This window comes from Vipera berus (assembly GCF_964194415.1).
Source record: "Vipera berus genome assembly, chromosome: 1".
Taxonomy (NCBI): domain Eukaryota; kingdom Metazoa; phylum Chordata; class Lepidosauria; order Squamata; family Viperidae; genus Vipera; species Vipera berus.
In genome coordinates, this window is record NC_138202.1 from 79,128,991 (window position 1) to 79,273,169 (window position 144,179).

General features: G+C 39.4%; 1 protein-coding gene across 1 annotated transcript; it reads right to left on the reverse strand.

Annotated features, from left to right (window-relative positions):
* Positions 1-31,105: 31,105 nt before the first annotated feature.
* CD82 (CD82 molecule) lies at positions 31,106-112,184 on the reverse strand. Its single transcript, XM_081330453.1, has 9 exons — positions 112,053-112,184; positions 76,833-76,920; positions 55,524-55,596; positions 53,526-53,650; positions 52,203-52,277; positions 41,667-41,774; positions 37,776-37,964; positions 35,914-35,997; positions 31,106-34,098 (listed from the first exon to the last, which is right to left on the reverse strand). The coding sequence occupies exons 2-9, from the start codon at positions 76,893-76,895 to the stop codon at positions 34,021-34,023; spliced, it is 795 nt and encodes a 264-aa protein (XP_081186579.1). The 5' UTR covers positions 76,896-76,920; positions 112,053-112,184; the 3' UTR covers positions 31,106-34,020.
* Between the last annotated feature and the right edge of the window lie 31,995 nt (positions 112,185-144,179).

A 144,179-nucleotide genomic window follows, 5' to 3' on the forward strand; every position in this document is an offset into this window, starting at 1 on the left:
AGGGAGAGGGGCTTATTTTGTTGAATCAGTGCAAGATGGTACAAGTTTTGGTGAAAGACAAACCTCGGCATAAATGGAGGTGGGGTGTTCCACCCATCCCCCAGTCTGCAACATTGGAAGAACTTTGCTTGCTGAGACACTTTATGTTCAACTCAAGACTGATTGCTCAATTGATCAATCAATCAATCAAATCTTTATTTGGTCTTAGACTAGCATGACCAAGATTGACCAACACCAGGAAGACTGAAATTTCTTGACAAATATTTGTTTCAACGGCATGGTCTGCCGGTACAGATTCCAGCACAGTACAAACAACAACATCACAAAGAGTCGACTAGCTTTCCTAGCATCCTCCAAAACTTTTATTTAGAGTAGCATCTATGGATTTTAAAGGAGCCACTAAGAGAGTAAGTGGCATATATATGTTTGTTCTAAACAAACAAATATATTAGGAAAAGTGGCATTTACAGAGTGTAAATAAACTTGAGAAAATAACCAGAACAAGTCCAAGTTAGGAAATAGTGACCAACTTGTCTACATTAAGGACAGAAGAATTTCTTGTCTATATTTTAGCAATTGATAGAGCAGAATGACTAAAATATACAAAATGATTTAAATGCAAAAGTGATCTGTGCTCAAAATTCAGGTTGGGTTTTACTGGGGTGGAGAGATGTTCACAAGCATGGTTTGAAATACATTCTTCAATCAAAACAAAACCTTAAGCTATGTTGTTTCAGTTTTGGGGGATGTGGGGCAGGGGTATTGCCTTGAAGCTTGCCTTAAAGGGCTGCTTTTACATTTTGTTGTCTAGAACAGGGCTTTTCAACCAGTGGTACGGGTACCACCTGTGGTACATTGGCACCTGGCAGGTGGTACGCAACCATCCTAGAAAAGTGGTAGCGGGGGAGGGGAATGAGCTGAACTGGTGGCAGCACCGCATAAGCCTGAGCGAGAGACGGCTGGAGCTACAGGGCTGTCAGGACTCAGTGGAAGCGCCAGGATCAGCACCAGGCTCCAGCTGGAGCTCGGCACTGATCTTAGTGCTTCTGAGCCCAGAAGAAGCGCCGATCAGCTGGAATGTTGCAGCATCTCCAGGGTCTTGTGATTTACATTTAAATGCTTGGCAACTGATTCATATTTATGATGGTCACAGTATCCCAGGGTCATGTGAAGTGACCAAAACCTGCTGCAACCACCCAACAGACAGGGGGAATAAAAACCAAACACCCCCCACCCCACCCCACCCGTTGCCAATCCTCGAAATGCTCACAACAATGAAAACCTCGGACAGGAGGAAGAGCGCCGCCAGGCAGGCAGGCGTCTTGCTTGGCTGTAGCTTGGGGGCACTTTTTTCAGTGCCATTGTAACTTCGAACAGTCACTAAGCAAACTGTTGTAAGTTGAGGACTACCTGTACTTCATCACTTTTTTCCTTTCTTTTTTTGGTCATCAGGTTTTTGACACCTTGCTAGGTGACTGGTGGTACTCAGATGTTGCCATATCCTAAAAGTGGTACAATGGGTGAAAAGGTTGAAAAGCCCTGGTCTAGAATCAGGCATGTTCCTGCTTCTCTCAGCTTAGGCTACCAGGGATGATTGGAGTTGGGCTGGAGCTGCACACTTTCCACCAGCCAATAGGACAATGAAGAGTGATTGTAGAGCGAGAAAACTAAGGCAGGACCAGTGTCTAGACACTACAGGAGGATAAACAATGGCTTCAATCAGTGTTTCTCAACCTTAACAACTTTAAGATGTGAGGACTTCAACTCCCCAGAATTTCCCTACATGCACATTTTAAAATTGCCGAGGTTAAGAAACATTAGCCTCACTAGATGACTATGGCTGGGAAGAATTTGGTTTGTGGTTGTTTGTCTTTGTGATGTAGCTCTCACCCCATATTAGTGATGGTATTGTAAGGTTTTACACTTAGCCTCACAATTGCCCCAGCATTACTCAGGAATTTAAAAGAGCCAAAAGAAACTCCTGAGCCGAGGTTTCAGCAAGCAAACAACTTTTATTTTGATCAAAATAGAGTTGGGTGGCCATATCTCTCTTCGTGGCTGGTAGAGACATAAAGGCAACAACCAAGATGTCTTCCAACTTTTATACCCCTTCAGAACAAAGAGATCTGGTCTTGGTAGTAGGAACCAAAAGGTACAGAAAAATAATTCCTAGATGATGACTCATACACAACAACCCAGGCTCCACCATAACTCCTTTCCCCCCTCCCCTTACCATGCTCTTTTCATGTAAGCAATCCCCTGTACCTAAAGCATGAAACATTTGTTTTTATATAACTAACTTCCCAATATAAAGCACCTACAAAGCTGCTTGCACATAAACAAAGACGATTACAAAGTATCACTACTAATATCAATATTGCTAACATCAACCTTAAGCATAATAAAATCCCTTCAGTATGTTAGGCCTTCATTTTAATTTTAGTTTTATAACAGTCTAGTGGATGAGTGGAAAAAAGAGAAAAGTGATCAAGGAATTACCTCTGTTTTCCCTTTCAGATGCCCCTTCCCAAAATACTCCCTTCAAAATAAGTGTCCTTGTTTATTTAAGGCGACTAAGTCCTCCAGTTTGTAGCATTTGTGTTTTAAGAACTATAGCATAGCTAGGCTGCTCCTGGGCTATGTACATATTCAATAGAACATTCTCCATTCCTTTTAAATAGAGCTTTACCTCTATGTCCCACTCCACATTTAAAAAGCACATTTCCTAAACAAGTCTTGAATGGCCAAGTCAAGAAAATTGGAGTAAAGTCAACTAGTGAAAAAAAATTGGCTGGAGGATGGCTTCAAAGCAATTGGCTTGACTTGCTGTCATGCTGTGAATGAAGTTGGTTATGAGGCAGCATTACATGAAGCTGACTATCAGTAAGTTTCTCCCCTTTATTTTCTTAGAGCAAAACCTGTACAAACTGGATTCTGAAGGGGATTCAAAGATGCTTTTTCAACTGGACTTTGGGTTGTTGTTGTTTTTTTTGTTTTTTTGTTTTCCTTGAGGAAGACATTTCTCTTCTTATCCAAGAAGCTTTTCAGGTTCTGACTAAATGAATTTCAGTCAGAATTGAAGAAGCTTCTTTGCGTGGGAAGCAACACAACTTTCTCATTGAAAAAAAAGTCCAATTGCCTTTTGAAAAAGCACCTTTGAGGTTTCCTTTAGGTGTTAAAGGGAGTATAATCTTCAATTATCATTTTTCCCATTGAAGAGATCTCTTGCTCTGGATCTAGTGGTGACTAGTACACATCCAGGTATAAGGAACCGGACCCTCCAACAGATATTTCATTTTCAGAAGCATCAGCACTAGAATTCCAGACACAGCATGAATTCCTGTAGGATACTTTAAGCATGCCAGCTCATTGTAGGACAGAACTGGCAAGGAAAGTCATGTTCATATTTTTCTGCTCTAATATCGAACTTGTACTGCTACCGTGAGCCCACAAGAAGAGGGAGGTAGGTAGCAGCAGGAAAGGCTAAGGGTTGCAGAAATACAAGAATGATAAGGACAAACATTAAAAGAGAAGGAAACCAAAACATTCCAATAACAATTGAGGATGCTCAATAGCTGTAAGGTGCTATAGAGTGAGTATGGAAGATGTCCTTGACAGAGATATGCAAGAACTATTACCTCGGCAAAAGGGGCTGAAGTTTTGTTTTTTTAAAGTCTGGATCAATGAGATAACATTTGGAAATGCCTCAGGTAATGTTCCCTTAATTCACTGGAGTATAAGAAGGAGGAGGAGATACAGCACAGACTTGCAAGATTCTGTTATTGCAGCCAGTCTCAATAAAAATAGTGCTAGCCTTCCTGCAGAGTTAATTTCCTGGTCTTGTCTACCTAGTGGGACTGACAGATGCTGACCAATTTTGGAGGGAGGCTGAAAAACTGGGTAAGACAGGATGGAATCAGAGTTTCTTGGAAAGAACATGGCTGGCTGGCATTCTAAATATTAGAAGGACACTATTTCTACTTTCCTAATTATATAATTGGTGGGTTATGCCCAAATAAAGAACAATAATATAAGTTCAGCAGTGCAATGACCTGAAATAAATACTTTGCCTTTCATGCAAGAGAGACAGTCAGCAGGGTCCTGAGTAGACCACTGGCAAATATCTCCCTACCCCACAAGTCAGCAGCTGTCTGCTTGCATGGCACCAACCCAAATGCTACGTTATGCCTGCTGGCAACTCTGAGCAGTGTATTCTAGCCATTTGAGTAAACACCACATGCCCAGATAGGCAAGTGAAAGGGCAAGTCAACTAGGTATCTTTCTTAATATTTTAATCCATTTGTCTTTTTAAAGAACAACAACTATTTTTGCACTACCAGAAACATATATGCATTAATTTAGGCATGCTTGCATATGGACAACTTGTATAGCAGTACACTAAATGGGATTTATTTAATTAAGGAACAAATCAGTTTTAGGGTGGGGTAGTTGGCACTTTTATTTGAAGCAGGAGAGAAGCTGAGGACCGCATTAACATCACAAGATTGCAGTGACATCACTGGACAGGCCCATGAACAAAAGAAATTGTGAAGGGGCTAGGTGATTGTTTAGGTTAATTCTAAACAAACCAGGAGTTTGTGTGATTGCACTAATGAAGTCTTGTTCCCTTTTTCCATTTATTCCATGTGTGGCATGTGAAAAGAGAGACAGGGCTACAATCATGCAATAATAACCACCCTCTTGACCTTTGGACACCCTTACCACGCTTTTGCCTTCATTCATGATTTCCTAGTTTCAAACAAAAATCAGATTTTTTGAAAAATACTTGGTCATTCTTCAACCTTCCGGAGAGACTTCCTTCCTGTTTTGAGTACATCTGTTTTCTACAGTACATCAAATTGCTCACCCTACAGTATGCCCTTAGACAGATAAATACTTTTTTTCACTCATCACACATTTACGTATGTATGGAAGTGCGTGTATATATCCACACATACCTCTCACAGACGTATACATTTCAAAATCTCACCTATTTTTCTGTGTCATCTAAGACAAGACAAAATTTCAGATCAACCTGAAACAAGGACTGAAAGTAACAGACTGGGAAAGGGTAGGATTTTATCAGGAGCATAAACAAGAACCCCAGTCAGAGGGGTTCCAATACAGGCAGCAGTGGAACAATGGCTCCTCCCCATGACAACTCAATTTTATGAGGTCTAAATAAAAACAGAAGAAAGCTGAGATATCAAACAAAAGGACACCAATATGACGATAGATCCATAAATGATAAAACTACAGAGTTGGAAGATCTTTTAGTCCTTCCCTCTGCTCAGTGCAGATAGTAGACCCCCATTTATCAGCATCTCTGGTAGATGAACACCTAGCCTCTGTTCGAAACCTTTAGCAGAGATAGTAGCTGAATAAACAAAGATAGGAAATCCACAGAAAATACCAAAGATGGAATAGTTGTGGGTGGCAACCACTGAGCACTCCTTAGACCCTCAACCTCTGAGTCACACTGGCTGAATTAAACACAGATTTTTTTAAAAAAAAAATCATCCGGATTGCCATTTTGGCAATCTGATAGGTCTCTAAAATGCTGCATGAAAGTGTTCAGGTGAGCTGCAAGGATTGATTGTGCTTATTTCCATTAAAAGTAAATTTTTGAATCCATTTCTGTATTTAGACACATCTGAAGGTTCAATTCCTAACAACAAGGAGGGTTTAAAGAGACTTAAGCAAAATTTCTGATTTCCCCCAGCTCTTTAGGATTGTAAAGACTAGCAGAAAGTTGGGTGGTTCTTATCTAATTGTTCTTTTGAGGCCATAACAATGGCCAGGATTGCCACTAAGCACCTCCCTCCTTTTCCTCCAGGTCTGTAAAAATCATTTCCCATAATCAGATACTTCTGCCTAATGTTGCTTCCCTTTCCCCTGCTTAGTGATGCACTCAGCTATATGCGTATGTTGAAATGTATACAATAAGAGGTCTAAGAAAGAGGTAGAGAACAGGTAGCATAATTAGTTATGGCAAATAAATTCCCATCCTGTTTCCTCCCCACACGCCCTGTTTTTAAAAACTCACTTTATTTTAGAGTGTTATTTCTCTGTAGACCATATTTTTATTTTTATTTTTTTATTCAATTTCTACAGCCATCCATTTGGTATTCTGTCTAGAACAGAAAGGTCTATCGTAGGAAATAAAAGTTAATTGAGAGTAGTTAAATCCCTACGGATAGAGAGATGGATGGATTGATGTACAATTTTCCTAGCAGGGTTCTTGTGCTTTTAAAAGCTGTGTGACAGGCAAAAATGCTGCAGAATTTGTTATTCTGGAGTGGAAACTTTTCTGCTCGAAGGATCCTGTGTATTAGACAGGTGTACTGGGAAAGGACTCCATAAAACGTACACTAACTTTCCAAGATCTAATACTTCATCAACAAACTAACTCAGAAATGATTAATGTATGGACATGTCTTGGTCATCTGCAGGTGGTGTTCCCATTGTATAAATACATTTCAATAAAATAAAATGCACCATATAAAATATAATAACCAAACATTTAATTTACTAACACAGTCCACTTTATATTGATCTACATAATTGCCACACAAAAAATAATAATAAAGCACTCTACTAATGGCAAGAGAATTTTTACAGCAGCATCATAGTCTAACAACAGGTAGTCCTTGACTTAGGACCACAACTGAGCCCAAAATTTCTGTTGCTAAGCAAAACAGTTGTTAAGTGAACCGTTGCAATTGTTAAGTTGGTAACATAGTTGTTTAGTGAATCCAGCTTCTCCATTGGCTTTGCTTGTCAAAAGATTGCAAAAGGTAGACCATGTGAGCCCACGACATTGAAACTGTCATAAATATGAGTCAGTTGCCCAGCATTTAAATTTTGATTATGTGACCATGGGGATGCTGCAATGGTCAAAATTTGGAAAAATGATCATAAATCACTTTTTTCAGGGCTGCTATAACCTTGAACGTCACTAAATAGACCGTTGAAGTTGAGGACTACCTGTAACCCCACATTGAGTAAGAACTTTACCATTATTTATTACATTGTTGGGGGCAATTAAGCTGACTTTGTAATAATGCCGCTTGGGGGGGTGGTGTGAAAGCCCTAATAAGCAGGCATATACATAGAATGAAGGCTACTGCTAAGTTTGTAAGCCGCCCTGAGTCTTCGGAGAAGGGCGGGATATAAATGGAATTTTAAAAAAAAATTATACCCCACCCCACACTCACTGCCTTCCATCGTCAGCCATTTCTGCAAGATGGAGAATTTTGGAGCCAATGGCACTTCCTGCATAAGGCCATACCAGTGGGCTGGTCACATCATGAGCACACAGCTCCAAAGTCTTGAATAAAATGGGCCAAGATGAGCACTTCCTTTATTTAAAGGGGCACCCTTAATAAACATCAATGTGCAACCCTCCAAAGTTAGGTGGAAAAGAAAATAATTCATAAAAACTAATACAATCCTGGGTGTATAAACACAGGCATAGAATCAAGATCATGTGAGGTATTAGTACCACTTTATAAAACCATAGTAAGACCACACCCAGAATACTGCAACCAATTTTGGACACCATACTATACTACAAAAAAGATGTTGAGACTTTGGGGAAAGTTGAGAGAAGAACAACTAAAATGATCAAAGGCCTGGGGACTAAAACATATGAAGAATGGCTGCAGGACTTGGGTTTGGCTAGTCTAAAGAAAAGAAGAAACAGGGGTTGTATAAACACAGGCATAGAATCAAGATCATGCGAGGTATTAAACCGCTTTATAAAATTCTAGTAAGACCACACCTGGAATACTGCAACCAATTTTGGTCACCATAGTATACTACAAAAAAGATGTTGAGACTTTGGAAAAAGTTCAGAGGAGAGCAACTATAATGATCAAAGGCATGGGGACTAAAACATATGAAGAATGGCTGCAGGACTTGGGTTTGGCTAGTCCAAAGAAAAGAAGAAATGGGGGTGACATAATAGCAGTATTCCAGTAATTGAGGGGCTGCCACAAAGAAGAGGGCATCAAACTATTCTCCAAAGCACCAGAGGGCAGGACAAGAAACAATGATTAGAAACTGACCAAAGAGAGAAGAAACCTGGAATTAAGAACAAACTTTGTAACAGAGGACAATTAACCAGTGGAACAGCTTGCCTTCAGAAATCATGGGCGCTTCATCACTGGAGGTTTTTAAGAAGAGACTGGACAGTCACTTGTCTGAAATGGTGTAGGTTCTCCTGCTTGAGCAGGGGGCTGGACTAGAAGACCTCCGAGGTCCCTTCCAACTCTATTCCATTCTATTCTAGTTATCACCTTATGTCTTTAGCTGCATTACCAACACTATTTAATTTTCTTTATATTATTATTTCCTCTCCTTCACTGAAATGTATAGCTAGCCAGTAATCTAAACTGCCAGTTGTTAAATTTTAGCCAAACCATTTTATTGGTTTACTCTTAGTAGTTGTTACAGAAATCAGTAGTTTGCTTTTTCTGCCAAAATATCGAAATGTGGACTGAATTAACCCATCCATTCTCCAATTATGAAAAAGGCAGTCAAATGAGAAGGCTGAAAAAAGCAGGTGCTCTCTTGCAGAAGAATCATAAAATCATGAATTGTAAGGGAAGTTCAGGAAGGCTGAGTGCCTTTAAGCATCCATATGATGGTGGCAGATTCTAGGTCTAAATGGATTAAATAGCCAGGAACAATTCTCAGTTACATACTGCTGATTTCTGGAGAGGAGGTGTCCTAGTCTTTTTATTTCCTTTTTTTTTTGTTTTCTCATTGTCTCTTTTGAATTATGTGTAAATGTTGTTTATTTCTATGTGCTTTTTAATGGCTCATTTGTCTTGAGTACCAAGCTTATAGCAGTTCCCTAACATTTTTGGATTTATCTTGGTCTAGGATGCTCTCAACTTCCTAGTTGAAACTATGGTTTTAAGTCTGTCTAATTAAGGAGTTTTCATCATGTCTTGTGACTGCTAATGGGTGTTCATGAATGCACTCTGCTAGACTTCTGCCTGTCTGTCCTACTGTCCTATTGTTACAGATCCTATACTCCGTAGATGACTTGAGGTTTTTTCCCTCTTCTTGGGGAGACTAGGTCTTTTGATTTACTTAAGGAATAAAAAAGACCAAAACACCTCCTTGCCAGCAATCAACATCCAGGTAAACAAGGATTAGCACCAGGATTAACACCAAACCAACAATCAAGCAGTAAGCAACACCCCAAACAAGGAACTATCTACTCAGATAATCAATCAGTAAACAACAGCCTAATCAAGAAACTACCAAGAAGAAAACAGCCCCACCAACACTGATAAGACAAGCCACAGTATATAAATAGAGAGAAAACCTTGCTTCCTTCTAGCACTGAAGATGTTGCCTAATCAGCTAATAAAATGTCTATAGGAAGCTCAAAGAGCACTAAGGATTCCATAGTTCAGCCCTAAACTACAAATATTCTCCTCCATTGAAAACACTAAATCCCAGGGCCAAAAAACAATGATAAAGAAAATCTACAAGTGCATATTTTGTAACTTATGTGCTTATGACACTACCAGAGAAATCATGTTGGATATTTATATTTAGGATGACCAATGCAAATTATTCTTTGCCCCTGTCCAAGGAAACTATAGTAAAAAAAATGATAATTGAAATAATAACAGCTAATTTATTTTCCAAGGGAAGCCATGAAAAAGGCTCATTCTCTCTCTACTAAGTCTTGGGAAAGTTCATTTCTTTCCATAAAGCAACTAGTTCTGCATTAAAGAAATGTGAAAGGGCAAAGAGCTTATTTGAGAGAATTCAACACACCAGAGAATTCCCTTTGCTCGGCAGATATAGCTCCAGACTAAGTATGAAGAAGCATTTTGGTGAAACTGTTTATTATCATCCTTACACAAGCTTCTGCTATCTTTGGCACCAGTCACCACAGCTATGAATCCTCCTGACCCACTGAATCTTGTAAAGTCTCATCATAACTACCAGATCCTTGGCCATCCTCATCTCACACTCTCATGCTGTCTTCTCCATAATTCTCACATGATGCAGCTGGTAGATGAAGTACTTCTTCCCTGCTTCTCACACAGCTGTAAAAAACATAAGAAACTGATCAGCAAAGCAATTTAGGACATAATAGTTTTTATGTCTTGTAACGGGGTCATCCTAAAAAAGAAAATTAAGTCACAAGTAAGTAATTTTTACTAGTCAAAATAATGGTAACTTTCCCTCCCCCTCCCCCATTGCCCTAGCAGCTTTGCATAAAAACAGTAATAGTATGTTAAAGATTTTAAAAATTGGAATGTCACCCTTTATTGAAATTGATTCTCTTGAAAATATGCTTCAGAGGGTTTGGAAACTCTTAGAACAGTTTTTGATTGCAGGAGCTGTGGAGAAGATGGGAGAATTTGGGGCTACTCCTGTTATGATGGTCTCAAGACTATCTAGAACTACCAGTATTGGGGATTTCCACAATTACACCCAAAATCATTTGGCTAACTTCTATAGGAAACTGTTTTGCAGAAGGATGGGTCATTTCTAAACAATGTTCCCATTCTGTCTTGGTCCATAATCCTCAAGAACAAGCATCAGAACTAGCAGACATAGCAAAATAGGAGAAAGGTCTCTAAATGCCACTTTCTAATAGGCATATGCCTCCCTCAGTCTTTCTACAGGCAAATCACTAAGAAGTATGCCATATCAGCTTTCTCCTCCAGAACTTAGTCATAGAAGGCCATGCAGTTTCTATTCATCAATTTATCTTTCAAAAATGCCACATTTAAAATGTATGTGTGTGTGTGTGTGTGTGTAGGCATAGTGACAGTCTAAATCCTTGGAAGGCAGGTAGTCATCTTTCCCACCCTCTTCCTATAAAAGCTAGTCAACTTGTTGCCATTGTTCTTCCACCAGTCGGTCTCTCTCAAGCTGATAAGACATTTCACCATCAAAATGACTCCCTTTAATTGTCCCGCATATCCTTGTACGTATTCCCATCTTGCTCCTTTCTTTCCTCCTATTGCTCCTTTCTTTGCCCTTCCTACTCCTGTCAGTCCTGCCTTTCTTTGCTGTACCCCCTCTCCTGGCATAGGAATAGGAAGGGCAAAGAAAGGGCCAACAGGAGGAAAGAAAGTAGCAAGATGGGAATACGCGCAAGGAGATGCGGGACAAAGCAATTACAGTACATTAGCTAGGACGGGCAGCCCCGTTACATGATCAATGGGCAGAGCACTGAGTCAACAGGATTTATAAACAAACTACCCACCCCAAACACTCACTGTGATGATGCTGGCAGTGGACCAGCGAAAGCTAAGATTATTTTAGGTTGTAAATAGTTGTCTTTATTGTTTTTTATTATTTTAACAATAAACAGCTGTTTTGTTTTCATCCCAGAGTTTGAGGATTTTATACTGCTGTACAGATATGCCCGGGATTCATATTTTTATAGTTATTAGGTAAAGATAAAGGTTCCCCCGCACATGCGTGCTAGTTGTTTCCAACTCTAGGGGCCGGTGCTCATCTCCATTTCAAAGCTGAAGAGCCAGCGCTTGTCCGAGGACATCTCCGTGGTCATGTGACCGGCATGACTAGATGCCAAAGGTGCACGGAACGCTGTTACCCTCCCACCGCAGTGGTCCCTATTTTTCTACTTGCATTTTTACATGCTTTCAAACTGCTAGGTTGGCAGAAGCTGGGGCGAGTAACAGGCGTTCACTCTGTTACGCGGCACTCGGGATTCGACCCACCAAACTGCCAACCTTCTGATCGACAAGCTCAGCGTCCTAACCCACTGAGCCATACACACACACACACACACACACACACACACACACTGAATCTCATCTCAAATCAGCTCCAACAGCTTGCCTTTTAGAAGCTCTTCTTTTTGGATGATAGACAAACTACTTCACAGAGTTTGTACAGACGTGAAGGGAAAAAAACTATATAGGAGGATTAACAGATTCTATCAACTTGTATGATGTTTTATGTGTTCAGCTTCACAAATGCTTGTTGCAATCCAAGCGACATTATCCTTATTTTACCTTGGCAGCACATATAGGATTCTACCTCTGTTCATGAGATAGTCCTTGGACAATTCTTGCCATGCTATACTGACAAACAAATTAATTCATCACACTTTGCGATACTCATGGTTTCCTGCCATTTCCCTAGTCCCTGAGAAAATAAGCTTTTTTTTTTTTTGCAAAACAGCTCTTGTAAATTTCATTGGTGTTATACCTCAAGCATTGCTACCCACCATACTAGAAAAGTGCTTGATCTTATTTAACTTGGTTCAAATACTGTAAGAAACATCAAAAAGCTCAGTTTCATCCACTTCCCAGTCAGGTATAAAAAAAATATCTTACCGCATTTACAGGTCATGGTTTACAAGATGTGAGGTTGTATGTGCTAAGCCTTTCTTATTATGAAACATCTTTAAGGTCTCATGATACACAGGTCTGTTCTTTCATTATCTGTAAATATTAAAGAACAAGCATAAGCTTTTATTAAAAATGTGTATGAAGCAAATCTCTATGTTTGAAAATACTTTATGCATCAAGAATAACTATTATTTTAAAATTTGTATCGACTACATAAGAGTTAGAAATTGCTCCATTCCAAAGTTTTCTAAGCAGTGAAAAATACAAGAATGGGAAGGGAAAATACATCAGTAGAATTCTTGTAGATTTCCACAAGGGTCGTTAACTCCCTTCTGTTATTTTATGTCTGCTTGGAGGCACTGGGAGAGATTATCCAGCAGTTTAGGCTTAAGTGTCATCAGCATGCTGATGGTACCCAGCTTTACACCATTATTCCAGGTCTCACTGGAGATGCTGTCGAAGTCTTGTCCCAGTACCTGGAAGGTGGAGTCTCTGGGTGGATAAGAAGTCAACACTGAACCTTAGCAACATTGACTGCCTATATATTGCAGTTCCCTTACTGGTCCAGCAGCAACTCTGCATGGAGTTGCACTATGCTTGGAGTCAGTCTATGACTTGGGGGTATTCCTGAATTCCTGGTTCCTAATGGATCAGCCAATGGAAGCTATACCCAGGGTGGCTTTTGTCCATCTCTGCCTGGTGTACTAGTTACTGCCCTCGACATGAGGAACTTGCTTTTGTGGTACATGCCACCATCATTTTTCACTTAGATTACTGTCTTGCACTCTACATGGAGCTACATTTAAAGACTATTAGGAACCTTCAAGTGATATCAAAGCCCAAATGCGCACTGACAGTCAGTAGGATCCATATTACAGGCCTTGGATTAGCTTCTATTCATTTAGAAGTGCAATTGAAAATTTGGGGTTTAACTTATCAAGCTGTTCTTGTTTCAGTCCCAGGTTAATTACAGTTCTCCCAACCAATTTAAGTGTTCTGGGAGAAACAGAGAGTTATACCTAATTTTCAGAAGGCCAGCATCTTTGCTCCAAGTTATGTTCCTCAGTAGTAGAATTAGTTCGGCCCATGATATTTAAGCAGCAGTCTATCATAGAAATTTTAGTCAAGACAAGAAAAAGAAGCCAATCTACTGTTAGAGGAACACGTCTGCCAAAAGTCCATCAATATCAATCTCCCTAAGAAAACAATTTATTTTATTTATTTTTATTTTAATCCCATTTATATCTCGCCCTTCTCCGAAGACTCAGGGCGGCTTACAATTTAAGCACAAACCAATGTGCTTAGCAATAGCCTTCATTCTATGTATATGCCTGCTTATTAGCCCCCCCCCCCCAAGCGGCATTATTACAAAGTCAGCTTATTGCCCCCAAAATCTGGGTTTTCATTTTACCTACCTCGGAAGGATGGAAGGCTGAGTCAACCTTGAGCCTGGTGGGATGCGAACCTGCACTAATTGCAGGCAGCTGGTGTTACTTAAGGAGGTATTAGCCCACTGCTCCACCAAGGCTCAATGGTTAGGAAAGTTATGTTTTTCATGTATGTTTCTAGATAAGTTCTATATTTTCTGTATTTATTTTTAGCCCAGCTACACAAGCTATTGTGTACGTGCATATATGTGTAAAGCACATGTAAAATCACAGCAATTTCTGTATCAGCACCTTGGCAAACAAGCTTGCTTGCCAAGTTTCAACAATGTCTTTGCTTCGAGCAGTTGCAATTCCAAGCCTACACCTAGAAAAGAAGGCTAATTGTAAAGACTGAAAAGAAACATATTGGGAGGATAATGAGCCTCCATTTAGATTAAATGAGAACCAAGGCAGGATACTGCCCATAGAAAAGATGCTGCTCTAGCAAAACACTAATGTCTGGGGGAGAACAATCAAATGCAGACTCAGGGTAGAGGAGAAACCTCCAGAACTAATCAGCGAGTGAGCAATGACAGTCAAGCATGAACTGCCATCATCTGCCAGGGCTCATCTGAATAGCACAGATCAGCAGTGCAGCTCAAGATCATAAGACAGCTGCCTGCCATTTGCAATTAGTATTAGCTGCATGGGAGGCAAGCTGGCTGGCTACTAAAGAACTTTCTCTGGTGACTTGAAATCAAACTTGCCTGCTATTTTTCTTAGCCCTACCATTTCTTTGCCTTATCCCTTCTACAAACAGAGGTTCCATACAAAAGAAACTTGAGAGAAAAGGCAACATTTTGTTGCATTGAATTTAAGCAAACGGGAAGGAAGGAGTTAATTTTTAAGCCTGTGATTGATTTTGGAATAAAATCTCTCAAGGAAAAGGCGTGCCTATAGGCTGACTTTTGAATTGTCCACAGTGGACAATAGTTAAATTCATCAGGATACATACTAACTACTAGAGTATGAAGGTAAGCTTTGAAGAATTAATGCAAGAACCATTAAATAATTGTCAATTTAGGCCTGGGGATGAGAAAGAAACTCAGGATAACTCCACTTTGATTCTGCTTGGTATAAGAGGGGGCAAAGAGATACTCTGCCAGGCTTTCATGGTTCTGTTATTCCACCTGATAAACAGTCCATTGTGTATAAGAAGAGCCCTTTAGTTTTGTTGGCCTTAAACTTTTGCAGCCTGGTCAGATAAAATTGTAATTCCACATAGTACGTAATTATTACTATGTACATAATTATCAGCAGTTAAAATGTGAGGGAAATCTTCCTCCACCCCATCACCATTACTCATCCCTTCTGCTAATTGCCTTTTTCTCTAGTCTTCTGGCTACTTTACCTGCAAATCTGCAGATAGTTCCCATAACTCCACATCCTATGCTACCAATTACAAGTGCAGATGTAGATCAAAGATGTTTACTGTAACTATAAATCTCACCATGGAGCAGGAATGCAAGAGCTAAGGAAAAACAAAACCAATCACCAAGGTTCCATCTAGACAAATCCAGGAATTAGAGCCGAGTATACTTGTCAAAAATCAATCAGGGAATTAGAAGCCACACACATTCAGGAAGTAAAGTATAATTCTGGAAAATAGTTTGACAACAGAAGTCTGGTTCCCAGGCTCTTCTTTTTATAGTACTGGCCAAAGCATTCATTTTTATTTTTAAGTGAAAGTTGAGTTTTACTGAACATCTATTCTAATCAGAGGAACACCCATGGGAATCACCATTCTTAAGATTCATAGCAAAACCTGTAACGCAGTGTCTACATGTAAGTAGCAGAAAGCAACCTTGGAATTGTTTGACTTTCCATAATTTTCTTGATGAAAATTACTACTCTGAAAGCTTCTATCTTTCCCAAAGAAGATGAGACTGAGCTCATAAAAATAATACAGGAGCCAAAGAGTTAATATCACTCTCCATACCCAGCCCAGTGATGCTCAGGCATCCAAATAGATTATTAGTAATTCAAACATGTAGGTTAAAGAAGTTTCTGGATGGGAACCTTCAATGAGAACAGGTTTTTCCATCTTTTGATTTTTTTTAATTAGAGTTGCAGAACAAGTAAACTCTTTGAATGATGTTAATCTTGTAATTTAGGGAACTATGTCTTCTTAAGTAAAGAGCCAAGGTACACAGGTTGTAATCATAGCGTTCCACTGAGCATTTGGAAAATGTTGAGTGCAGTCCTGCCGAGGGATGGATGGATCCCCATTTCCATGTACACATTTTCTCTTGATCAACCGAGCTTGTTATTTATAAGAAGCCATAGATCCAAAAACAAATTATAGGGATTGCTGTTGGGGGCTGTTCTAAACATTGGGATGGAGGGAGCATGATATATGACTGATGGATAAGAATATATCCTTTTGTTTATTTTAATAGAATAACAGAATTGGAAGGGACCCTGAAGGTGTTCTAGTCTAACCCTCTGCTCAGGCAGGAAACCCTATACAACTTCAGACAAATGGTTGTCCAAATCTTCTTAGAGAGTATTAGAATTGTGGATGTTGGAGCACCCACAACTTCTGGAGGCAAATCCTTCCACTGAGTGTTATAACTGTTATAAAATTTCTCCTTAGTTCAAGGTTGCTTCTCTCCTTGATTATTTTCCATCATTGCTTCTGGTCCTGCCTTTGAGTGCTTTGACCCTGCCCTCTTCTTCACTTAGATATTGGAACATTACTATCATGTTGCCCCTAGTCCTTCTTTTTATTAAATTAGATATACCCAATTCCTGAAACCATTCTTCATATGTTTTAGCCTCCAATCCCCTGATCATCTTTGTTGCACCTCTCTGCATTCTATCTAGAGTCTCAACATCGTTTTTTTATATTGTGGTGACCAAAACTGGATTCAGTTTTCCAAGTGTGGCCTTACCAAGGCATTATAAAGTGTTATTAACACTACACGTGATCTTGATTCTATCTCTCTGTTAATGCAACCTAGAATTGTGTTGACTTTTTTGGCAGCTGCAGCACACTGCTGGCTCATATTTAAGTCATTGTCAACTAGGATTCTAAGATTCTTCTCACTGTTAGTACTATTGAGCCAGATACCACCTATTCTATACCTGTATATTTGGTTTTTCTCGCATAAATGTAGAACCTTACTTTTCTCACAAGTGAATTTCATTTTGTTAGATAGGGCCCAGTGTTCAAGTCTGTCCAGATCCATCTGTATCTTGAGCCTATCTTCTGGGGTGTGGCTACTCCTGCCAGCTTGGTGTCATCTGCAAATTGGATGAGTTCCCTTTAGATTCCCTCATCTAAATTATTGATTTAGTGAAAGATGGTCATGACTGACTTAAAAGTGCTTTGTATGACCAAGCTGAGGATATTTGCTTCTGGTTGCACCAAAGTTTCTTCCAACAATAGAATTTTCATTAAGTCTTCTAGGCCTGCTAACATAGCAGAGTTAAAGTCAGAAAACTGCACGAATATCCCAGGGAATAGGAAGTGGAAAGATAATTTATTAACACTCAATAAAGGTGGACATAACAAAAGATAAAAAAAGAAATTACATTTCAGAAATGGCCAAATCTCTCTATAATGAGAAGGTCACCGGACAGCTTTATACAGTTACACTGTGTTACTTCCTGTGATGAGGAACCACCCTCATTTTAGATGCATGCAATGTTTTGCGAACCCTGAAAAACTTGCTGAATTCACCAAAATGTCTACCCAGAGAAAAAGGATAGGAAATAGTCAGCACTTTCCAGCAGCTCTTCGAAAACAAAGTTTCAAGGAACAGAAAGGCATTACCATCTTTGAGAGAAGATGGCTCTCGTAATTGTGTGACTGGTGAATCTAGTAAGTGACTCTTCTTTGTCTTTTATCACAGTATTAGATTCACAACCTTGACTATCATTAACGTTAGTAATATTAAGCTTTTTTAATTATTCCCTTAACGTTTGCATTCTATCTTGCTGCTAATAGGCATAGAGCAGAGGACTGATACAGCTCGATGTCGGCAAAGGTCCATCACTCAGCAGAAGGCAAATCATTGACCCCGTGGTGGTTCAAGTCTTCCGCTTTTTTCTGTTGCTGCCTGTTTCACTACCATTTTTTTTGGGGGGGGGGAATCCATGCTGTGACAGGAAAAAAGAGAAGGAAAACTTGCCTTTATGTGTCTTTTCCTAGCTCCTGTGATTAAGCAGGCACTGTACAGGAAACACACACATGTAGACATTGCAGTTTTCCTCTGATTCTGATGTGATTAACTATGATAGCCACATCTCAAAGGTGCTTTTTCAAAAGGCAAACAAACAAGCAAACAAATAAACCCAGCTGCATTTTGAAAAAGCACTTTTGAGACAACCATGTCCTGGTTGACCAAGTATCTACATAGACATTTATGAGAGACATAGTCTTCTGACAAGTCCCTGCAGTTTTGCGTTTGTATTGTTTGTGTGTGTGTGTGTGTGTGTGTGTGTGAGGCTTTCTTAGGGCTGCCACAAAAAAGTAAAAAAAAAAAGCAGCAACTGTGTCAGTGGTAATTTCTGGATTAAATCACTGGTTCACTAGGTTTGAAACAAATGATAATCAATTCATATCCATAGCATAAAATAATCACGCATAACATGAACAAGTATTGTTTGACCTCAGTGTTTTCCTAGAGAAGTTTTATTTATGTTTGTTTATTCAAACTTTTTATAGCTGCCCAAACTCAATGGATTCTGGGCAGCATATAACACCCTCCCCCAAACCCCAAACCCAAACACAACCCCTCAATACAAAATAAAACATAAAATCACAAGACAAGCCAGACTAAAATGGTCTTAAAATCAACACAAATTAAAACAGCCCCCTCCCCAATAGATTAATATATTAAGCACTGGGACCTAACCTTCTCTCATAATTGGTTTAGAAAAACCAGGTAGGGAAAGCATGTAAAACACATTACTTTTTCAGTAATTTTAGCTAACCTTAGCTCTAGATCACACGACTTGGAAGAAAAAGGAAGTGGGGCTGAGAATGCAGGAGTTGGCCACATTATGAGTCAGGATCCAATAAGGATGCAGTATTTTGTTGGTTTGCTTCCTAGATTTTTCATAATTATAAGCTTTTTGTCTTTTTCTGTTTTTATTTGTTGTGCTTTTTCCTTTTTCCCTTTGGTCTCTTTTTACAAATATTTTTAAAAAAACAAATGTAAGATGTAAGAATTTTAATATTTATTTATTTATAAATATTTATTTATAAATATTTAATATTTATTAATATTTATTATCTAAATGAGTGTTGTTTCAAACTTGGTAACTTTAAGATGAGTGGACTTTTAACTTCCAGAATTCCTAAGTCCACACATCTTAAAGCTGACAAGTTTGAAAACCATTAATCGAAATTGACTTAGGCATTGCTTGACTCCAAAATGACTTGGATGGGCTAATACACGAAGTGACCAAGACTTGGAGCTTTTGATTGAAAATCAGCATTCTGAAAGTAGTAGGTTACATTAACAAGGCACATTGTGTGAAGATTGGGGATTCCCTTCTAGCACTGCAGTAGTAAAACAATGTCTCCAAAAATGGTAGTTGATGGGCAGATGGAGGTCTCACAAGAAGAACTGGGTTTGAGCCAAACGAGAGACTTTGGGACATGCTGATCTAGACATGATAGCAGTATTCCAGTACTTGAGGAGCTGCCACCAAGAAGAGGAGGTCACGGTATTCACCAAAGCACCAGAGGGCAGAACAAGAAACAATGATCCAAGAGTGAAGCAACCTGGAATTAAGGAGAAACTTCCTGAAAGTGAGGACAATTGACCAGTGGAACAGCTTGCCTTCAGAAATCATGGGTGAGATTTTTAAGAAGAGTCACTTGTCTGAGATGGTATAGGTCCTCTTGCTTGAGCAGGGGGCTGGACTAGAAGACCTCCAAGGACCCTTCCAGTTCTATTCTATTTTAACTTGGGGAGATTACAACCTCTCACCATCTGAGACTTCTCAGATGTTGCTGAAATACAGTCTTAAGCAACTCAGTCCAATAGCAAAGGGATGATTTTTTTTTCTTTTCACCCAAAGGTTTTCCCTCTTCCCCATTCTAATCCATACACTGTCCCTCCCATTGTCCCAAAGGTGCTTTTTCAAATGGCAACTGGACTTTCTTTGTTTTTTCCTTCTTCAGAACTGAAGAAGCTTCTTGGATGAGAAGCAAGAAGTCTTCAAAGAAAAACAAACTCCAGTTTGAAAAAAGCACCTTTCAGCAACCATGACCTGGATGACTGAGAACCTTCAGTTCATCGAGAGAGCAGTAAAAGCCTCTACCTATCACTTAACATCTGAACTATCAGATGTTGCAATTATTCTTATTCTATTATTAGTAGTCTTTTGGTTTAAACTTAGATATGCTTTTAGGACGAGTCAGTTTTTTATGAGCAAAATATTCAGTGTATCTTTTATGATTTTTTTTATCTTGGCAATTGTGATTGTCAAGCACTCTTTAAGTCCCTTCATCCTCTCTAACTACTACTCCTATCAGCTTAAGTTTCCCACTATTTTAATACAGGGAGTATATTTAAAAAGAAAAAAACCCACCTCCCTAGAAAGTAATTCCCAAATAATTTTAGCATACAGGACATCCAGGTAAATCAATTTTAAATCCCTCCTATTTGCCTTCATTGCCACATCTACTGCAGCTCCCATCACCTTCCTAAAACCATTAAATTTGGCTTTCAGGCACCAAATTACTGTCCTTACTTGCATCACACAGAACAGGCAGATGATGAAATGCTGTTAGCACTGGACACAGCTTTGATCTTTCCAGTATCTGCAGTTTATGGGATTTGCATACCGTATTTCTTTTCTTTCCATTTCAAAAGAAAGAACGATTAAAAAAAATCCTAAATAGTATAGTATCGTTTTTCCAAGTTTTATTGTGAGGCTTGCCAGTTCTCACATTGCATTTTTCCTGAAATGAATGGAAAATCATGTACCACATCTGCTCAAAAAGATAAGCCTGAATTTGAGATGAATGTCCCTGCCAAAGGAAGGAGAGAGAAGAAAAACTAATCTGCTTCTTTCAATATATTCCTGCAAAATCTATGAAGATCCCTCTTATTTTCAAAGTTAATCTTTAGACAAAGATTAGTGGCCTTCCTTTCAATTACAGAGTCTGGGAATGACCCCTGCTGACAAAAAGTGGAAAATGCAATAGGATCAACAGGAAGAAGAGGGGATGAGAAAACCAGGGCTCCAAGTAATGGGGCCCTTGACTGAAGGCCACAGTTGTTTGCTGTGGTCCTCAACATTTGTCCTTTTCCTGTTTTGTCTGTTCTCTGGCCTTTGTACCACTGCTGTTTCCTTCCCCAGGATGCACATGGGTTCCTAAAAGAGAACATAGAGAGGTGCTCCAGGATATAACCTCATTTAAAGGCAGCCCTTGCCAAAAGCCTATACATTGGACGTAGCATTCTTCTTCATACCTTTATATTTCCAATCTGAACTTGCTCTGATTTGGTTAATGGAAATTATTCAAGAGAGTTCTGAGCGTGCTTTTAAAAAAAACCCTTTCCATCCTATTGTCTCACGCAGGCTAAAGCTGTGGGAATAGAAGAGTTATTAATGGTATTTCAAGCCTGCTGATACCACTAGAGGAATTTTTACCTTATTACTTTGAACTCACCTGTAGGCCAAGATAACTTTACATTTTCTGTGAATATTGCTACTCATCAAACAATCAGGAGTTCTGCCAAACATTGTTTGGTTACTGTTGACAGCAATATTATTTTTCTGTATTGTGCTTGATTTATTTTGTGTACCAGCTGGAGCCTTTTGAGCCTATATAAATCTTACAAATAAATAGGGAATGAATGCTTTCTAAGACATGCTGGATCAGTAACAAAGAGGTTTAATGTTCTTTCTTGTGTATCAGTAGCCATGATCAATCACTCAAAGTGGTGGATCCTATTCAATCACTTGTTAAATAAATAATATTGTATTGAGCTGAGCATATACCCTGCTTTTCTTTTATTTCAAGTCCAACTTCCAGCAGTTCCAACTGCTGACATCTTTGATTCTTAATTGTGTAAAGAGTTTGTAGCCAATTAAAATATATTTGTTTTCTTTTTTTCTTTTTTTTGCCCCTATGAGGGACTTCAGAATATACAAGCACTCCCAGCACTCTCATTTGTAAAATCTGAAAGCAACTACAACTTCTTTCCTGACATCATGTAAGTGTTGTACATGTAAGTATAGGGGTCTCCTGCTTAAGTAGGGTGTTGGACTAGAATAGGGGTGTCAAACTCAATTTCATTGAGGGCTGCATCAGCATTGTGGTTGCCCTTGGGGGGCCGGGTGGGTGTGGCCAGGGTGGGCATGGCCTACTGGGTGGGCGTGGCTGGAGTGCATGTGGCCTACTGGGTGGGCATGGCCAGCTCCACATTGTTTGAGTCAAGGGTGCCTATGGGGTCCTGGGCAGGAGTGGGACAAATCTGAGGGTCTCTGGCAGAAGGAGATGGGACCGGGGCAAGTGCCAAGGCATGGTCCACTGGAGGAGCCTCACTGTTCCTCTCAGGCCATGCCGGGGGGGGCTGGATGGTGGTGCGTAGGTCAAATGCCCAGCCCAGCCCTCAAGCACCTGCGGCACTAAGCCCAGCACCACTTCCCCAACGGGGTGCCCAGCTGCTGTGCTTGCTCTCCTTAGCTAGGTTGCTCATGATGGGTACAAGGGCAAAGTCAAGAGGGAGGCCCACTCCCTCTCCATGTGAGGAGACCTGTCTTTGTATCCAAAGCTTCCTTAGCAATAGGATGGCAGACCCCCCAGGATAGGCTAGGAGGAGGGGGCAAGGGGATGGTGAAAGGGCAGCAGGACAGGACTAAGGCAGGACTTCCCTCAGACCCCTTCCTTCCTTCCTTCCTTCCTTCCTTCCTTCCTTCCTTCCTTCCTTCCTTCCTTCCTTCCTTCCTTCCTTCCTTCGAACAGAGTGGTGGGAAAATATTTGAGATGAGGGAAGGAGAAAAACAGGCAAGAAATGCAGCTGGGGAGGTGTCACCCTTCATGAGGAATGAAGAGATGCACCATTGCCTGGAAGTGGTCAGCAAATGGCCCTCGCCTACTTCACATATCTGGCTTGGTGGCCTTTGGGGGAGGGGATGCCATGAGTAGCATGAGAGTTGATGTTACCTGCGCAATGCTGCCCAGCACCCAGCCTACCTGGTTTCAGCAGGCACCAAGGTGCTCTCCTCACAGCGCCAAAAGGCTGAGTCAGGCAGCGTGAATCTGAAGAGAAGTATGATGCTGCCCAGCCTCCAGCCTGCCCAGTTTTGGCAGGCAGTGGGGTGCTCCCCTCACAGCACTGAGAGGCTGAGCCAGGCAGTGCAAAGCTCAATGCCGCCCCGCCCCCAGCCTGCCTGGTTTCAGCAGGCAGTGGGCGCTCTCTCACACCGCTGAGAAGCTGAGCCAGGTGGCATGAATCTGAAGAGAAGCGCAATGCTGCCCAGCCACTAGCCTGCCCAAAGTAGGCAGGGCTATGTGCTGGCCACTTCCAGGTGATGGTGCATTTCTTCATTCCTCACAAAGAGTGATACCTCCTGTTGTGGCACCGAACACCTCCCCAGCATGCACCCAGGGGGCAGTGCCGATGTGGCAGGGGCCGGTCCCTCACTGTTTCCAGATGGCCTTGTGGAGCTAAGACTGAATTTTATTTTTATTTATTTTTTATTTTTATTCCATTTATATCCCGCCCTTCTCCGAAGACTCAGGGCGGCTTACAAGCTTAGCAGTAGCCTTCATTCTATGTATATGCCTGCTTATTAGGGCTTTCACACACACCCCAAGCGGCATTATTACAAAGTCAGCTTATTGCCCCCAACAATCTGGGTCCTCATTTTACCTACCTCGGAAGGATGGAAGGCTGAGTCAACCTTGAGCCTGATGGGATGCGAACCTGCACTAATTGCAGGCAGCTGGTGTTTCAGCATAGATGACACCACAAAATTGAACATTGGCCGTTCCCTCACTGTTTCCAGGATGGCTTCACGGGCCACATGAAACCACTTCGCAGGCCAGATCCAGCCCCAGGCCTTTTGTTTGACATGTCTGGACTAGAAGACCTCCAAGGTCCCTTCAAACTCTATTATTCTGTGTTCTATGATCCCAGGAAAGGTGGCAATTGCACTTGGATATTAAGGTAAGTTTGTGTACTCCAAACCACATTTTGGAGAGCAAATAACAAACAACCAAAGAAAGAAGAATTAAATAAGAATTTAAATAAGCCAAAACCTTAATAATAATAATAAGTTGGAAGGGACCTTGGAGGTTATCTAGTCCAACCCCCTGCTCAGGCAGGAAACCCTATACCATTTCAGGCAAATGGCTGTCCAGTCTCTTCTTAAAAACCTCCAGTGTTGGAGCATTCACCACCTCTGGAGGCAGGTTGTTCCACTGGTTAATTGGTCTAACTGTCAGGAAGTTTCTCCTTAGTTTCCATCCATTGCTTCTTGTCCTGCTTTCAGGTGCTTTGGAAAATAGCTTGACTCCCTCTTCTTTGTGGTAGCCCCTGAGATATTGGAACACTGCTATCATGTCACCCCTCACCCTTCTCTTCATACCCAATTCCAGCAACCGTTGCCGATATGTTTTAGCCTCCAGTCCCCCAATCATCTTTGTTGCTCTTCTCTGTACTCTTTCTAGAGTCTCGACATCTTTTTTACATCGTGGTGACCAAAACTGGATGCAGTATTCCAGGTGTGGCCTTACCAAAGCATTGTAAAGTGGTATTAGTACTTCACTTGATCTTGATTCTATCCCTCTGTTAATGCAGCCTAGCACTGTGTTGGCTTTTTTGGCAGCTGCAGCACACTGCTGGCTCACATTGAAGTGATTGTCTACTAGGACTCTGAGGTCCCTCTCACAGTTACTACTATTGAGCAAGGTACCACCTATACTATACCTGTGCATTTGATTTTTCCTGCCTAAATGTAGAACCTTACTTTTTTCACCATTGAATTTCATTTTGTTAGATATTGCCCAGTGTTCGAGTCTGTCCAGATCCTCCTGTATTTTAAGCCTATCTTCTAGAGTATTGGCTATTCCTCTAAGCTTTCCTTAGAGTTGTTCTGTGGACCACTGCTTACCTGAGCATATAACCATCCTCCATGCACATGGACATATACACAGAAGCTAGTTCCCCTGACCAAGCTCCCAATATCAGTACTTGATCTAGGGGGAGGGGAGGCAGACACAAGCACCTTGCTTTTGCAAATGAGGTACTAGTAGGATTTCCATCACTCCTTCAACCCAATGTTAAGCAGCACTGCAGAACAATCCTGCTTTACAGAGTTATTGACCAGCATCATTTTAACTAAAGTCTGTTAACAAATCTCAGGCAATGTGTTTAGTTCATAGTTTAATGCAGGGGTCTTCAAACTTGGCCCTTCTATGACTTGTGGACTTGTGGAGGCAAATTCACAGCAGCCTTGTCAGCTAATCTGAAAGCCATTTCCATACAAGCCCTTGGGGTGTCCATATAGTTCAGGGGTCTTCAAACCTGGCGCTTTTATGACTTGTGGACTTTAACTCCCAGAATTCCTCAGCCAGCATGCCTGGCTGAGGAATTCTGGGAGTTGAAGTCCACAAGTTATAAAAGGGCCAAGTTTGAAGACTCCTGGTTTAGTGTCTCATGTGAACAAAGAAAACTCAGTTGAGAAAATTAGGGGTATAATATTATGTCAACACTCTCTCTTAATTGCATGAGAAAACAACTAGGAAAAGCAACTATGAGGCAAGCAGATGCCCTTTTAAAGAGAAGACAATAATGCCAGATATTTGGCTAAATTACTGTCTTTCTGCTCCATTGCTGTACGATTTCATGGAAACTTTCAATATGTTCACCTTGTTTATTGCTGAGTGAATGAATGTTAGTCGTTTTCCTTTCTTTTTTTTCTTCCTGCTCAAGCTCATGTTTAAGGAATTTAAGCTTATGTTATAATTAGAGGCAAAGGAGAAATCATTCCAAAGCCCACCAAAAAGTAGACAGTTAAAATAGATCCTATTCTTCAGCCAAAATGAAACAGAAAGAAAAGCTGTAGTAAAGTTTGTACATAAACATTTCCCTCCACAGAATAATGATTGCTACCACCACTAGTTTTGGAAGTTGTTGAAATGGAAGAATGTACTAATGTCTAGTCCAAGAAACATATTATTTGTGCAATGTGGTGTTAATGTTGCACTAGAGATGGATAATATTGGGAAGATATGCGATTTTGGCACATATTATAACTGCTAAATCAGCACTAATTCCTATGTGTCTAATTGTTAAGAGATTAGTGCATATCTAGAGCTCAGTTTCTTACTGTTAACTGGATTGGATTTAATGCAGCTGAAACTTACATGGTACTGTATGTGTAGTTTTGGTATCATTTTCATATAATTAGAAGATTCTTATGAAAGGCGGGAAAATGAAATGGCACCCAGTTGTTTGCTACAGCTTTTCAAATAATAGAATAGAATAGAATAGAATAGAGTAGAGTAGAGTAGAGTAGAGCAGAGCAGAGCAGAGCAGAGCAGAGCAGAGCAGAGCAGAGCAGAGCAGAGTAGAATAAAATGGAATGAATTGGAAGGGACCTTGGAGGTCTTCTAGTCCAACCTACTGCTCAGACAGGAAACTCTATGCCATTTCAGACAAATGGTTGTCCAATCTCTTCTTAAAAACTTCCAGTGTTGGAGCATTCACAACTTCTGGAGGCAAGTTCTTCCCCTGGGTTAATTGTTCTGTTAGGAAATTTCTTCTTAGTTCTAGGTTGTTTCTTGATTAGTTTCCATCCATTGCTTCTTGACCTACCCTCACGTGCTTTGAAGAACATATTGGAACACTGCTATCATGTCACCCCCTAGTCCTTTTCATTAAACTAGACATACCCAACCGTTCTTTTTCTGTTTTAACCTCCAATTCCCTATTCATCTTTGTTGCTCTTCTCTGCACTCTTTCTAGAGTCTCAACATCTTTTTTTATATTGTGGTGACCAAAACTGGATGCAGTATTCCAAATGTGGCCTTACCAAGGCAATGTAAAGTGGTATTAACCCTTCACGTGATCTTGATTCTATCCCTCTGTTAATGCAGCCTAGCACTGTGTTGGCTTTTTTGGCAGCTGCAGCACACTGCTGGCTCATATCTAAGTGATTGTCCACTAGGACTCCAAGATCCCTATACCACCTGTGCATTTGGTTTTTCCTGCCTACATGTAGAACCTTACTTTTTTCACCATTAAATTTCATTTTGTTAGATAGTGCCCAATGTTCAAGTCAGTCAAGATCCTTCTGTATCTTAAACCTATCTTCTGGAGTGTTGGCTATTCCTGCCAGCTTGGTGTCATTTGCAAATTTAATGAGTTCCCCATCTATCCCCTCATCCAAATTATTGATGAAGATGTTGAAGAGTACTGGACTTAAAAAAGGGGTACCCTACTGCATATTTCCCTCCATGTAGATGCAGTTCCATTGAGGACTACACATTGAGTGCAGTCAGTCAGCCAGTTATGAATCCATCTGGTGGTGATGTTGTCTAACCCACATTTTTATATCTTGTTAAGTAGTAGGTTGTGGTCTGCTTTATCAGATGCCTTACTGAAATCCAAGTAAATTATATCCACAGCATTCCTCGTCAACTAATTTTGTCACCTTGTCAAAGGATGCAATAAGATTTGTCTGGCATGATCTATTTTTGACAAATCCATGTTGGCTTTTGGTAATGACCTTGTTTGCCTCTAGGTAAGGGGTGTCAAACTGCCCGCCCGCAGGATGGATGCTTCACCAAGAAACCGCACCCACCCCATTTCCGGCAATGGAGAAAAAGCTCTGATACGTCATGCGACATCATGTGATGTCACGAGTTTAACATGTCTGCTCTAGGTGTTCGCTGATTCATTGTTTGATTATCTTTTTCAGAATCTTCCCAGAAATTGATGTCAGGCTGATAGATCTGTAATTTCATGGATCTATTTTTTCCCCCTTTTTTGAAGATGGGAACTACATCAGCTCTTTTCCAGTTCTCTGGTAGTTCCCCAGTGCTCCAGGATCTTTAAAAAGATATAGTTCAGTGGTTCTGAGATCATATCTGCAAGTTCCTTCAGAACCTTTGGGTGTAATCCATCTGGTCCTGGTGAGCTGAACTCATCTAGGGTGGACAGGTGCTAACTTACCATTTTCTTGCCTATTTGAACTTGTGTTTCTAATCTGTTTTTTACAGTACTGTTTATGATAGGTTGGACTGTTTTTTCTCTTTGTGTAAAGATGGATACAAAAAACGAGTTAAGGTGTTCTCCCTGTTGCTTGTCATCTTCTTGCCACTTTCTCCTACTTTTTTTGACTTTTTTGTTTTTTACATGTTGGAAAAAGCTTTTTTTGTTATTTTTGACTTTTGTCACAAGTCTTAGTTGAGTTTGAGCCTTAGCTTTCCTTACTTCATCTTTGCAGGCACGGGCTATTTGCTGATATTCTGCCTTAGTTATGTGGCCCTCTTTCCACTTTTTATACTTGTCCTTTTTGTCTTTCAATTTCTCAGAGTTCTTTATGAAGCCATGCTGGTGTCTTTTGAGAGCTGTTATTTTTCTTCTTAGTTAGTATTGTGCTAAACTGGTTTTTTAGAATCTCCCTTTTCAAAATTTCCCAAGCTTCTTGAGTTGTTTTCCCCTGAAGTATTCTCATCCATGGAAACATTCCCAAGCTCTGTTTATTGAAATTAGCTCTCTTAAAGTCCAAGACTTTAGTTTGACCATGTTCCATTGCTTGTACTTGCATAATGTTGAATTCCAATATTGCATGATCACTCCCCCCACCAAGGTTCTTGTAGCTTCAACACTTTCTATCATTTCATCTCTGTTAGTGAGAATTAAATCCAATATGGCTAATCCCCTAGTTCCCTTCTCTACTTTTTGGGAGACAGTTGTCTGCTTGGTTTGTCAGGAACCTGTTTGATCTTCCACTTAATGTGGAGTTTATCTCCCAGGTGATGTCAGGGTATTTAAAGTCCCTCATTATTATGATGATGTGCTTCCTACATACCTTAATTAACTGACTAGCAAAAAGTCCATCTATTTCCTCTATTTGGTTGGGTGGCCTATAGTATACACGTATGGCAATGTCATTTTTCCCCCTTTTATATTGACCCAAATGCATTCAAGACAGTTTTCATCATTGTTGTGCTCTATTTCTAAAGATGAAGTTATTTTTTATATATAGTACAACTCCTCCTCTTTTATTTGGTTTGTTTCTTTTAAATAATTTAAATCCCTCTAGCTGTATGTTCCATTTGTAGGTTTCATCCCACCAAGTATCTATAATGGCAACAATATCATATGTGCAAATTGCTAAATTGAAAAGATTATATTCTACATGAAAATGTAGAACCCAGCTCAAAAATTAAGCAAACTGACATTAATTTGGAACAAAATTACAGTGATCATACATCTTATATTATAATGGACAGTATTTCAGAATGTTGTCCTTTATTTATTGGTATTGATTTTTAAAAAAAAGCCAATTATAAACAATTTAAAAACTATCCCCATGAAGCTCTTTCAGATTTGCCCCCTTTTCAGGTTTGTCCCCAAGAAAATATGGTCACTGTATGCAAAGGACAAAATGGAGACTAGGTAAGTATTCTTTACTTTAAATTCCTTCCCCTGAGCACACCAAAATAGTGTAAACATGGACTGAGAGATTCAGGAGAAAGAAAAGGAAAGGAGGAGTTTTAAAGACAATGCAAGACCTCCAGGACTTTGCTCATTTCAACACAAGAGTTTCCTGCTACTTTGCTGGTAGGATTTCACTGTCAGTCATTGCAGTGAAGCAAAAGTGCCAATCCAACCAGTTCAGCTGCATTGGGATGGAGTAGTCTTAGGTGAGCTGCTGTTGGAGATGGCATACAAAGTGAGTAATGGGGGACAAAAACTTCTCAATTCTTGCAGCAAGATGAGAAACCTACAATTCTTGGTTAAACTGTAATCCTCAAAGTCAACATTATCATTCTGTTATGAGTCATATGGCTCCTCTCACTTTCCAAAGGAATGGGTAGGCAGGGAAATGTAACCACTAATTCTTGAATCTAGTCCAGGGGTAGGCAACCTCGGCTGTTAGGAAGCTTTATATTGATTGGGCTAATGCCTCCTTAACTAACACCAGCTGCCTGCAATTAGTGCAGGTTCGCATCCCACCAGGCTCAAGGTTGACTCAGCCTTCCATCCTTCCAAGGTAGGTAAAATGAGGACCCAGATTGTTGGGGGCAATAAGCTGACTTTGTAAAAATGCCGCTTGGGGTGTGTGTGAAAGCCCTAATAAGCAGGCATATACATAGAATGAAGGCTATTGCTAAGCACATTGATTTGTGCTTCTTAGATTGTAAGCCGCCCTGAGTCTTCGGAGAAGGGCGGGATATAAATGGGATTAAAAAAAATTTGCATCTCCTTCCCCTTTCACTCAAGAGCGATGCAGTCCTCTTGGCAGAAGAGGAGGAAAAAAGCTTCCCTACCAGTAAAGCAACCTGGGTCTACCTGATCTTTTATATATTAATTTTATTTTCATTGTGATTGAATTTAACTGAGTGGCTCACCAAAAATATAGAGCAACATAAAAACAAAATGTGACAAAGTAACTTGTTTACCGAATATACCGAAATAACTACAAAATAATCACAATACGACACTCCAGGCAAGATATCAAAACATAAAACGTAACAATCAGAGTCCCTTCTACTCTTCCTCAAAGCCTGGGAGAATTAGCAGGTTTTCAACACCTTCTGGAGCATCATTAGGGTGGAAGCTTGATGAATCTCAAGAGGGAAACCTCATTCCAAAGGGTAGGTGTGCTACACAGGAGGTAAACATCCTGAATCCTGAAAGATGGCATAAACACTGTGCCAGATTATACCAAACAGAAACCATAGGAGATAGACAGTCATTCAAATAACTTGGCCCTATACTATACCATGAAGGGCTTTATGGGTAATAAGCAGCTTATTGAATTGCTTCTCAAAACACACTAACTAATGGATCTTGTAGAGCAGAGGTGTCACATGGGCATAATGAGGTAAGGCCATCATTGATAGGTTGCTGCATTCTGGACCAGCTGAAGTTTCTGAGTGGTCTTCAAGGGCAGCCTCACAGAGTACATGTTTTAGTGCTCTATGTAAGGCAGTGAGTAGACAAGGATGTTAATGGTTGTCTTGAGGACTGACCAATCCAGGAAAGTCCTATACTATTTGCTTTCACTTCTATAAACCATGTCGAGCAGCGTTCACCTCACCAACTGAAATCCAAAGCAATTTTTACTTTCCATCTATCCTTGACCCAGACAGCTTCCCTCACCCTCTTACAAAGTTGTATGTTGAATCCAGGTTGACTTGGACTTGACAGTGACCTTAATCCAGTCCTGCCCTCTATGTAAGGTACACTACTGCAGCAGCCCCAAACAATGGTCATTAAAATTCTCCTTAAATACCTCAGTTGTCTAAATTTTGGTGATATGTACCTTTATGTATTTTTAAACTTTCCTAATTTAAATGTAAATTTAAATTCTATATTTTTACTCATTCTATAATTTAACTCATTCTTTTTATTTAAAAGAAAACTGTTTAGATAATTCATTGTGGCACTTAAACTCTGTAAAATAAAAACAGTATTAGTCTGAATTCTGTGGCAATTTATTTCTTGATTTGGGAGAAGTAACTTGTTGTAAAGAATTAAACAAGGAATTATGAACACCAAAAAAAAAAATCAAAGCTAAACATGAATAATTTAAAGGCAAGAATTGTATGTATTCTCCAGGCAATACATAAAGTTGTCCAAAACATTACCTATAGCATCAGCACCCTCTAGTGGACTTCAGTTTTAGAAGCTTGGCAAAAAATAATAATAAAGAAAATGTTAAATAGTTATCAAAACTTTTTTCTTTCCTTTTAATTGAGATTCTATCCTATGAGATATACTATTATCACGTTTTCTTTGGGCAGATATCCCTGGACTTATTTAGATCAATAGAAGTCTCTTTTGCTTCTTCTCATTTAGCATAAGTAGGTTAGGACTAGAGCAGGGAGGTCCCACACATAAGAAAACATCAGGAAAGAGTCATTTGTTTGAAATATGTTGTTACAACCTATTGTGGCCAATCCAGTTCTATTGCCCAACAAATACTCATCAACACAAGTGCTTCTGCTGAGGGCAGGAGATCCCCATTTGCATCATTAGCATCCTAAACAAAGATAGGTGGACGTCACAGCAAGAATAAAGGTAGAAGTGTTTTGTTATTTTTTTTAAGCAAATGTTTTATTACTGAAATACCCACCCATTATTTGTTAAATCTGTACATGCATTTCATTCATTTGGAAGTGGTTTCTAAAAATAAAAAAAATCCAAAATGACTCCTGTGTTCTTCTGTTCAGAGCTGAAGCCAAGAGAACAAGAACCATCATATAAACACCTTATCAGTGAAATTTATCAAATGAAGCACAAAGTGATGCCTATACAGCCCTAGCGTTACAATCCATTCAAAAATGAAACAAAGACTACTGGATGGTGACAGTAGGACAAGAGCCAACCTGGACCACTATTTCCAATAAAATGACCAATGTTTGCTAGAATGTTAATGTGAAATGATTCAAGTGATGGACCCTGGAACATCCTTCACGAATCACCCAACTGTCTTATTGCACACAATCTAGCAAAATGACAACAATCACCTCTTGTTATAGTTAAGAAATTGTAATATTTGAAAGGTAGGGAAGCATGGGAATGCATGTGCTCTTAACTAGATTTGGTCTCTAGATTATCTCAGACCCATTTCATTCTCCCTCGATAGACAAAGATCAAGTTTCCTATTTGCAAAAACTATCTTCTGTGCTGTGAGATGATGGAACGTAGCATTCATGGTTTGATCTATACATTAATAATTGTTAATGTAAGGAACTTGTAGTTTTGGACATGTAACTTTTCCCGGTTGCCTTTTTTGGCACACTTCAAATGGAAGCTTTCCATGCAAAATCAGAGCCATGGTGTCAAGAGAGAATGCTAACCATGCTGTGACTACAATTTTCACTTTCTTTTTCACAGTTTTACGTACTAGCAGCCTTTCCTTAATCTGGGTGGAGAGATTTCCCATACAAAACCAGGTTGTTTCCTTGCATTCACCTCAGAATAGATGCTCGGAGGGCTTTTGAATAGAGAAGCATCTCCCAGTAAAAATACCAACAGTAAGTTCTTCACAGTGACTCCTGCAACATGGGTTCTGGTGGCAACTACAGTGACTCCAAGGTCACAAGATCCCCACCCAGGGAGGCAAGAAGAGCTATGTACTTTCCTTGGTACATATAAACCAAAGGGCAGAAAAAAGTGTTCCCTGCCACTATTGGCATGAAGAATAATCAATTCTGTATAAGTTCACCATAACCAAGAAAAGACAAAATTACAGAAGATTCATGCTAATGTGAGTGGAAATATATATGGTCTCCATCACCACCACAAATGAAGTTGGCAAACCAGGAGTAAATGACAGAGAGCCAGGACAGATTCATCCTTGGAGATGCAGTCACTAAAATGTCTCCATTGTAATGGACTCCCAAAGGGAGGAGTATGGCAGAAATGATAAAAATGACATCAGATTTTCTATACTATACATCCCTGTTGAAAAGGTAAATGGTGGTATTTTAAGCTTGGTGCCTTACAGTCCAATTCTTGATCTGGCTGGTGTCAATTCAATAGATCAGAGGAACTGAAGCTAAAAAAGATAAGAGGCATCAGGTTCATTTTAGAGGAGAGAACGTTCCTCTCTACAGCGTGTATTTCTAAAAGCACGTGATTAAAAAAATATCAAACCACAACAGCTAAAGCTTCCCCACCCCCCTCCAACTCTTTCTCAATGAACAATATAAGGAGATTATATACATATAGCAAACAGCTGCAACAACTGGAATATGGGAATAGTCTAAGCTTAGTCACAATTGACAAATGTGGCTAAAAGGAAGGGAAGGAAGAGATGCTGACAATAAAGGTGCAGGGTATCTCACAAGGAGAAGATGATTTAAGTGGCCTGTTTCATAAAAGAACAGTCAAGAGATAAAAGGAGGCTGCCCAAGCCCCTGGTCCCTCAAATAATTCGTCAATGCAGCACAACCTAATTGAACTGCAGCAACACTGCAAAGTTGTCACCAGAGGGATGAAGACAGTCTGGGTTTAAGAAAGGGACGTTCCATGTGTTCTGGGGCAGCTCTCAAGACCAGCAGTCTCTCAGTACTTGGGCACTTTGGTGTAGTCTTCAGTGTGAATGTTCTTGCAGAGGCAGATAGAGAGCACCATTCCCAGCAACTGCAAGAGAAAAAGGAGGAAGGATGAAAAGGCTGGTCTTTTGCACTTATAAAGAAACAGGGATTCCCCTGGACAGAATTTAGCTTTTCAACAATTGTTCAGATTTAGACCAAATGCATTGTATAAGGGAACCTAAGATAGAGTCACAGGGATGCGGTGGCTCAGTGGGTTAGGACGGTGAGCTTGTCTATCAGAAGGTCGGCAGTTTGGTGGGTCGAATCCCGAGTGCCACATAACAGAGTGAGCGTGTTTCTCGTCCCAGCTTCTGCCAACCTAGCAGCTCGAAAGCACGTAAAAATGCAAGTAGAAAAATAGGGATCACTACAGTGGGGAGGTAACAGCGTTCCGTGCGCCTTTGGCGTCTAGTCATGCCAGCCACATGACCACGGAGACGTCCTCGGACAAGCGCTAGCTCTTCGGCTTTGAAACAGAGATGAGCACCGGCCCCTAGAGTTGGAAATGACTAGCACGCATGAGCGGGGGAACCTTTATCTTTACTTAAGATAGAGTCTACAGTAAGTGCATTTTCGGTTTTATCTCAACACCCTTTGCCTTCTCAGTCTTCTTGGTTCTCCTCCTTCTGTCAAAACTGCAACTATAAGCTCCTCCAGAGAGGGAGCTAGATTTTGCTAGCGTTACTGTGAGAAACACTTCTGTTCTTGGATGAGTTTTGCTACAGTTAGTTCTTGCTTACTGACGGTCACTGGGACTGGGAACCCCATTGCTAAGCAATGCATTCATAACGTGGGGCATAATAGGACTGCACCAATTCATGACGATAGTTCCAGTAGTCACAGTAATAGCTGCGAATCGTTGAGTGAATCCTATGACGTTGCAGCACTCCACAGTCACATAATTAATTGCCATCTGCAATCTCCTGCCAGATTCTCCACTGACTTTGCTTGTTGGAAGGTGGCACAAATAGTGATCACATGACCACAGGAAATATTGCACTTTGTAATTGTGTGCAGGTTGCTGAACACCCAGATAGTGAACACATGATTGTCGGATGCTGCAATGAACACAAGTATAAGGACCCCTCCTAAGTACCCTTTGTTCAGCATCATTGTTAACTTTGAACAGGCACCGAATGAGTGGACTGCTGCATTTAGTTTTTCATATGTTTAATAAAATGTTCCAAATAAAAATGTGAGAAGAGGCTAATGAACCATATTCAGCCTGCCGTGACCAATATACTCAATTTGTCATCATGTTGGAATATGTCTGGACAAAACAGCAGCATCAGCAGATAGGAATTCATACATAATAAAAATGGAAATCAGAAACCTGCTGAGATGAAATAAACCTCAATCAGCCACAGGAGATAGAACGATCATTCTAATTGAAAGACTACTACAGAAAAGATGTAGATGGAACAAATAACCAGACCTCCTTGGATATTTTTGGCCATTGGTTTGGATCCATTTACATCTGGTTCACCTTCTCTCTAATTGCCTCTTTTGCATCTTTGCTTTAAATCATAAACAATATTGCTAGTGTGAATAAATTGAAGCCAGGGAGGAAACGTTTAATCAAAGCTATCCTCTTTAAAAGGCTCCAATCATCAGATACCATCTAGATTTTTAAAAATTAAATTAAATTTATTTTTAGCCAAGACATAATAAAAAATAAAGAATAGAAAGGGTGACTCATATTTTTTTTTGGAAAACTGATTAATTTCCACCAAGTACCATGTATTCATAAGGCCAAGGAGCCAAAATACTATACATCTGGAGAATATTTTGTTTTGTTTGTAATTACAAACAGCCACGAACAAAATAGCTTTTTACAAAATGCAGGAAAATGAACACCTACCTCAATGACTGCAACCCCCGTGCACACTCCCAGGATGATGCCAAGGTTGTCTTGCAACCAATTCTGCACACCTTTCATACATCCCTGGAGGATAAGTACCACATGTGATTTACCAAGCTTGTAAGATTATGGATAATACTTAGGACAATATTATTTATTAGGATAATAAAGCAGTATGACATTATCGAGTTAGAACATGAGTACTTTTGAAATCTTTTCTACTTATAATGGCTATTTTGGATGAGGCCAAAAGAAATTAGAAAGTTATTATTTTCTCTTTAGTCCAGGGATTCTCTGTCTCTGACAAACAAGGATTTTTCCAGGATATCTTATTTCCTTATTGCTGGCTTGTGGCCCAATTAGAGTCCTAAGGGGTGTTGGACACTGAATTTGAACCATACCCATCAGAAATACTTCTGCACTAGGGGAATCAGCAGCACTTATATATTCCAAGTTAAAAACTAAATTTTGGAGCCAATAAAGTAAACTTAAGAACCGCATATTGTAAAAATCTATTGCAGGATTTTGTCACCAAAAGCCATTATCAGGATCTGTCTTGGAAACTCACAAAGTATACTGCCAATATAACAGCAATGCCAAGACTTTTGTCTTGGAGTATACACTATGTCTGTGAACATAGCCATTTATTCTAATGGATGCATTTTTTAAAATCAGAACTGTGTAAGAACAAATAGTTAGCTACATACATGACCAACAGACAGGAGAGACTGAGGCAAATAAAGTGGACTTCAAAAGTGCCTCCAAGAATTAAAATGAAAGATAAAAAGGCAGTCAAGATGTACTCTCAGAATGATGGGGATGGGGGGGGGGATGAGCAGTCTGTAATCATGTCAAGGAGATGATGATGATGATGATGATGATGATGATGATGATGATAATAATAATAATAATAATAATAATAATAATAATAATAATAATAATAATAATTTGTAAGGTGCCTTGGAAGTCATCTAGTCCAACCCCCTGCTCAGCAGGAAACCCTATACCATTTCAGACAAATGGTTGTCCAGTCTTTTCTTAAAAACATCCAGTGTTGGAGCATTCACAACTCAGTGGGGCGCCTGCCCTTTGGAACCAGCTGCCAGTGGAGCTGAGGACTGCCCCCGACCTCCGTTCATTCCGCCGGGGCCTGAAGACCTGGCTCTTCGAGCTCTCTGGCCCAGGCTGAGGATCAATCTGATTTTAATTGGGGTTTTATTTGACAGGGGCACATACAATTTTTTCTTTTTAAATCTGTTTTAACTTTTGTATTCGGTTTTTTAATTACCCTGTAAACCGCCCTGAGTCCTTCGGGAAAGGGCGGTATATTGTAGAAATGTAATAAAATAAATAAATAAATAAACTTCTGGAGGTAAGTTGTTCCACTGATTAATTGTTCTAACTATCAGAAAATTTCTCCTTAGTTCTAGGTTGCTTCTCTCCTTGATTAGTTTCCATCCGTTGCTTCTTGTCCTGCCTTCAGGTGCTTTGGAGAATAGCTTGACTCTTTGTGGCAGCCCCTGAGATATTGGAACACTGCTATCAAGTCACCCCTCGCCTTTCTCTTCGTTAAACTAGACATACCCAATTCCAGCAACCATTCCTTATATGTTGTCCTTGGTTACATTCACATACCTCTTTCAACACTTTCCCTTCAACCAGGAAGACAACTGAGATCAACTCAAAAGTCATTAAAAAGAATGCAAGATTTTACGTTCTGCTCCCAAAAACCTTTCAGACCAAATGCCAAACAAAATGAAAGTGGAGGAAGAGAAAGCAGGTAAATAAAAGCTGATGGCATTTTCTCTGTTCTTTTAAAATCAAGAGATTTTGGACAGAACTTTCCCAAATGAGACACTCACCTGCTTTTTAACTGGCCAGTCATCCACTGTTGTGGAGTTGGAAATAATATCCAGGGGGCAGAAACCCACTTCGGCCGGTGAGGTGAAGGAGTCATTGTAGCAAGAGCAAGGATAGAATGTCTGATTTTTTTCCTGAAGAACGGTGTTGTTTTTCCAAGTTTCTGGCCCAGTCCAACCACAGCATTGCAGCTATGTTTAAAGGAAAATATCACCTTATTAGTTCCTATTCAGTGTCACAGGGCCATTTTGTCTGAGAGGATTCTTCTGCTTCTCTCTTTTATTTAAATTATGTTTTCTTTAGTAGAACTATCTTGCTTAATAAAATTCTGTGAGCAGCTTACAATGAAACAAACAACAACAACAGCAGCAAAAGTTGCAGGGACCTGCCCATGTGGTTGCCAAGAGTAAAAACTGACAAACAAAATAAACAAAAAAACACACCTTCACCACAATATAGCAAAATTCACTTCCTTTTACAATCTAAGGCGTTAAAACTCAAACAGCAAATGCCTTGTTAACCGATTCAGTAAATAAGATGAAGTTAGCTATTTTGTGAGTTTGGAATAAATTTGAAGAAGAAAAAAAATAATACCAAGCAGAATCATCCTCACCATCCCATTACATTCCCTTCTCTTAGTCACATTGAAGGCAAAATATATCAAAAACTGTTATTGAGGCAGTATCTGCAGGATCTGCAGGATCCCTACATTTACAGCTGCCATGCCAAAAGCACCTTTGCATTTGGTACTAATTCTAGCTCAACAAAGCCACCAAATAATAGATGCTTTCATAAAGTTACATATTCTTCCATAAGACTGCACAGTGTCGTCTGTTAGTTCCCACTCAATGGTATTCTGGAAAAAACAGGCAGTTAGATTTCATTCTGCTTGAAGATCTCCAGATCCAATGTAATGCCCTGAATTGCTAGTTCTTTGAAAGTGATTGAAGAAGTATGTTATAGAGCAAGGGTCTTATGACTTGTGGACTTCAACTCCCAGAATTTCTCAGCCAGGCATGCTGGCTGAGGAATTCTGGGAGTTGAAGTCCACAAGTCATAAAAGGGCCAAGTTTGAAGACCCCTGTTATAGAGGTACTTCCCAGCCTCGCTCATAAAGAGCAGCTTGAGGGAGTTGGTTATTTCTTTAGCATGAAAAGGGCCAATTGTTAAGCATAGCCAGTCACCAAAAGATGGAGCTCTTCTACTATTATCTCTTCTTAGCCTGTGGTTGAAATAGGATTATATAAAAACATGGTAAGATTTTTCATTTGTGAAGAAAGACTAAGTAGGGCTTAATTATATAATATAATGTACTATATGTAAATAAGATCCTGTTTCCTGCTGCTACTAGGATATAAATAGAAACCTGATGGAAATGGTAATAGTAAGCTACGCAATAGCTACAAAATGGTGAGAAGAAATTACAACTTTTGAACCAACTGAGATAGCTAAAATGAATTTCAAGCTTATTTCATTTCTGATTTACAAAGACCGTAACGGATGTTCTATTCTGACTTGGAGATAGTCTACAGGTTTATTCTTTATAATAAAACACATCTTAAAAATGGAGCCTGAGAACTAATAGCTTCAATTAAAATATCCTCAATTAAGTTTAGGAAGGAAAAACAAATTCAAGTTTCTCTCATGTTGAATGAATGCAATATAATCTCTACGACAAAGCGATAAGAATCTGAGTGGATAGAGAACCTATTAAACACCAATGTCCAATTAACCTGACTGTATTGGTGTCAAAAGAGATTTTAAGCTACAATCCTGGTAACATGCTGTCTCTACCTCAAACCCCTGCCATGTCTACTAGAAGAGGCAGCAGGCCTGGAAAAAGACTACAAATTTGCAGAAAATCAAATCATATAGTCTGCAAAGAATGATACTATCAATTTGGAGTTCGTTTCTGATGTAGAGTAAGCAACTTCTCTTACCCAAGGAAAAACGCTGACTACATTTAATACAAGTCTTCAGCTATGCTTAGGTTTGTTAAAAAGTCCAAGCAAGTTCTGCACCACATTTTAATACAGCTTTATTTGACTAAAGAGAAATAATATATATGCTTTTTAATTCTCAGATGAAGGAATGGAACAGATATACAAAACAGTTTTCCTATTAGAAGGCAATTCTGATCAGCAGAAAAAGGTAATTCCTGAGGGAAATTCATCCTTAATTCCAGTGTAAAGATTACATAAAGCCTTAAAAGCCAACATCTCCTTGGACTTTGAAAAAGCAGGATAGAGTAGAAAGATAATTAATGCATTTGAATTTAGGTTTTGGAGAAGACTCCTGAGAATACCATAGCAAAGGGAAAAAAAACCAAAAAACAAATGCATCATAGAGTAAATTAATCCAGAACTTTCATTCAGAGCTCAATTGATCTGCGTCAAATTATCATATGCTGAATACTTTATGCAAAAGACTAAAGTCCTTTTGAAAAACCTATAATGCTGGGAAAGCAAGGATAGCGAAAAAGAGAATGGCCAATAACAAGGTGGCTGCATTCAGCAGTGATGGGTGCACCATTAGAGAATCTGACGGACCAGATTGGGGTCAGACCATATATGATTATTAAAAGACAACATCAACTTGATGGCACATAATCTAGCTCTTTATTTAATATCCCACAAATATCTGGACCAAGTCAATATAACTGGTAACCTCTTAGAGCTAACTAGCCCCAGTCTTATTTTTTTGTTGGCTTCTTACCAACCAGATGCCGCGATAAGCTGAAACTATATTAGATGGCACTACAGGCTACATACAGAAGAACTGATGTTTAGGCCCTTGGGTGAGAATGATAGGAGTACAGAGATGGTTGCTGTCAAGAGCCATTAGTAGACAGATTATGGTGGCCACCAGTACCGACCTCAACAATGTATACTAACTTTGTCACTGAATAATTCAAGAGTCCTGGTTTATGTGAAGCCTACAATTAAAAATATGAAATGAACTGTGCCTGTATTTATAAAAAAACTGTCTGTAGACCTTGAATGGCAACAAGTTTTCACATATGGAACTCACTAGTAAATGCGGTCACAGTGTTGAAAATGTATATATAAATACACTGCCACGATGCAGCTTTGCACCCTGTAGTAATTGAACACGTGGACAATTCCGGCATGCTTCATTTTTCTGTGGTAGCGCCCAAAGTAGATCTCATGTACAGGACATGCCAAACTTTACATCTGGCAAACTAAATATTGCATAATTATTCACACATGCCAATGGATCCATATTCTCCGCACATGTTCAGTTTGAATTGGACTAGGACTGGAGAGATTCAGGTTCAAGTCTCTGCTCAAGTAAGAAACTCAGTGATCTCATCTCTCAGTCTAATCTAAGTCACAAAGAGAAATCCATGTGTACTGCCTTGAGCTTCTAAAGCAGTTAAGATGTGTAGGTTTCAATTCCACGCATCTTAAATTCCCCAAGTTAAAGTCCATATATCTTAAAGAGACCAAGTTTGAAAAACACTGCTCTAGAGAAAAGACAGGTTGTAAGTGCACTGACTGATTATAACTTCCTCAGATATAGAACTCCATATTCTAAGCAGTGTTTGGTGAAAAGAAATTTTTAACAAATAAGTACCTCAATGGTACATCTGAAGAGCAATACCAGAGGAAATCAAAAAGACAGTATATTGATGACATGACCCACTATATGAAAGCAACTTGTTCCTCATATATAGAACGTGTGCTTGGCTGGTAAGGTTCTCTACCCACTTACTTCTGCCAGTAGCCAATCTTCAAACATCAATATTAATTTATGATGAAATTAGATGAAGACCACTGTTGAATAAGATGTTCTCATTCAAGAAAAAGCTTACCATATGTATTATTGGCAATACCACTAACTGTCTCATTAACTCTTGCATAGCAACTTACTTGTAACTGGACATAGTCCCAAGCATTTTCAAGAGTCCTATTGTTGTCATCATAAGGATTGTAATTCTGGACGAGTTCACTGACAATCCCAGACATTTCCGCTTCAAGCTAGTAAAAATAATGCAGAAAATTAATTAAGCACCGGTCTTGTAATTATTGATCGCACCTTACATTTGAAGATACATAAATTATTTCAACTTTATTCCACAATAAGGGAATCCTTTTCCTTTTTTCATGTAGACCCAGATGTGTCTTCCAGCATGTCCTGCAAGTAAGAACTGGAGAGAGGGAAAGAGGAGGAACAACAACAGCAACATTTTTCTCAATCAATGAAAAAAGAGAAAGGGACAGGTCAGAACATTTCATTCAACACTGAAGAATTATGTTTTATTTTAAATGAACCTGTTTTTCCAAAGAACAAAGGTTGTAATCCATCCAGAGAATTCCTTTCATCTCCTCTCATGGCAGCTCTTTCTTACACCCCCCCCCGCCACCTCCCCACACACATGCACATACGAACAGCCTCAGAGACCTACAGTCTGATATCATGCTGGCTGTTCTTCGAATCTGCTGGATTACCACATTTTTCAGGACTTCAGAAAGATGTCACTTTTTGTGGAAAAATGGTAAAGCAAAGAACGTCACCCTTAGGATGCCTTAGGGATATTTTTTTTTTCTGAAACACTGGATGAGTTTACACGGCTTTGAAGAAATCATAGTGACTTCCGGTGGCGGCGCGGCGCCGAAGACAGCCTTCCCGGGCTGCCCGCGGCTCAGCTGTTTGTTTTTTCGCCCGAAACAGCGCCGATCAGCTGTTCGGGCGAAATTGAAGCCCCCTCCTCGGGAGAAGAGGAGGGGGTGAGGTCTCAGGTAGGGGTAGAGTTCTCCGGGGCCGCCTGAGCTTGGAGCTTGGGCGGCTGAAGGATTGAACTCCCCCGAAGCCTGGGTTGCTCCCAGCTGGCCGGCGTCTCTGCTCCGAACTTCTTGGAGCACAGCCAGGCGTCTGCGAACCATCCCTGCCTGAGGAAAGAACTATGATTTAAAGGAGCAGGCAGAGCGGTGCAAGAGGGAAAGGTGAAGAGGATTATTTTACTATACTTTCTAGCTTTTTGGACTTTTTAAACTTTAAGTGAAAGTGCGTCATAATTGAGGACTAAAAGATGGCGGCGAAACCTCCCCCTAAAACTCTTCGGAGCGGTGGATCCTCGCCGGTGCAACAATCATCACTACAGGCGTTGCACCCTTCTGAAGTGCTGACACCGAAGGACTTACGAGATGCTCTGGATAAACTTTTGGAATCAATCAATCAATCAATCGGTGATAAATTTGCACAGATGGAGGAGAAATTGGAGAAATTGGAGGAGAGAATGGAAGAGAGGATGGAACAGAAGTACAGCGTGATGAAGGTAGACATTTTGTCTTCAGTGCATAAAGTGGCGGGATGTGTGGAAGAATTAGATGAAAAAATGGATGATCTGGCTCAAAGGAACGCTATATTAGAAGTAAAAGCACGGGAGAATGAAAATGCAAGAGACAAAATGGAAAGGGAGTTAAGCCTAGCCCAATATTACCAGATGCAGTTTGCTGTTAGAATCAGAGGGTTAAAAGAGAACATTAAAGAAGATTTAAAGCAGTTGATTTCTGAGGCTCTTGAAGTGGTATTAAACCAGCCAGCATCTGAAATAAGAGCAGCTATGGATAAAGTGTTTCGGGTGAATTCATGGATTGCCAGACAGAGAAAATTGCCTAGAGATGTGGTGGTTTATTTTGCAAAAAGAGAGATTAGAGATCAAGTTATACAAGCTGCCTATGATGCTAAAGTGGTGATTGCTGAACAAGAAGTCTTGGTTTTAAAAGAAATTCCTCCAAGGATTTTAAGGGGAAGGAAGGACTATACATTTCTCGTGCATGAGCTTAAGCAAAGAGATATAAGGTTCAGATGGGAGATTCCAGATGGGCTGATGGTGATGCATGAAGGTAAAAGGTATCGGCTGATTACTGTGAAGCAAGCGCGTGATTTCTACAATAACGTCTTAAAAGCAACCCCATTAACACTTCTGGAAGCTGGAAAGGGATCGGGAGAAGGAGAACATCAAGAGGATGAAACAGAGGAAAGTGGCCCTGGAGTAGATCAAGATACAACTTCTTTGGATGATCCTAGAGAGCAAAGAGTAACGCGTGCTGCTTTAAAACGAGCAAAGAAAATAAAAGAACAAGATCAGCAAAAGTCTTCAGATTCTTCACAACGTACGCAAGCTGTGGGAGGAGCACGGCCTAAAGAAATTAGCCCTATCAAAGCTGTGCTCCAAGAGCTTTGGGAGGATATGCATGGCAACTAAATTTCTAACCTGGAATGTTAATGGACTAAATTCACCGCAGAAGAGGAAGAAAGTTTTTCAATATTTAAAACAATTTAAGATAGATGTTATATGTTTGCAAGAAACGCATATTAGAGTTTTGGATCAAAAGTATTTATTGAATTCGAGACTGGGTACGCAATTTGTTGCCTCTGCAGAGAATAAGAAAAATGGAGTGGTTGTTTATGTTAAAAGTGCCTTAACAGCAGACTTAATTGAAGTAGATAAGCATGGAAGATATGTTATGATTGAGCTGTTGTTAGAAGGCAAAAAGACGCTTCTAGTTGGATTATATGCACCTAATCAACAACAAGCGGATTTTTTTAGCTTACTCCACACAAAGCTTACCCAGTTGGATTATAAATCTTTTATTCTTATGGGAGACTGGAATGGTGTCTTGGATGCACAGTTGGACAAGGCTGGAGCTTTTAAGCGCATTCCAAGTCATGCTAGATTGCCTAAATCTTTTTTTGAAATGAAGGACGACCTGGAATTGAGAGATATTTGGCGTGAGAGGCATTTGCAGGAGAAGGATTATACTTTTTATTCTGATAGACACCAATCTTTTTCGAGGATTGATTTTATTTTGTTGACTAATGATTTTTTTTTGAGAACTAAAAAGGTGAAGATTTGTGCAAGAACTATTTCTGATCACAGTCCAGTTTGGTTGGAGATTGATAAGGAGAAAAGAGACAGGCGCTCATGGCGTGTAAATGAGAATTTGTTTAGAAATCAGAGAAATGTGGAAGAATGCAAACAGCGGATGAAGGATTTTTTTGAGATTAATATGAATAAGGGTACCTCTATGGATATGGTTTGGGATGCTAGCAAGGCATATATGAGAGGGGTGTTGATATATATGAATAATAGACATAGACGTGCAGTGGAAACTAGAAGGAAAGAACTGGAGAATGAAATAAAGGAAAAAGAAAAGGCTTTGATTCTGAATCCAGAGGATGTGAAGGTTAAGGAGGCTATTAGATTGCTAAGAGGACAATTTGATAAATTAATGGCAGATCAAGTGGCAACCAATCTGCGGTTTGCTAAGCATAATACTTTTTGCAACGCTAATAAGCCAGGCAGATGGTTAGCTTATAGACTGAGGAAAAAACAAAGGGCCTCTAATATAGATAAGATTGAGTATAAAGGAAGGGTTGTGTTTCAACAGAATCTTATTAAGGATGCTTTTGTGGATTTTTATTCGAAATTATATACTAAAGAGGAAATTAATGTAAAAGATATTGATATATATTTGGAGAATGCTAGCATCCCAGTTCTTACGCAAGTACAAAAAGAGGGGATTAATCAACTGATTACAGAAGAAGAAATTCTTACAGCAATTAAGGAATTGAAGTTGGATAAAGCGCCAGGTACGGATGGCTTGACTGCAGCTTATTATAAAAATTTACAATTTGAGATGATTAAGCCGTTAAAGGAACTGTTTCAGACAATTCAGAGGGAGGGAAAGGTGCCACCGTCTTGGAGAACAGCTTTTATCTCTTTGATTCCGAAGGAAGACCAGGATGCTACTCAAGTTAAAAATTACAGACCGATATCGCTTTTGAACACAGATTATAAGATATTTGCTAAGGTTTTGGCTAATAGACTGATGAGGGTTCTGCAACAGGTGATTCATGGGGATCAAACGGGGTTTATTAGTGGTAGGCAAATGAAAAATAATGTGAGACATATAGTTGATGTTTTAGAGTTTTTGGAAAGGCACAACCAGATCTCTGCAGCGCTAATTTTTTTAGATGCTGAAAAGGCCTTTGATCAATTGAATTGGCAATTTTTGTTGAAAGTTTTAGATAAAATAGATTTTGGGGAAAATTTCTTACAGCCGATTAGGGCATTATATCAAAAACAAACTGCCCGAATCATAGTTAACAATAGCCTGACAGCGGCATGTAACATTGAGAAGGGCACAAGGCAGGGGTGTCCGTTATCGCCCTTGTTATTTGTGTTAACATTAGAGTTATTATTGGTTAAGATTCGGAGTTCGGGAAAAATTAAGGGGATACAAGTTGGGGATCAGGACTATAGATTGAGAGCATTTGCAGATGATCTGGTTGTTACAGTGACCCAGCCAGAGCACTCTGTTGTGGACCTGATGGAGATAATAACACAATATGGGAAGGTTTCTGGATTTAAGGTAAATACACAGAAAACTAAAATTTTGGCTAAAAATATGACAGTTTCACAGAAGGCTCTCTTAGAAGGATTAACTGGATTTGAGATTGTTAAGAGGGTTAAATATTTGGGGGTGATTTTGTCGCCCTCTAATACAAAGCTATATAAAAATAATTATGAAAAACTATGGGGGAAAATTCAAAAAGAATTGGAGAGTTGGCAAAAATTGCAATTGTCTTTGTTGGGACGGATTGCAGCAGTGAAAATGAATGTCCTGCCCAAATTTTTATTTTTGTTTCAAATGATACCGATCCTTAAGAAAGATTCTAATTTGGAGGAATGGCAGCGTGGTATCAATAAATTTGTGTGGGCAGGGAAAAAACCACGAGTTAAACTTAAGATTATGCAGGATACTCGTGAGAGAGGTGGTCTTAAACTGCCTAATTTTAAATTATACTATGAAGCTGCTGCATTAGTAGGAATAAGTGATTGGATTAATTTGACGCAAGGGAGGTTATTAAATCTTGAGGGCCATGATTTGTGGTTTGGCTGGCATGCATATTTGTTGTATGATAAGAAGGTAGACAATGTGTTTAGGGTGCATATTTTAAGACAGGCATTGCTGAGAGTTTGGAAGAAGTATAGACATAAGTTGAGTTGCAAGATACCATTGTGGGCAATTCCAAAACACGCAATAGAAAACATTCATGCTGGCTTCAAACATGATGTGACTACGTACAAGGAGATTTTAACTTTGGAAAGAAATGTTTGGTGTTTGAAATCATATAGCCTCTTGCGAGAAGAGAAGGTTGTTCAAAACTGGTTTCAATATATTCAGTTACGGGCCAGGTGGAAAGAAGACCAGAAAAATGGTTTTACAATGACTGATGAAAATTTGATAAAGCAAGTTAGAAATCAGGGATCAGCACATATCAAACGGATATATCTTGCATTGATAGAGATTGATTCAGATACAGAGCTTGTTAAGGATTGTATGATAAAATGGGCCCAAAACACCCAAGAAGTTATTACAATGGACATGTGGGAAAAGATTTGGGTGAGGAACGTAAAATTTACTCAAGCTCAAAATCTAAGAGAGAACTTTTATAAAATGTTTTATAGATGGCATTTAGATCCTAAAAAGCTTGCAAGTATGTATCCGAATTACCAGCCTAAATGTTGGAGGTGTGGTGATGAAGATGCAACATATTTTCACATATGGTGGACATGTAAGAAGGTCACTTTTTGGATAAAAGTCTGGTGGAATATGCAGAAGATTTTTAAACAGAGGATAAAGTTTTGTCCGCAACTTTTTTTGTTGGGAATAATTGCAGACGCTACAGTTGTGGACACTAAGTTGATGTCTAACCTAATTACGGCAGCAAGACTTTTGATAGGCCAATATTGGAAGAAAGAGGAATTGCCGACCATAGAAGAGTGGACTTTAAAGGTTTCCGACCTGGCAGAGATGGCGAAGATTTCGGCCTATTTGAAAGATCATTCGCAAGAACGCTATATTATGGAATGGAGAAAATGGATTGAGTTTATCCAGAACAAGTATAGGGTTAAGAAGTTTTATGTAGCATTCGAATAAGTCTTCTTTCGTTTTTTTTTCTTTTTTTTTCTTTTTTCTTTTAGTTTTTTATATATAGTTAATATTGTTAAGGTGTGTCTTATCCTATATAAGCTAGAGAGTAATGGATTTTAGATTTTATAGTGGGTAGTATATGGTTGCTTATGATTGCCTTTTTATAGATATATACCTTGTATTTAGCTCTGGGAAGTCGGGGGGGGGAGGGGGGGATGGAGGGAGGGGAGGAGGGAGGGAGGTTGGGGGGAGGTAGGGGGGGGAGTAGGGAGGGGGAAGGTGGGTTTTTTAAAGGAAAATTGTATTTTAAAACTTTTTCAATAAAAAAAAAAAGAAATCATAGTGACATAGCTCTCTTGGAATTCAAATACAGCAAATAGGCCTAAAGTTTATTTGTATGTATCCCACCTTTGTTATTGAATAAATAACACAAGGCAGTAAACATATCCAACACACCTTCTTCCTCCTCTTTTCCACACAACAACAATTGTCTGGCCCAGAGTCATCCAGCTGGCTTTCATGGCTAAGGTAGGACTTACAGCAAGTTGCACAAGGAAAAGGCAAAAATGGCTACAACCTATGTCTAAGATGTGGTGAAATAACTGCTGCTATTCTATTGGTATTTTAAGAACAAGTATGAATGCCTGTTGGTGTTGAGTACTAAACTTGCAGGGTTCATATTGTGGCAATTAGACAATATGGCAGCCACAGAGTAAAAAAAAAGAAACACAAGCAACAACAAACAAGTTCTTCTTGCAAAACAAGAGTTGCTGCAAAATACTGCCAACTGCTACAGATTTGGAAAGAAGGCGGCCATCTGCCTTTTTGTTTTCAGGACACACGTCTGAACAAACGGCAGAAACCTCCTGCTGTGTCAGCCCAGCAAGTGTCAAGTCAGCAAAATGCAAACTCATTTCTTGAGCGATGAATGGCACAAATGTCTGGATTACTATGTGCCAACTGCAAAAACCATGTCAGACAAGAATAGCAAACTGTTTCACAATTTCCTCTTAGTGAAACTGGAAATTATCAGAAAGGTCAAAAAGTTTTCTATTTAAAATTAACTTTCTCGGGTTCAAGTCAAACACAGCCCATGCTTTCAGTTTTAACTTCATCTACTAGTGTCAAAAACTAAGGTATACCGGATGCTCCACAGAAGAATGTAAAAAGAACACAATTTATAGTTACTTGAATATCATGCAAAGGTTTTTTTAAAATAAATAAATAAATAAATTGCACCATGTTAAACATAGAAGGGCATATTCTAATTGATCAGGGTGGAAATTGTCCTTTTCCACTTTGCTATAATAATGAACATGATAAGAAATGCAAATGTTCCTGTCCAGCAGAGACCTACTATGATCAGGAAAAATTAATAACATTAACACAAACTCAGGACTATTTGATTTTTGAAAATGCATTAACATTAGACACTATTGGCACCAAATGAGAAAATTTCTTTTTTTTCATTTAGTGCAGTGCTTTTATTTTTCTTTCACAATGAAGTGTTCGACGTCACAATTTTCAACTTCAGGATGACTTACAAATATTGGTTTTCTACTGTCCTATGACAACATTAAGGCAACCTATGAAAATCTTACATAAATTAAACCTGTAAAGTATTTTCTGAGGAACATGGAGAGCTACCCAGAGATTAATCTTTACTTCTAATGCTGGCCCATCAGAGCAGGGGCAGATGGATGAATATGCAGGAAGCATTGGACAATTTGTGACATGTTCATCCTACATTAAATGAATTTTCCATCAACTATTTTAACAAATGGAAGTAATCTGCACAAATTGGGTACTGGCTGGTGAATTGAACTGACTGAATCTGGGTTCAAAGAGCAGAGTAACATATATTACTGAATGGTATAAACTCTACAAATGGGGCTTTAAGTAACTTGGATAAAACTTAATTCAAATATAGTTCAAAATTTTATAGGGAATCTCCCATGAACGTTATAATTCATTCGATCTAAGCACTAAACACACTCATGAAGTTTTAAAGCAAGCATTATAGAGGGAGAAAAAAAAATCTAAGGCCTCTATCTCTCTGGATGAAAATAAAGAAACAATATATGGAATTTAGTTAATTTCTCCAGCAAAAATGCAAAAATGTGGAATATGAGTCAACCCCAATGGAAGAAGGGACAGATGGCTGCTTTCCCACCCAGCAGTCACATTGTAGTTGAAACTCAGCCCACTTTCATAATCCGGAAGATTGGGAAGGAGCACACAGTCTGGGCATTCTGAATGTCTCCTGCCAACAGAATCCCCATTAAGTTTCCTCAAACGTTTCCCCACAGTAGGCAAAACAAGAAGAAAAATGAGACTTCATCAATCCCTGTTACTAAAGCAAGCCTGAAGAAACACTGCCACATGTAGCCTTCCATCTTTACTGCACAGATGCTAAAACCAAAACCTTGATGATGGAAGAAAAAAAGAAAAGAAATGAGTGATAGAGGCAATTTAAATCTACTGCCAGGAAGAACCCGTACAAAACCTTCCAGATTCCACAAGTAGAATTTCCCAATGACTGCTAACTTTTTCCAACATTACGCATTATTGAAAGTTCTCCTGAGTAGGCTACACACATACTTGAATTCATTACTCTGCATTGCCACATTGTTTTGTTCTGCAAGTCAAGATATTGGGGGAAGGGGGGGGTCTAAAAATGTACAATTGTCTTTAAAAGTCTAAAAATGTACAATTGTCTTTCATTTAAACTAAAGTTTAAGTTTGATTACTCCTTAGGTTCTAATGTTGTTACCAGATATTTACTTTATCTCCATTGTACGTTAACTTGCAAAAAAGGTTGAAAAATTAGTACATTTTTGAACAAAAATTGCTATGTATTCTATATGTAATTTTACACCAAAACAGTTTTACTCAGATTTCAGTATGCTTTTCAGATTAACATTAGCATTTCTTTCTTCATTAGAGGTTGCAGCACAACATTCATAAAAGTATAACTACTGAAGTATACTTTTATTTCCTTTCATAGTTTGCAAAGTGCAAATTAATTAAGGTTACATTAAAATTAAAAGGTAAACCCAACATTCAAGAATCTGAAAGACAGTTTTGCAGCCGAATAAGTGAAAATGGCAATCCGTTTTTCCTGGTCTTTTGTTGTCTCTGGACATTAAAGGCAAAATTCAATTCCTTTCTTGTTTGGAAATTTAAATTCTACACAAGCCATATATAACATCTCAAAATAGAAAATATGGGTACAGAGATTACTAAGATTATAAACCAAAAATTAGAGGTTCTTCCTAAGAATCGGGATAGTGGAAAGCAGCATATTATAAGAAAGAAAAGTGGTTTGAATACTTTATTCACATATTTCAAGCCTGCAGATTCTATTCTTTTATTTGTTCTTTCCTGCAGTGAATTTTGTCCATTTATACTTCATCTAGAAACCTACCTTTTTGCCCAAACTAAACTTTATTTAATCAGTTCCTTACCTCAAGTTCTCAGGGTCTCATTTACTATAGTGGTTTTAACTTCTGAACTGTTGTACAGTTTGCATTTTAAATTTGAATTTTGTACAATTTCACCTCTTGTTGAATTGAACTTGTATTACTTTTAATGGAAAACACTTAAATAGTGAAAAGTAGGTCCAGTATTTCTACTAATGTTTATCCAGATTCCTTGTCCAATGCAACTGTATATAACAAACAAGAAACTGGTTATTCATTATTTCCCAGCTTATTAGTATATCTATTAAGCAAACGGGGCTTTAAGCAATTAATCATTATTAAACTCTAGGTGATTAACAAAAAATAGTTATTGGAAAAACTTCCTTAAATTCTATAAAGTATTTAGTTGGTGTCTATACTCTGTTTTTTCTTTTCTCTTTTCTTTCTATTATTTGCTATTTAATTATTGATGTTAGTTCCTATTTTAAGAATGATGGTAAGCTGTTTTGAAAACAGGAATTCAACTACTCCTACATAAAATTACATGTTTTCTTTTTCTTTCTTTTTTTGCTTAAATATTTTCCGAAGTACATATTAAGAAATTCAGAAATGTAAAAAGAATAAACCAGAAAAGTCAGTTTTGGTTAAGTCGCAGCTAATATTTATAGGTCTGTGATTTTTCCCATTGTAAATGGTTGTGACAGAAAGTACCAGATTATCAGTCATGCAACATTTTTCCATCTAACAGGAACAAATCAGATATTAACATTAAAACACCGGTTTTATTTTTATTACTTCATGCAAAAACAAAGAACGGCAGCAATCCCAACCCAAATAAAGTATGTCAGATTGAAGTTAGAGAAGAGTGTTTTTTTAAAAAAGAGCAATGACCTCATAGTGATATTTGCTGAAAAACTGCATGTTTAAATTTTAATTTTAAGACATTACTTGGAAAAGGGTAAGAATCAGAACAACAACAACAACTCAACCTTAGCAAGGAAAGAGGGAAATGAAATTGGGAAAGAAGAGTGTCACTTACTGCATTCCTCTGGAAATAGATCAGCAGGCCGGCGGCTATTTGGGCTATGAGGATCAGCAACAGGCAAGTAAAATACTGCAAAACAGAGAGCTTTTCTCACATTTGGCACACTAATACTTGGTCCTCAACTTACAACAGTTCGTTTAGTGACCATTCAAAGTTACAACAGCACTGAAAAAAGTGACTGATGACCATTTTCCACACTTACAACTATTGTAGGATCCCCACAGTTACATGAATAAAATTCAGATGCTTGGCAACTGACTCATACTTACGACAGTTGCAGTGTCCCGGGGTCATGTGATCACCTTTTGTGACCTTCTCACAAGCAAAGTCAATGTGGAAGCCAGATTCATTTATCAATTGTGTTACTAACTTAACAAATGCAGTGATTCGCTTAACAACTGTGACAAGAAAGGTCGTAAAATGGAGCAAAACTCAATTAACTGTCTCACTTAGCAACAGAAAGTTTGGGTTTGTGGTCGTAAATTAAGGACTATCTGTATTACCTCAGAGGTGGAGTTTTTCAAAGTGGGGGGGGTTGTCTTACGGAATACAGTACAACCAGATGTAATAGGAAGCTTCAGCTCCAAAGCCAGAATGCTTTCTTGCCAGGAGCCCAGTGAGTATCTGCTGATGTATCTGAAGGAGATTTATTTCCATTTTCTGCCTGTCTGAGCACAATAAGGCAACAGAATTTGCTAAGCTTGCTTCCATGAGGTGTTTTAATGGAAACCTGGCACAGGTTTAGACAGGGAAGCTGAACAGGTCTAAAATAGTGCAAGAGTCTCTACTGATCTTTTCCATCCTCCCTGAACATCCCAGACTTTCAGTCTTTCTCTAGAGAAAGTCTCAGTCTAACCCTGGAAGACATTGTGTGGGGTGGGATTGCAACCTTCTGCCTCTACTAGAAGATCCCTCCCCACAGTTAAAGACAGGGCAATTCTGGCAATCTTGGAATGACTATAAGAAACACGCTATTTTTTTCACCTTCTTTAAAAATAAAGATGGCAAGTGCAAATATGCAAAACTTAACAATACACAAGAACTCATTAAGAAACAAAACAGCAACATCAAAATCAGCAAGGAGTTTGAAAATTGGACATCAAAAGAACTGTAAGAGAGGGTATGAAGAAAGCTCTTCTTGGGAAAGTATTCCACCGTCAGGTTGCAATCAGAAAACGGGCTCCTTGTGTAATAACTTCCAAAGACATACTGTATACTGAAATGCCACAAATGTGGCAATACGTGCATATCTTCTGTGCTTTCTACATGCTTCTCTGTCACAGAAAGACTTTACCAGCATCTACATGTACTGCTTACCAGTCCCAAGAGGCAGCGAATCTCATTGACTGCTCCAACACAGCCCAGGAACCCCATTAACATGGTAAGAGCTCCTACTCCAGTAAGAATGTATGCTCCAACTTTTGAAGTTGTTGATGAGGTCTCTGTGGAAAACCAAGGGAAAAAACTACATATGTTAAGCACACTTATTATGTTCCAGCAGAGTAAGATTAAGAGATAAAGCACTCTACTTTAATTTCTGTAGCCAAGAAATCAAAACACTGGACAACAAACAATTAAATCCTGTTACATGGACATATTGTGTTGGGAACTGAGCACTCACTTATTGGTCATGTGATAGTGAGGAGATGAACACAAAGCTGTATTTTAAAAATATGGCCCAGAGAGAGGGAAGGATTTGACCCAAAAATGGGAAGAGGATGAAAATGCATTTTTGTGTTCCAGGAAGTGAAAACATAGGCCCCAATTGGTAGGTTTGCTGACTTGGGAATGCTGGTTAGTGCTTCTTAGACTTTAATAAAGCAGGAAAGGATTATTAGCCATGGTTGGAAGTTGCATATCTTTTCCAGATCTTACATAGTGATAAATTCTTATTGAATCAATCAATCAATCATTCATATATTTATATTTATATTTATATTTATATTTATATTTATATTTATATTTATATTTATATTTATATACCGCCTTTTTCCCCGAGGGACTCAGGGCAGTTTACAGGGCAAATTAAAACAATACAATATATATACAGGTTAAAATTAAATTAAATTAAATAGCCCCAAAATAATTAAAAATTAAAACCTTAACCCAAATATTGGCCATGCTGGTTGGGGTTGATATAATATCCAGTTCAAAATGTGGTAGGAGTACTACATAATGCACCTTTGACTTAAAACACACGTGAAATATTCAGTAATGTTCTGTTTTTTAGATCTTCAGCTTTAGAACAGTACCCAGTTGGAAATTCTACACACTTTGAAAAGTTTGTCCCACCAAATGTTGCTGCCTTTTCAACAGAGCAGCCTAAGCAGAAACTTCAAGACCACCCTTGCAGAAAAGCAGTGCCTCAGCTAGGCTCTTGATCTGTAGTACTTCTTGGTTTGTCGAGAAAAATTTCCCAGACTTTGCTGGCATACGGCTACTAATTTCTATTCCCTCTTGTACCATTTTCCCCTACTTTTTTTTCTGGGAAAAATTCCAGACTAACACAAGAGGGAGGTCTTTTTGGCAACAAAATGGAATGCCCTGCTGTGTCAAGTTCCTTCCCAAACTCTCTGTTAAGTTTACCAGGGGGAAAAAATGGGGAGGAAGAAACAAGAGAGTTGCAAAAAAAGGAGTCCATCTGGAAATCTCTGGGAAGGAAACAGGAAACACTGCATGTACAGTCTGATTACAAGATAGAAGAAGAAAACTTTTTTAAAAAGAAAAAAAGAGTGCTCACATATTAAAGGCTCCAAGAACACAGTAGCAGTAACTGCATTACTTTGATCAGATCACAAGAGAAAACCAGATCATATTCCAACTCTTTTTTTTAACTTTTTAAAAACGTATACGAGTATTAAAGCGAGAGGGGAAAGGGACACAGCTTAATTCAACTTGCCACTTTAGTTTCTGGCTAATTCTTCCTTATAGATTACACTGCAGAAGTGGTCCAGCTAAGAATAGTTAGCTATGCAAATATAGAAAGCAGAAATAGCACATAGAGTTAACAGGAAAACAGCTTCTTTTAAAATTATTATGAAAACTGCCAGCTTCTCAAAACTACCCTCACATTTCTGCTAAAAAGGGTGAAAATTCTCATGAGATAATGCCCTTTGTCTGACCTGATGTGGCCTCACACAAAAAAGCTGATTAGCTTGAGAAAGCTTTTCTAAATCTAGCAGGAAGCCATCCCTGCTTTGGACTAAGATCTAAAGATGGACTGCTCTTTAGATGAGCAGTACTTACTTTTAGAATTTACTTTAAAAAGCAAGAAAAATATACATGAATCAATAGGAAACTTAAACATTGTCTTACGTAGAACTGAAATGAAGCTTGTTTTGTCAACCAAAATCCATATTCCAAAACCTAGGATGACAGCACCCAAGATCTGCAAAAGAAAAATCAGTTACTTAAAAAGATCATACTAATCTTAAATTTTGTTTCATGAATTCGTATAACAGTTTTAATGAGAAGAGTCTCCAAAACAGCTCACAGAAACAAAACCTAAAATTTGAACCATGGAAAAAAAATGGAAATAAGGTTACAAAGTACAAAAAGTCATAGCTTTTTTGGTTTCATGCCTTTATCAAAATTATTTCCACGAAAGGTCAGGGTGAAGCATTTCCAGTAGTAAAAGACAGATGGTGACTATGAAAATGTGCTGTTTTGTCAGGAGGGGGAAAAAAATCTATTTGGCCTTTCCAATACATGTGACAAATATATTGAACTCAGTCATGTCTTGCATAGCAGAACTGTGATGCAGAGACATAATTAAAAATAGGAATCATCACTGACTTGGCACTTAATCAACCAGTCAAACTTACAACTTTGCCAGAACCCTTCCAATTTTCTCACCAGATCAGGCCAAGCATTCTTTTTAACATTAAATTAAAAATTGGGAAAAGAAACAATTGCTCCCTGCCATTTTTCTATTTTCACATCACAGTTCTTCTCTCTTCCTCACTTCCAGAGTCATACAAATGTCTCCGGGCACTCAGGAAAATCCCTATTTATGATGTGCAATTCAACAAAGGTAGAATATTTCTGTGGGTCACCATTCCATTCAGTCTTTCTAGCCAGTGAAGCTTCCCTGTTAACAGCATACAAGGTCACACAGGTACAAACTGATATGTTCAGTGAGAACCAGATTCAAGTTTAAAGGAATGCTAATGACCAGCTGTCTGCAAGGAATATAAATCCTTCTATTCCCCACCATCCAGTCAGAGCTGAAGAAGCTTCTTGGATGAGAAGCGAAACTTTTTCAAAGAAAAACAAGGAAGTCCAGTTGCCTCTTGAAGAAGCACTTTTGGGACAACCATGTCCTGGATGACTGAGAATCTCCACAGAGATTCAAGTTTATAATTTGCTATGCCCCTCTACCTTTAAGACAGAAGAATTAGATGACAGCTTTGTGCATGGGCGTAACCACACTCCACAGGTTCTCAAATGCATGCCTGTTAAATAAGTTTATCAGGCCATCCTTTCTCTTTCTAGTATGTCATTAAATCTCAGACCAATTACTATGCTTATAATAAAGTACACAATAGGGTTACAGCCTTTGTATGAATGATAAGAATACAAGGAAACAGCTAAAGGAGGACTAAATAAGGCCCTCCATGTATAATTGTATAGAAACAGGAAGCAGCTCTGCAGTCGCTTACAAAGGATACATACACTAAATATTTGCCTACCAACTAAATTCAATGAGGCTACAAATCATACAACAGTCATACCAGCAGTAAATCCCACGGCACAGTGCCATGTCTTGGCAAGCAGATTGCAAACACACTGCAGTGCAGCAGTATCCTGTAAATGGCTACCAGCTGGCAATTTCCACCCAACCTCAGAAGTTCCATCAACACAGTTGAGAACAGGGCAGCAATTATTATGCTGCTATAATCCATCTTTGCTCAGGATGGGGGATGGATAAATAAATCTGTGCAATTCTATAGACTTCCATGTCAAAACAGAGTTCGGCTGCAAGACAAGAGAGACCTCAACATGGGAGGAGTCCCAATTCTTTCACCAGACGATAAAAGTCAGAATCTCTTTGTATTATGCCTCCTCTGTGTAAGGGATGAATAATATCAAAACTGACAACTGTTCAATTGTATCCCAGGGTTTATTTCATGATTAAATAGGAGCATCGGGATTTTGAAAATGGATTCTTAGAAGAAATAGTAAAGAAAAATAAGACAGATCTTGTCTTTAATAGGCTTGACAAAAACTAATAGCACAAGAGTGCTGTTGCATTCCATGAGACATCAGAAAAGATCCATCTCAACAGAAACCAAGACAAAAGCGTACCCTGATTCTTTTTACTCCCTCCAACCTGGATTCCCAAATCTTGATCTCCTTCCTTATTCCCATGACTAGAAGACCCCGCTCTGGGAACTGTAAAATTCCAAATGAGGAATTTTTCACTGTTGGAAAAGACATGGTACTGCTATGGTCATTTGAGATACAATCCTGGAGCAATAACTAAGTTAATTGTTTTAGGCACAAGGGAGAACCCCTGCTGCATTACATTCCTAGAGGGCTGATTGTTGCCATGCAAAAGAAACAAAATCAAATGCTCAATGTCATCCTCCTCCTGCAGCAACTTATATTTGGCAGTACAGGTAGTCCTTAACTTACAACAGTTCATTTAATGACCATTTGAAGTTACAACAGCACTGACAATTAAGTAACTTATGACCGTTTTTTCACACTTATGACCATTGCAGCCTCCCCATGATCATGTGATTTGACAACTGCTTCATATTTATGAAGGTTGCAGTGTCCCCCAGGGTCATGTGGCCATCTTTTTGCGACCTTCTGACAAGCGAAGTCAATGGGGAAGCCAGATTCACTTAACAACCATATTACTAATTTAACAATTGCAGGCAAGAAAGGTGGTAAAATGGGACAAAACTCACTTAAACAAATTTCTCACTTGGCAACATAAATTCTGGGCTCAGTTGCGGTCGTACGTTGAGGATTACCTGAATAAATTGGATCGTCAGCACAATGTTGTAATAGTCCTGTTAAAAGCTTTTCTCTTTTGGTCCATCCAGTTTTTCTATTTACCTCTCCTAGCCCTCTTACTGTCCACCCACCCCATTTTTCCCCCCATAAAGAATGTTAATGCAAAATTTGAGGTATCTCTGACTATGTTGTCACTTGTGCCTTTAGCATACAATTTTGCCCATGTCATGGCAATTATTCAGGATTTGAGAAAAATACATGACTAATGTATTTTACAAAAAGGAAAATAAGTAACTAGTTAAATTATAGCATTATAGGATTATATTTTGTTTACAGCTGGTGGGAATGTTTCCTTTCTGGAAACAACAACAAATTTCTTATAAGCAAAAAAAAAATGTAGCATAAGAAAAGCTGTACCAGCATTAAATCTGCAAACATGCTTATAATGATATACGTAGTGCAGGGGTGTCAAACTCAATTTCATTGAGGGCCGCATTAGCATTGTGGTTGCCCTTAAGGGGCCAGGTGGGTATGGCCAGGGTGGGCGTGGCCTACCGGGTGGGCGTGGCTAAAGTGCGTATGGCCTACTGGGTGGGCATGGCCAGCTCTATATCGTTCGCATCAAGGGTGCCTATGGGGGCCTGGGCAGGAGTGGGACAGATCTGAGGGTCTCTGGCAGAAGGAGGGTCTCTGGGCCAGGGCCAAGGCAGTGGGGGCCATTCCCTCACTGTTTCCAGGATGGCTTCGCGGGCCACATGAAACTTCGTGGGCCGGATCGGGCCCCCGGGCCTTGTGTTTGACATGTCTGATGTAGTGGGACAAATTCATGACTTAAAAAAAAAAACTAACCCCCCCCACAGCTACTCGTAATGAATTGAGAGAAATAGAACAGCTTTAATTTTGCAATGGGCAGAATAATTATGAGAAGTATTGTTCCTTTAATGAAACACAATATCGTGTTCAGGAAAAGCTTATGAACTAGATTGCAAAAATCTGGATGACTATTACATGACAGCAAAAAGAGAGTTTTCTTTATTTTTTTTTGTCGGATCTACTGACTGTAAGAATTTTTGCAGCCCAGATATAGTTATCCTATAAACACTATATGAAATATGAACAGCAATCTTCTTTTAATGTTGCAGTGTGCCAACAACACTTTAAAATGCAGAGACTGAGATCTTTCCACCCGTGGTTCTGAAATGACTTGGATGCTGTTATTGCTTTGGTTGCCAAGATTGTGTTTGTACACCACTTGCAGTATTGTTGAATGAAATAAGTTACACATTCATAAATAACATTCTGGCAAGTCCTCCAGAGTCTGTTCCTTGTGCCCATATGCACTCCAGATAATATAAACTGTACTTTGGAACGTGTGCAGAATGCTTCAAGTGTACAGCTGAAACTGCTAGCCAGCCCTGCAGCCTTCAGTTGAGAAGCTAAATGGTCAAGAGGCTTTTTATAAATGTAATTACTAGTGACTTTTGAAACTCAAATACTTTGGCCACCTAATGAGAAGGAAAGACTCACTGGAGAAGAGCCTAATGCTGGGAAAGATTGAGGGCAAGAGAAGAAAGGGATGATAGAGAATGAGGTGGCTGGATGGAGTCACTGAAGCAGGAGGCATGAACTTAAATGGACTCCAGAAGATGGTAGAGGACAGGAAGGCCTGGAGGAATGTTGTCCATGGGATTGCGATGGGTCAGACATGACTTCGCAACTAACAACAACAACAACTAGTGACTTAAAAACCACGTACCTCCAGAACTAGGGATAGATAATATTCATTATACCAGATTATGTAAAACAAGTTTTTATTATAACTATGTCTTGGGTAGCCCTTGAGGACACATCAACTCAAAAAGAATGGGCTGAGCAAAGGATCATAGCTTAGCTGCATCACAATGACCAGTAGACAAGGTGTGGCTTCCAGAAAATCAACACTAAAACTCACTAGTGATGATCTAGTACATTTGCCTTATTTCCTGTTAAAGCCTTCCCCAGTGGGCAGCAGTTATATGTATAATTTATTAGGAGGTGCCATACCGTAAGCATTACAAATCCCAAGATAGGGCTTTTGTCCCAAATGGTTTGTACCAGCCGTGATAAAGAGTAGTTCACAAAGACACCTTGAACATCATAGGGTGAAAAAATAAATCCTCTGCACACTTTGCCTGTGAACTCAATAAAATCTAACTACTGAGAGAATACAACATTGTCCTATTAAGTAAGGTATCACATCACATAAAAGTCTAGCTTTGTCTAGTTCATCATTACCCACAAGATTCTGTTTCAAATTCCCATAGCCTGTAATGCCTTAAAATGGGATGAAAGCCCAGATTTCCAAATCCTGAGGCACACAGTAGGGCCATGCTAGGAGCCAAAGAGAAGGACTCCAGAAACCAGCTGCTTCCTGTAGTCTAACCAGTAGAAAAGTCTCGGTGGAAAAAAATATATCCATTTCTCTATTCTCCTTCAGCTTCTTCCTCCCTGCTATTCGTTTCCTTCTTCAGCCAGCCCTCAAGAGACTTCCCACTTCTTTCTGTTCGTGCTGTGGGAAAATATTTTGCTGCTCAGCTCTGAAGTTATTCAGCCACACAGCTTTGATCCACCTCCTGTCAGTTCAGAACCATCACGACAGAGCTCCGAGAACGTACTTGGCTTCACTAGCTAAAGCCAGAGGGAAGGGATATAGCTGGGAGGGAAAGACTGGAAATATCTAGTTCACTGAAGCGCTGTGGTGATCCAGCCACGAGGGGGGATTATCAGAAGACAATGCTCTTCTGCAGACCACTGTAGATAGTAGACAGCTTCTACTCCTGCAACATTCAGTTTAAGTTCCTTGAAGTGCCTTTCACCACTGGTTGTTTGCCATGAAAAAGTTGCCACAGAGACTGGTATTATGTGCCACCTGAAGCCTCAACATAGAAAGCATTTTAAAGCATCAAGTAAACACGAATTACCTGCTCTTCTGGTTCTGAAAATAGGGTGCTGAAAATAACTTACTGGTTTTGTCCCTCACACCCTGCAAGGGAATGTATGGGTCGTCCCAATCTTCATGTCCTATTTCCTACAGTAACATTTAATTTAAGGTATATATCTTAAATACTGTGTATGTCATTTCCCTGCCTGTGGATAATGATGAACTAGGGAGAAATAAGCATGTTTTTTTTTGTGACACAGAGATGACTTGACGAAAGATTATTTTACTCTCTTATTTCCTTTTGCATCACACTTTTTAATCCCAGGTTATTCAAGGAGGCTACTCCTTGACCTAACATTACCCAAGTGGCCCCTGACCTAATATCCAGAATATCCAGTAATCATACAGTTTTTGCCTGCAGATTTGCTTTAATTCCTATATCTTCCATAACCAGAGCTTACTACTATAGTATTACAGATTCCAACAGCACTAGAAGACTTTTAAGATACAAGAATGGTATTCATATCCTGAGAAGCTCAGACTGGAGCTATAACAAAAAAGACTCAGTAATTACACACACTCTCCAAACTAAGCATTATGCTTCTTTGAAAGCAAACATAAAGACAATGGACACTCTGTTAAAGAGCGTCTGAACCCAGGCTTGCTATATACAGGAATTAACTGTGTCGTCCATTAGTCTGAGGACAAGTTCAAATGGGTATCCAATGAATTTTATACCGCCTATTGACACAACTTCAGTCCTATCCCCTTGTAGCAGTTTCTCTTTAAAGAGTGTCTTCCTTTGTATGCTAAAACCATGTATAAATGACCTTTGGTCCTTGACAGCCTTAAATGGAATCCTGATTGCTCAGAAGTTGAAAACAACAAAGCATACAGCAAAAGGAGGGGAGAGGGAAATAGTACAGAAAGCAAATTGAAAAGTAGTTCCAGATGTGTGCCAGATGCACTATCTGGGCAAGTTTTCTTGTAGGCAGAATCTACATAGGACAGAGTTAGAAAGTGGCAGACAGAGAGGCTATCCACAACTTGAGAAAGCAAACGTCTCGTTTTAGCTAGTGATTTAGTAGAGTTGTGGGGCAGGACCAAGCCTGTAAAAGGGATGTACAATTAAATGGATGAAAAGGCTCAAAACTCAAAGCAATTCTTCAAGTGAAATCTAAATACTACAAACATCTTCTCCAATGAAGGTGCACCAGCTCTAAATGGCATTTGAATCTCACTTTATTTTTCATTTTGCTATGTCCCTCTATTCATCACTGCAAATTGGGGGGGTGTCATATAATTTTTTAAAAAATATTATCTCTACCATTTTATGTTATTTTTAGCTGTTTCTTGTAATAAGTTAAGCTACCATTAAGATCCATTTTAAGTAATAATCCTTCTTTGAAGCTTTCCTTTTTTGAATGTATTTTTATTAAAATCTTTTTTTTAAAATATAAAATAGAAATAGAAATAAAGACAATGGAAAAAAGGGGAAAGGAAGAGGAGACAGAGTGAAGGAGGGGGGGGGAAGAAATGAAACAAAAAAAATTCTTTTTCTGATGCAGTAAGATGCGTGATAAAGTATCAACTATTTATTTATACCAAATAATATCTACTAGCCATTTATATAGCAAGTAGCCCACTTAATTGTCAAAACCCAAAGTTAGAATTTCATTCCCCCCCCCTTTCATGCAGAAAGCCCAGAAGCAGTTTCCAGGTAGCCATGCAATTATTTTCATTCTTATCCCTAATTAGTGCAGTCAACTTTGCAATCCTTACCAGTCCCATAGTCTTTTCGATCCATTCTTCCACTGTAGGAGTTAAGGCTTTTTTCCATTTCTGGGCATATAGAATTTTTACTGCCCTTTGAAGTTTCAGATACTTTGAAGTATCTGAAACTACATTGACTGAGAGTAGTATTTCCCAAGCTTGGCAAGTCCAGACTAGAATTTCCCAGTTGGCATCACCATTGCTCAGAACTCTGGGAGTTAAAATCAAAACATCTAGATGTTGCCAAACTTGAGAAATCTTCACCTAGAAAAATAGACAGACACTGCAAGAGAAAGAGGAATCAGAATGTCCATAAAAGGCAACTGACATTTTCTTTACTAAGAGATAGATATTGGAAAATAGGTCATTCTGCCAAGAGTTTTGATCCTACTATCAAACATTTCATCGCATATTATTTTGAAATGCAACATATGGCTCACTAGTCATGCTAAATACAATTAATACACAAACATAGCACTTCAAAATAATGTCTTAAAGGCAACTTATGACAATTATACTGTTATTCTCGACTTCCCAGAAATTAACAGTTAAATATACTGGCCAACACTGAATGATACTATTGAAATACTAATTTTTAGAGACCTTTGAATATGATATACAAAAAACCTTGTTAGAAAATGTGCATTCTTAATAAATGAGTTTATTTGCTTGAATTTTGTTATGTATAAAATTAAAAACATACCGGACTACATTCAACAACACCTAAGGAAAAGCAAGAAACAAAAGCTTAGCAAGTCATACTGCAGAAATGAGATCAAAAGGTTGTTTAATAACTCAAATACAGCACTTGCCATGCTGTTGTATTAAAATTTATGCTGCTGGTGGGAAAACAGATAATGAGGGTAGATGACAGGTGCAGTCAAACAATTAGACCCCTTAAATAATGACTGACACAAAGGAAAAAAAAGATGAAAGGACATCCATACATTTGAAAAAAAAGAGGTTAAGATCAGGTACTACTTAAAGTGTGGGAAAAATCCAAGAGACTGTTAAAACTGTGGGGTAGCTCTTATTTCATGTGGGATTATATGGAGAAAGGTTTTATACTGTCTAGAAATGTTAGCACATTTTCTGGCTGAATTTCAATAGATAATGACTAGGCCTATGAATAGACTGGTAGAGATTTATGGTATAAGGACACTTACTTCCATCCCCCATTAATCGACATCAGGAGTGTCAAACTGCTGCTCCGCGGGCCGGTTTCATCCTACCGAACCCGCGCCCACCCCAAAAGAGTCACGATACATTGCAAAATGTCACATGATGTTGCAAGTTTGACACACGTGATTTACACAATCAAGAATAAGACCAGAACAAAGTAAGCATGTACAGGTAAGCTAAAGAATAACAATGCAGAGAAGGAACCTCTGCTTGGGTGTCATGGTGGATAAAGCCTATGGGAAAAGAAATCATGCTGGGGGAAAAACTATCAGGGCTAGAACATGGAATATGTGAAACATGAAGTGTAGGAACTTGAATATTAGCAAGAAAGAAATGACATGGAACATTTTGGTATTCATAACACCAATGTCTAAAAATATCTATGTTCAATTAGATAAGTTTACAATATGATATTATGGAAATGACAGCATCAGAAGGAATGGAGTGGAACTGGCAATGAAAAAGAAAACTGTCAAATGAATCGAACAATTCTGAGCAGCAAAAGGTAGATCCATGACTCTTTGAAACTATATACTACTAAAGTTCTCATTATTTATTTTTATTTTGTTTATTTTAATTCCATTTATATCCCGCCCTTCTCCGAAGACTCAGGGCAGCTTACAAGCTTAGCAGTAGCCTTCATTCTATGTATATGCCTGCTTATTAGGGCTTTCACACACACCCCAAGCGGCATTATTACAAAGTAAGCTTAATTGCCCCCAACAATCTGGGTCCTCATTTTACCTACCTTGGAAGGATGGAAGGCTGAGTCAACCTTCAGCCTGGTGGGATGCGAACCTGCACTAATTGCAGGCAGCTGGTGTTACTTAAGGAGGCATTAGCCCACTGCTCCACCAAGGCTCCTTATGACCTTTACCTGGGCAAACAGTGCAAGATAGGGCAACATGTTTTGAAACAAGGTACCTCAAATGGGCTAAATTACAGAATGTGTTCAAAACCTAGGATCCATGATTCTCGTGCAAATGAAATTTAGAAAAGTTGTGGCTGCTTCAGTGCTACTGGCTGCTGTACCACTGGGCGGCTGCTGCTGCAGTCACATGATACCTGTTTTCAACATTCCAAGACAATTTTTCCAGGCAGTCTTGCGATCCCTCACTCCCTCACCTAGAAGCAGGGAATTTGACTCATCGCATATGTCAGGCTAAGCCCAAGAATGATGTAGAAAATCATTGTGGCTTGGTGGCCTGTTTTTTTTTGGGGGGGGGGGAAGAAAGGAGAACCAAGCTGCTCATGCAGGCCAGTTCCAAACAGATTACAACCCAATAGTAGGCCACACCCCTGACATAGAACAATTCAGCCAGAGTTCAGTTTTTTGTTTGCTTACACTATAGACAGAATCTTGCCAGACTAAACCTTACTACTCTCACTCTAACAAATATATTGGGAACTTCTAGCAAATGTTTATCCTTATTCTCTTTTTTTCTATCCAGCATTATGATCCATGGTCCATATTGTAGGAGAAACCCAGCATGTTGAAAACACAGTACATGAAGTGAGGTACCCCCAAAGCATTCAATGACCATATAAGGTGTGGTGATAATTCATATCCTGTCTACAGCAGACAGTCTTCAGAAATGGGAGGATTTGAAGGACATCAAGTAGGATGACAGACTTCAATTACCCTTCTCAATGGGTCGTACCCTATAAAGTACAACTATTGAACATATCCGTTTTCATCTCGATGTAAAAATATGCTCATCTGTCATATCCATCAAATGTGTCATCAAGTATACCACACAGGGAAAGAACAGGCAATTGTTGCACTGAACAGGGAAGACAAAATCACACAGTACTTGATAGGCAGATATAATGGGCCCTCTGAAGCTGTTGCATTAATATTTGCATTTGGAATTCACAAGAGGGAACAAGCCATTGTTCATCTTCAAGTGCACCTTCCAAAAAAGAATCAATATTCTTTCAAGATAATGCAGCTGTGCAACAGAATAATGTATCTTTGCCATGAAAACCCTATGGACAATACCAAAAGGCAAAACAATATGACGCTGGAAGATGCGCCCCTCAGGTCCGAAGGTGTCCAATATGCTACTGGGGAAGAGGCAAGGGCTAGTACTAGTAGCGCCAGAAAGAATGAAGCAACTGGGCCAAAGCCGAAAGGATGCTCAGCTGTGGATGTATCTGGTGATGAAAGGAAAGTCCGATGCTGTAAAGATTTTTTCTCCATAGGAACCTAGAATGTAAGATCCATGCAAGCTGGACGTGGTCAAACAAGAGATGACAAGACTGAACATCGACATCTTAGGAATCAGCAAACTAAAATGGACAGGAATGGGTGAATTTAATTCAGATGACCATCAGGTATACTACTGCAGGCAAGAATCCCTCAGAAGAAATGGAGTAGCCTTCATAGTCAATAAAAGAGTAGGAAAAGCAATACTGGGATACAATCCCCAAAATGACAAAATGATCTCAGTTCGAATCCAAGGCAAACCATTCAATATCACAGTAGTCCAAGTCTATGCCCCAACCACCAGCGCTGAAGAGGATGAAATTGACCAGTTCTATGAAGCCCTACAGCACCTTATAGAACTAACACCAAAAAATGATGTCCTTATCATCATGGGGGATTGGAATGCTAAAGTAGGAAGCCAAAAGATAACTGGAATAACAGGCATGTTTGGCCTTGGAGTACAAAATGAAGCAGGGCACAGGCTGATAGAATTTTGTCAAAAGAATACGATGGTCATAGCAAACACTCTTTTCCAACAACCCAAGAGGCAGCTGTACACATGGACATTACCAGATGGTCAACACAGAAATCAGATTGACTATATGCTCTGCAGCCAAAGATGGAGAAGCTCTATACAGTCAGTAAAAACAAGACCAGGAGCTGACTGTGGCTCAGACCATGAGCTTCTCATTGCTTAAAGGCTTAAACTGAAGAAAGTAGGGAAAAGCACTAGGCCACTCAAGTATGAATTAAATCATATCCCTGTTGAATATACAGTAGAGGTGACAAATAGATTTAAGGAATTAGATCTGATAGACAGAGTGCCTGAAGAACTATGGACAGAGGTTCACAACACTGTACAAGAGGTAGCAACTAAAACCATCCCAAAGAAAAAGAAATGCAAGAAAGCAAAATGGCTGTCTGAGGAAGCTTTGCAAATAGCTGAGGAAAGGAGGGAAGCGAAAGGCAAGGGAGAAAAAGAAAGATACGCCCAATTGAATGCAATATTCCAGAGAATAGCTAGAAGAGATAAGAATGCCTTCTTAAATGAACAGTGCAAAGAAACAGAAGAAAACAATAGAATAGGGAGGACCAGAGATCTCTTCAAGAAAATTGGAGAGATGAAGGGAATGTTTCATGCAAAAATGGGCATGATAAAGGACCAAAATGGCAGGGACCTAACAGAGGCAGAAGAGATTAAGAAGAGGTGGCAAAATTACACAGAAGAACTGTACAAGAATGAGCTTAACGTCCCTGATAATCACAATGAGGTGGTCACTGATCTCGAGCCAGACATCCTAGAATGTGAAGTGAAGTGGGCCTTAGAAAAACTGAGCAACAACAAAGCTAGTGGAGGTGACAGTATTCCAGCTGAGCTATTCAAAATCTTAAAAGACGATGCAATAAAAGTGCTACACTCAATTTGCCAGCAAATTTGGAAAACTCAACAGTGGCCACAGGATTGGAAAAGATCAGTTTACATTCCAATTCCAAAGAAAGGCAGTGCCAAAGAATGTTCAAACTATCGCACCATTGCACTCATTTCACATGCTAGTAAACTTATGCTTAAAATCCTACAAGTGACACTCCAGCAGTATGTGGATCGAGAACTACCAGAAGTACAGGCAGGATTTCGAAGAGGCAGAGGAACTAGAGATCAAATTGCCAACATACGCTGGATCATGGAGAAAGCTAGGGAGTTCCAGAAAAACATCTACTTCTGTTTCATTGACTATGCTAAAGCCTTTATTTATTATTTGGATTTATTTATTATTTGGATTTATATACTGCCCCTCTCCTGAAGGACTCGGGGCGGTGTACAGGGCAATTAAAACACTATATACAACACATAATATACAAAAATTAAAATAAATTAAACCAAGTAGCCCTAAACAATAAAACACGTTCTAAAATTTAAAATTTAAAATCTAAATCCCCAGTCCCTCAGTCCAGGCCGGCAAGTTCAAATAGCCAAGTCTTCAGGTCACGGCGAAAAGAGCGAAGGTCGGGAGCCATCTGGAGCTCAACAGGAAGGTGGTTCCAGAGGGCAGGCGCGCCCACAGAGAATGCTCTCCTTTGATTGTGTGGATCACAACAAATGGGAGATGGGAGTACCAGACCATCTTATTTGTCTCTTGAGAAACCTATATGCGGGTCAAGAAGCAACAGTGAGAACAGGACACGGAACCACTGATTGGTTCAAAATCGGGAAAGGAGTCCGGCAAGGCTGTATACTGTCACCCTGCCTATTTAACCGATATGCAGAGCACATCATGAGAAAGGCAGGGCTAGATGAATCAAAAGTTGGAATTAAGATTGCCGGAAGAAATATCAACAACCTAAGATATGCAGATGATACCACTCTAATGGCAGAAAGTGAAGAAGAACCAAAGAGCCTCTTTTTGTGGGTGAAGAAGAAGTGCAAAAGTTGGGTTGAAACTTAACATTAAGAAAACCAAGATCATGGCATCCAGTCCACTCAATTCCTGGCAAATAGATGGGGAAGAAATGGAGGTAGTGACAGATTTTATTTTCCTGGGCTCCAAGATCCCTGCAGATGGGGACTGTAGCCAAGAATTAAAAGACAGTTGCTCCTGGGTAGGAAAACAATGGCAAATCTAGACAGCACACTAAAAAGCAGAGACATCACCCTGTCAACAAAAGTGCGTATAGTCAAGGCTATGGTCTTCCCAGTTGCAATGTATGGCTGTGAAAGGTGGACCATTAGAAAGGCTGAGCGCCAAAAAATTGAGGTCTTTGAACTATGGTGCTGGAGAAGACTACTGCGAGTCCCTTGGATTGCAAGGTGATCAAACCGGTCAGTCCGAGAGATCAACCCTGACTGCTCTTTAGAAGGCCAGATCCTGAAGTTGAAACTCAAATACTTTGGCCACTGGAGAAGACCCTAATGCTGGGAAAGATTGAGGGCAATAGAAGAAGGGGCTGACAGAAAATGAGGTGGATGTATGTAGTCACTGAAGCAGTAGGCGTGAGCTTAAATGGACTCCAGAAGATGGTAGAGGACAGGAAGGCCTGGAGGAACATTGTCCATCGGGTTGGATGGGTTGGACACGACTTCGCAACTAACAATAACAACAAATACGAATATTCCAAAATTCTACATTTGGAGTAATAGGAGATGGGAATGAAGGAGGATTGGGAGAAGAAAACTCCAATACTGTAAATTTGTTTCGACATGTCAGGCTTCTTGTCTAGGATGAGAGTTCCATGGTTAAGAGGGAGAGCTTTGAAGCCATACCATTCCCTTCACAATATATGCAACAAGAAAAAGGACTCTGTGAGAATGTTAACCATTTGCTGCTGTGGTTTTCATCAGCCTTTACCACTTGTAGCAAGAAGAAATGGTCCCGATATAGAGAATTCAAGCATTAAAAAATCATACTTATAGAGGTATCAATAAATTTGTCTGGGCAGGGAAAAGGCCACGAGTTAAACTTAAGATTATGCAGGATACTCGTGAAAGAGGTGGTCTTAAAATGCCTAATCTTAAATTATATTATGAAGCTGCTGCGTTAGCAGGTATAAGTGATTGGATTAATTTGACACAAGAGAGATTATTAAATCTTGAGGGCCACGATTTGCTGTTTGGCTGGCATGCATATTTGTTGTATGATAAGAAGGTAGATAATGTGTTTAGAGTGCATATTTTAAGACAGGCATTGCTGAGAGTTTGGAAGAAGTATAGACATAAGTTAGACTGTAAGATACCTTTGTGGGCTATTCCAAAACATGCAATAGAAAATATAAATGTTGGTTTTAAACATGATGTGACTACGTATAAGGAGATTTTAAGTTTGGAAAGAAATGTCTGGTGTTTGAAACCATACAGCCTTTTGCGAGATGAGAAGATTGTTCAAACTTGGTTTCAATATATTCAGTTACGGGCCAGGTGGAAAGAAGACCAGAAAACTGGTTTTACAATGACTGATGAAAATTTGATAAAGCAAATTAGAAATCAGGGACCAGCACATATTAAACGGATATATCTTGCATTGATAGAGATTGACTCAGAAACAGAACTTGTTAAGGATTGTATGATAAAATGGGCCCAAAACATCCAAGAAGTTATTACAATGGACACGTGGGAAAAGATTTGGGTGAGGAATGTAAAGTTTACACAAGCTCAAAATTTAAGAGAGAACTTTTATAAAATGTTTTATAGATGGCATCTAGATCCTAAAAAGCTTGCAAGTATGTACCCTAATTATCAGCCAAAATGCTGGAGGTGTGGCGATGAAGATGCAACATATTTTCACATATGGTGGACTTGCAAAAAGGTTAAGGCCTTTTGGATAAAAATTTGGTGGAATATGCAGAAGATTTTCAAGCAAAGGATAAAGTTTTGTCCGCAACTTTTTTTGTTGGGAATAATTACAGATGCTACGGTTGTGGACACTAAGTTGATGTTGAATTTAATTACGGCAGCAAGACTCTTAATAGGTCAGTATTGGAAGAAGGAGGAACTGCCGACCATAGAAGAATGGACTTTAAAGGTTTCTGACCTGGCAGAGATGGCAAAAATTTCGGCTTATTTGAAAGATCACTCGCAAGAACGTTATATTATGGAATGGAGAAAATGGATTGAGTTTATCCAGAACAAGTATAGGACTAAAAAGTTTCATGTAGCATTTGAATAAGTCTTCCTTTTCTTTTTCTTTTTTCCCTTTTTTTCTATATATATTTAATATTAGTAGTGTCTGTATTATCCTATATGAGCCGGAGAGTGATAGATTTTAGAGTTTATGGTTGTTAGCATATGGATGTTTATGATTGGTTTTTTTTTTGTTTTTATACCTTTAGCTCTGGGAAGTCGGGGGGGGGGGAGGGGGAGAGGGGTAGGGAGGGAGGGAGAGGGGAGGGGGAGGGGGGACTGTTAAAGATAAAATGTATGTTGAAACTTTTCAATAAAAAAAATCATACTTATAGTGATGTTTTGTCAAGTTTCAATTGAAGAAAAACGTGATAGAATGAGGAAAAACAAAGATATTCTCACTGGATGTTGGAAAAGACAAAATTCAGAAAAATCTTAATAGTTAAAACAGAATTATCTGAAAATATGGTTCTGCCAGCAAAAAGTATGAAAGAATGTATAAATTTCATTTACCACTTTTGGCAATCTTGTAGAATTGTTCTCAGAAAACTCTTCCATGGTTTCTCTTAATGAAATGATGATAAACATCATCCATGTGCACTAATTGCTTCCCCAGAATGATGAACGAATATTGTTCCTTTAATGCTCTCAGTGAAGAAGCTAACACTACTCACTTTCCACAGCATGGAAGATAGAATATCCTGTCATTTTAATAGCAAACTTTAATAGGGAATTCTTCCAAGAGTTTGAAATGGAATATGGATGATTCCATATGAATATGGATGAACTCTACAATAATATCATTGTAGCAAAGATAAACCTGGATGCATTCAAAAGTGACACTGTCATGATTCCAAGAATTACACTCAATTCATCAGAAGGTGAAGATGTTCCTCTTCAGTGGACACAGTTCTCAATACAGTCATGCTTTGCTGTCACTATATATAAAGAGCGAGAACAAACCATGGAGAATTATTTATTTGGAGAAACCAGCATTCCAGCATAGTCAGCTGTATGTGGCAGATCAATCACAATTGTTGTCATCAAAAGCATCCTTTATTAAACAAGAAGCATCTATATTTGTCTTGCTACAGATCTTTTTTCTTTAATAAAATGATGGTTTCGTTTTCTTTAATTTTAAAACCAAAACAGCAGCAATCACTTTGTTTATCTGTTTAAATAAGGAAATATTTCTAAAAGGATGACCCAATGGGTCACAGGTTGTTTTGTCCACGATATACAGCCAAATGTCACAATTTTCAAAATTTATGCAGGAACAACAGATACATTTGAAGCAGAAATAAAACAGTTCTGTGCAGACATTCATGAAGTGCTACATCGAGTGCCAAAACATATATAGTATTCATTATGGAAGAGTTCAATACCAAAATTGATGAATGTCACTTGAATACATGGCATCTTAAAAAGGACTATACTACAACCAAACCAATTACATATTATACAGCCAAAAGTGGGGAAAGAACATATTTCTTTACTTGCTGCAGACTGTGGCTTGGACCAAAACTATTTGTAGCCAAAGTCTGGTTCAGATTCAAATTTGAACACCCAGGAAATATGATATTAACAAAAGTTTATATGCAGCTGAATTTAAGGAATAATATCAATTTGCTTAATTCTATGGAAGAACAACTAGATAGGAGAAATGAAGAAATGAAAAACATCAATAAACCAGCTCAATAAACCAGTTCAGAAACATGTTGCATATAAACATTAAAAACAACTGAAAACAAGGAAATAAATGATGAGCAGAGGAAACTAGTCAAATTGTTGAGCCAAAAAGAAATCTAAAATTACAGGCAATAGAGATGAAGCAAAACAACTAAATGGAGAAGTTTAACATAAAACTAGAAGAGGGCCCCCCCAAAATAAATAAAATAAAATTAGATTTTACGGAACATGCATGTAAATTTCAAAAGTATATTTATCCATTAACTACAATAAAACTTTTCATTGTACTGAATATGAAAAATTATGGAAAACCCTAAAAGGACTGGGCATTCACTACTACTACTGTAGTGATTCACTACTACTACTGATTCACTACTACTACTGATTCACTACTACTACTGTATTGATTCACTACTACTACTGTATTCTATCGTTATTTCTATTAAATGTATATACTGAGGCAGTTTTGAGAAACCTTAATTTAGATGAACTGAAAATTGAAATAAAAGCATCAAAGATATGCAGATGGCATTGCTATACTGTAAAACTGAATAAGATATAAAAGTGAAAGGAGAAATTAAAAAGACTAGATTGCTTTTGAACATCAAAAACAATTTAGCAGTGATGGTAACTGGAAGATAAAAATCAGTAAGAAAATTAATCAGTCCAGGACTTCATTTTCCTCAGATCCAAAACTGAATAAACAAAGACCTCAAAGTTAAATAATGGGAGCACTGCAAAGACTATCATGGGAATGATTTCAAAAAGCGATGTTTTGATACCAAATGCAGAATAATGAATGCTATCTTTTTTCCTATAACTACGTACAGTTGCAAAACAGAGTTTGGATAATAAGAAAAGTAAATTGGGGAAAAAAAGACTCCCTCAAATTATGGGTTTGGAGATGAATATCTATATCCCTTTGACAGCAAAAATGATGAATAAGAAGATCACACTGAACCAGAAATATAATAATAATAATAATAATAATAATAATAATAATAATAATAATAATAATAATAATAATAATAATAATAATAATAATAATAATAATAAGTTGGAAGGGACCTTGGAGGTTATCTAGTCCAACCCCCTGCTCAGGCAGGAAACCCTATACCATTTCAGGCAAATGGCTGTCCAGTCTCTTCTTAAAAACCCCCAGTGTTGGAGCATTCACCACTTCTGGAGGCAGGTTGTTCCACTGGTTAATTGTTCTAACTGTCAGGAAGTTTCTCCTTAGTTCTAGGTTGCTTCTCTCCTTGACTAGTTTCCATCCGTTGCTTCTTGTCCTGCTTTCAGGTGGAAGCTAAGATTACCAAGCTAAGACGGACTTATTTTGATCATGTCATATATTTGAATTCCTTAGAAAAGTCGATTATACTAGGAACAGTTGAAGAAACTACAAAACAAGAACAGCAAATAACATCCTTGAGAGGTTCTATCAAGCAAAATACTGCTTTAAACCAAGAAATATTAAAAGTTGTAAAATATTGGAAAGAATAATCTATAAAGTCTCTGAAAGTTGGATGTGACTGAAAAGATGAAAGGAAACAAGCAGGGAAACCACTTCATTCAAAAATATAAGGAATGCATTTCATCTCAATAAAAATATTTTGATGTTGGTGTTTTCTAATATGGCGTACCATGATTTAAAAAAGTGAAATATCTTAGTAGTCCTAACAACTAGTAAAAATATAGGTCTGAAACTAGCTGTTATGCAAATCTGACAACAAATCAGAAATAATATACATTTCACATCTCATTACTTTGTGATTCACCATATTTTATTATTAGACAAATGCAAAAGAGCAGTCCTTCTATAATCTAGATAATCTAGATAAAATAATTCACCCGAGTCTTGATGAAATAAATAAAAATAAAAAGTAAAGATAGAAATAAAATGTGCAAATAAAATAGCTTCCTCTAACAATTTTTCCCATACCTGGGGGGTTCCAAATAGGCCTGAAAGCATCTTCATTTCCTTATTATCATTTAAAATATTTTGTTCTTATCAACAGCCAGGAGAGAAAACAAGGGTTACAAAATCTTCTTCAGAATATACCGTACTCAACGTTTAATTAGCTAAAATTATGCAGAAATATTAAGTTAGAAATCAACAACATAGGTAATATTTGACTACTAGTCTTCTGCAGCAGGTATATGATAATAATACACATAAATTGATTATAAAAACCACATAACACAGTCACCAAAATTATTCCCTGGAATATCTGTAAAAATTATCATGGGCACCAGCAATGAAAAACTGAACACAGAGTTGAAAAAAAGTAATAGAAAACAAGGAGGTTAAAATATTGTAGGATTTCCAAATACAGACTGATAATCTTGGCTCATAAGATATAACTGTTTAAAAAAGATGAATCTATGGGTAATTAATGTGGCAATACCAAGGAATAGTAGAATAGAAGACAAAGAATTAGAAAAGATCACACTATCAAGATTTGAATATTGAAAGATTATGGCATAAACCGGTCATGGTGGTTAGGTGCCATACTAAAAAAAAATCCTGATGGCCCTTAGAAAATCTGCACCTTGACAAAATTTTTATCTGTCAATTGCAAACAGCCACTCTGCTTGGATTGCACGTGTATTATGCCGATGTACGTATTATGACATCCTAGGTTCTTGAGAAGAACTCAGTGTTTTTGAAGGTCAACACCAGCTAAAGAAGTGGCAGCTATGACTTCACATTCTTGTGAACAGATAATAATATATCAAGGTTTCTCCAAACTTTTCATACCAGCCCATATTGGTACTGGCTGCAGAGCCATAATTCATCAGCTTTTGAAGACTCCCAGATTCCATGCATTTCCTACATGGCCCCTTTGCATAAATTTATGTCTTAATTAAAAAAAATCAAGGTACTAGCATTTTTGTCAAAGGAACCCATCTAAAAAGAGAGTGAAAGGGGAAATTATCAATATTTGTAACTAGGCCAGTTAACTATACTATGGCCCTCTGCTACTGAAAAGTGACGTAAAGCTTTGACACAGACATCACCTTTAAGAATAGTTGACCTTTATGTTTAGTCTTCCCCCCCCTTTTTTGTCCTAAAAATAGATTTACTGCTCATCTTGGCCACTGCAATGATGTTGCATAAAACAAAAAATTGTTTTAGAATGGGCTTGATTAACATGCATTGGCCACCAATTTGGTTGTGTGTCAAAGAGAGTGTACAACTCACAAAACATTTAAGCCAAAACTTTTACAGATGATACACAATCCATACCATGTCTTTAGCCACTGTTTTTTTTTCTTTGAGAATTATTTTACATGGGAAAAATGTAAGACATTCATTATTCCAGCTAATTAACAAGTTACTGAGTTGTGAAATAAGACCATTAACATAATATTTTGATGATTTCAATAATATCAAAATGCTAAATAAGACTAAAGTTCTTAATGAAGTTTAATCATCCAGTCTACATTGTTGTAACCCAATTAAAGATATCTTCATGGAGTTGATTAGCTTAGATTGCATAAAATGTTTCTATTATATATTCTTTTTCATTTGCAATGTCCCCTTTATATGGGTCATCATAAAACAAACATCCTACCAGTAGGATGGTATACTGACTTCAGTTAACCATATTTCTGAATAAAATAGCATTTTAATACCCTTCCTAATGTTTAGGGGTCCCAGAAGTCATTAACTATTTCTCCCAATGGCTGGGGCCATGGTTACTGAGACTATTTCCTAAACATTTGGAGACCACCATGTTGCCTAATTCTTCTTTAATGTTTTTTTTAAAAAACATTAATATCCAAATTGTTACCCAGCCCTCCATACCTTCATTATTGCTAAATATTCCTCTATTCAACTGAATATAAACGTTTTTCCCCCATATGATCATTAAACATCACATTCAATTTATGCCTTTATCCTTGTGTTGGTGCCCTATGGCAATGATTTTGTGATTGCTGGAACTCTTGTTTCTATAATAAACCTTATAATTTACTTGTGCTATTAAGCTAGGAGAGAGAAGAGAAACTTATGGCCCACCAAATGGTGCTGAGCTATGCCTCCCAGAAGACTCACTGTGTGTGTCATCAATGATGAGGAATGAACGAGAGGTATGCTAAGCTTGTAAGCCGCCCTGAGTCTTCGGAGAAGGGCGGGATATAAATGGAATTAAAATAAAATAAAAAAATAAATAAAATTTCAGCAACAACTGAGGGCCGCTGATTCACTTCTTCTGGCATAAATCCTCTCTGTGCTAAAATTTAAAACCAGAGTATGAAAATACTTACAAAGAAAAGGAGGTTGAAGAGGAAAAGAAAATATTTTGTGACTTTCAAGCAGCCTGACGCCATCTTTCTTTTTCTTTCTTCTTCAGACCTAGGAAGTAGAAAGAACTAGATGAGTAGTCATCCTTGATATTATTCTGCTTTTGTCACCCACCCCTACTGCATACCGGATATGGCAGGTAACACAACATAGGAAAGAAAAATTGAAAAGTCTTTCCTTTTTGGTATTTGTTTTCCAATAGATGATTTCCTTAGCGTTGGATACAGGTATGTAGCTTTCAACTGTTAAAAGGAAATGTTTTTATGTTCCTATTCACATTCAAAATTTGTTTGGAACTAAAATCAAAACCCAAACACCTTCCAACCATACTCAAACCGAAATGAAACAGCTGTGCAATATGCCTTAGTTTGTGTTGATATTTGAAAGCTGGAGACCAATGCTGAATGGAGACAATCTGTACTTGCCTCACTTAAGTCAATCATCAGGGACTTTCACTTTCTATGACTCACCAAAATCTTAACTTTTCAGTAGCTGTTAAAATAGGAAATCAGCTGGCAATCCTCGTGATCCGTATTGAGCAACTAGAATCTGACAACATCCTTAATGACCTCCCTTAACAATGCAACAGGAAATAAAACATGACAGTCTTAAGAGCAGCTAGCCCTTCAACCTGTGGCAGATCAGCTCAGAGCTTCCTTGTGTGAGATAACAATTCAGCAAAGGATAGTGGAATAAAGGCAGATACTATGCTCCTGTATAAAACCTGCATCTAATCCTGTTAGGTTATTTAGGTCAATACCAAGATCAAAATGGAATTGGAACATCTTTCTCCCCAGGCACTAGCACATTACATTATCTTGCACATTATCTTATACGCTACATTACATATTATTATATTCCATATTAAGGATGAAAATATTTCAACAGGATAAACAAAGGGAAACATGTTATCGAGAGTAGCTGAGTGACACTCAAATGCAGATAAGATGTGGTAGTGTATGGTCAGCCTGTTTTCTCAAATTGGTATTTTCTATCTTAAGCATTTCAGAAACAACTGTTCTTCTTTCCAAGATAAATAAGGAGAGAGGGAGGAAGACAACTTAGGAAACATTTTCCTAAGTTTAAATTATATGCACATGGTAAAAAAAAAAAGTAATTGTTCCATGTATTTTAGTAGTGTAAGTATAACTGCTATTTATGTAAGCAGAATTCAGTTGGGAGCTCAGCCTCCATTCAAGATACTTCTTGAGCAAAATTCAAGTGAAGTTTGCAAAGGCCACATTCAAGAATACACCGTATTAGACTCCTCTAAGCAGTCACCCTTCAGAAAAAAACCAACCCTAAGCTCCCAGAGTTTCTAGTCAGCAGGAACAACAGCTTGGAATTCTGGGAATTGAAGTTCCAACACATCTGGAAGATGCAAGGTTGGGCATCAAAATGGTGTCCCATGGAAGATGGTGTAACAGGTTATTTTGATTAGGATGACATTAAATGCATATTTAATGTCATCCTAAACATATTTAACTCAATACGTGGAGTGCACACTATCATGCACATCTTGTTCATTTGGGTTTTTTCAGAAAAGAGATGTTTTTCCAGTAGGTCAGAGAAAGAAAATTCTCAATCTATTCATTCCAATTTCGTAATATAAACCCAGCTAGTCTTCTTTTTAGAAAAGCATACGTCAATAAGACCAAACACATAGCATGTTTTGCTGCTCCACCTCCCTTTTCCTCCAAGGCCTCAACTTCCAAATAGCCTACTGAAAGAAGTGTAAAAAGATACTGTGGGAAAGAAAGAGAAGGGTATGAGGAAATTTCCAGCTTTTTTTCAATGGAAAAAATAAAAGAATTTCAAAAGCCTCTGTTGAAAAGTTCCTCACGAACCCCAGGGAAAACTATTAAACAAAACTACAGCAAACCTAAATTAGAACTGCATTCTTAGTCCAAATTCCTGTTTCACATGTTAATGCCCAGCTATCATATCCTGCAACATGTACAATATTACAAGTACAAAAGACCAACTTTGGACTTCATGCACAAAAATTGGTATAAGCGTATAATAATGATTTATTTATTTATTTAGTTATATTTATATACCGCCCTATTCCCTGAGGACTCAGGGCGGTTTACAGGGAATTAAAAATCCAAAATACAAAAATTAAGAACCAAATTAAAAAATATTAAATTGACCCTGTACTCAATTAAAAAGAACCCCAAATTAAAAATTTCTCCTCAGTCTAACAATAACAATAACAATAATAATAATAAATAATAATAATAAGTTGGAAGGGACCTTGGAGGTCATCTAGTCAAACCCCCTGCTCAGGCAGGAAACCCTATACCATTTCAGACAAATGGCTGGCCAGTCTCTTCTTAAAAACTTCCAGTGTTGGAGCATTCACCGCTTCTGGAGGCAGGTTGTTCCACTGGTTAGTTGTTCTAACTGTCAGGAAGTTTCTCCTTAGTTCTAGGTTGCTTCTCTCCTTGATTAGTTTCCATCTGTTGCTTCTTGTCCTGCCTTCAGGTGCTTTGGAAAATAGCTTGGCTCCCTCTTCTTTGTGGCAGCCCCTGAGATATTGGAACACTGCTATCATGTCACCCCTCATCCTTCTCTTCATTAAACTACACATACCCAATTCCAGCAGCCATTCCTTATATGTTTTAGTCTCCAGACCTCTAATCATCTTTGTTGCTCTTCTCTGTACTCTTTCTAGAGTCTCAACATCTTTTTTACATCGTGGTGACCAAAACTGGATGCAGTATTCCAGGTGTGGCCTTACCAAGGCATTGTAAAGTGGTATTAGTACTTCACGTGATCTTGATTCTATCCCTCTGTTAATGCAGCCTAGCACTATGTTGGCTTTTTTGGCAGCTGCAGCACTGACTGAACTCAACTCAGCTGGAATCTGAATCTTTCCTAAACAGAATTAAATCCTCATGTTTATTTAACAAACCATATTATCTTTAGCCCTAAGTTATGGAAAAAACCATCACAAATGTCTATCACCAAAATGTCACAGGTTCTTTTACCTATATTCAATTTACTGGGCTCCATACCCAAAAGAACCAACAACAACACACAATACCAACAACAACCTACCAATACAACACACACAAACAAGCATTCACAGCTATTTTCACTACTTACCTGTACTCCACTTTTGCCCACTACTACTGCTGCTACTTCTACTACTGCTACTCCAACTACTTCTCATGAGCCCTATTATTCCTACTCCTTGTGAATTTTACTAGAGAAAATTATCCCTTTCCAGCTGCTTCAGGCTGCTTCACTTCCACACACAAACACACACCTCCTTCCCTCTTCTCGCTCTCACACACACATCACATTCTCTCAGCACAGCACATCATCTTGGTAACTGGCTTAAAGTGACAGGACAACAGCAGCACAGGTCCTGGCTATTTTTTGGATAGCTTGCTCTTTCTCACCTAGAATCTGTGATATTATCAATTCACCAATGAACAATAGCATGATATATGTTATTGGGGCAAGCCTACAACACAACTACTCTTCTATACACAAACTATTGTCTCATATCAGAGGTACAGTACACTACAGGATCCAATCTGGGTTGGTCACTGGGACCAAAGGTTTAGTCTTCCAAGCCTTCGGACTCATGTTGAAGCCCGTCCTCAGGGAACTTCTCTCTACCAGAATATGTTCCTGCAACATTATCCCAGGATGCACTTATTTGCCTTCACTCGTGAGGTATAGCATATACTTGCATGCAGAAATAAGACATTCACTAAAGCTATAGTTTTTAAAAAAACTAAATAGAGAAACCACTGCACAAAAGTATTATCTTTCTCAAAGTAATTGTTTTTTATGATAATAGGAGCACCACATTTCCTATAATTACATCCTTTCCTGTGAAAACTGGATTCCAGTCAAGAGGGAAAATACCATTTCTTGCCCACTAAATTTTTGGAAACCTTTAATTGTTCATATCTGTGTGTATACACATAAATACACACATTCCTTTTCCATTCAGAAAGAATGTTCCTTGTGTTAATAAAAACTTATTTTTGTGGTTCAAATCTTCAAGTCTGTAAACATGTTATCTGCTTGTCCCAGTAATCCCTTGGGAAAGTTATTCAGCTGGGCCAGTGGGAAAAAAGAAACAGCTCTCTGAAACTCCACAACTGCACATTGTTTTCTACAGTGTGTGCACATTAAGTGTGCGCTCAAGAAGAAATTACTACATAAAGGGATCGTCTGAGCTTGTGTTGTCTTATCCATTGTGCACAAGGCAGTTCTCTTGTTTCTGTATTACATATAAATTAATCCTGCTGACCTTGTGTAAGAGCCTAAAGACCTGGCTCTGTCTGGGGCTCCAAAAAAAAAAAAGATTTATAAACATAAATTTATCTCCAAGTTCTGTAATCAAGCTATATTTTTTTTAAGTTAGGGAAGAAAGCAACTAAATAAGTAAGTACGATGATCTTTTGAAAAAGCATTCTATATACTTTCCTTTTACCTGCAGCAAACTAATAAGCAGTAGCAGAATTAATAATCCCCTTGTTTATTAATAGGAGCCAACACATCCCTAGGGGCAATCAGCCAGGAAGTTTGTAGCTACCAATCAGATTAGCTTTGTCAAGTATAGTCAAAATGAAATATGCAAAGACAATTCCAGTAATTAAAAAATATACCACATCAGAACTGTTTCATCATCTACCAATGAAACCTAGCTGTTAAATTAACTGCAAAAATGAATTGTGCCAAACATCCAGGAATTTTGAAATTGGAGAGATTTTAGTTTGAATTAGCTGAATTTTATATTTGCAAGTTGGATTCTAAATGCAGAAGGCATAATGTCTGCAACACTGTGGCACCTGGCGGAACACACAGAGATCATAACAGCTATCTAATTCCACTGCTATTTTAAACCCCAGTTCCTGCATGCCACTTTCTTGTGTGAGGGAAAAAGAAATTTGCAGAATTGTATGCAAAAAGTTATGCACCTGGTCAAGTAGTATTCATCACTGAATCCCTAAAAGAATAGAAGCTGACACAATCTGTATAAGGAACAGAGTTAAACATCACAAATTTGAATATATACTTGAGTTCAGCTGTTTAGAAGTAGAAATAAGAATATAGCAGGTGTAGAGCTTAGACACTCTTTCAGTTAATGCTCTGCAACGTCTCTTTTACAGAAAGAACAATTTCCAATCTGTTTCTGAAACCAACCACAGACTTTCTATTCGTTTTTTATTTTTATTTTTTTGCAACCCTTTATTTGCAGTACTAAGTGAGAAATATTCTTTTTTTAAAATATACTTTATTATTTTTTAACATAATCACCTTAATATTTGGTAAACAGTATGTTTTCTGAGTTTACATTTAAGAAACATTCACTAACAGTTGATGTCTAAAATCTATATTCCACACATAACTTTACTTGATTTCCTTTTTCCCATAATGTTCTTTTTTACCAACCTTAATTTAATACAATTATTGTTGTTTTAATGAATGATGATTGAGTATAAAAGTTTTCTAATATTTCTACAGATAATAATCACATCAATCTATCTAGTCATTCTGGTTGTTTCATCATATATCCTGTTTACAGTTCTTGTTTATATTTGTTTTTCCCACAATGTTCAAAACATACTTACTGCTTAAGATTTTTTAAAGTTAATTACATTTAAATATTTAAGTCTATTTTTTCTCATGTAAGCCAATCCAATACTTTTACCTTTCTTAAGCAATAAATAAGATGAAAAAAAGAAAAAAGAATAAGAATTTAAAAAATAAAAAGATAATATGCTACTTAAAATTCCTATTTCCTATAAGCTAATACATATTTATTTCCAAACAAATCGTTCTTTTTTACCATAATTAAAAATATATTTAATCTTTAAATATTCCATTTAATAAATCTAGTCCTCTAGTCTTTTAACTCTTATTGAAAACATTTTAATCCATTATAATTTTCTTAAAGTCAATCACCTTTAGATATCTAAAACATTTCCTTTATATAAGCCATTCCAACTCTTCTATATTACTCATATCAAGAAATAAAATTAAAAAAAGAAAGTACTATGTTACCTGAGGGGCTCTTCCCTCTTAAAGTCAAATTCACATCCCAAATTTTTCTATTTCTTTAACCATATTCGAAGAGGTGTTTCTTTTTAAAATATTTTCATGATAGGCCCCATCGTCTATTTTCCTAATTTTCACTCAATATGTTCTGCTGAGTCAAAGAATCTTTCCATATTCTTGTAGGTGTTACTGTAGATATAAAAGGTAAGTCAAGTACAATATCTTTGTGAGAGGCATTTATTTGCCCACTCATTTTTGTTGAATATCTTTTTCTTTCTTTTTCTCTCTGCTTCTCTTATCATTTTTGTCTCTCCAGTTCTAGTGTTTTTCCTTGCATCTCTACAGTCCATTTTGTCCAATCTTTTTTCTTATCCTCAAATTTGTTTTGTGGTGTTAAAGTATAAGTTGTCTTTTCCAAATCCAGTATTTCTTGTAATTTTTTTCCCACTTGGGTTAAATCATACTTCTTTGTTTTGTTAGGTTCCATCTTTAAGTCTCTATCCTCAAATTTATATTCAGTTGTCTGTTTCATCTGTTCCTTCTCTGTTGTTGTTTCCTGGGATTTTTTTTGATGTAAAGTTAAATTGGAGATAAATTGGTTTATATTTTCAAAGTCATTTTGGATTTCTTTGTGGTTTGAAATCATTGTTATTTGAATTAGTTGCAAGATATCATAAGTCTCCTCTTGAAAAGTATTTATTTTTTCTTGATAGGTTCTTTCTATAAATCTCTGATTTTCCATGATGACCAAGAATCCAAATTTTCTTTTCTCTGCAAATAGCTTTGGGGTTAGAATTAAATAGATACTTGTAATCCAGAAAGTTCAAAAAAGTTTTTTTGTTCCCTGAAGTTTGTAAGTCTCACTTTATCTGCAGCCCAGATTGTTTTATTTTTTGTCACAGCTGTTCTCTATTGTTAGATCTTTGAAGGTCACAAGTAGAGATTTGTTTTTTTCCAGATTTTGCCAAGTCCTGCATGAAAGCCATAGCTGTCATAGTCTTCATCCACCACTAGATGTCAGCACTGGTTTACTTTTCAAATTTTCAAAATGAACAAATTGCCTTTAAAATGAGAATCTTAACCATTCAGTAACTTCAAACTTATCCAAATTTAGGTTTTATAGTCATTTCATTTCATTTCAATACATTTTGGTCCTCCATAAAAGGTTTAATTTGCCACTTCTATTAGTAAAAGGGTGGGGCAAAAATCCCCCTCCTTCACTTTTAGAGGTTTTTTGCTTCTTAGGATTTTTTTTCTTCAGGAAAGCTGATAAGTAGGATAGAGAAGATCAATGTTCTTACCCAGATTCAAATGCGCTGTTTACAATCAGCTTAAAATAGTGCTTTTGACTTCAGTTGCTTGCAGCTTGGGCTAGACTCTGAAGTTAGGCTAGCCTTTCTCCTGTTGGTTTCTGGAAGGCTTCTCCTGGACCGATCGGGGCAACCACTGTCTCTCCAAGGTCCCTGGGACTTCCTTCCTTCTTTGCCGTCTCTTGGGGGCAGCTTCTGGCTCATTTAGGGTCCCCTAACAGGAAGAAACTCAACCAAAGGGCATGGAGTCCCGAACTCCTTGACTGCTGCGTTGCTGCACAGGACTGGAAGTCTCCTAAGTCAGAAATATTCTTAGAACATTTGCATGTACTATGTTGAGTTTTTTCCCCAAGATCATGACATCATTCGTACTCAAATGTAGCCCTATACCAGGGGTGCCAAACTGTGGCCTGGTTGCATTACATGGAGGCCACGCCCACCCCAGCAATGCAAAAAAAGTCATGATACGTCATGACACATCACGTGACACGGCAAATTTGACACCCATGCCCTACACTATTCCCTATATCTGGATTATTCCTCCTGCTTTTTCTTGGCAATAACTTGTCTTCTCCATTTGTAGCACCTGAAGTGTAGACGCTTGAGATGTTCAATTGCATGTAGAATAGTTTTCAGAACGTCATAGGCTGAGTGTGGAGGGGGAATTCACATAAATGCCTTTATACAATTAATGTCCTCTCTGAATGGCTTCTCCCCTAATTAGGGTCAATAGTGCCAAAAAAAGCACACAAATACATTTTCAAAAAAAAAAGCTAAGAGATTTATCATAGCATCAAAACATAAGGATTTTTTCCCTGACTACAGACCTAATAGCTTATGCTAGAAGCATAAGCTTCATTTACAAGACAAAGAAAAGTCCCATAGGCACTAAAGGATGATGTCTATAGCACTCCAGAAACATATTTCAATTCTTAATAATCTATAGCAGGGGTCCCCAACCCCCCACTGTGGACTGCTACTGGAGGTAACGAGTGCATGAGTGACCGTACGTAGAGCATCTCGGTCCAGATAGGGGCGCAACTGGCGCACCAGGCGAACCTGGACAAATGCCCCCCTGGCCACAACTCCTATATGTTCTTCAAAACTGAGTCGTGTATCCAGGAGGATGCCTAAGTTGCATACCCTATCAACGGGAGGTAACACCTCTCCTCCCATAACCAAAAATGGAACCTCTTGGACTAAACGAGATGTCGGTATGTAAAGTCACTCACTTTTAACCTATCAGCTGATAGGATAACTTGGGTTGCACCATGAACTGAGATTGTCCCTATGTTACAGTCTTTCTCCTGGGTCTGTCAGCTGTTAAGTGGGCTACTTTCTCAACAGCACTAAATTGGTGGGAAAAAGTTTCCTTCCTGTGCCACTGCACAGTTGTTATACAGAAAATCCAATTTGAAAGATTTCCTGCTCTGCAAAACAAACTTGCCCTAGAGGACAGGGCTCAGTATAGAATGGGTATGCCATCATCAGACTCAGTAGTTAATAGAATCTGGGCCAATCCTAACCATTGGGGGTTCATCTTAATTAATTTATTTATTTATTAATGTGCCAAAGACAGATCAGTCAAAGCATGTCAGGTTGCAATCATTGTAAAAAATGCGTGAGAAGGGAAAGCATTACTTTAACAGAGATACAGCTAAGGATGACTTAAGGCTGTCTCAGGCATAGGCTGAAGATCATATGACTGAAACATCAAGAGGACACAGCTGGAAGATACTTCATACAGTGGTGTGATGCAAGTAATGAAGGGTTCTGACAGAGATCTTAAAGTATCAAATCTCAAATATGGAATGGCTTTATCACATGTAAATAGAGAAAGGGTTCTTCCTGTGGGTTAAACTATGTAGGCTACATAGAAATAGTTAATATGAAAAATCTTACAGGGTTAAGACCATTATTTTTCAGTTTGTCAACCCAGGAAGAAAAGTTTGTACCATCTGCATTAGCTACCTGCCTCCTGAATTATAACAAGGAGATGCTGACATAATTACAATATACAAAGCTGGTGGAAGTTATCCAGACCAAAGCATGGGAAGAGAGACACACAGCTACAAAACATAGGAAAATGTTTTGTAGTTCCCTGGGAATGCACAGCTGAAGCATCCAAAAATTAAAATAGAAAAGTAGACTTCACTGAGATTCTTCAGATTATTCTAATTAATAGGGAGGGAGGATTTTTGAATAAGACTACCGTATTTTCCGGCGTATAAGACGACTGGGCGTATAAGACGACCCCCTACATTTCCTGTTAAATTATAGGGTTTGGGCTATACTCGCCGTATAAGACTACCCCTCTTCCAACGCACACCAAATAAAAATTAAAAAACATCAGATTTGATTTTAATATGGTAATTTTAATTCAAATGCTTATGACATGCAGGTACTTAGTAGGAAAACTGTCACTTATAAACATAAGGCTGTTTGTCATCAAACATGTAAACATAAAACAGTGCAAGTGGATTAAACTTTAATAATAATAATAGTAATAGTAATAATAATAATAATAATAATAATAATAATAATAATAATAATAATAATAATAATAATAAGAAGAAGAAGAAGAAGAAGAAGAAGAAGAAGAAGAAGAAGAAGAAGAAGAAGAAGAAGAAGAAGAAGAAGAAGAAGAAGAAGAAGAAGAAGAAGAAGAAGAAGTAGTTGGAAGGGACCTTGGAGGTCATCTAGTCCAACCCCCTGCTAAGGCAGGAAACCCTATACCATTTCAGACAAATGGCTGTCCAGTCTCTTCTTAAAAACTTCCAGTGTTGGAGCATTCACCACTTCTGGAGGCAGGTTGTTCCACTGGTTAATTGTTCTAACTGTCAGGAAATTTCTCCTTAGTTCTAGGTTGCTTCTCTCCTTGACTAGTTTCCATCCATTGCTTCTTGTCCTGCTTTCACGTGCTTTGGAGAATAGCTTGGCTCCCTCTTCTTTGTGGCAGCCCCTGAGATATTGGATCACTGCTATCGTGTCACCCCTCACCCTTCTCTTCGTTAAACTACACATACCCAATTCCAGCAACCGTTTCCTATTTTCCTAATTCACTTTTTCACTTTTCCTAATTCACTCTAAAGCTTTCCCTGCGCAGAGCCTTAAGTAACACCAGCTGCCTGCAATTAGTGCAGGTTCTCATCCCACCAGGCTCAAGGTTGAGTCAGCCTTCCATCCTTCCGAGGTAGGTAAAATGAGGACTCAGATTGTTGGGAGCAATAAGCTGACTTTGTAATAATGCTGCTTGTGTGGGGGGGGGTGAAAGCTCTAATAGGCAGGCATATACATAGAATGAAGGCTATTGCTAAGCACATTGATTTGTGCTTTAAATTGTAAGCCGCCCTGAGTCTTCGGAGAAGGGTGGGATATAAATGGGATTAAAAAAAAGACCAAATGGGAGATCCGCTCCAGGTTTTCCAACCAGCCCACCCAGTTCCTGAGTCAAATGTGTCCTTAGAGCTAAACTGCTGCTCTGCTAGCATTCCCCACCTGCCTTTCAAATTGCTCTTGCATTCCCCACCTGCCTACAGCTGCTCTTCAACTTTAGAAGGAAAGAAGCCCAGACCCCAGCCTGTAAAAAATCACAGACTGCAGCTTCTACTCCAATTGGTCCCGCTTTCCCTGCGCAGACTAAATGGAAGATCCGCTCCAGGTTTTCCAGCCAGCCCTGTCCCTAAATTTTCAGCACCCCGGCGTATAAGATGACTTTTGAGAAGATTTTCATGGGTTAAAAAGTAGTCTTATACGCCGGAATCTACGGTATTTATTGAAAATTCTTCAAAGAACATCAAAACTAAGAAAAAGTAAAAGGAACAAGAAAAGGAACAAGAAAAAAGAAAGTGTAGAGAGAAAGAATTAAAAAGAAATAGAAGTAGTTTCCAATTTCCTTTCCATCAAATGTATATAAAATTGCAAAGTTATCTTTTACTGCGTGTTTACAAAAGAAAACTATTTTTTTCTATTTTGCATTTTTTTTCTCATCATCAACCCCACAAATCATAAATACATTTTTCCCATTTCATGCAAAAAGATTGGGTTTCTAGTCAAGCATAAATGTAGATATGTATCAATTCTTCTCCAATCGTATTCACCAATAATTCCTCCACTGCAGTTAGTGTTGAACTTTTTCATTTTTAAGCATATAATTATCTCACTGCAGTTATAAAAATGTTCCATGGTTTTTGGGGGGGTTTTGTAGTTGCTTATCCATTAGCTGCAAAAAAAAAAGTTTCTGGTTTCAATTGTACTTTAAACTTTATAATTTTCTAATTTAATGTTCATAATTCATAAATTTTTCATTTAATTCTTCAGAATTAATATTCTCAAGAGTTTAATCTAATTGCTACACTAAGCAATTTCTTTTGCTCAAAGAAGGCATGTAAGCCACACAGAACGAAGTCAGAAGACATTAATGCTATAGAACAGGGGTATCAAACTTGCAACATCATGTGACATGGGCGCGGTTTCGGCATGACACATCCGGCCGGTGGGCCGGCAGTTTAACACTCTGCTATAGAATGTGCTACACAGTTTACAACCATGTTGTATGTTGGCTATGTGAACTGATTTAATCCCATGCACAAAAGCTTAATACCAAGAGGTAATTTGTTTGCCCCATTTCCTTAACTATTATTGTAAAATTAAAAGGCTTATTCCACACCCTTGAAACACCCATAGTATGTTTAATCCTCCAGTTTTACTGTTATCAATCCCAACATGACTTGTCCACTGTCAAGTTTCAAGCTGATTAATTAATGACTGTCCAGTCTCTTCTTAATTTAAATCAATTTAAATGCATTTATATTTTATCCTAAGATTACATCATGGATTCCTTCTTTCCATTCTTTCCACACTTTCTAATTATCAAATCACAACTTCATTTTTTAATGTTTTCAGCAAAAAGTCCATAAAAGTCACTGAAGTTGGCAAACCTTAGAGGATGCTTTCTTAAAAATGCAAATACCAGCACTGATAGGTAGTATTACCATCACCTAGGTATTATATACCATCACCTAGAAGCACCATATCCCTGAGCCAGGACTAAAGTCAGTCCTATCAGCTATTCTGTGTGGTTAAATGTGCTTCTTAGCATCCCATCTCTGAAATAACTTAGTCACAATATACAGCAGAAGACACAGGAGGCTATCTATGTCAACCTCAATCCAAGTGCAGCCTGTATACATTTAATATTTAATATTTCTAGCTTGCATGATTTAAAGGGAAACGTGTTGTTAGGATCCAACATTAATCAAAAGCTTAAAAACATTGCAAGCGCCAGATTTCTGGATTCTTCCACATTACTTCTTTCCATTCTTTCCTAATAATAGCCTCCATCCTCATTTACTCCATCTCTCTGCCTTAACTCAAACAAACTTCTGACATCAGTACTCAATTTTCTCTAAAGCAACACATGTCATGTCACTATGTTGAGCAGAAGTTGTTGTTCAGGCTATCTCAAGCTAAATGGTAAATTTCTGATTTTATTTTTTAACAAAGGAAACAGGGAAAATCTTATTAGCAGCATCACATTGACGAACAGACTTTTATATTCACTGGACTGGGAATGAGAACAGAATGGAGCCCATTACTGAGTAGTTGGGTGATCCTAATGCACTAAAGTGGAACAATAAGAATACATTAGATATTTAAAGAACTGGTGAGTTTCATAACCAAGTCCCAACACCGATTTTTCAGCATTATACTAAGTCTCCTCTACCATTTGTTGCACCATGGTTGAAAAGCCACAAGAGCATTTATCACTTTGACCAGAAGAATTTAAGCAGATGGAACTCTGGCTAAGCAAAGGGGCTGGGGAAGAATAGACATATGGTGTCAAATACCACAGGAATTTGGCAGCTGAAGAAGAGGCTGGATTTATACAGGAAAGTACATATGGAAAGCCAGGGTGGGTGGGGTGGGTGGGGTGGGAGGGAGGGAATCCAAGCAGACAGGCATATGTGATGCTGTGTTTTGGTCCAGATTGTCTGGTGAAGGGCTAACCAAGAACAAAAGCGGGCTGGGTGGCCTCTTCCAATTGCACAGAGCATTATACTTTAAATTTGTAACATGTAGATCACGTGTCCACCAAGCCTGAATAGAATCAGGTTTGCACAACTCCAACTTGAAACTGGGCTTTTAAAGGACTGTAATCTCAAAAAGTTATGGCTCCCTCTATTACTCCTAAATTAATAATAAGCCAGTAAGTCAAGTTGGTAGAGAACTATAGGAGGACCTAGGATTCTCAGGTTCTTCAAAATTAGCTAACAAGGATACCTTTGTTTCTTGTAGCTGAAGAATGGAATAACACAAAAGACCCATAAGACAACAAAGGTTGGCTTGGAATGGTTGCAAAAAACTTCTACAATTGAATACTGTATGCAAAAAATAAAATATAAAAAAATTGTAGGCATTTTGTATAACTCTTCAGCCCAAAAGGTTACCAGAGAGGTTTTTTTAGACTTAATGGCACATTCTTGCTCTCGAGCTAAAATGTAATTGACCTAGCATAAAAGGCAGAGAGATTGGGAAGGAAGAAGAAATAAGCATGTTCAAGCATTTGTTCCTAATTTAGCCTTTGGCAATTCACACTGAGGAAATTGATGCCATCAAGAATGCCAGAGAGTGGAGAGCTCTAAGGAAGGATGAGGCGATAAGAGAACAAACAAAAAAACATGTTTAGTACAAACTTTTGGTGTCTGTATCCAAATCAAGCACTGTATTTACTACCTCTAGTCGATAAACAGCTGGAAACATCCACATTTTTCCATATCTGAATAGACTTAAATTCTGCATTCACAGGGTTTTAGCGCTAACAACCAAAAAACACTGTACACCTATTCCAGCTTCCCTTTGACAGGTTGGGGTTTTTTTTTAGAAATAAAAAAGATACACAGACTGGTACTTAGATGATTTTGGCAAACTAAACAAGTTTGGATCACGGGAACAGCAGACCATCAGAACATTCCAGTGCTGTAAGCTTGACCGGGAATCAGAAAATTATCCCAAAAATAGGCTAATGGCAAATCGCTTCCCTATTATTGCTAAGAAAAAATATGGATGCATCCATGAAATCCACAGGAATTCAGCTTGAGCTGAAGGAGACTCATACAAAGTGGAAGACATGGAAGGAATACACATAGAAAGCAGCCTCATTTGGATCCTCTGTGATTGCCAAAAAAAGCCTAGTCTAAAAGCATCCAGAAGACTTCCTGTGCATTATCTACCTGTTGGTAAAAGTATTTATTGCCTGGAACTATGTTGCCCATCTGCATGGTGAATGTTTTCTTCTACAGAGAGCACTAAATGCTTAAAAGCACCACAAGAACCATGGCAATAACTTCAGGATCTCTTATTCTCCACAGTTAACGTATCCCAAGCACCTAGTGATGCTAGAACTAAGTAAGATTTGTGTTTGTATAACATGTTCTAAGCAAGGCTGCCTTCAAAATGAATTAAAAGCATTTGTTAGAACAGAATGAGATCTGGATAGTTGCAGGGTCAAACCATACTACACTTATTTGATACCAGCTACACCAACATCAGGGACGCGGTGGCTTAGTGGGTTAGGACGCTGAGCTTGTCGATAAGATGGTCGGCAGTTTGGCGGGTCAAATCCCAAATGCCGCGTAACAGAGTGAGCACCTGTTACTCATCCCAGCTTCTGCCAACCTAGCAGTTCAAAAGCACATAAAAATGCAAGTAGAAAAATAGGGACCACTACGGTGGGAAGGTAACAACGTTCCGTGCGCCTTTGGCGTCTAGTCATGCCGGCCACATCACCACGGAGACATCCTCGGACAAGCACTGGCTCTTCGGCTTTGAAACGGAGATGGGCACCGGCCCCTAGAGTTGGAAACAACTATCACGCATGTGTGGGGGAACCTTTACCTTTTACACCAACATCAGTTTGACTCTAGGTTCAATTAAAGTGCCAATAAGCTTGGAACCCATAAATGGCTATGAAACTATTTACTGAAAGACCATCAATGTCTAACTGAATCCATTCAGAGGTTAAGCATGGCCATGGAGGCCTGCATCTACACCTGTTAGTACAAACTGTCAGAGGTTTTTCAGTGGTTGTCTGATATTTGAAGCATTCCTTTCTATGGTAGGCTTGCAGTTACTTTGTTTTTAAACTGCTTTTTTGTTGAAACAATAAAATGGAGTTTTTGAACCACCACTGACTTGTTTCATGTCATAATATGAATATTAGCTGCGACGCTCAAAATGATTTTATATAGTTTTTATGCAACCATTTAAAACATGTTACTATTTTTAAATGAAAAAGCACTAAAAAGACTTTGTTTTGGAAGACAATATCTATACAAGGCCATAATCAACAGCCTCAAAATTTATGATAAGAGTTTCAAAACCTTAGGCACACAGAATGACTATCAAAAATTAACTGGATAAAACAAGAACCAGGGCAGGGCAAGGCAGCTGAAAGATCCAGGAACGCCTACTTATGTTACCACTTCATCACAAGGAAAAAAAAGGGAGTAAAAATATGTGACACATTTATTTCCCTGTACGAATTTGCAGATCAAATGCAATTTACTTAAACCGATTACACTGGTTGAGTCAGCAAATTCTTTTCCACAATGGAGCATGCTTATTAGGTTAGAATGAAGATGCAGCAATGAGCAAGAGGTTTAGGGAAGAACCTCTAGCCCCAGAATTAGCTATATATATAGCTTGGAAGGGAAAGGCATGCCAATAGGGTGTACAAATGGCTGTAATAGTAATCCCAGAGTTAGTTATTTAATTTAAAGATGCACTCATCAAAAATCAAGAAATTCTATTATGTACAAGAAAGAATAAAGCACCTATTTATTTGGCTATAAGATTAGATGCTGCATGAAAAGCGAATCTGGGGAGATAGTTATTAGACAGGGCAAAATGCCAAGAAAATGTAAAGCCTCTGAGTTGATTTTTTTTACCATGTAAATGAACATTGAAAGGATGTCTTTATTAGGATTTTACAATAGCAAGCTTGACAGGACTTCTCTTCAGTCTGGATTTTACATTAAATAGACTCTTATTGCCATTGTAGGCCACAATGTAATTTCAGAAATGGAAAATACGTTGTTCCACAATTAAAATAGGAAGGCTATCTTTAAAGGTGGCCTGTTCAGGACACAGCCTTTCATAGGAGAGACCACCTACTTCAAATTGCTTCTGCTTGTCCTGCAAGATCAAGTAGAGTGGTTGTGTTTCAGATCCTTTTGCTCAAAATGCAACCTATCAGCATCAGTGCACCCTTTCTGTCACAGTATTTGCTCATTGGAATAGCATCCCACCTCATCTCACCCTCCCACTCTGAGATCTAGAGAGGGCTCTCAGTATGAGGATGTTTGGAAAGGTTTGAAAACATATGGCAGTTCTCTTAGGTAGGGTGGTGTTGATCCCCTGTAGAATGTTATCAAATTACTTACCTTCTCTCTTCCAGAGGCACAAGATCTTCATTCCCATTTTTCCCCCTGTTTTTAATGTCTATGGAGATTCCCAGTCATCCAGGTCATAGTTGTCCCAAAGGTGCTTTTTCAGGAGGCAACTGGACTTTCTTGTTTTTCTTTGAAGATGTGACACTTCTCATCCAAGAAGCTTCTTCAGCTCTTGGATGAGAAGCGAAAAGTCTTCAAAGAAAAACAAAAAAGTCCAGTTGCCTTGGGAAAATACCATCTTTGGGTCTTGCTTTTAATGTTGTAAGCTGACCAGAGTTATGATGGAAATGGGTAGCTTCTGAATTCAAGGTGTCCATGGAGTGTTAAAAAGCAAGCATGGTAGCTGCAATAGCATGATAAACTTTTCCCACTTTTTTTACATGTATTTCACACGCAAAGCCACAAAATAAAAGTTGGGACTTTCAATCTTACAAAAAAGATGAGACTTTGGGGGGGGGGAGTGCAAAGAAGAGCAACTAAGATGATTAAAGGCCTGGAGACAAAAACAGAAGAATGGTTGCAGGATTTGGGTTTGTCTAGTCTAGAGAAAAGATGGACTAGGGATGACATGATAGCAGTATTCCAGTATTGGAGAGCTTGCCACAAAGAGGAAGTGATCAACTTATTTTCCAAAGCATCAGAGGGCAGGACAAGAAAGAATGGATGGAAACTAATCAAGAAGATAAGCAAACTGGAATTAACGAGAAACTTCCTAGCAGTGAAAACAATTAACTACTGGAACACCTTGCTGTCAAAAACTGTGGGTGCTCTGTCACTGGAGATTTTTAAGAAGAGACTGGACAGTCACTTGTCTGAAATAGTATAGGGCCTGCTGCTTGAGCAGAGGATATCAATATCATCCCAACAGTGAAGCATGGTAGTGGCAACATCATGCTGTGGGAGTGTTTTTCAACAGCAGGGACAGGGAGACTGGTCAGGGTTGAGAGAAGGCTGAATGGAACAAAATACAGGGATATCCTCAATGAAAACCTGTTCTACAGCACTCAGGACCTCAGACTGGGTCCCAGGTTCACTTTCCAACATGACAACTATCCAAAGCACACAGCCAGGAGTGGCTTAAGGACAACTCTGTGAATGTCCTAGAATGGCCCAGCCAGCGCCCTGACTTGAACCCTATTAAACATGTCTGGAGGGACCTGAAAATGGCTGTCCAATGGTCACCATCCAACTTGACTGAGTCTGAGAGGATTTGCAAAGAAGAATGGCAGAAAATCCCCCAATCCAGGTTTGCGAAGCTTGTCATATCATACCCAAAAGACTCAAAGTTGTAATTGCTGCCAAAGGTGCTTCAATAAAATGCTGAATGAAGGGTCTGAATACATATGGCAATGTGATATTTCAGCTTTTTCTTTTTAATAAATTTAAATTCTGTTTTCACTTTGTCACTATGGGGTACTGAGTGTAATGAGGAAAAAAATGAATTTCAATTTCCACTGTAGAATCAGGCTGCAGAATAACAAAATTGACAACAGTGAAGAGGGTCTGAATATTTTTGAATGCACTGTATGCTTCATAGTGCTTTACAGCCCTCTCTAAGCTGTTTACAGAGTCACCATATTGCCCCCAACAATCTGGGTCCTCATTTTACCAACCTCATAAGGATGGAAGGCTGAGTTAACCTTGAGCCGGTCAGGATTGGCAGTTGGCAGAATTAGCCTGAAATACTGCCGTCTAACCACTGTGCCATCACAGCTCTTATATATGTAGTGCTTATGATATAAAGAAAACAGATTAATGCATGCACACATGAGCTAACCAAAAGATTCATTTGCACAAGTTTTATTCAATATAAGATAATAGATAGGTAGGTAACACCAAAAAAAGGAAAAGAGAGGACTGTGGAATAAACAAAGAAATCTTCTGATGGGAAGAGACTGTTCACTGACTTGCTATTCATGACAACTTCAATGAGCCCAGCACACTAGTCAGTGTTTCTTCTCCTTTAGCTAAAAAATTCAAAGAAAGCTACAACATGAAGCTGTTGCCAATGCCAGCAGCATCAGAAAGTCCACTGAATTAGTTTAAATCTCCCCAAAGCATTTCAAATGTACCTAATTCAATTCAATGCCTCAAATCAAATCATCATTTCAAAAACTGAGAGTGAATCTCTTTTAAATTATTGCTCCAAAATGAGTCTTCACACAATTCTAATTCCTAGGGCCTCTAAGGGTACAATTTCCTAAATAACATTAAGTATGAAATTTGCCTGAAAAAAATGCAAAAGTTACAGAATATTTTCTATTGACTTCAAAAATTCCTTTGTCTGAGTTATATTCAGTGATGCATGAAACCTGAGGTGTCAACCAAAAAGGTAAGAATGTATGATGTAGGAGGTTCCACAAAAAGTACTAAAAGTCATAGTTTTGCAGTAATATTTCGTAAAGTTCAAAATATTATAAAATAATATAATAATCCTATGGATAAGAGCAGGGCAATTTGGTATCACTATTTTTCAGAACCGGTGTATGAAACCTGAATGATACATGTTACATTACTAACCCCAAATATTCTTTGATTTCTATTAGGAAAAGATAATCCCGGTTAACACAGTTTTGGGCAGAGAGAAGAAACTAATTATAATGTTACTGAGTTAATTTCAAGCCTCTTGATATTTGCTTATTTACATTCCAAAGAGAACACATGTTTTGTAAGGTTTGATTACATTACACTTTATGTGGCATAACATGTAATTTAGAATTTGCCCTAGAGTAACAACTTCTGGGCATCTTATTGCTGGTGTTATGATGCAATTGGGGAATAAAGCTACATGCTTACTCTCCAAAGTACAGTCTTAAAGACAGACCAGTCTTTATTGTATGTATACTGCATCTTCCTTCTAACTCAGAGGAGCACAACTTGAGTCCCTAAGACACCATGCTGTTCCCCTAATCACTGGAAGCAACTCTTAACTTGCAATTCAATTATAATTTTTAAAGTGGCAGAAGGGGGGAAAATAATAAATACAGGATTATATTCACTAGATTCATTTCATTACATTTAAATTTAAATGCATGCCCTAGCCTAGCCTTCTTTTCAGAGCATGTCCCCCCCCCAGCATAGTACTCAAAGAACAAATGTGGGCCTTAATCTAAAAAAAAAGTTCTGTTTATAGCCTTAATTATAATTTTATTTATTTATCAAATTAATATAGTTATCCAAAGGCAATTCTGGGTGGCACAATTCTTAGTCGCTGGAGGGAGAATAACTAAGGGCATTATTTTGAAAGGTTTTTAAAAAGTTAATTCATTCTAAAAATACAATGCACTCCATGGGTATTCATACTTGGAGAGTTCCTTGTGAGCCTAAGAGAAATCACTGCAAAGGATGACAGAAACCTGAATTGTTTTAACCTGCAATTCCAATTCTTCTGCCCACAGAAGTGCTGGCCATTATGGGACTGGACTGACCATCAAGGGCACAATTTTCTCAGTATTCAAGAAAATACTCTAGCTTGTGGGAATGTCTTCATTCTCAGTTGAAATTATGAATGGAGTGGAGAGAACTGCACATACAGTCTACTGAGCACTGTCTTTCCAGCAGTACTACTGAAATAACAGGTCTCAGGACTGGGCCAGCTTCTACATATCTGATGATAAAACTGTCTCCTATAGGGTTAACAGAACAACAGTGTAGGTGGTAAGAAGAGTGAAGAAGTAGAACCACTTTCTCAAATCGAACAGGCAACTGTTGGCCTTCTTTCAAGAACTGTTACCCCAAGGAGCTAGCTGTAAAATGGTGGGAGGATCACAATTCAATTCTGCTATTACGAAGAAGATATGTAACATTTCATGGGGGAGGGATATAATTATAAAAGAGGAGCTAGTTAACTTACTGCAGGTCTTAATGTTACTTACAGTTGAATGGTTTTATTTAGAAAGACAATTATTCATGAATCAATAATCTAATCCAACCCTGAAGAATGTCAACCCTACTTCTTTTAGAAAGACAGTCATCAAAATAAACTAAAAAATAGGAGACAAAAAGTGTGGCACTAACCAATAAATCTGCACCATCAAGCTTTTAAAAACTGGTTTGTTTGTTTTTTAAAAAATGTAGTACTTGAGTTTCATATGATTGGATAATAATTTTTAAATCATTCTGAGAAGTTCAAGTGAAATACAGTGTTTAGACCTGGAAACAGTCTAAATAAATAAAAATAATATTGCAGGAATATAGCTTATATTTTCTTAAAATAGTTTATTTTACTATTTTAGATTAGATGGCAAAAGCAAAATAAATAGCCTTCTTATCAGCACAGAATATGGGATTACACTGGTTAATTTTAAAAAAAGGTTACCGGTATATTATCAATTAGCCTAAATCTGTACCAAAAAATATTAAAGGATGTTCAAAATATGGAATGGGATGTTTATAGCATTTTTCTTCTGGAAATCAAATTGAAAAAGTAGTCACATTCAAATAATCAAACTACAGCTTAATACTACTTAAATGAGCCTTCCTCCTATTTGTATGGTCTACGTTTTCTTGATCACATAGTAACCAATTATTCTGTGCCACTCAGAAACACCATTTAGAATTCCTTGCAATTACTTTAATTTAGGCAGCTGCAGTTTAACATTAACTTTTTAAAAATTTAAGCCTGTTGGATGTTACACATAAGATTTTGGCTGAACAATAAGAAACTGTATTTCATGGTTAGAGAAGGGAAGAGGCTTGGAAGAAGACTAATGCTAAAACATAGTTTAAATAGTTATGTATAACCTAGGCACAAGACATCTTCAATGCTGTGACAATGGGCAGGAACAGATTAAATAATCCAATTTACTTTTGACACAATGGATCTATGAAAACCATTTCCTGCCAAGAATGCCTGATCGTGCCTACGTTTGAAGGTTGCACTTTTTCATTCTTTGGATTTCACCTAATCTAAAAATACAACCCTTTACTCTCCCTAAATCAGACAGAGAAAGAAATGGAACTGAAGCTCCTCAATTCTTGAACAACTGATTCACCGAAACATATTTATGGTGCTTTAATTCCCAGGCCATCTTTACCTCGGTCGTTTGTCCAGAGAACAGTTCTGACTACTTAACTCACCAGAGGCCCAATTCAGAATACTAATGTACACATTAAATAATGTCAAAGTCTTTAAGTTAGTACATGAAGAGAATGAGAACATTCTTAACAAGATTCAAAATACACTATTATTTTAATTTTTGAAATATTTGGTTTGCAATATGCATTACAATTCTAAAGGAAGGGAAGAGGTTGATGAAAATGCACTGCAGTATAAGCACTGAAGGAGATTCGTACAGGCAAAATAAAATCAACCTTCTTGCATCAGCATTTTTCAGGCACCAAGACTTGATTTCCTAACCAGGAGATGTGTTTCTCTTTAATACAGAGCATAAACAAACAATCTAAACTTACTGCAAAGGTACTTAAATCTGTTATGGAAGAAGACAATTACTTATTTTTTTCCTTCCTATTAACTTAGAATAAAAAATATTGTAAAAATGTGTCCCTCATTCTTAGAATAAGTCAATGTTATTCTTCATTCATCCTATTTCTCAAGTTGCAGCTCCTTTCCCCTCCAAAAAACATGTGTAATTAGCTGAGATCAATTGCTCAATAAATATGCAGGTCTCTCTCTTTCTAGATTACACTTTGGACTGTATCATTGCAGTAGAAGCTGATATTTTGGTTGGCCTGTGAACACAAACAGAAACTTGTGTTCAGAGAACTTTATTCTGTGCCTACCAGGCCTTACCATTTGCTTTTTATTAAAGTTCTTTTTTTTTCTTATTCACTCCGCAAGACAAATTCTGGTGTAGGTCCAGGCCATTGGCTGACTCCCATTATTATCCTGCTCATCATTCAAGTTCTGTTCTCAGGGTCTGAGGGCAACAGTAAAATCAGGAAACCAGGAGGAGGGGAAACTGCAGACCACCACACATGCTGCATATTAAATGAAGGATTCTTTTGTAGTGCCAAGAAATGTATGCAAGCAGTGCTCCCAGGAACTTCACAGGCTATGGCAAGAGAGAGAGAGAGAGAGAGAGAGAGAGAGAGAGAGAGAGAGAGAGGGGGGGGGAACGGGAAACAACAAAAGTGAATAGACTGGCCCCAATCTATATTGCAACCATTGCTGATCTGGTGCCATACTGTTATCTGATGCTCCTAGAACAAGAGAGTGCTGATCAGAAAGATCTGGATACTGTGTAAGACTTAGTAGAAAATTTCAGAAGCGGAAATGACCTTAAGAGAAACTTAATCATTAAGCTGTGTCTATTTGCACTGACAAGGATTCCCTTGGCAATACCAATTTTTTTTTATGAGGCTGTCCCTATAGGTTGCTTCCTCTTAATCTTGCATCTTTGAGTGTTTCATACATTCTTATGTCCTTAGAAGATTTCTAAGGACATAAAGATAACTTAGACCAATAAAGGAGACTATTTGTAGTTCAGGACTGACATGAGGACTAGCACTGATAATGTTACCTAGTTTGGTAATGAAATGTCTCCAAAAAACAATCAAGCTTAGAGAGCACCAGTGACCCCTCAGATAACTTAAGGGTGTGCTGCTTTTTCATCATCTGGCTATGGAATTACGGACCATGACAAAAACAAGACTCTAGTTATTAAGCTAGCTTCCTTAAATTAAAAGAAGTATCTTATTACTACTGTAATAAGCTTCAAACCCTGGGGAAACCAATACTAGATAACATAAATAATCTTGCAGTATTTGTAAACATATGCAGGATAGTTAAATTATGTTATCTTTTATCTTCTCATTCAAGTAGCTCAAACTAAATCCCCAAAATTAGTAGCACAGTCTGACTTTACTCTACCGATGAGTGGCTTTTCTTGTAGAGGCGCCCTTCAAGAGCCCATCAAGGTGGACGTTTCATCTGATACACCTCAGCACTTTGTTCAGGAATCTGGAGCAAACAGTGAGGAGAGAGAGAAAAATGTTGTCTATTTCATAAATATTTGGAAAAAATAGGTTTGAAAGGGGCAGATAAAAGTCTCCAGTAGAGAGTAATACTTTCAAAGTAAACTAGCAAATAGCAGTCAAACTGGCAAGCCTGGTGCTGATCGTATAATTGGAGAGCTGAATGATTCCAAGCAAGCAAGTTTGGTCTAGATTTGAGGAGTGCATTCTTCTGCCAGAAGTGTGAAGGAGGTATTTAATGCAGTAAGTATTGGATTTCAGGTTTAAGGCACTTAGGATATTCAGGTTCATGTATTGAAAGCAAAAAGGATCAGACCAATTTAATATTTTTTGACTGCATGGACAGTATTTCAGTCCCAGGCCTTTCAATACAGAGGGATTGTCTTGCAAAAAAAAACCTACCACCCCTGATTCAAGAGGTTCAACAGGTTTCCAAAACATCAACGTAAAGAGAGATAAAATAAGATTTTGGCAGCTTCTGCTGGGGGAGGTTGGGAGGGCAGCCTTGTGCCAGAATCTCTGCCCATTTTATGACTGTATTAATGTATCACATGCACACTCGAAAGGGGCAGAGTCTGAGGTTCAACAAGAAGTTTGTCACCATGTTGACAACAGTGGGAAGTCTCTGTAAATCCTAAGAAAACTATTCTAACAAATAAGGAGCAAATAAAATAAAAATCTGCCACTCATAACATGATCCTAAGCCAAGTTATTGTTTAAAAGCAGAGTTACCTGAAAAATTCAGATTGGCCTTGTTTACACATAATGCAGTGCCACGATGTGTGGACAGATTATATCATACCAAGCACAAAACAAATGGTTTTACTGCTATGTTTTACTGCTATGTTTTACTGCTATTATGTGGAAAAGCAGGTCAGTCAGCGTGTGCAAAATATCTGGTTTGGTCAATCAGTTTAGGTACAAACTACAAAATAGTGCTAAGAAACATCTAAGTAAGACTTTTGAGTCAGTATTGACGCTTGGGCACTGCCTGAATAAGTCGCTCTATGTTAACATTCAAAATAAAAACTGTAAAATTAAGTAAGGTAAAATGAATTTAGATTTAGCTCTAGTCTTTAAAGACATCTGAAAAGCCAAAAGGGGGGCAATCCTATCATCCCAAGTATTTCAGCATTTCAGTAGTCTCACAGTGTTGGTGCAAATCAAGAACTCACAACTTGCTGTAGCTACTCACTGCTCCTTCATCAGTTCTTCATTTGGAAAATATTTATAAACTAGCTAAAATCTGGGAATTATTAAATAATTAGCAGAAGCTAAAACTGTTTCATACTGTTCCCTTGCATGGAAAGAGGAAAATTTTGCTCCGTCAATTGAATTTCCATATGCATCTTTTAATAACTGCCACATGAAACTCATTTTCTTTTACTACACGCTTTCTCAGCATCTTTCAAGAATATTATTTCATTTTTACTGTTAGTCCATACTTTCCAATTGATGGTAGTTGGATGTAAAGTAACATTGCAAGCTTTCTCTCCTCATCTACAGAATTTGTTATTCCACTCATTTCTCATATTAAAACTTGCTGAATACATGCTTAAAAATTTACAGTCCTGGACTACAAAGCAATATTTTTCCTCAAATGAAATAACAGCTGTTAGAGACTTTATGTGCTCCACTTGGAAAACCCCAAATTTTACAACTGGAAAACAGCAAAATCATAGCAATTATGCATTTTTTTAAAAAACGTGAAGGTGCAGATATTCTTATCCCCTAATACAAACAGCCATGAAAATTCACATAAGGAGGTTAGGACAAAGAAATAAGGTATGAACATCTATTACCTGTCAGCACAGGATAGCAGACTCCAATCTCTTCAACCCCCTCCCCCCCCGCAAGATTAAAAATCTGCTAATATTTGATAGATACTTAGCATCAGAATATTTGTGAATATCATTTTTTCTCTCAGTAGCTCCACATATTTTTACAATATGTCCTGTTCAGTTCTCTTTTCAAGTTGTACTATCATCAGATTCCTTTTAAATGTGAACATTACAAATTAATTGCAAAATTAAAATGTGTCTGAGATAACATCTCAAATCATGTCGGCCACTATTTCAGTTCTGAAAGCCCCAAATTAGAGATGTCATCAGCACCATATTGCCAATCCCTACCTTGTTTCAATTAGCCTACATCTCATCTTTCCCTTGATCTTGCAAAAGCTAACATAGCATTTGTGCATTTACAAAGATCTTCAATCAGAAGTTGTTGGGTTGTTTTTTTTTTTTGATGCTATGCTACTCTAGGAATGCTGCATATATGCATAAAACATTCTGACATATTGGCAATCGGGCTGAATCTTTGGTGTCTCCAGCTCAAAAAAGAGCAGATGTGGATAAAATTCTGGAAAACACTGTCAAAGAGGGGAAGCACTCTGCATTTAGGCTGAATGTCTGCATGAAGGATACCCTCATTCTTAGCCTCTAAGAGGCCAGAGAGGTTTTTTGTCATAAGCAGATTGAAGTCATGTGGAATAACAAGTTTCTCCAGACTGTTACCTTTTTGTAAGATTCACCATATCTGACTCATTGTTTACTGCAGTTGATCTGAACTATCCTCAAGGCCTCAAACAAAACCTTAGAGAAGGGTTAAAAGCAGTGATGAAACGTTTCCAGAAGTGACAGACTGGATTTTTTTTACCTTTTCCTAGGGTAGGGGGGACTATTGAAAAACTGAAGTTTATGCAGGCTCTCATTTGTAACCATCACTTTTTTAAAAAAAACAACAACCCACTTTTCTCTAAAATGAATCATCTGTAACTTGGCAGAAAACACTGCTGTTTGGACTTTTCAACAGCATGAATTTTTTCCTTAAAACATTCCTCTTTCTTCTCTGTCTAAACATTCATATCTGTATACAGACACCAAAGCAACTTTCACACATTGTGTAAATCCATCATTTGGTGATAAAATTGGCAGAGTCCAACATACCTTGCTAAGCCATGTTTTACAACCTAAAATCACTAGGTTCAAACTGCTACTAAGCCTAAATCAAACCATCCCTAATTGCATAACTATGAAACCAAACTAAAGGGTGTTTATAACAGAATGCAGAGGTGTGTTGTTAGGAGCAGAGATTGCCAAGTTGACCATTTTGTTTAGCAGGCTGTCTTTTCCATAACACTATCAGTGCACACGGTGTTTAACATGGGCATGCGAGCCAAATGAAGTCCATACAAAAAGGAGATGACAAAAACATTTTGAAGGCAGTTCAGAACTTATGAAGAGAAAGGGGATACAAATAGCACGAATGCATTACATTTTGAATTTAGACACAATTTTAATGCACAGCTCCATCTATCTCCATCTATTTCCAATAATTTCTGACTATCCTGTACAATCAGACTTGGCATGCTCCAGGTCCTATCTAACTACTGTTATCTTTTGTTAAAAGGGACCCAAGAAATGAATTTTCTCTGTTTCACTATCCACCCTCTATAACAGAACAATATCCTCCCAGAAATCTGTTAAGGCCCCTAGCCTGCATATGTTCTAACAGTCCTTAAAAATAGTTTTTCCTCCAGACATGAATGGGGGGGTAGGATTCTTATGAGAATATTTATGTTAGGTTTTATTCTTTATTGCTGTCTGGATGTTATTGTGCTCTCTTCTTTATACTATTTTTGCATTTTTAGTGTTATTTGCTATTCAGAATCACTATGGAATCCAGCATCATTATACATAGCTGGGTAAATATGCAAACCAGATTTTTAAATGGATGAGCGTATCTCATTGCTTAAAATGAATACCCTTTACCACAGTGGTCTCAGTTGCTGACTGAAGTCAGAGAACTGCGTGCACAGGAAATGTTTGTGAATGTTACAAGGCATAGCTTTGGCTGGTCTTCAGAGGGCACAATACACAATAGTCACAGAAGCAGCCAAAGTCAGCTTGAGATCTGACCCTAAAGAGTTGAAATTATCTCTCCTTTTGTACCTTAGATGGCTTTTCCATGTAGTGGAAGTTAGATACACACCAACCCTAAAAACACAGTAATAACAGAGGCAGGAAAAAAAACAGTTGGCAGAAATCCTAAATTTTGCGAAATACTGTTCACACCATAGGCCAGCTCTTTCCAACCCTTGAGACAACAATTGTGTTGAGGCGACAAATTCCCACTCAGTGCTAATCAATGTCATTGTCCCAGTCAGCCTGAGAATTCTAACCTCAATGTATCTGGAGGGAACTGCATTGGCTGAAGAGCAGAGACCTCTTCAGAATACACAGTACACAGTTTGACCTAGTCTACTAGAAAAACAAGTTGAACATAAAAAATTAAGGTAAATTACTTGAGACCAAAATAGCAACCTGTGGCTGAAAATTTTATGCAACACTGATTTTCCCCACTCACACTGGCAAGTAGCCAAAATCTTCAAACTCAGGGTGTCTAAACTTCAAGAAATCTCAAACATGCAGGTGAGGCAAAGTTTAATGTAATTTCAGCTGGAAGAGAAGAAGCAGTACTTCATATACCATGCCTAACTCATGGTTTGCATAACCATGGTTTGTTGAATAGGCCACAGGTATCTGGATTCACACTTTACATCACATTTATAACCACAGCAGCTGAGTTCACCCACAACACTATGCTGAAATCAAATAAATGCTGTTTGAACCTTGCCAGTCTTTTGATCTGAAGCAGCACTGTTTTCAGGTAACCAAGAACATATATTTGGCATCCTTAGGTGTCCAGTACCCAGAACACTAGTCTGCCAAGCTCCTGCCTACTTCTCAATCCTTGATTGCAATTCAGGAAAAGTCAGTAATGCAATATTACAGTACAATTCCCAAAGTATTCCACTCTAAATCACTATATCTAGAAAACTATCCCTAAGCAGCAAAATCCTTAGCTGGGGATAAGAAAACAGAGACTGAAGATTGGCAAGGAGAGGCAAAATGAAAGCTGACAATGAAAAGATCATAAAATTCCATAACTTGTGTCTCAGTGCTGGGAGGAACAGGGAGGATTGGCTGCAATCCTTCACTCATCTGAATTGAAATACCACTCAGTTCTCACAGGCAGATACAGCAGCCTTGGCAACAGGTACAAGCAGGATGCCAGGATCTTAACAATATGAATGCTGTCTGTGATCAAGATACCTGCTAAATTCACCCGTTGCTTGTTCTCTTGGGTTTTAGATTTTAATTCACAAGGATGAATTAAAGGAAAACACAACATCCTCATGAATAATGCAGATCCCCATAGGTCTTGTTACAACTGAATGTAAAGTGTAGATGTAACATGCAGGCGCACGAGGCACTGATATACGTCATTTCCAATGCGTGCTACAGATGGTCTTATTAACAATATACAAAAGATGGGAGAATATTACAGTAAATTTGTCCAGGTGCATAACTTCATTCTATTGTAATGGTCAACATTGGAGAGATTAACATTTACTTAATGTAATAGCAATCTTGCCCACCTAGCAGTTCGGAAAGCATGCAAATGCAAGTAGATTAATAGGTACCACTTCAGTGGAAAGGGAAGGGACTCGGACATGATTGACAGGGAAACCTTTACCTTTTATAGCATCCAGCCCTGTGAAAGGTAGTTTTGGTTTTGTTTCTTGGCACTTTTCAGCCAGTATTGACTGCTGACAGTGGCGTGGATTAGTCCCTGCAGTTTTCTTGGCAAGGTTCTTTGGAAATGGTTTGCCTTTGTCTCCCCACTAGTGCTGAGAGTGCGCAACTGCCCCAAGGTCACCCAACCGGCTTTGTGCCTAAAGCAAGACTAGAGCTCAGGGTCTCCTGGTTTGTAGTCTGATGCCTTAAGCCACCAAACTAGTTCATGGAAGTGTTAGGGATTTTTCCCCATCTATTTAGACACAAGTCACAGTTTGAACAATATCAAAAACTAATGGCTGGAGTCACTCAGTAACGGCTACATTAATGTTTATTGCACAAGATAAACATTTTCTTACTAAGTTGAAATATCCATACTGCTTCAGAGAACAGTACATGCATATGCAATAATGAGGTATCTGATTATAACACAAATGTGTCCAGCATGCCTATTAACATTAAAATTCCACATATATTTTAATTGGCAAGATGATGCTACTATAGAAGTTGTAGGCCCAACATATCTGGAAGGACCCACAGGGTAACAATTGTCCTATGGCATATCTGAAATGCTCAAGAAAAACAAAGGTTTATTTCTCTTTCTGATGAAGCAGAGATGCTTCTACAGAAATTGTTTTTCAAGTGCCTCTGACTCACCACTTTATATAGTCTATAGATAATTTGAAGGATTAAAAACCAATTTCTCTGGAATGGGTCAGCTGAGAATGCTTATATTTTTATGTTTTTGCAGAAAGCTAGTTTCTGCCTTGTATATTAATGATCCCTTTGCATGTATGGTTTCAGAAAATTACTTGCTATCTTTTGAACCTTCCAAGGCTGGCCTAAGTCCATCCATAAAACTGCAAGCCATTAATTCTTCAAGTTTCCATTTCAGTGTTATGCCTATTTGGCATATTGGTGTGCCCAGCCAAGAAGCATCCAAGACTACAATAGCAACAAAACAAAAGGCAAAAAGCTCAAGCTAACCTCATACTCATGGAATACAATTTAGTTCTTGTCGCTATGATTTGAGACAGCAGGGCTGAAGTTTTTTGATCAGAAAATGTAAATGCACCCACAAATGAAAGCAAGTCATTGTGAAAAATTAAATGGAAGAGACAGATTAGTACATTCAAGAGTTACCAAATGAAAGCATGTAATAATTTATGTGTGGTGATCCAAATCTTCAGTATTATTTCTACTGAAGCATGTAAAATTCTAGGCAAGGATGCTTTACTTCTTTCAAGCCAAAATTCTCCATATTAAACTATTCATATCATCCAGGTTGCTATGATTAATTAGATTTATATCCCATGTTTCTCCAGGATTTCAAGGCAGCTTGCAAAGGCTTTGCATTTCATCCCAACAACAATCCTGTGAGGTAAATTGGTCAGAGAAACAATGTTAGGGCAAAAATCACCCAATAAGCTTCCATATATGATAGCAAACTTGAACTATAGTTCAATACTGAACCCAATACCTTAATCACTATACCTCATTGGCTGACTTGTATTCCATAGGATGAGAAAGGAGGGGAAGTAATAGATTTTAGAGATAGGAAGACAACAGCTATATTTTAGGAAGTAAATCATAATTTCTTAATAAAGGTAAAGGTAAAGGTTCCCCCGCACATGCGTGCTAGTCGTTTCTGACTCTAGGGGCCAGTGCTCATCTCCGTTTCAAAGCCGAAGAGCCAGCGCTTGTCCGAGGACGTCTCCGTGGTCATGTGGCCAGCATGACTAGATGCCAAAGGCGCACGGAACGCTGTTACCTTCCCACCGTAGTGGTCCCTATTTTTCTACTTGCATTTTGACGTGCTTTCGAACTGCTAGGTTGGCAGAAGCTGGGACGAGTAACAGGCGCTCACTCTGCTACGCGGCACTCGGGATTCGACCCGCCAAACTGCCGACCTTCTGATCGACAAGCTCAGCATCCTAACCCACTGAGCCACTGCGTCCCTATAATTTCTTAATAGCATCTGCCAATTCTTTTTATTCCTTGTAGAAGAATTCATTTATGTATATATTTAAAGTATTCCTAGCCTATTTTTCTATTAGCAAACACTTCAATTTTATCCCAAATTTTAAACATGACAAGACACTCAACTAAGCAACATGACAATAGTCCCCAAGTACATCAACATAATATCCTTTTCTGAGCTATAGTTACATGGGACTACAATTCATTAAGCACATAATCTCCAACACTTTAATCAAGATGGATAAGGAAAATCTTAGAGGTGACTCAAATTGGATCAGGAGAACAATCATATTTAGCTACAAACTGTACTAATTCACACAATTATTTGCCCAATTAACTTAATTGGTTTATCAACTCTGAATAAGAGGAACTTCACCTGAGAAGCTGCCTTTGTTGGGACTTTATAAACCACTCCTGCTTCTGTTGTTGTAACAAACAATGAACATAACACAGTTCTGTCCTAGTGTCACAGAACAGGGTTGCTGTTGCATTCCAGTTGACCTAAAAAGTCCTTAACAAAATCTCTATATATGAGACCTGATTTTGAAGATCCTCAGTTTCTTCACACCTCCCAAGTTGCAAATAGCATACAAACCTAAGCCAAATATTACCACTATTATTTCAGAGGCTCATGCACATTAGGATATTTTATTAGCAAAATATGAATGCATCACCAGGAGACACCTCTGAGAGGAGCTTGGAAGATAGGGCAGGTGGAGATATTCACTAATGCAGGCCTCAGCACACAACTTCTGTGTCACACCTAAGGGTTTTTTAGTAGTATAGTTTCAAGGCCAGGCCTTTTTGTTCATTTTTCCTCTTCAATTGATCACATACAATCCCCCCAGCCCTACCCCTACATCTAAAATGATTTCTGGGATTATTTTCCACTCCCTCCAAATATCCCCAGACTCCCAACAGCCAACTATTATGGCAATTATGAGCTTCCAGTCTGCTACCAGTACCATCAGCCTACTTACAATTTGAAGACTGACTGCATTTACCAACTCTATGGCATAATAACCCACTAACTCTCTCCACAGACATATACACACTCCTGAAGTTCCAACTATACAGGACAGCAAACAATCAAATGGGTGTACTTCACAGTTCTATCCTGAAAGAAAAAAGAGGCAACTGGGGAAATGATCTATTGTAATTGTGACTTTTCTCTCTCTTCCCTCCCCTCCCCCCAAAAATATGGAGGTTGAAAAAGAAAGAGCAAGATCTTTCATCAAACCTTGGAATTTCTTTTGCCCAGCCAGTTTTCCAAGCTCCTCCAGTTTTCTAAAGACAAAAAGATGAAGTGATCCAGCAAACAAAGGAAAAATGTAGAAGACCATTAGATGACAAAAGTTTCCAGCATCACTAGAATCAAAGTTGTTGGTTGCAGGCCCAATATAGCAGCTCTGGTGTAGAGCCAAGAGGCAAACAGCCTCTGTTGTGCTCTTGATTTGCTTTATTCTGGGCAGAGTAGCATGTAGTTTGGCCTTCCATTCATTTTCTCATGTATTACCTGTTACTCCAAATACTTAGAGCTTCCCACCACATAGCAGCTGATTTTTATATTAATCCATTCTGTGTTGAACATACAGTAATGACTTCATAACCATAATGTGTTGAACATACAGTAATGACTTCATTTATACACAAACCATGATTTACCAATCATCATGACTAGGTTGTTCCAATCACAGTGCCAAAATCAAACAACACTGATGCACCCATCAAAAAAACAACAGCTAAACTAACTTAATTATAATATGGTAATCCCATCACACAGGGTTCACATGTTGTATGGAACTATAAGGAGATTGCTTACTTTTGGTTGAATTTTGACAACTACAGTGCCATGGTTTCAAAATCCTGTGTTCTAAGATAGCAGAAGGGATTCTGCCCAGTAGTCTAAATCTTTCCAACTGTATTATTCCAAGTGATAGGACAGTGAGCAAGAGAAAACAGCTGCTCTTTCAAAAACAGAACTGTCACATCAGTCCTTGTGAGATTCTCTGACCTTCTCAGTAGGACTTGGGGAAGCAATAGTAATGTTGTTCAGCAATTGCTTACCTCACCTGCCCTCTCCCCTCTGCCATAAACCACAGCTTCCCCAATGCAGTGCTTTCCAGGTGTGCTGCACTAAAGGTCCCATCATCCGTACTGAATGATGGGTATTAGTATCTGTCATAACTGCAGGTTACCACATTGGGAAAACTGGAATATCTGCATGCTCAGTCCTTCCAAGAGGCTTAACAGAAAATGGAGAGAAAGAAGTAATAGACTGCTTACTTGCCCACTCTCGCTACATGTTAAACTACCTGATGACTCACCTTTTCAAGAGATAATAAGACGGGCTGGACAATTTGAGCTTAGCACACAGTTCCAAGAGAGCAGATGGCTACTTCTGTGATGACCTAACCTCTAAAATGCCCTGCCGAGAGAGGGTATAAGCAGAATGAGATGTCTACAGAATGCAAAACTCATTCTCCATACTGAGATACCCCAGAGAGTGAGCAAGAAAAAAACAACTATCTATTGTTTGCCTCCCTCCTTGCTCAGCCAGGAGTAGAGAAAGAAACCTGGGAATTTCCAGCCTAGGGCAGAGGGAAGCTCCCTGCCCTTCTCAGCTGGCAGTAAGGAGGAACACCTTGTTCTTTATTAGTGATTTGCCTCTCACTCCCAATCAGCTGTTTACCTTCAGAAGGAGGGTGCGAGAAACACAAAAGCTATTTAACATGACAGCCTCAAAAAACTGACTTGCTTGCTTTTCATTCACCACCAGAGAAAGCAACAAGCCAACACTTTGGCTTCAGCAACTTGTGGGCTGGCAATTTGCTGGATTTCAGCCTTCATGCTCAAATAGCATGCACACACACTTGCTTTTCTGGGAGAGCTTTTCTGACAGTCCCTGAACCCACTCCCTTCTTACACCCTGAATAACAGCCAGACAGCTTCCAAAGGCTATTTGCTAGTCAAGGGAGAGGATTAGTGTAAAAGGAATCCACCAGTTGCCCTGGGAGGGAGGAAGTTTCCACCAACCCTTCTTCAAACCTGGAAAATGCTGTTTACCTGGAAAGTCCCTTCCTTTCTCAAGTGGAACCATTTCCTAGCAATGCCCCCCAATGCCAGGAACAGTCTTCATCAACTGAACTTCTGCTTGTCTTGTCACTATTGTCCAGAAGCAGAAGGAGCAGAGCCAAAACAACACAGTCTCAAAACTATTCGGGGGTGGGGGGGATTTTCTCTTTCTCCTACTCCAGCCCATTATTTCAAGAGGAACGACCAAGCTTCGGGTCCTCGGAAATAGGCAAAAAGACCGAAAGATCCGAGAAGAGGCCTTCGGATTTTTATTTTTATTTTTTTGTATCAGTTCTCAAGCTGGCTTTCCGAAGCGGAGACGTGGCCCCTCTCCCCCCTCCTCCTCCTCCTCCTCTCTCATTCCCAAGTCCCTTCGAAACATAAATCGTTGCCCTATACACAATCTTGCCTTCAGCGCGCAGCAAAAAAAACAAAAACAAAACGACGAGGGGGGACTCTGCTTAGGAAAAAAAAAACCTCAGCGTCATGTGAGAATGCTCAGACACGAGATCTATCCGGTCGAAAATAATAGTTGTGGGGGGGGAGTGGATTTTTAACAGAAGGAAGAAGGGCAAAAGCGACGAAAGATCCTCAGGAGGATACTGAAAGGGAGACGTTCCCTCGGTCCAGATCACACACACACACACACACACACACACACACACACACACCCCGGCCAAGGAAGCAGCCGCCAGCAAGGGCAGGCAAAGCCCCCGCTTCACGGACCCCGTCCGTCCTCTCCCTCCCCAGCCACGAAGTCCCGCAATCGGGCAGCCGAGAATCGCCCTCCTCGCAGGGGCAGCAACGACGCCCGGCGTTACCTGAGACAGAAGCTCCGCCGTGCAAATTGAAGCGCCTGGCTTAGCCTCGCGGGCTCGGAAAAATAACGCGAGTCGGAGGTGGCTCGGGCTCCGCTTGGCTTGGTTTCTCAGTCCCAGCTGCTTTCAGTCCGCTCGGGCGGAGGAGGTGGCTGCAGCCAGGGCCAACCTCTAGGGCAGCCCAGAGACGCCTTCCACGATTAACCCTTGCTTACCCGGAAGCAAAGGCAGCCAGCAACTCCGCTCGTAACCTTGGAGGCCAGAGGGAAGGAGGAGAACGACACCGCCTTAGGATTTCCCGTTGACTTTAATTAAGGGCTGCTGAGCGGGTGGCCACCAATACCGCTGGGACCTCCCGTCCGCCCCCGCTCTTTTGCCTTCTTCCTTTTTTGTCAATCGGGTTTTTCCAGTTATTGGACAACAGCCGTTTCTCCCGCTTCTCCCGCTAGGCGTCTAACACGGAAATTTCTGACCTCCTTTATAAAACGCGTGGATATTTCGGAGCAAGCCTACTGCTTTAAACGCACCGCGGGCCTCGTTCGCACCTTGCGCTGACCTAAGCGCGTGCAGAATAAACCACGACGATGGCTAGACGACCCTCTGCACTCCATGGCTTAAGAACCAGATTCACCGCCCAGAAGTCAAACCAAGTAAGCCACGCTGTGGCTTTAGCGAAACCAGGGACAAATCGCCTTTTCGGAGAACCAGGAGTTACGACCAGTGGGGTGCGGGGAATTCAGGCACCAAGAATTATACAAATGTCTCGATCACGTGGCAGCGTCTCTGCAGGTGCACTGTGTAGCCTTGGAGGCGTCAAGGACTCTCTTCTGCGGTTTAGACGACGGCCCAAACCCGCTGAGATCTGGGGATTTATTTCATATTTTTTAGGAATGGAGCAGAATCTTTATAGATAAGATTCCAGGACTTCAGTTAACAGCTATACAGATCGAGGCGATCATTCAGAAGGAACGAAATACATGGCGATCCAGGTCACAGCCTGGCGTCCTCCTGTCCCTCGATTATATATGCACCTTCGGTTAATATCCTGAACGTTCCCTCCAGGCAGAGACGCAAACTGTTAAGAAATGCCCTTTGCATAGTTAGATATGCCTGCACGTCATCCAGAGTGTAGGTGGATGGATGGATGGGCACCAGAATGCCTGATAGGATCGGAGTAAAAAAAAAAAAAAGGACTCGAGTCGCTTCAACAAGGACACGCAACAGCCTTCTTGCGTACGCAACCTGTGCTTGTCAGTGTGGCCATGCCAGAGGAGAATCGGAGTGCTGGCTCCCCCCCTGAGGAACACAACGCCGGGGTGGGGAAAGAGGGAGAGTTACATGTTTCAACGGGAATGGGAATGTCTAACTTTCTGGAATGCTAAACATTTGCTAAATCTTGCTTATTTTTTGGAGGGAAGGGGGGGGGGACCTTCCCGGCCGCTTCATAATCTTGTAGTTATAAAAGTATAAACTGACAGACCCACCCGAGGTTTTTTTAAAATGCATGAGTAGGGCGTGTTTCTGCAGCCAGCTGGAGGTCATGGCAGCTGCAGCCTTGTTTTCTTCCAGCCTATGCATAATATTTCATGAATATCGGTTTGGGTCACAAATATGCCAGCAGCTGCCATCAGAGAGGATGTGTGGCAAATCCAAAATTAAAAAAAAAAAATCTATTCTGGGTCAAGTGGGTATTTTGATTGCCAACTGTGCCCAACAGCTGGGCAAGTGGTCTGATTCATAGAAACAACCACTTGTTGCTTATTTTCCTCCCAGTCAGTTGGTTTTGCACCTGCGAGTAAGTGGTGGGTGTGGCACTTTAGAGAATTCCAAGTATTAATTCTCCCTATAAGCTTCAGTCTGGGGGTCTTCCTTGGTCCAAATAACTAGAGAAAACCAGGAAGAGAAGATTCTTCACTGCTACATAAATTTTGGGAATTCTCTGTGGCTGGCATGCCTTTCCCCAAATAGGTGAATCTGGCCTTCCTTAAATTATTGTACTGTATTTAAAAAAAAACACCTCTTCTTTTCAGGATGGAATGTGTGTTATAATTTTTGTTCAATTGGTTTTCACTATTCAGTTACTGTCCAATATATAATTTTTTACTGTCTTGAACAACTTCCCTTTTCAACCCATTTTTGCAGCCCTTAGAAACCTCTGACCTCCAATCCTTGGTGGGAAGTCATGTGTTAGCCTCCAAGAAAGTGAGACATTTAGAGAAGTAGAGCAAAAAGGAACAATCATGTCTCAAAATTGGTAAATTATCAAACATTATGCTTTCTGCCGTGATTTCAGTGCACTATTACCGTATATTACTTATTACCCCCTTAAATAGGTTCATCTGAATGGCTTTATGGTATATACCCAAAAATGTATAGGGTGGTTGAGTGTGTTATCATTGTTCACAAATGTTTGAAAAACAAATTCAAGTATTGTTAATTTTCCCTATAAGCGTTTGTTGAAATAGGTTCTCTTGTTTGAGAGCGTAAAAAATGGGTTAATATTACAGGAAGAGGGATTGCAACCAAAAGGTAAAAGAGCAGGTCAACAGAGGAACAAACTATCCAGGGAGAGTGGGGTGGTGGTCGGATCCCTTCACTGGATGTTGACAGAGAGTTAGATAGCCATCTTTCTGCATAGCCTTCCTTTAAATGTATGGCCCAAACGGAGATTGAACAAAGGGACCTAAATGCCTTCTTCCAACTTTAAGATTCCAAAAATTAATATACATTTGAAATCAACTGTGAATTTAATCAGACTGAAAAGGGCAGATTAATAATGGGGATTTTAATGTTTTGTTTTGTTTTGAAATCAGTATTCTATAGCTTAGGGGCAATACAAGAGAAGGCATCTTCTGTGTTCCCAGTAACTGGACCTTAGAAAGTGCTGGCAAGAGAGGTGAACTGGATGGATGGATGGATAAATGAATCGATGGATGGAGATAGATAGATAGATAGATAGATAGATAGATAGATAGATAGATAGATAGATAGATGATAGATAGATGATAGATAGATGATAGATAGATGATAGATAGATAGATGGCAGAAGGGAGGGAGGCTTCCAAAAAACAATTTACAATCAGTTTTCTAAAGCTATCAAGATTATGGGCCTCAAGGGCAACCTATTCAGGTTACAGTCTCAATTACTTCAAGTCTGCAGCTGTCTTACATCAAAGCAGCCTTCTGCATCTTGGTACTGATCAGATGGGTTGGTCTTCTGTTTTCAGACTCCATAGACAACATGAAATCCAAGTTTCAGAGGGATTTGATTGGGAAAGGCTGCTCTGGATCACATGGTGAAACAGACCTCTGGTGTTAGTCCAGGAGAAGTTATGCTTGTAATTGGGGACAATCTCTTTCATATGCTTTCTGCAAATAACACAAAGTAGCACAGGGACTGAGAGGCTGGACAGGCATTGTAGAGAGGGAAGTTCACGTTCAAGTCCATCTTCAGTTATGGAAATACATTAGGTGTTTTGAAGCCACACTTCCTCTTTTAGTCCAGGGCTATGCTTGTCTGTGGAGATTCTCATCTAGGTCATGGTTGTCCCAAAGATGCTTTTCCAAAAGGCAACTGGACTTTCTTGGTTCTTTTCCTTGAAAAAGTTTTGCTTCTCATCCGAGAAGCTTCTTCAAAAGCTTCTTGGATGAGAAGCGAAACGTCTTCAAGGGAAAAAACAAAAGAAGTCCAGTTGCCTTTTGGAAAAGCACCTTTGGGAAAGGGCTATGCTTGCTGCTGTGAGATCTTGGATATAACTCAAACAAATATGGCAACCATTTTGAGAGTGCAACCCAGACATGGTAAATTCCGAATAAGCCCCAGACCTGAGAGAAGGTGTTGTCCCTCTAGGGCAGGGGTGTCAAACTCAATTTCATTGAGGGCCGCATCAGCACTGCAGTTGCCCTCAAGGGGCCGGGTGGGCATGGCCTACTGGGTGGGCGTGGCCTACTGAGTGGGCGTGGCTAAAGTGCGTATGGCCTACTGGGTGGGCATGGCCAGCTCTACATCGTTCGCATCAAGGGTGCCTAGGGGGGCCTGGGCAGGAGTGGGACACATCTGAGGGTCTCTGGCAGGAGGAGGGTCTCTGGGCCAGGGCCAAGGCAGTGGGGGCCGTTCCCTCACTGTTTCCAGGATGGCTTCGCGGGCCACATAAAACCACTTCACGGGCCGAATCCGGCCCCCGGGCCTTGTGTTTGACATGTCTGCTCTAGGGGGCTTCATTGAAATAAAATGCAAAGATTTAAACTGAACAAACTTTCTCCATTAATATACTATGTCTCTAATTAGGGTGTTTCAGAGTTTTGCTTTTTGCGCTTTTTGCGCTGGTGAAACCTGTGAATCCTTTCTTTGAAAAATGTTTTTAATTGCTTTACAAAGGAAATCAATGTTCAAATTTATAATAGGATCGAATACATAACATTATAAATTAGGTTTATTAAAATTAACAGTTTTGGAATCTGGAGGTCATAAATTAGGTTGTTTATCTACATTCAACTGAATGAAAAGCAAAATTTCAGTAATACGTTAGAGAAAGTAAAGTTGTAACTTTTTTTCCCATTCAGGTTCACAGCTATTCAGACTCTGAAGGAATCTGGGAACCCCAGGCTAAAATGCCCTTTTCTATTTTAAGTAAAAAAACAAAACCAATGCAGACCAATATTCTGAACACTTAATCTTTATTTGTCAGTCCAGCAATTGTGATTCATCTAGAGGCCAGCAACTTCACATTATCTTCTGCTGAAAAATCTGCCTCCTAGCAACAGGACAATAATAGTAGTTGTCAATTTATCATCTCCAGTTTGGAGGACTTAACTTTGCAACTAAAATGCAAATTCAAGAGACATAATAGGGTTACAGAAACTGATAGTTTGATTTTTTTTTAATTTCAGTTTACTTCATCAAGGCAATAAGGGCTATTGTACTGTAATTGGCTTGCTGGCAACCATCTTGTTTTGCAAAATTTAGGAGGAATCAGGTAGATCTCAGACTACCAAATTTGGTTAAAAAGGCCTTTGCTTTTGTGAACTGCAGCTCATTTCAATAGATGCCTTTAAAAAAAAGTTGATGCTTTTTAAGAAAAAGATATCAGAAATGCCTTTTAATGAAAAGGAATGTTTGCCTGAAAAGGTGCTACTAGACTCCTTGTGACCCTTGTTTACAATAGGCTATGTTTCCCTACCAGGCTTCCTCTCCAGATTGTCCCTTAAAGGATGATTCCACCTTTTGTAGGCAAAATCAGGCTGTTCAGTTGTTACACAAACAGGCAAATGCCTGGCTGGTTGTGCTACCATTAAGTGCATGTTTAAGCAAGAATTGCCAGCTGTCATCTGGCAGTCTTCCTTTGCCTTCAACAGCTGCACAATCAGCAGGCACTCAACAGGCAATGTTTTTTTCTCATCACTTCTTTAATTCAGAGCAGACTGCCTGATAAATTTCTAATTTTTGAAAACTGAAAAGAAAAAAAATATGTTTGTTTATCTATATGTGGTTGCTGAAATATTGGCCTCAAACATTAAATGTGCTGCAAAAATGGAGAGCACCAGTAGGTAGCATCAAATAGCTTGCTCTAAATCTTTGCTGCCATCTAATGGACATCTAGATATCTACTACACTGAAGAAGTTTACCTAGTTGGGTAATGAAATAGTCTGCAGGAAAACAACCAAGATCAGAGAAAATCAAGGACCCGACATCTAGATACATGCAGCCCAGTTCAGACTAAATATTTCTCACTCTTTCTTTAACAGGTCAAATGTTTATTTACAGTCTGAAACTGTAGTACCCAGAAAACGTTTTATATTAGCAATGACACTCCAAATGTTTGCTGCATTCCAGCCTGTACTCCTAATATGCTTCATTATTAGCCATTTAAATTTAAATCAGGAAATCCCAATACTTTTTATTCCTTTACATCTTGAAAGACTTTATATCTAATCCTTAGTTTCTCCTCTTGCCATACAAATCTAGATATAACTTACAGCAAGTGCTTTTTGTCATAGAACTCACTGAAACGGAGTTCCAGCATATTTTTTTGATGGATTTTCCAAGTTTTAAAAGTAACTTTTGAAAATTATATGCTTGGTCCATGTGGATTTGAATTGCCCTGTTGAGCGTAGCAGGTCTGCAGCAAAATCATAAAATGGGGGCTGCTTGTGTGTCGAATCCGATGCATAAGTACTTTGTCCATGCTGGTTGTGATGGTGCTGCTCGGCTTGTGGCACTGCTCGGCTTGTGATCGGTTGTGTGGTCACGTGCTGAGTGCTTACTGCGGGCGCCGACGATTATGTTTCATTACACAACTGATATGTGTGGGTGTGTGTAGAGTGATTGACTATGTGTGAAAGGTAAATAATTTATTTTAAAAAATCGGTGAATTGAAAATCTTTTTTAAATTTTTAGTGTAAAAGTGTGACCCCAAATTTAAAAATGAAAAAAAATTACTAATTACTTCTCAACCGCCAGTCCTGCTAAGAACTGAATACATAATTTCTCCCACCTTAACAAGTGTTTCTTAATTTCATTCCACATCTTAACATAATTATTTTGAAATAACATGCAATTAATATTTGTCATGGTAATACCTAAATGTTTTACTTTTTTTCTCAGTCTTAAAAAATGAGGGGGGGTTGTATTAGTTTCATTTTAAGGTTTTTTCATGTTTGTCTTTGATAAAATAATAATAATAATAAAAGTTGGAAGGGATCTTGGAGGTCATCTAGTCCAACTCCCTGCTCAGGCAGAAAACCCTATACCATTTCAGACAAATGGCTGTCCAGTCTCTTCTTAAAAACTTCCTGTGTTGGAGCATTCACCACTTCTGGAGGCAGGTTGTTCCACTGGTTAATTGTTCTAATTGTCAGGAAGTTTCTCCTTAGTTCTAGGTTGCTTCTCTCCTTGATTAGTTTCCATCTGTTGCTTCTTGTCCTGCCTTCAGGTGCTTTGGAAAATAGCTTGACTCCCTCTTCTTTGTGGCATCCCCTGAGATATTGGAACACTGCTATCATGCCACCCCTCGTCCTTCTCTTCATTAAACTAGATATACCCAAATCCAGCAACCGTTCCTTATATGTTTTAGCCTCTAGTCCCTTAATCATCTTTGTTGCTCAACTCTGTACTCTTTCTAGAATCTCAACATCTTTTTTACATCGTGACCAAAACTGGATGCAGTATTCCAAGTGTGGCCTTATCATTGTAAAGTGGTAAGGCATTGTAAAGTGGTATTAATACTTCACGTGATCTAGATTCTATCCCTCTGTTAATGCAGCCTAGCACTGTGTTGGCTTTTTTGGCAGCTGCAGCACACTGCTGGCTCATATTTAAGTGATTAAGTGATTTTGGTTGTTAATTATAAAATCTGATAATCCTTTAGTTTTTCCATTAACATTTCTATTCCTTCCAAAGGATCTTCCAAAATTATGACTAAATCATCAGCAAACACCAACAATTTATATGTTTCCCTTTTAATCTTCATTTCAACAATTCTTTCATCATTTATGTCTCTGTTCAATACTTCCAAAACTAATATGAATAACAGTGTTAATGGGACATCTTGTCTTCTCCCTGTCTGTATTTCATAAAATTTGTTGATTGCCCATTTACAATTCTCTGTGGGACATAAATTGGTTTTAATAAAACCTTTAACCAATGTCCATATCTTCCAAAATTTTATACAAGAGTGTCCAGTTCAAATTGTCAATGGCCTTTTTTGCATTAAAAAAAATCAATGCAGCTTGCTACCCATTGTGTTGTTCTAGGTATTCCAAGCTATCTAATACATTTCTACTATTGTCTCTCAATTAGCTTTTGAGTAAAAAATCACACTAATTTCACCAATAAGTTCTTGTAATACTATTTTCATCCTCTCAGCTAAAATGATCATAAATAACTTATTGTCATTATTTAATAATGATATTGGGCTGTAGCTTTTTGGTAAAGTAAGATCCTGACTTTCCTTAAGTATTAATAGTATATTAGTTTATATTCAACTGTCTGGTGTCTCTGCAGTCTGTAAAATAAAATGCATAATGCAATTCATAATGCTGATGTAATAATTTAAAATATTTATAATGAGACTGATAAACCATCTCGCCAGACATTTTCCCTACTTTTACCTTTATTATGGCTTCACAAACACAGGGTTCCATTTCTTATTTTTTTTTCTGTTTTTCTGTGATCTTTGGTTGTTGTTTTTTTTTCCTTTGGATATTCATCAACCTTTGCCAGTGAATGTCTTCTTCTTTACATAATTTAAAATAATGTTGACTTTTTGGTATCTTTAAGTTATCTGTTACTATGGTGTATCCATCTTGTAATTATAATATGACCTGAGATAAATGAAGCACCTAGAAACAATCAAGATTATTACTAGATGCCAGTGTTGGTTTGTTAAAAACAGATCATACCAGTCTAAACTTATTGCCTTCTTTGATAAAATATCTAAAATAAGTGAATCAGTGAAATCCTGTGGACATAGTTTACTTAGACTTCAGTAAAGCATTTGAAAAAGTAGACCAAAACTTATTTCTTGGTAAGATAGGGGGATAGATAGCATCATCAGCAGATGGATTCACAATTGGCTGACCATCCACACTTAGCACATAGTCCTCAACTGAACTACCTCTAGGAGGAGGGAAGCATCCACTGAAGTATCTCAAGGTTCTGTCTTAAGCCCAGAACTCTTCAACATCTTCATAAATGTTCTAGATGAGGAGCTAAAAGGGAAATTCATCATGTTTGCAGATGACACCAAGCTGGGGGAATTGCTAACACTTTGGAAAATAGATTCAAGATTCAGAACAATCTTCATAGACTTGAGCATTGGGCCCTATCTGATAAGATGCAGTTCACTGATGAGAAAAGTAAGATTCTGCACTTAGGCAGGAAAGGCCAAATGTGTAGGTGCAGAACAGATGGTACCTGGCTGAACAGTAATAACAGTGAGAGAGATCTAAGTGTCCTAGTGGGCCACCACATACGTATGAGCCAGCAATACGTTGCAGCTGCCAAAAAAAAAGCCAGTGCAGTCCTGGGCTGCATCAACAGAGGGAAAACATCAAGATCATGAGACGTGATAATGCTGCTTTATGCTACATGAATGAAGTCACACTGAATACTGTGTACAGTTTGGCTCACCATGGTAGAAAAAAGACACTGGAACCCTAGAAAGTGTGCAAAAAACATCGAAGATGACATGGGATCTGGAGGCTAAATCATATGAGGAATGGTTGAGGGAGCTAAGTATACTATCAAAAAGAAGAAGGGAGGGAGAGAAACATAATAACTATCTTCCAGTACTCACAGAAAAGAGTGGATTGACTTATTCTCCAAAGCACCAAAGGGCAGGATATGAAGTAATAGATGGACGCTTGTTAAAGATTAATCCAACCTAGAAATAAGGAGAATTTTTCCAACAGTAAGAACTATTAATCAGTGGAATAGTTTGCCTCCTAGAGTTGTGGATGCTCCATCACTGGAGTTTACAAAAACAGAGTGGAAAACCATTTGACCAGGATGGTGTGAACAGGGGTTGGACTTGAAGACCTTCAAGAGCCCTTCCAATCCTGTTATTCTATGTTCTATGAAGGTATGAGACTTCAGTGGATGGAAAATTACATCTTATACACATAAATCCTTGTCAATTAATAGCAGTAATACAAGTGTTAATATTTATTGCACTGTGAAATTTGTTCTTTGTTGGATAATGGAGGAAAATATATTTCCAATCTTAGTGCTGGATTTCCCCTCACGACATTAATAGCCATCCAACTATATGCTCAATAAAAATCTGCAGATGATCTATTACATTAATATTTCCGACAGAGATTTAAAAAGCCCCAGGGCTTCCTTTTCTTGTACTTTTGAGATAGTTCTGTTTTTTTTCTCCCCAGGGAGTTACCAGTAGAGGTATTTTAATATCATAAATTATTTTAGAGTCACTAAAGAGTTAGGCTCATACAGATGGCAGAAAATCATTACAATACTTTCATGAGCGTTCTGGAAAAATAATTTCATTTTTTCTTTAATCACTGCAGACTTTACCACAGACTTTATCTGCTTTTCTGTGTTTATCCAGAAAGACATGGAACTGAAGCATGTCTCTTGAAAGGTGTAGAAGTCTTTAGTACTTTTTAGCTCCTCATAATATCATGGGAGGGTAGAGTAAGATCAATAAGTGTTATGGTTCACTTATTCTTCCTTACATAAAGCCTTTTGTTCACACCTGTTTTTCAACTGTGATCATTTTTACTGTTCAAAGCAAAAAGGTGCTGAAATGTGAAGGCTTTGATAGAACTCATCTGCTCACTCTTGTTTTCCCATCCTAAGCCTTATCTTGCCTCTAGGAATTTGTTCTTACTTCCTACTAATACCTATGCTGCAGGTATCTTTATGTGCTGCTCATGCTAACTAAAGCATCTGATTGATTCCTTTGGTTTTGCTGTCCACCCCGTAGACAACTGGAATATTTCAAAGTTCGTCAGTGCTATAACACAATTGTTTTCCAGATAGCAATGTATGCCACCTTCTGGTCAAATTTAACTTGCACATGTGTTAAAATATTTATAATCATTCATACGAATAGAGGGGGAAAAACTAGAGAAAAACATGCTTCATTCTTCAGTGAAGAGCACTTATCTAATTGTAAAAGAGAGGCTACTGGAATTCTGCTCAGAAATTGTTTGTTTTTTCCTCTCAATCTATTTCGTTCTCTTTTGGTCTTCATGTTTTCCCAGTTAATGGTTAAAATATTTCAATACTATAAATATAATTATCAGTACAAGCTATTCCGCCGTGTATAAAGTCTGCATTTTCCACATCTGTTCTTATCTCTTGCTATGTTGTTTTGGACAGGTTGAAAAGCTTTTAAGTTTATGTACAGTATAGCTGAGGTTTTTTTTTTTAATAACAAATTATACAAGTAGCTGCAATTTGCTCAAATTTCACTGGGTGTCACTCTGTAATCTCAAATGTTATCTTAAACAACTAGGTTCCCCCTTTAATAAAATAAGGAATTTGGGTAGGCAATGTTTACACTGTCTACACATCAATATATTAGAAAACACTAGAATAACCTTTACAATAATTTATACAGCTCTGCTTCTAATCAGTTGCAATATACACCCACTAAATATATGCATACGTATAAAAATACATTATATGTGTGTCTCTCTGTGTGTGTCATATATATTGAGCTGGGAAATCAACTCCAAACTGTAACCCCATCTCAGATTGTAATTGTTATTATTGTGAGGTGAGTTGTGCTGCTCCAAGGTGACCCTGTCAACTTTCATGCCTAAAACTCACCGTTTCTAGCTTGGTGATTTAATCACCGGACCAAACTGGCTTTATCTTTTTATTTATCTATCTAGTTTTTGTCCTGCCTTTTAAGTAAGTCTTTTTTTCAACCCAACTTACAATAAGACTGTATACTATTAAAAAACTGTGCAATCCTAAGCATACCTTGCATTCATTTTGAGACCTTAATTCAAATGACGAACAGAAATGGGATGATATAAGTATGGTTATGAATCCTTTTTGTAAAATTACAGAAGGAATTATAACAACTGATTGGTATTTGTAGTAGAATGGTGTGGCAAAAATGTTGGCTTTGCAAATGGGACTCTCAGGTTTATTGAGCTGGATCAGCAAATGACTTTTAGCACATGTTTTCTGTTGGTCTAACACACTAGGTTTAGAATTTCTATCAGGCAACATAAAAACCACACAGAACACACCCTCTGCTCACTGGATGATAAACAGAATCCAGATTCAAATGGTGAACAAAACCCTTTTAATGTTCCCTCTAAGAGTGCAGAGAGTGTCCATAGAGCAGGGGTGTCCCGCAGGCCGGATACATCATCCAGAAGCCATGCCCATCCTGTTGTGTACTGGGTTCGTTGCGCAGGAATGAAGATGAGATGAGTGAGTTTAGCAAAGATCATGGTTTATTGCTTGCAAGATCTGAACTAGAGAACAGGGCTGCAGATGCAGCAATTTATACCCTGGCCCCTAGGCGGCGGCCAATAGGTTTGAAGCAACCTATTGCCGCCTAGGGGCAACCAATAGCAGCGCTGGAGACGGGCTGTCTGAGATGCTGGGAGCTGTTAGTTAGCTCCCTGCTCCAGCAGCCTGCTAGCCGTTACCAAGTGCTGTTAACAAGCAAGCCCAATACATTACACTCCCCATTACTGGCAATGGCAAAAAGGCTCCGAAACGTTGCACAATATCACGTCACGTCGCGAGTTTGACATGTCTGCCATAGAGAGATGGTCAAAAAAGTCAGGATGGCAGCAGACCACGTGATGAAAGTTCTATATGTAAAAAATGGTAAGGCATCAATCATGCAGTTGTAGCTACCATTTTTGGCAATATCTTAGTACCAGAATACTTCTAGGAATGCTTCTAAAACAGGGGTGTCCAGTCTTGGCAACTTTAAGACTTGTCGACTTTAACTCCCAGAATTCTGCAGCTGAAGTCCACAAGTCTTAATGTTGTCAAAGTTGGACACCCATGTTCTAAAGCATTGTGGGAACAATCCAGAGAAAAGAAATGTTTTGGGGAATATTAAAAAGGCAGAATGTATTTCCCAAAGGAATAATAGAGAAGATCTTTTAAAAGGCAGAAACTTCTCCACACATAAACACACACACACACACACACACAGAGAGAGAGAGAGAGAGAGAGAGAACTCAGCAGAAACCAGCTTTTAAAAATGCAGATGTAATAATCCATTCAGGAAGGTTGGAGCCCTCAAGCTAGAAGCTGAAGAGATCAGGAAGATAAAGACCCTTAAAATCTACATACCCCACCCAAACTCTAAAACAGGACATAATAGGATTAACCCACCACCATCAGAATACCAGAAAGGCACACTCAGATCAGGTCAAAGTTCATGACAGAGGAACAACTCCAAACAAAAGCCCAAGAAGGTATAAAAACCAATCCCTACTACATGTACTCTCTCTTTTCTTCCAGAGCCATCTTTCTGTCTGGCTCTGCCCTTCAATAAACTACAACCTTCTTTCTAAAGCAGTCACCATTTTGTTAATTCCCAGCTTGGACTGGACCCTGATGAAGACTTTTCCTTCAACAACATCACTTTTTCTATTACCCAAACCCTCAAATAGGCACAAGTACTAATAAGGTTTCAAATGAATCAAGTTTGGAGTCACATCTATAAAAGACCACCTTTGAAGAATGGTGTAGGCCTGTATAAGGCAAGAGCAATTTACTGTGATGTCGTGTTGCCAGAAATTTCCTCATAGCACTAGGAGACAATTTCTGGTTACTAGAAATGTTTGAAGAGACAATCACTCAGTGTGAAATGAATTGAAAAAACAAAACAGCTTTATTTCATTCTGGAAACAGAAAGGCATGTTGCTTCATGATGCAGCTTCTGAAAGTTTCAAAACTATTGTTAAAACAATGTTTGACACAGACCTAGAATGGTGCATATTTCTATGATTTTCGAGCAAACATATTTTGCAGTTTCATATATTAATCGCAATAGGTCCTCTTGGAAATCTTGAGAGAATGATCTGAGTTCTGAATAAGAGTCTCACTCAAGCCCTTTTAAAATCTTATTTTAACAAGCTATCAGGAATTTATCATAAAGATGACCTATAGGGGGTGTGAAAGTCCACTAAAAATGTACTACATTAATTTTGGTCCTTCTAGATTCTATTGATGCAGTTGTAGGCAAGATAGGATGCATATTTTGTGAGGATGCATAATTTCTCATTTTGGTTTAACATCTGAAAAAAAATGGAAACATTAACAAACTTTCATAATTTATTCTGTTTGCTGGTATGCATTACTATATAAGATATTGATTCACTTCTTGGTGTTATATGCCAGAAGTGTTACTGTTAAACATTGGAAAAGTAAAATAAATTTTTCATGAGATTCCTAGAATTTCAACATGTAGGAAACTACTTTTGCTGAAAAATTAATATAATAATAAGGGATTTTGAAAAATCTTATGCTGAAGGAAATTGTTCTCATCATTTAATATCTATATTGACAAAGTAACAAATTAAACTGAAATGTCATTCTGAACATTCACAATAAGAAATGTGAATGATTAAAATATTTATATTTTTCTGTAGTTCACTGATCATCTGTGTATATATGTATATATATACATACATATCTATAATACCACATGAGTGTGTGTGTGTGTTTGCGTGTGTGTGTACATACCCAATGTTCTATTTCTTTCTAAGTTTCTGTTTTATTATGGTTTTATAGTATTTTTAATTCTGCATCTTTTTAGTTTGTGGCTTTTTATTTTTAAAATATAAAAATAAAGAAACAGTTTGATCTACTATCTTCTTCTCTTTCGCTGACTTCATAACATTGAGAATGAGGCGCAAGATAGTTCCCCAGGTCTTGTGTCAATTAAAAAAACATCATACCCTCTACCACAATTCATGCCAAAGGGAAAAATAAAGGATTTATAATCTTCTCTCTATATTCTCTGGTTCTGGTTCTATGCAAAGAAATTTGAGAAGCCACCTTGCCCACTGGAAACCTGCTATGGCAGCTGAAATGAATTCAGTAAGGCAAGACCCCCCCCCCAACAAAAGGGACTCAATAAGGCAAGACCCAAAACAAAAGAGAGGAACAGACTATCTGCAAGTTCCATAGCATTATAGAGAAAATATTAGCTTATTTTGCTTCCATATTTTCACTTTTCCTCCAACCATATGCATTTGCTTAATGTTTAGCCATGCACAGAAGACCAAAGTCCTGATGCTAAAAGAGCATTTACTGAAATAAGGAACTTGCATCATGGCATGGTGAAATATTTCAAGCTGAACTGCTCAACTTCAAAGAAAGGTTGTTTTAAAGATCTGAAAATTGCCCTGGTTTCAGACTCTAATAAAACCAAATAGTAGCAGACAAGGACATTTAAAATGCGTTCAAACATTTAAATACAAACGTTTCTCATTTCTGATGTTTATTTTATCTTTTCAGGCAGATTGTGCTGAGTGATCTTTGGAACAAATGTAACGGAAGAAATGTTAAGGCAGAAATGTGCCAATCAAGTAATGGTTCTGTTTTTCACCATTACGTATGCTCTCACATGATGTTGTCATGTTCTGTAGTCAAATTTTTACTTGCTCAGTTTGAAAACTTTAAGTTCTGGCCTCTTAAGCCATTCAAAATCTTAATTTTGAAGACTTAATTTTCTAGAACTATTCTGACTCAGTGATATAGGTGTGTATGTGTGTGTGTGTGTGTGTATGTATATGTATGTGTATATGTATATGTATATGTATGTGTGTATGTGTATATATATATATTGATAGATAGATAGATAGATAGATAGATAGATAGATAGATAGATAGATAGATAGATAGATAGATAGATAGATAGCTCAAAAAATAAAGGGAACACAAGATAAGACATCCTACTATTAAATACAGTACATTGTGTTGTTTATTTTTTTGAGCAGTATATATTACTGTGATAGATGTTAATATAGTCAAGAAACAGGGCCTTAGCAGCCTTGGGCCCTCCAGGCCTGGGCACATAACTAAGTATTTATGGTCTTATGAAAGGGTAACAGGGCCAACATCATCCTAATCCCAGTTAAAGCCCTGTAAATATTGCATGGATAATTGTCAAAACCTGTAATACAATGCAGAATTAAGGGTGTGGAGCTATTAAAATCAAGGGACTTAAGAGGCCTAGAGGGTGAGTTTGGTTGTAATCCAGAATTCTTCAGTGAGATGGGCAGCGTGTAAGTTTGATAAACAAACAAATCCTCAAGGGGAAAGGGGCCAGTTTTTTTAGGACTCCAGATAGCATTACTACTGTTACAATTACTCCTGTACTATTATTACTAGTTCCTTGGAGGGTGCATTATCATGAGGGAGGGAGATCATTTTGGGGTCAGAATCTGAATCTATTGTAGATAGATACATTTATTTTATTTCCTATTGAAAACTGTTAAGAAAGAGTATTACACTTATTCAACGGCTTGCACCAAATTTCAGTCTATAATTTTCAGAAATTCACAGAACTGCAAAACAGAGTCACCTGTAGCCCATAGATTGCAGGTTGCCAATCTTTGCTCTAGAATCAACAGATTCGACTGCATGTTTTCTAGCTGTCTGGAATAACAATTTAGTGATCATCAGGGAATATGTTCACAGGTCATATTGGTATTGATGGGATTTGAGTTCAGTCCAGGTGAGAGAACCAGGTACCAAGAAATTGTTTATGGGTGTTGTTATGTACTGGGCTCTTGAGGAATACAACATGGGTTGCTGAGAGCTAATGGCTCTCCAGCAACCCAGACTACAAGTCTCCTGTGCTGCAATTGGCTATCTCCAGGTGGCAATGGTTGATTCAAACCTATTGGCTGCCACCTAGGGGCTAGACTATATATTGCGGCTAGTTGCAGCCATTTCCCCAGTACAGTTTCTGCACGAAATAAACTATGAGTTACCCTGTACTCAGTTACGCATCTTCATTCCTGCACCAAAGAACCCACTATTTAACAGTGGCGACGAAGGTGGAATCCTGCTTCACTGAATAAAGAGTTGAAATCTACGAGGGAAAGGCAGCACACGCCGGAGGGAAAAGGCATTCCCCCCCCCCTCTCAAGGTCGGCAAGCAAGCTGTGCTAGTGACCCCGTGCTCAGTGGACTCATTCCCTGAGCCTGGAAGCAGGATTCAGAAGAACGCAGGAACCAGCAAGAAAGAATGCCGAAGGTTGGAAAACTGCAAGAATTCGATGTGAAACACCCAGAGGAATGGCCATCATATTTATCACAAGTAGAAAACTACCTCAGAGCCAATCAGATTACGGAAGAAGGATTGAAGGCCGCAATGCTACTCTGCATGTGTGGCCCAGCAACCTTTGATTTGGCCGAGAACCTTTTCACGCCAGCACCGATTGAAGCGGTCTCTTATGCAGATCTCAAAAAGAAGCTAACCGGGCATTTCCATCCCAAGATGTCTGAAATGGCTTGGCGGTTCAAGTTCGACCAAAGAGTGTAGCTACCCAGTGAATCAGCTTCGGAATTCATAGTGGGCCTAAGGCAGGCCGCACGCCTATGCAAATTTTCAAATTTAGAAGAGTGACTTCGAAACCAGCTCATCTGCAGCCTACGGGACAGAACGCTTCAGCAGAGACTCTTTGCTAGGCCAAACCTAACGTTTTCTGAAGCACAAGACGAAGTGATGGCCGATGAAGATGCCGGGGCCAAACTTAATGTTTTCTGAAGCACAAGACGAAGTGATGGCTGATGAAGATGCCAGGGGCACCGTTCAAACAGTACAGCCCACCAAATCGACAAAGTTTGAAGAAACGGTCTACCTTGAGGACGCCAAATGCACCGAAGAATCTTCTGAGGAAGAAGAAACTGAAATCAACCAACTCCAAAAGCAAACCAACGCGCAACACCACAACAGCCAGCAGCGAGAAGACAGTTACAAGGCAGTTCTCTTACCGAGATGTAAGGGGTGCGGCGGCAACTATTTTTGCACCAATTGCAGATTTCGATCAGCCATGTGCAGAGCTTGCAGATGGACAGGCCACATCGCAATGCTTTGCAGAGCCCTCCAGAGAGACCGGCCACCCAAACACCAGTTGGAAGAACTGACTAGGAGAGGTACTGGGGCCCAGGGTCCCATTAGTGTGGGGGTTTTCAGAAGCCGTAGAAGCGTATGCCGCACCAGGGCTCAATGCCCCCTCAAACCCAAACTTAAGCTCATAGTAGAGCTACAAGGAGTTCCATGTAAGATGGAATTGGACTCTGGCTCTGCAAACTCAATTATTTCTCAAGACACTTTTAATTTCGTGTGTAGGTGCAGTAACAATTGGGCCAAACTAAGACCCTCAGATATAATCCTAACGGACTTTCAAAATGCTCACGTTAAAGTTAAGGGAGAAGCCACTTTGTTGGTAAAGTTTAAAGGGTTTTTGGGGCACCTGGATGTAATAGTAGTAGGGGGCCAGAGAACGAGTCTCATTGGACTTGATTGGTTTGATGCCTTAGGTATTCAGATTACTGGCATAAACCGGACACAAACTGCAGACCTCGCATCAGTATGTGAGGAATATGCGGATGTTTTTGATTCAACCCTAGGAACATACACAGGCCCGCCTATCTCATTTAAGGTATATCCCAACGTAGTTCCAATCAGGGTTAAGCCTCGTAGGGTCCCCTTTGCCTTAAAACATAAAATTGATTCCGAAATCGATAAGCTTGTAGAACAGGGCGTGTTATAGCCTGTTGATTGTGGGGAGTGGGAAACTCCTATAGTCACTCCACTTAAAGCCAACACGGAAATTCGCATTTGTGCTGACTATAAATGCACTCTAAATAAATCCCTCAAGCAACATGCTTACCCGGTCCCAGTGGTCAACCATATTTTAGCCTCCTTGCAAGGGGGTACTATTTTTGCTAAACTTGATTTAGTACAGGCCTATCAGCAATTGCCGGTTGATGAGGCCACAACCGTGGCTCAAACGATCGTGACTCACAGGGGGGCTTTCAAAGTTAAATGCTTACAGTTTGGAGTCAGTGTTGCACCGGGTATTTTTCAGGGAATCATGGAGCATATTCAGGGCATCTGCCCTTATTTTGATGATGTTCTTATTGCACGGGAATCCCCAGAAGTGTTGGCCAGTAGGCTCAGGGCTGTCTTGCAGAGGCTTCACGAATTAAAAAAGAACAAGTGTAGTATTGGGGTTTCTTCAACAGAATTCCTGGGTTTCTGAATTGATGCTTAACGGCATTCACCCCGCTGATTCTAAAGTGAAGGCAATTAAAATGGCTCCTAGGCCCAAATCAAAAGGAGAGCTACAAGCATTCTTGGGCCTCCTAAACTTCTATCACACATTTCTACCTCATAAGGCAGCCATAGCAGAGCCCCTCCACAGGCTTCTAGATAAGAAAGTTCCATGGAAATGGACTAACTTACATGAAAAAAAGGTTCCAGGACTTAAAAGCACTATTGTCAGAAAAGTCCACTGTAACTCATTACATAGAGTCTAAACCTGTATGTCTTGCATGTGATGCATCTCCCTATGGGGTGGGGGCAGTTTTAAGTCACACAGAAAAAAATGGGAAACAGGGAAATAGCATTTTACTCAAGGACATTGTCCTCTGCTGAGCGCAACTATGCTCAGATTGACAAAGAGGCCCTGGCCATCGTTGCTGGAATAAAAAAAATCCATGACTATTTATATGGCAGGGATTTCACGGTCTACACTGACCACAAGCCTCTGTTGGGACTTTTCACAACAGGCAAACAAACCCCCCACATACTAGCTCCAAGAATGTTGAGATGGTCTATTTTCCTATCTGCATACAATTTTAAATTAATTCACAAACTGGGCAAAGAAATGGGCCATGCTGATGGCCTCAGTGGGCTACCACTGCCACTAATGGATCCACATCTGGTTCTACCTGCTAGAATATTGTCCATACAGGACATACCTGAATTTCCCCTCCATGCAGGGAACATTGCTGCTGAAACTGCCACAGATAAAATACTTAGTAGAGTGTTGTCATGGGTATACATGGGCTGGTTGGATAAAAGTCCAGGCTCAGAATTTCAGAGCTATTTTGTCAGGAGGCATGGAGGGTGCTGCCCATAAAGGGTGCATTTTATGGGGAAACAGAGTCATAATTCCCACTTCCCTAAGAGACAGGGTTTTACAATCATTACATGAAGGCCATCCAGGCATTGTCAGAATGAAAGCTTTAGCTAGAAGCTACCTCTGGTGGCCTGGCCTTGATAAGGCCATTGAGGCTCAAGTCCATGGTTGTTATACATGCCAGTAATCTAGGCCTGAAATACCGCAAGCTCCAGTTCACAAGGGGGAGGAAATGCACACTCCCTGGTCTAGGATTCACACAGACTACGTTGGGCCCTTTCAGGGACAGCTCTTCCTTATAGTAGTGGATAGCCACTCCAAATGGCTGGAAGTAATTCCAGTTCCTAACATGACTACTGCTAGGACCATCCAGGTGCTGAGAAAACTCTTTGCCACACATGGGTTGCCAGATGTCTTAGTTTCAGAAATGGGGCCCAATTCACTGCTGCTGAATTTCAGGCCTTCCTTAGAGCTAATCTCATCAGACATGCAACATCTGCGCCTTTTCATCCATCTTCTAATGGTCAAGTTGAACGCATGGTGAGGACAAGGAAGGAAGCACTCAAGCGCATTGTCACAGGTGACTGGCATCACAGATTGGCAGATTTTTTACTCTGCCAGCATTCTACGCCTTGCACTGCTACAGGCAAAAGTCCTGCAGAACTACGTTGGGGGAGGCGTTTGATCACTAAACTGGACAGGTTGCATCCAGATAGAGTGGCAGCAGAAGCCTCTCGACCAAAACCCCCAAGGGAACTGCACATGGGTGATTGGGCTTGGGCCAGGAAGTATGGTCATGGGAATCTGTGGGTTCCTGGTCAAATTACCAAGGCACCCAGACCCCTATCTTATGAAGTAAGGTTGGAGGGAGGGTGAGTTGTCAGACAACACATTGATCAGCTCAGGAAATGGTTTCCAGAACAGCCACTAAGTGAGGACTGCATCATAAGTCCCTCCCAAGGTCCTCAAACTTGTGGCCAAGCCAGTCCTCACATGGACTATCAGGACTTTTCCTTCTTAACTGAGATGGAACTGGAGGGAGAACTGGGGAGCCCTGGAATGCAACATGGATCCCCTGAAGGAGCAAGCCAACCAAACTTCAGCAACCGCTGTGCCTACTCTGCCAAACAGTCTGACTCTGGGATGGGCCAACCTGGAGAGGCCAGCCAGAGTGCATCGAATCCCCTTGACTCAGGAGCACAAAGGGACACAAGTCTACCCAGCCCACTGGGTAAGCTGGTAGACCACAAAGTGATGGGAACTCCGAGACATTCCTCTAGGGCACACAAGCCTCCTTCATATCTTGCAGATTACATTGTAAAATAAAGAGCTATATATTGTTGTAATTCCTGTTTGCCACTATACTACAGAAACTAGTGCTATGATGTAACTGTCTAAAAGTGCCATCTTTGAAGCCTATTCATTCAGACGTTGTTTAATAACATTGTAACCTACATTGTTTTTTTATTATTATTATTATTATTATCACTTTTACTTTAGTGTGTTTGGATAATGAGTCTTGATAATTGTTGAGACTAATTGGTGTTGTTATAGTCTGTTCTAAGAGGGGAGGGGTGTTATGTACTGGGCTCTTGAGGAATACCACGTGGGTTGCTGGAGCAGCTAACGGCTCTCCAGCAACCCAGACTACAAGTCTCCTGTGCTGCAATTGGCTATCTCCAGGTGGCAATGGTTGATTCAAACCTATTGGCTGCTGCCTAGGGGCTAGACTATATATTGTGGCTAGTTGCAGCCATTTCCCCAGTACAGGTTCTGCACGAAATAAACTATGAGTTACCCTGTACTCAGTTATGCATCTTCATTCCTGTGCCAAAGAACCCGCTATTTAACAGGTGTTATCAACTGAAGTGAATGAATTTAATAATGACCTGATTATCTTAGATATTGATGCTGGCCATAAGTACAGATGCTTCTGTGTTGCTACAAGCATTGAGGTGAACTAAATTTGATGCTATAAGAAGGAAGGAAGTGTTCCAGAGGTGACTGTGATTGTTGCCCTCCTGTACAGAATTTCTTCTCTTAATCCTGCCTCCATGCCTGCTTTTTTTTATACATCACCTTAGTTTAGCTCACTTGGATCACCCTACGAATTTCTTTTCTCCTCTCCTTTCTTTACACTTCTATACTTTAAATATACCAAACAATTATTGTTAACTTTTCCTCAGTACACTGAGACTGCTAAGCATAGGTCTTTAGATGTGGTGAAGCAGCCACCCACCCACCCACTTGCCACCAGCAGAGGCCCCTGAGCATTAGAGCAGCAATTATTGTATTTCACACTGTTTCTACAAACCTTCTGCTCAGCTAGATTGGAACATTCCCATGTATCAATTCAAGAAGGATGGGAACCACCAAGAAGGCTCTCCCCCATCTTGCAATTTCTGAGGCAGTGACTCACGTGGGAACTATCACAATCTGGAGTCCAGGGATGGGTGCTTCTTTAAAGTGGGGTGTTTAAAAGTAGAAATATAAAGGGGCACTAAATTGTGGTCAGGAATTCTGGGAGTTGTTCTCCCATCTGGAGAGCACAAGCTTAGGGGGAAACACTGTAAATATTTATGGGTTGAATCGGGGAGAGATAAAAAAAAATGTATAAACTTATCTCAGTCTTGTGCAAAAGGAAGAGGAAAGGCTATTTTATTTCTCAGGATTCAGGCAGAGAAGTGAGTTCTTCCCATGTCATTTTTTTTTCCTGATGAATTCTGCCCAAGATGTGCCTGGATGATTCTAGTCCTACAGCCTGCTCTCCATCTGTGATTCTTTAGGAAACTGTCACACATTCGGCTGCCTTCATCCATCTCCCTAATTCCTTGGTTACAGTCAAAATAGTTTGAAAGGCTCAGTTCCCACAATGGAAAAGGAACTGGGATGATGCCTGGCAAGCACAACTCTGGTTAAAGAGCAACTGATGCTTGTGGAAACTTTGAAATGCAAGGCTTTCTCCCGCAGCTGAATCAGTTGTGCTGATGTAGCTCATGGTTTTGGATTGCCTTTCGTCTCCCATTATAGGCATAGTTGCAGGGAAAGCCATCTTTCATCCCTCCATGATATTTCTAAAGTACTAGCGAAAAGTGAGAAAACTTGTCCTTGGTTCTAATCTCAGTAGTCTAACCGTCCTAGCAAATCCATCCATCATTGTTTCTTCTTCCAAGTCCCAAATCATTTGATAGCATCAAGCCAAGGTTTGTTGGAGGATGTATTCAGCAAGAATCTTCAGTAATTACTCAGCTGGATGTAGACAAGTTTTGCAATTGTGTGGCTTCTGTAAAAACATCTAAAGGACCATAGGAAATGCTGGATCCAAAAGTTGAGACAGAATTTTTCCTTCAGGGATAAAGCCAGTGTTAATTACTATTGCCTGCCACCCCTGCTAATCTGAAATGCCAGCTTCTGGGGCTTCAGGAACCACATGAATATACTCTCTTAACAGCTTTGCCATCAGTTTGAACCAGGAATGTTGTGTATTTGCCTATTGTATAACTATGCTGTTGCCAAACAGAGGCACTTCTGTATAGAAAATCTTAACGGGAGGAGAGAAAGCAAAGAAGCAAGCAACTTAGTGGGGAGGGCAGGAAAGAGGCATATCGGATTAATAAGCAGCATTACAGGAAACTCTGCCCACAGCCAGGAGTTCGATCCTGACCGGCTCAAAGTTGACTCCATCCTTCTGAGGTTGATAAAATGAAGACCCAGAGTGTTGGGGCAATATGCTGACTCTGTAAACCACTTAGAGAGGGCTGTAAAGCTATGTGAAGCAGTATATAAGTCTAAATGCTATTGATATTGATATTATATTGATAATCATCATCATCATCATCATCATCATCATCATCATCATCATCATCATCCGACTGCTAGTTGTGACTGGATGCCCCAATTGTAACAGGGTGGGTGGTAACATCAGAAGAGGCAGAGGAAAGGAGAACTAAGTCTGTGTTCAGTGCAATACTTCATATCTCATTGATGCCTTCCCAGGCACTCTCTCTCCCTCTCTCTCTCTCTCTCTCTCTCTCTCTCTCTCTCTCTCTCTCTCTCTCTCTCTCTCTCTCTGTGTGTGTGTGTGTGTGTGTGTGTGTGTGTGATGAACATATTTGGTTTATTTTTTGATCTTCAGTGTGTTTCTTTATTTAACTTTCTTTCTTCTATTTTTCTTCCTTCTCTTCTTTTTGCAATATATTCTGTTCCAAGTTTTGGGGAGGGGAGGACAGAGTACTTATTTGGTGTTTCTTTAGAGGCCATTCAATTCCAGATGATTCTGGACAGCTTCTAAATTACAAGTAAGAGAGGTCTGTAAAAACTGAAAGGAACTATGCATATCCAGAAAGAAAAAAAAACATGCACTATAACAAAAAAAACAACAACCCAGCGAGGCCCAGCAACCCACCTTCTGCAAGGCCTGGGAGAATGTCACCAAGGTGGGAGCCCTACATATCTCTGGGGAAATGGCAGTGGTGGGATTCAAATATGTGAACAACCGGTTCTCTGTGTGGATGCCACTTCCGGAACTCCATTCTGGGCCTGGGCAACAAAAAATTAGCTGCTGGTTCTGCCAAACTGGTGTAAACTGGCTGAATCCCACCATGGGAAATGGTGTTCCAGAGGACAGGGATCACAACAGAGAAGGCCTACCTACTAGGTCCTAATAGAGAGGGCTATTAATCAAAGGGACTTGGAACTTGTGCCTAATCTCCCTGGATGGGTAGAAACAATTGGAATTGCATAACTCTTTTTTTCTTGCATGACTTCCCTTGTTCATTAATCATTCTCACAAATAATTCCTTAGTTTGCTTGTTGTTGTTGTTGTTTTTAAAAAAATATGTACCGTATATACTTGAGTATAAGCCGAATTTTTCAGCCCACTTTTTGGGCTGAAAAATTCCACTTCGGCTTATACTCCAGTCAACAAAAAAACTTACCGAGGACTTGTGCGCGGCCGAGGCTTTGGTGCTTCCGGGATCGCGCGCACCTCTCCCAAGCCACCGCCGTCCGAGACCTGCCGAAGTTTGGGGAGGTTTGGGGAGGTGCGCGCGCACCTCCCCAAACCTCCCCAAACGTCGGCAGGTCTCCGTTCCTCCGCGCCCTGCCTGCCTGCTTCTTTCCGCAGCGGAAAGAAGCAGGCAGGCAGGGCGCGGAGGAACGGAGACCTGCCGACGTTTGGGGAGGTTTGGGCGCCTCCCCAAACCTCCCCAAATGTCGGCAGGTCTCCGTTCCTCCTGCCGACGTTTGGGGAGGTTTGGGCGCCTCCCCAAACCTCCCCAGGTCTCCGTTCCTCCGCGCAGACCTGCCGACGTTTGGGGAGGTTTGGGCGCCTCCCCAAACCTCCCCAGGTCTCCGTTCCTCCGTGCAGACCTGCCGACGTTTGGGGAGGTTTGGGCGCCTCCCCAAACCTCCCCAGGTCTCCGTTCCTCCTGCCGACGTTTGGGGAGGTTTGGGCGCCTCCCCAGGTCTCCGTTCCTCCGCGCAGACCTGCCGATGTTTGGGGAGGTTTGGGCGCCTCCCCAAACCTCCCCAAACGTCGGCAGGTCTCCGTTCCTCCTGCCGACGTTTGGGGAGGTTTGGGCACCTCCCCAAACCTCCCCAGGTCTCCGTTCCTCCGCGCAGACCTGCCGACGTTTGGGGAGGTTTGGGCGCCTCCCCAAACCTCCCCAGGTCTCCGTTCCTCCTGCCGACGTTTGGGGAGGTTTGGGCGCCTCCCCAAACCTCCCCAGGTCTCCGTTCCTCCGCACAGACCTGCTGACGTTTGGGGAGGTTTGGGCGCCTCCCCAAACCTCCCCAAACGTCGGCAGGTCTCTGTTCCTCCTGCCGACGTTTGGGCACCTCCCCAAACCTCCCCAGGTCTCCGTTCCTCCGCGCAGACCTGCCGACGTTTGGGGAGGTTTGGGCGCCTCCCCAAACCTCCCCAGGTCTCCGTTCCTCCTGCCAACGTTTGGGGAGGTTTGGGCGCCTCCCCAAACCTCCCCAAACGTCGGCAGGTCTGTGCGGAGGAACGGAGACCTGCCGACGTTTGGGGAGGTTTGGGGAGGCGCCCAAACCTCCCCAAACGTCGGCAGGAGGAACGGAGACCTGGGGAGGTTTGGGGAGGCGCCCAAACCTCCCCAAACGTCGGCAGGTCTGCGCGGAGGAACGGAGACCTGCCGACGTTTGGGGAGGTTTGGGGAGGTGCGCGCGCACCTCCCCAAACCTCCCCAAACTTCGGCAGGTCTCCGGACGGCGGCGGCTTGGGAGAGGTGCGCGCGATCCTGGAAGCACCGAAGCCTCGGCCGCGGGCAAGTCCTCGGTAAGCTCCGGGCGGTCACTTGCTTCGCGTCTCCTGAGGGAAGGGGGGGCGACTGGAGCGGGCGTGTTTCCTCGCCTGCTGGGCGCCGCGATTTGCCCGGGGAACGTGCGGGCCCCGAATGGCAGCGTGGAGCGAGAAAGCGGACAGCCAGGGCTTCCCCGAGAGCCGCGGCCACACAGGGTATTCCTGTGTATTCAGGCTTGCAAAATGGCAGATCGAGCCTCTGCTGGCGGCAGAGGCTTGCAGAGCGCGGATCCAGCCTCCGCCGGCGGCGGAGGCTTGCAGAGCGCGGATCCAGCCTCCGCTGGCGGCGGAGGCTTGCAGAACGGCGGATCGGCTTATACTCGAGTCAACAACTTTTCCCAGTTTTTGGGGGTGAAATTGGGGGTCTCGGCTTATACTCGAGTCGGCTTATACTCAAGTATATACGGTATGTGTGTAAGTCTGTCCATGCATGCATAGTCTAATTGGAGAGAGTGGGAATTGCACATACAACTCAAATTGTGCTAGCAAAAGATTACTGATTGATTTTAAAAATGCTGCGCAGGATAAGATTGTGGCAGCCAAAATGCCATGCTGCTTGAAACCATTGAATTCCATGAACCTTGGCATAAATCATCCCCTCATAATGTCCTGCAATATTCTTTATGTTCTGAGAGAAAAGCAAAAAAAAACACAGTTATGCTACTTGAATAAACCAGAATTTAAAGGAATGTACATCAATTTAGCATCAATTGCTATGAAATTTTATTGTCTCAGTATTTAATCATCCTGGTAAATGGTGCCCACTTTTGGTTAAAAAAAAAGCTGGAATGACTAAAGGCACCATTAAGCACTTAAATTTCCCTTGTGTTAGAGAACAGAAGAATGCACTAAAAATTTTTCAGATGCAAACTCTAGGGATCAGAATGGGTTGCTGCACTTCCAGAATAACACAGACCTAGCCATATAGTGGAATAGACAGGCCAGCAACTAATGAACAGCTGTCAGTACAACTGCTACATAAGAGAGATTTGCAGAGCTTCAAATGATCTTTCAAATGATCTTTCAAAGTATATTGACAAGGTGAATGGTCTTTCTCCTCGGAAAACTGGATGGTCTAAGAGAGAAGAAGGCTTTCCTGAATGCAAAGTAGACGCAGAGAAACCTTGCTTACTGAGGGGACCAGTCATGAAAAATCAATCTCACTTTAATCCCTGAGTGAGTCAGAGTGCCACAGGACCTCAGGAGAAAGCATCTAGACAAATCGGAATCATGCCATTTTGCTCAACCTACTACCTCTCCATATAATAACAAGAACCACCTTGAATGTGAAAATATTTTCTTTGAAACATATACAGTTAAGTACAAATTACAAGTGTTTCAGATCTGTACTTGCAATTAGTCCCCATTCTTTTTAATGGGATATGTGCTCTTTTGGCTAGGGATAAGAATAATTACTATTGTTATCATTCCCTACCATCTCCAATTTGGCTTTTATTTTAAACGCATAAACTATATTCCAGACATTTTGGCATAGCTTCTTCCAATTATATATGAAGTTAAAAACTAGACTTAGTAACAACTGGAACACAGCAGAGTAGAGGAGATGAGCCATTGAAGATGTACCTCAGGTCCTGTTCCGTTCCGTACTCTAATTTTCTGATTTTTTGTTGTTGCTGTTGTTATTTAATCTCTTTGTTCATTTTTTTTTGGCTTTGGCCTTTGGGCTTTCTATGAAAAATAATTTTCAGCCAATTATTTCCACATTAAAATGCATACGATAAAATTGCCACTTTATCATATTGAGAGGAAGAGGACAGTGAATGGCAGAGGAAAATGATATTTATTCTAATATTAAACAGCCCTGGTAGCACAGAAGTTAGAATGCAGTATTGCCTCAGCAAGGAATTTGATTCTGACTGACTCAAGGTTAACTCAGCCTTCCATCCTTCTAAGGGTGGTAAAGTGAGAATCCAGGTTATTGTGGGCAGTATGCTGACATTGTATACCTCCAAAGAGTGCTATGAAGCCCTATGGGGCAGAATGTAAGTCTACGTGCTATTGTTATTATAGTAGTCACACCGGTGACAGCTCATATTTGTGTAAATTTTAAATTGCTAACAAAGAATTAAGGGAGACTGATATGCATTTCAAACTTATTAGTTTTCATCAGTCAGCCATACCCTTCTGAGATTCGAACCTGGGCTGATTACACATTAGGCAGTTGTTTTCACCTCTAGGCCACAGGATCTCTCTCGCCCAGGTTCGAATCTCGGAAGGGTATGGCTGACTGATGAAAACTAATAAGTTTGAAATGCATATCAGTCTCCCTTAATTCTTTGTTAGCAATTTAAAATTTACACACGCACACACACACACACACACACACACACACACACACATATATATATACCATATATACTTGAGTATAAGCCGAATTTTTCAGCCCACTTTTTGGGCTGAAAAATTCCACTTCGGCTTATACTCCAGTAAACAAAAAAACTTACCGAGGACTTGTGCGCGGCCGAGGCTTTGGTGCTTCCGGGATCGCGCGCACCTCTCCCAAGCCACCGCCGTCCGGAGACCTGCCGAAGTTTGGGGAGGTTTGGGGAGGTGCGCGCCTCCCCAAACCTCCCCAAATGTCGGCAGGTCTCCGGACCTCCGCGCCCTGCCTGCCTGCTTCTTTCCGCAGCGGAAAGAAGCAGGCAGGCAGGGCGCGGAGGTCCGGAGACCTGCCGACGTTTGGGGAGGTTAGAGGTCCGGAGACCTGCCGACGTTTGGGGAGGTTTGGGGAGGTGCGCGCCTCCCCAAACCTCCCCAAACGTCGGCGGGTCTCCGGACGGCGGCGGCTTGGGAGAGGTGCACGCGATCCTGGAAGCACCGAAGCCTCGGCCGCGTGCAAGTCCTCGGTAAGCTCCGGGCGGTCACTTGCTTCGCGTCTCCTGAGGGAAGGGGGGGCGACTGGAGCGGGCGTGTTTCCTCGCCTGCTGGGCGCCGCGATTTGCCCGGGGAACACGCGGGCCCCGAATGGCAGCGTGGAGCGAGGAAGCGGACAGCCAGGGCTTCCCCGAGAGCCGTGGCCACACAGGGTATTCCTGTGTATTCAGGCTTGCAAAATGGCGGATCGAGCCTCTGCTGGTGGCAGAGGCTTGCAGAGCGCGGATCCAGCCTCCGCCGGTGGCGGAGGCTTGCAGAACAGCGGATCGGCTTATACTCGAGTCAATAACTTTTTCCAGTTTTGGGGGGTGAAATTGGGGGTCTCGGCTTATACTCGAGTCGGCTTATACTCAAGTATATACGGTGTATATATATATATATATATATATATATATATATATATATATATATATATACACACACACAGAAAGAGAGAGAGAGAGAGAGAGAGAGAGAGAGAATACAAACATACATATGTACATACAAATGTATAAAATCACAATAAAATAAAAATAAAAATCTACTAATTATAATTAAATGCAAAAGATGGGGAGCAAAGGAGAATAATGTGGGGGGAGGAGGATGTGAGAGCTGCTATTGGACGATCAACCACCTTCAGTGTGGTACTCCCACATTGGGGCACCAAACAACAGGGCAGGTAACAGTTGAAATTTCTTGCAAAACACCTGAAAAATAATCAAGGATGAGGAGATCAGAGACCACAATAGATATTATCTGTGCCAATGCTTCCTAAAGGCCACCCAAGTGAAATATTCTATTCATTTCAGCTGGTTGCAAATTTATGTTAAACTGTGTGGAGTGTAAAGAGATCATAAAAATGGTTTTCATTAAAAAAAATTATTTTCCTTAATTGAAGCTAATAATATTATTATGTACAATCCCTACTCTCTTTGCAATAAATTATGGATATCTTTCATATGATGACATCCTCATTTATCAATTTCCCTGCATTCCCATCCTTATTGTCATGGTCCAAGCAACATTTTGTTTAGCTGATTGAATTCTTTTGCCAGCTGAAAAAGACTAATTGAAGCAAAGTCTGCATTTTTCCACTTTTTCTTTAAAATATGATGGAGGGAGATTGAAAGAAACGCTTCATATTCTGTAAAAAAGAAAAAAAAAGAATAGCTTGATTCGGAACATTTTCAGAAAGCTGGAGATTCATTTTGTACCAGAAAAAGCAATTCATCCAAGAAAAAAGGAAGAATAAAAATGTGATCTAAAGAAGACAAAGCATGTGAAACCTTTGATAAGTAAACCAAGAAGAGAGACTAAAACAATTGCAGGGAATCTGATAAAAAGATATAGTTTATAAAAAAAACTGGAAAGCATTATGATATCTTATGTTTAAAAAACATTTACAGCACAAACTTTTATGGCCTAGATCAGGAGTCCCCAACTCCCAATCTTGGACCAGTACCGGGCCGCAGCATGCCAGCAATTGGTTCGCACAAACAAGCAAAGCCCCATCCACGGGATGCAGGCAGCACACAAAACCATGCACCCTCCAGTCCGTGGAAAAACCTCTCTCCAAGGAACGGGTCCCTAAAAGGTTGGGGACCTTTGGCCTAGATCAGGGGTCACCAACCTTAAACACTCAAAGAGCCATTTGGACACGTTTCATAAAGAAAAGAAAACACAAGGAGCCACAAAACCCTGCTGCTTCCCCCCCACACGAAGCACCCCACTGCCATCCACTACTTTTCCCATCTACCCCCCAACAGAGCACTTCACCAATGCCACTGCTTACCCCCCAGGACCAAGCACTCTGCCACTGCTTCACCCATTGGCAAAGGTGGAGTTTGGGAAGCAGCAGCAGGGCTCTCCATAAGGTAGGCATACACAAGTGAGCAGCGTGCCCGGCTCTTATTTTGAGCCAGCCAGGTGAGGAGTAGGTTGGGCAATGGTGGCTGGCTGGCTGGGGAGGGTCATGGCCACTTGGGGGGATCTGCCAAGCGTCATGGCAGTGGCATTGGCAGCTCCTCCCACCTGGCCCATTTCCCCAGCTCCATTCAAGATGCTTGGCAGAAACACACACACCCCGCACCCCCAATTGGACCCATGCGGCACCTTCTTTCCAGCTCCACCACAGTCCTCCATCACTTCCTCCACTGCTGCATGCAGTTCCACAAACAAAAGAAGTTTGTGGGCAGTCCCACAAACAAAAGAAGTGGGACTAAAAAAGTTCAATCAATCAGTTCCAACTTTGCGAGATCTTTTTTTCCCCATGAGAAGTTGGAATTGATTGATTGAACTTTTTTAGTCCCACTTCTTTTGTTTGTAGGACTGTGGCAGAGGACTGGGAGCCGCAGCAGAGGGATGAAACAGCCGCATGTGACTCTGGAGCTGCGGGTTGCCGACCCCTGGCCTAGATTGACAAATACAGTTACCTCTGCAGAAGAGTAGAGTATGGTTAGGGAAGTTGAAATACCAAATTTTAGATTCTGACAATATTATGACAATTGTATTTAACACTGAAATGCCTTGAAAATAAACTACAGATAGTATTTGACTTAAAATTATTTGTTTAGTGACCATTTAAAGTTACAACAGCACTGAAAAAGTGACTTTTTCACACTTACTACTATTGCAGCATCCTGTAGTTACATAATTAAAATTTGGACACCTAGCAACTGACATGTACTTATGACTGTTGCAGTGATCAATTTTGGTGACCTTCCGACAAGCAAAATCAATGGGGGAAGCCAAATTTGTTTAACAATCAAAAGATTCACTTAATAACTGCAGAGATTCACTTAACATCTGTGGCAAGAAAAGTCATAAAATGGGGGCAAACACACTTAGCAACTGTTTTGCTTAGCAATGGAAATTTTGGACTCAATTGTAGTTGTCCTCAACTATTTGTATTCAGCCATTGACCTGTACATTGAGAAATTCAGCATTTGCAGGAACTGCTTCTTCTGGAGTGGATCCAGCCCAGAGAGATTGATCTAGAAAAGTGTGAAAGCCTGCATTCCAATGTTGCACTGTTTGAGAAAGTTGCTCTTTTATATAAGCAATTAATTATGAAAATGCCCATACAAAAAATCACCTTGTTGATAACAAACATTATCTGAAAGAAGCTCAAATTGAGAAGGATAATCATTGTGATGGCAATTTCCTTGGCATGTAGAAAACAGTTGCAACATCTCAAGGACAAAAGTTTATCAGGTCTTTTCTTTCATGGGCATGCCATCAGAAGATCTATAGGGCAACTTGGCGCCAAAGCAGGGCAATGCAGAAGAAACACACAAATATGCAATCATTTACAGTA

Coding starts and splice junctions, on each gene's coding strand:
- CD82 (XM_081330453.1), bottom strand. CDS start 76,895: ATGGCGTCAGGCTGCTTGAAAGTCACAAAATATTTTCTTTTCCTCTTC. Junction 41,775..52,202: donor TCTATTTCCAGAGGAATGCA/GTAAGTGACACT, acceptor TATTTTTACTAG/CTTGAAGCGGAAATGTCTGG. Junction 35,998..37,775: donor ACTGGCCAGTTAAAAAGCAG/GTGAGTGTCTCA, acceptor CTTATCCTCCAG/GGATGTATGAAAGGTGTGCA.